The following is a 144,179-nucleotide window of genomic DNA, read 5'->3' as shown; positions in this document are numbered from 1 at the left end:
ACCGACATTCCATTTTTTATAATCCACGCGGACACCGATGCAATCCTAGACGAATTTATATCTCTTCCTCAAATCTTCAAGGAAACGTGTATGTTGGTTTTTGTCCTTACTTGTGACTCCAGTTTCCAGAGGCACCTTATTTGTTTTAAAAACGTTGTTGAATTAAAAAAAAAAAAAAAAAAAAAAAAAGATTAAAAAATCAACATGTTTTGTGAACTCGTTTAAGTAAATTATTCGGTTTCTTAGCTGACTTATCGCAGCAAAATAAGTCAAAAATTAAACTAAAATAACTCATACATCTTGAAGCTGAGCTTCGTGCGACAACTAAACTTTTTTTTTTTTTTTTTGGAATGCACATGTAAAATATTTCCCTCCTCATAAAAGCCACCCCGGTGTGATTTTTTAAAGTCCTGAAGAAAAAAATCCCTCACATACTAGAAGCAGATCTTTACATGTATATGTATATATATATATATATATATATATATATATATATATATATATATATATATATATATATATATATATATATATATATATATATATATATTAATATTTTAAACGGCTGCACTTTTTTTTCTTGTAGTTTTTTTTAGCTTTTGGAAAGCAACATTATATGCCAATATACAGTATATTTTTACGCCGTTGTCAAATGAAGTTCTACCATCACCTTTCCGTGTGAAAGACCTCCAGTTTGACATCTGAGAAAGAAGAGCGTGCCGTGTCGTATGTGTTTGTCCCTGGTGCTGAAGAGAGTGATGCTGTTGCGCTTGCTGTCCCGAGCTGTGCTCTGGACAGACCACTGACTGCCAGGCAGGACTGCTTCTCTTACCCGCCTGACGAGGGTAGCGGTACCCGGGAGAGGCGGGCTTGGGTACCAGCCAGGAGTGCGCCAAAATAGTGCGATTAATTCACATTTCCCCTCAGCTCTTCAAAACTGTCACCCTGCCCCAAAACACCACATTGGTGTTCAGATATTGGACCATATTTGAACACCCTGTCGTATGCATTGCTTTCTTAATAATATACACAGTTCTCCATTGCTTGATAAAGCACCACTCTACTTTGGTTGAAAGACACCCTGCCCTACTGAGTTAATAGAACTCGTTTAAAATGAAACATAAAGTTGCAATGGGGCATGGTGGGCCTGTTTGATTGAGAGTATGTATTGGGTGTGACTGCATTTGTGGGTCTTCCACGCGCGTATTTATACAGAAGTCTCTACTAGGGGTTTTCTATAAGCTCTGATACTTAACTGTGCAAAAGTAATGTGGTTTTTATTTGATGTTTCAATTCAACTTTGATGTAGGTTGATCTGTTGGATCATGAAAACTCTCTTTGAGGAACAAATGAGTGGGGAAGCCCTCCCACAGACAAAATTAACTACTCTTCTTGTGAGAGAATTTAATACGAACACTAAAAGAGTGCATTTACAACCATAAAATAAAAATAATAAAAAATACGTTTATGTTAAAGTAACTTGTGCATACCTTTGTGGTCTGCTTCGTTGGATCTCTTGGAATGTTTACAGGCCTGTTTGAAGTTTTCTTTCCGTTCGCTTGATTTTCCATTTATGAATTCAGAACATCGTGCTTGTTTGCTTACGTACTAAAAGAGTATAAATGTGTTTCTGTGGAAGCTGTCAAAACAAGTTTGTTGTAATGAGCTGACTTGGAAAAATACTGTAATTGATGCCTCTGTACTGTTAATAGGTTAACTCTGCCCCCTGCAGGTTGTTAGTGGACTCGTATAACGTTAAAAACAAACAAACAAACAAACAAACAAACAAAAACAGGCTTTGACTTTTATTAAAACAATAATATTCCACAATTAAGTTTATTTATGTACTGAATATATATATATATATATATATATATATATATATATATATATATATATATATATATATATATATATATATATATATATATATATATACTGGAAGGCTGTAGTCCTTATCATTATATCAAGGTGCAATTGTTCTTTTCATGTTTAAGAATATTATTGAGTACACAATATTTTAATTATTTTTATGTTAGATATTCAAATGTAGTATTATAGTAAAAAGCGCTGTATATGCAATGATAGTAGATCCATAGTTGTCTTGTGAGTATCAAGTGGGATGAAACTGCATTAATGATTTCGTCACCTCTATACAATCTGATTTAATGTTTATATAACACATTATACAAACAAATAAACTTGGTTCCCCCTTAACAACATCTAGTTACAATGTATTCATCTTTTAAACTGTAGAAGTGCAGTGGAAATGAAGACACCATCGACATCTTTGGAAATGTACAAGCGAGTTCATGTTTAAATGTAAAATACAATGAAAAAGAAGCATTTAACATAATGGCTTTGGCCACTGAATAACAGAGCTAGCATATCATCACAATATTGATAAAGGGCAGGGCTTGAGCAATAACGGAGGGGCAGTTTATGTAACATCAAATTCCTGGCTCCTGATCATTTAGAATATATACATAACTGAAGGTAGTTTTGCCATTTTAGTTCAGTTCAAAGGTTATTGTAACTGTAGACATTCACGTATTTAAGTCCACACAACAACACTGCTACCTATGGCTACTCTCACCCATCCACCCTGCCAGGATTGTGCTTGTATTGTTTGAGGAGCATGACTGAAACTTCACGCATTCCCCATGAACACCGCAATCCAGTTATCGATGCGATTAAGCATGTTTGGGATGAACTTGAGCAACGCATTCGTCATCGGGATCATCTGACAACACAATGTGGAGTCTATGCCAAATCGTGTCAAGGCTGTGAGCTGGCCAGTTGGTGGCCCAACCTGATTTTAGCTATACTGTAGGCCAGGGCCTAAAAAAAGTGGGCAGCAAAGTGAAATTGTATTGATAAAAGTATGCACCAGCACCATCTAGTGCTCAGCTGTATATTGCCAGGAATACTGCCATTTATTAACATCGCTACACACAACAAAATTAGATTAGATCATTCAGCTAGGCCCCATTTCTTCTCCAATAGCACTTACCAATTGCTTAAAATAGTTCAGACATTTTTAACATAGTTGTTACATCATAAATCCACATTGAAATCATATACTGTAAAATCATTTACAACAGAAATACCTTTTGGAAAAAAAAACCACTTGTTTTAATGTCTAATGTGTTTTATTAGTTCTGGTTAATTAAGTCTATTGTAACTTCCTGATGCTGGAAATAGGAGCTGGCTTGTTTGTGTCATAGTGCACGGCAGGGGCATGCAGGTCTTTAAAACAGTGCTTCCCAAACCTATGTCTGCTGGTTTTCATTCCAATTGAGCTCTCAATTACTTAACTAGACCCTGAAGTGAACTGATAATATGCTTAATTAGACCTTTTTAATTGTTTTCAGCTCTTAAACAGTTGCAGATTTCAATTTTATATAATTTTATGTACTGTAACTTGAACTCTGCAACTGTTTAAGAGCTCAAAACAATTAAAAAGGTCTAATTAAGCAAATTATCAGTTCAATTAAGGTCTAGTTAAGTAACTGAGAGCTCAGTTGGAATGAAAACCAGCAGAAACAGTGGGTCCCCAGGACCAGGGTTGGGAAACATTGCTTTAAATCAGGGGTCTCCAATACTGGTCCTGGAGGGACGGTGTCCCTCCTGGTTTTTGTTCCAACTGTACCCTAAATTACTTAATTGGATCAATTAAGTGCTTATTAGAAGCTTAATTGGTCCAATTAAGTAATTTAGGGTACAGTTGGAACAAAAACCAGGAGGGACCCCTCCTTTAAATGAACACTTTGGGGAATGTGAACAAACTGGACTGTCAACATGTCATACTGAAGTAGACAAAATAGTAGAATTAAAATATAAATAAATTATATTAGCATTCAAGTGATTATAATATCCTGCCGCTCCAAATACCTCTGTGAAAAGCTGAAGGGATGTGCACGTTTTTTAATCAGCATCTCACAGACATAAATAATGGTTTATCTGCTAGAAACATCAGGCACTCACAAATGTGAAGGAATTGGATAGCAAGACTGTTCATCCGCCTATTCTTATCTGTGTGCTCCTATGTGTTTAGACTACTCATCCAAAAATACCAGTTATATAACTATATATTTTGATTAGAACAATCACATTGCCAAGTATTTGTATATAAACTGTAGGCTATTTAGAAAACAATACGCTATATACAAAAACAAAAGATAATCAGTAGTTGTGTTTGTGTGTGTTTCTTGTGTGGTGTGTATCCAAAAACATTTATTATATCAATTCACAGTCTTCTTTGAACTGCGTAAAATATTCTTATATTAAACATGCAATTTAGAATAGCCTGAACAAATAGCCTAAAAAAAAAGATTGGTAGACCTATATTTAGACTCTATTTAGAGTTGAGAAAACAGCCAGCTACGGTACAGATAACTTCTTCATAAGCAGTTAACAGATCTACTTCTGTGTTTTCATGCATCGGCGGCCGACACAAATAAAACTTCAAACAAAGCTGTAGTTGTCCTGCAGAGATCATCATTATTGTGCCGGAATTACAATGAGACACCACAAGCACGGTCATCGGTGCATGCTGTTGACATTATAACGGACAACGTATCATTCCCCTTCCATGCAGTCTGATAATGGAGTAGAAACCATTGAAATCAAGAGTGAGTGAGAGAGAGAGAGAGAGAGAGAGAGAGAGAGAGAGAGAGAGAGAGAGAGAGAGAGAGAGAGAGAGAGAGAGAGAGAGAGAGAGAGAGAGAGAGAGAGAGTGAGTGTAGGGCTCGTGTCACAGCTCAGTTATTCGAAAGGCCTCTCTAACAGTGTTTGAGGATTTATTGGAGACTTTATTAAGATATGGGGGTTATAAAGAAACATGCGTTGTGGTGCATCTTCTTTTTTTTGGCATGTGCCCTTTCTGCCTCGCAGGGCATATACCATGGGAAGCAATACAATTCAATTCCACCTGCAACTGGTAAGGAGAAACGCTCTTATGTTTTCAGCACCACTCTGCGTAACACTAACACTAACAGCTGTCGAGGAGAATTCAAAGCACTATTTGCGGCTTCCAAGAGAGTGGAAAAAACTTGTAAATGTAACCAGTTTTTAATTTATTTTTGCAAGCTTGGGCACTAAGTCTCATTGCTAAACGGGAAATGTATTAAAGCAGTTTATTTTATTTCATTGGAAAACCACTAAACAATTAAAGCATGCTAGCCTACTTGGCGAGTATTGTTTAAAATATACTGTTGTTGTACATATTTCAACTCAGGTTATTGACTTTATGATAACACTACAGTAGCAGCTTTAAACTGGTATTGATTTTTAAATATATGTTATTGGTCGTTAAAAAAATTCAACATATGGTACTGTAAATAAGTTTATTTTGTACATCAGTAAAATACATATTCTAGAATAATCCTGACATTTTGGTTTGTAAAAGTTTTTTTTTCTCATTTCAATACTTATTTAAAAATGCAGTTGATTAAAACTTAAAATAGCCCCGCTGTTTCGTTTTATTGGTACCGTACAATATATTAAAAAACGACTGCATTGAAACCGAGGGAAATGGTTATTTTCTTTCTCAAATGAATTTTTTAATCCTCTGAATTCCGTAACCATAGCGATACCCCTCTCTGCTCTCCAGGATCCGGATTCAGCTTCGTAGTGTTGAATTGGCTCTCTTTTTAAACAGTTCCTCCCCCCACCCCCCTTGTTTTCCTCAGGTTTCGGAGTCAAAGAACATTTCCAGATCGTCTCCCAGCACAACAGACTCCGTAGCAGAGTCCACCCGGCCTCTGCAAACATGCAGAAAATGGTTTGTGTTAACTCCTTTCCATGATTTTATGAGCACGTTTAGAACTGTGTTTTCTTAGCGCTGGTTAATAATCCCATAGACAATAAATAAATAAATAAATAAAAACACATTCACATAACTCCCACACACATGGAAATTATTATGGCCAAAATCTACACCAATTGTACACCGGCGAAGTGCAATATCTTGGTGTCTGTTTGAAATATTTGTAGTTTATCTTTCTGTGCATTCACCTTGATAACAATTTATATTGTTCAAATTAGCTAAAGTAGCTGGGTAAAATCTATTTCTAAAACTGCATGGAGCACAAGATAATGGTCATGAAATGACAACAGACCACCCATGCTTTGGAATTAATTTTGTTGGTGACCTAAATCCGTTTTTAAAAAATGTTTTTTGCAACCCAGTTCTTAGTTTTTGTTCTTATGAAAATAAGACTTTTGTTCTTTTGAGTAATGTAGATAATTTCAAACGAAATCCATAAAAAAGAAATGTTTGCAGTCTTTATTTGTTTCAAACTTTTGGGGACAGGCTACTTCATCTATTACTAATAAGTGTCTTTCTATCATAGCATGTCTTTGATTTTACCTATTATTCTACAAAGGAAAATTCCAAATCACAGGATTTAGAAGTTTAGAATAAACATGCTTTTTAATTAAACATCAAACAGTATCTTAGCAGATACATTCTTCCAGAGCATGTGTTGTGTGGGCTTCTGGGGAATTTAGAAAAGTTTTTTTTTTTTTAATTGTGCTGCGTGTACAGTATGTGTGGGCCTGCTCCTGATCAAAGGATTTACAAGAAGGTGTAGAAACTCCTTTCACCGTGTCACTTTCCTTTGCAAATGTTGTAAAATTGAACTGAGACTGGTAAACATGAACAGACTTTAACATACAGTAAATACCTGCAAATTGAAGGGCTTAATAACAAAAAAAATAGACACTTAGCAAGAAAGACCTTTAAGTTTTCCCTTTAGGAATCCCAGACTGGTTTATTGATTATCAAATTATTGTTATTATTTGCTGTTATTGTTTAGTTCATCCATGCAGACTACAAAATGCAACATTTTATAAATAACTTAAATTACTGCAAGTAGGCCTCCCTGGTATTGCAATTATTTCAAAGAGGCTGAATGGATTTACTTTGAATTCAGGTGTAATTATCCAGCAAAAGTGTTCTGCTGATCCCATGTGGGGATTGTACTCTATCTACCCACTGACCGGTGACTGTCTGAGCAGACCTATGTTTTTCTCAGAGAGGATTTTATAATTATCACCCTGCAATGGACTTAAAATTCTGTATTATATTCTGTATTAGCGAAAATATTAATTGTAACGGAAAATCTGATACAGCCTTGAAAAAACAGACAACAATAGACTTCTAAGGGGCTAAGGATTGAAGAGCTAGATAGTAGGAGTACAGATATACAGTGTTACATTTATACAATACGTGTTACTGCAGCTCCTTTTTTGTTTCATTGTTTCGATGTTAATGTTGTGGAAACTTTTTACACTGTCAGGTTTTAGCTGCACCTACATGTAGATATTAATCAAAGATCTATGTGTTCTGTACTGGCTTAGTACACTGTATTCTTGTACCCATGCCAACTTGCTTAAGAGGCCGTCACCTCATAAATAAGAAAGGGCTTCTCCAAAAATATTTCGAAGCTGTGAATTCAGTGTATCTTGACTTTCAGTTATTATTATTTATTTCTTAGCAGACACCATTATCCAGGGCGACTTACAATTGTTACAAGATATCACATTATACATTTATTTCACATTATACAGATATCACATTATTTTTACATACAATTACCCATTTATACAGCTGGGTTTTTACTGGAGCAATCTAGGTAAAGTACCTTGCTCAAGGGTACAACAGCAGTGTCCCCCACTGGGGATTGAACCCACAACCCTCCGGTCAAGAGTCCAGAGCCCTAACCACTACTCCACACTGCTGCCCGTAGTGCAGCAGTTACTTTTCTGTGTATCTGGTATACTGCTATTAGAAAAGAATACTACTGCTTTTGATTACTTTATTATTCAAACTGATTGGTGTCTCAAACCAGCTGGGTGCAAGCATGTTTGTGGTTATTTATTCATGTATTTATTATTCAAATTCTTGAAAACATTGTACCAGGCTGCCCTTGTGCCCCAATCACTCCTGTGCTTGTAAAGCTCATTTTGTAAGGATAACAGCTCCTAAAACATTATTATTAAAACAATTTTAAACATATGCCATGCTGTAAAATGATATGTTAATTAAATGTCACTATTATTATTTATTTCTTAGCAGACATCCTTATCCAGGGTGACTTACAATTGTTACAAGATATCACATTATTTTTTACAGACAATTACATTATTTTGTACACATTATTTTTACATACAATTACCCATTTATACAGTTGGGTTTTTACTGGAGCAATCTAGGTAAAGTACCTTGCTCAAGGGTACAGCAGCAGTGTCCCCCACCTGGGAGTGAACCCACAACCCTCTGGTCAAGAGTCCAGAGCCCTAACCACTACTCCACACTGCAATATTCTGTAGACCTTTATGTTTTAGATTATAGCTCAGAAAAGTAATTAAATGTTAAAAATTGTTGAAATGTATTTTTTATTTTTAATGTTCATTAAAATAGTTTTTTTTCTAAAAGTTGCATGGTGTTGCAAGCATATAATGGAAGAGACTAGGTCTGATTTAAATATTGGGGGCAGGTCTGAAGTGTAGATATCATTAACTACAAATAAGGGACACTATACCTATGAAAGGGGATCCATCTGTGTCCATATAAAAAAAACTGCAGTATGTACTATAGCAAAATACTATAGTGTTTTTGGATGATACGATAGTATTTTTTTTACATGGCAGGACAGAAATTCTTGGAATTTTAACAAAAATTCAACAGAAGTCACACTATTTACTCTTAGGTCCTGGCAGCTTTATCAACATTATTAATGATCTCCCTTTTATTGTGCTGAGGATCTTTTGGGTCATCATTTTTGTTTTAACTTTAATTCAGGGTTATTACGGGAAACACACACTCATTAACACCAGCAACAGAGCATGCTAATAACTCACTGGCATAGACTGTACAGTAAGCACCCCACAACAAGCACAAGAACAAGAATTCAAGAACTACCATATCATTGTGTCACATGGGTGTGACATCACAAGGCCTCAGTGCAGAAACATGGTACAGACAGAGAGGAGCGACACATCCTTAAGTTTGCCAGTGGAGTGGTGCTATAGCTTTAACCCAGGACATTTGGTTCACTTTACTGAGTCATGGGAAAGACTGAACAATGTATGCAGGGACTTAAAGTGCCATCTCCATTGTTCCTGATATTTCATCACTGACCTGACCTGTGTTCTTTATGATTCTCTATTGTTCTCTCTGCCAATAGGTCATTATGTATTATGCTCACTAACTATTCCATCAAAAATGCTTGAGAAAATCAGTATCAGAAACAACAATTGATAACACTGTGTAACAATTTTTTTTTTTTTTTGGTTCCTGAGTAGTAAGTGTTATTTCCTAGTTATCTCCATTTAACTTATTGTATGAATTCTGAAGGCAACTGGTTGCACCTGAGCTTATTTAGAAGTGTCATAGCAAAGGGGGTGAATACTAATCTAATGAAGACTTTTCAAGTTTTTATTTTTAATTGATTTGTTTTTTCACGACCCCCTTTTTTTCACACATTGAAAGTGTTGAGTAGGTTGTGTAAATCAAAGGGAAAAAAGGAAATCCCATTTAAATGGAAGATTTCAGGTTGTAACACAACAAACTATTCTTTACTGTTGTCATCAGACTTGCAGCACTTGGATTATAAATAAACCATCATTTCACCAGTACTTTGTTGTTTGTCATCTTGAGCACTGCATCACCTCTCACCTGCGCACTGCAAACCACTTTGCCACAGACATTTAAGAACAATAATAAATAGTTTAAAAAACAAATCCAAGCAATTTTAAAATATAGTGCACAAAAAAAAAGCATTACAAAATAGTACAAATAGAACACTAGTCATTATTCAATACATGTCTTATTAATATTATTTTAAAGTGGCGACTAGTCGACCTATTCCACTATTTTTACGCTATCAAATTAGTAACCATTCTACCCCTACCATGGATACTTTTTCATGATGCTAATTGTGTGTTTACTACCAGGGATTTGTATGTATTTTGTAATATAGGTACAATGTTGCAGAACTGTGCAGGTAATTCAAAGTGTGGGAAAGTCTGCATCCCTTTGAATTTGTTTACAATAACTGCTGCCTGGAGCCCATACTTTCCCAGCCTTGTTTGAATTCCAAATCTGAAATACTCCCCCTGAGCACTCGAGCTTCTTCATGCTGTGAAACTGTATCTGTAAATCCTGCATTTTCACACTTTACGCTGCATTCAGAAATGAGACGCTCTCTCCCTCTTTAGCACAAATATATCTGGACACAAGGAAGCTGTGCTCAGTACCTGGGCTTTCAGTGTAATGATAGATTTAATGCAAAACAAATATAGCGACTTATGATAATGTCTAACAGAACTGATAGGAGGCTGTGTGGTCCGGTGGCCAAAGAAAAGGGCCTGTAATCAAGAGGTCCCCGGTTCAAAGAAAAGGGCCTGTAATCAAGAGGTCCCCGGTTCAAATCCCACCTCAGCCACTAACTCACTGCGTGACCTTGAGCAAGTCACTTAACCTCCTTGTGCTCCGTCTTCCGGGTGAGACGTTGTTGTAAGTGACTTTGCAGCTGATGTATAGTTCACACGCCCTAGTCTCTGTAAGTCGCCTTGGGTAAAGGCATCTGCTAAATAAACAATTAATAATAATATTTGGTATATGTATCCTATTAATAACCACTATGTAGGTTTTGTGCCAAAGATAATAAATAAATAAATATAAAACTAAATCATAAAAAAATAGCTTCTTGTAAATCTGCCGCCTCCTCGTCAATGGCTAATATCTCATAAACCCTATCTTCATTGTTGTGGAAATTACTGTGTGATCTTATACAGAGCTCCCCTATATAATACTGTAGTCAGGAGCCATAGGTAAAAGACCATTTGTTTTACAATGAGAATACAAGTGCTTGTGTAATGGCATTATGGGGCAAATGGAAGTCATGAATGTACCGTCTTATAACCTGTTCTGCGGCAGAAAGGGAAGCTTTCTAATTGAGGTCAAGTGCCTTTTTGTTTTGTTATATACAGACAGTCCATTTTAAGTTATTGGATTGTCTTCATATTTGGTACACAGCTGTGTGCTATGGTTGTTCTCAGTTAGGGCCTTTATTGGCTATGAAAATGAACCTTTTCACTGGCATATTGTTTTGCTATTTAATTATTCATTTATTAACGTTAACTGTTATATATATATATATGTGTTTATATATATATATATATATATATATATATATATATATATATATATATATATATATATATATATGTGTGTTTATTTATTTCACCACACTTATTATTCCCTGGTATTTTTCAAGAGCATCTGTCATCTGTCTGTAGAGGTGAGACAATACAGTGAATGTGTTCCATAATCTACTAACTAGTCTGCCATGACATCACAGAGACCTTTAATGTGGTTTAGGCTAGCCTGTCAACAAGGCTTTGATTGACTGTAAAGTGATCTATATTGAACTTCAGTGGACATCCAGTTTATTTCCAGTGGCTTTAACTCTAATCAAACAGCAACAGATCTAGATTTTAATAGCAATTTGTATTGTCTAGGCTGCACGTGTTTCTAGTTGAAGAAATTATCTTGGGACATGCAACAATAAAGAATTGAAGCAAATGCAGTTTTTATTACAAGCTAGCACTGAATTACTCAGAATGTTAATGTAACAGCTGGGGATGCAGTGCAGGGGGCTGCACCTGTATGTATTGCACACCTTACAGCTTTACATTGATCTAGAGAACCGCAAATTAAACTAGGATAAAATAATTAAACTTGTTCAGGAGATTCTTTTGCTTACGTTATTGAGTTTCAGAAGCTGGGGATCTAAGGGGACTGTCTGTCCATATTTCTGTACATTTTTTACATGTATTTAGAGAAGCGCATATACAACTGTTATTAACCTTGCTAAGACATTTTTTAGCACAAGTTATTGTGAAAATCAAAACTTGGGGAATAGGAGGAGCCCTGTCCTGTTTGTGGCTGTGTGGCTGTCTGTATATATATATATATATATATATATATATATATATATATATATATATATATATATATATATATATATATACAGTTTACAGTTACAACTGATTTATTAATCTCTTTGCCTTTGCTTCAGAATATGCCCCCATAACTACAGAGGTTTACCGCAGAATGATCTTGAATCTTTATCTTTTGTTATGTAGAATTTATGAATGCTTGGAGTTATGAATGAAGCCTACCAGTACCTTTCACTGTGTCTGTGTTCATCACCTCCCCCATCTCTGCCTTTGTACCCCTTGATCTAATGTATATTCCAATACAAAACAGTGGGTGTGCTCAATCAGGACTTAAAGTAAAGCAAATGCAGCGCTCTAGATGGGCCAAAAGCCAAGATTGGCAACTTGGCACAAACAGGATTTAATCCAAACTGCATGATTTACAGCACTCTACCCCAGTGATTTTATCCCAGTGATAGTGCATTTTACCAAAAGAGCCACTGGGCACCGCAACTGCAGTTTAACATCATTTAAGACCACCGTACTTCACCCTAATTACATTGTATTTTAACTGCAGGTAGAATGCTCTTCCAATCTAGTGATCTGTCTCACTGTATGCATTTTCCCTGAAGTCACATTGCCGTCAGTCTGTGTTGTTGTCCTGGAGAAATCTCTTCCTTCCTCATGCAGAAAGCTGCTTCAAGCTGGTCAGGGTATTTGGCAGGGGTTCAAGATCCCCAGTCTTCAGACCTGCCAACAGCTGAGGCAAGGGCTTTGCAGGCAGCATCCCCTTCCCTAACAGCTAATTCGAGGAGCAGAAACAAAAATAAGGTAACAAAATACTGAAAGCAGGGAAACGAAAGCTCAAGTCACAAGTTCATCTGTTGGGAGGGAGGCGGTTTGTTTATAAAAGTTGAACATTAGTTTGGTAGTTTGTAAGGGCTGTAAATCTATGTTTAATAGATTCAACTTTTAAACCTTATTGGTTCGATTTAAGTGCCTACTAATGTTAACTGCAGCACTGTTAAACTGCAACTTCTAATGACATTTTGTTGCTATTTTGTTTGTACCAACTTGCAGCACTTGTTTTTTTTCTCATACTCAAGGGCTTCTTGTGTGTATGAAATGATTCCAAACCACAGAGACACTGACTGTCTTAGGGGATCTCCCGCCAGCCCAGGCCCATTAGCCTAGTTGAGGTCATCAATCAGACAGTGATCTCTCCCTGTAGGGCCTGGCAGCTTTGTCACATCAACAAGCCCGCCAGCGAAGTCTATATTCAGGAAAGCTGTGAAACCAGAGAGCCATGGAGAGGTGCAGTCTTTTTCCAGTTAAATAGGGTGTAAATTAAAGCTAGAGTATCTCATAACCATGTTCAATTTCATATAAAAAAATATTCATGGGTAACAGTTTACATTTTTTATTTAGGAACTTAGAAACCATAACATTGGTTTCTGGTTTGCTTACATTGTCTATAATATCAGCTGCCTTAAAGCATTCTTGCTACCCTGTCTCTGAGAGCTAAAACTCTCGACTATACTGGACTATATGGCACCCAATTGTACCAGTACTTGCATCAGCTTGTACTTGCACTGAACTGCTGCATACCTTGCTGCATTTTACTACTGCTCTTAATTATAACTACTTCCTGTATCTTGTATTTGATTTTACTCCTATAGGTATCCGTATTCACATTTTTTTTAATTGCTGTTATTTGAAATCATTCTCAGCCATTTATCGTACTTACCACGTGCTCTTACTTTACTTTACTCATATAAGCAAATATTTTTTATTATAAGTTAACTGATCTTAGTTGAACTCGCTCTTAAATGTAATTATTTACTCTATTGTTTATTTTGTACTTATTTGAATTAGATTTTATTGTACTTTACAACTGCTCTTATCTGAACTGTAATGTGATATTCTATAATGTAATAATTTGTAAGGAGATCATAAGTAATGTGATAATTTGTAATGTGATACTTTGCACTGTGATACTTTGTAACAACTGTAAGGGCGCCTGCTAATAAATAAATAAATAAATAAATAAATAAATACATGCATGCATTATCCTGGTATACCTGTGGCAGCATAGAGCTGTTTTGTTCATCAAGGTAAGACATATGGGACACTAAGAATGAGCAGCATTGTCAAATACTGAAAGTAATGTTCTACAATCAATGATGAGGTGCTGTGTAGGTATGGGTTGCAGGAATAGGCTGCATGGTTTTGGTTGGAACATTGCATCTCAACAGAGAGTCATTGATGCATTGATAACCTCTTACCACTGAGTAGTGGAGGAACATAGTGACAAGTAGGTTTCAAGCAAGGGAGGAAGCTTGTATACGTACAGTTAAACATACCTTGGCGTCATATAAACAACCTGGACTGGTGTGATTTCTGATACAGTGGAGTGCATAGAAATCTATACTATGGTAATATGCAATTAACAGGATTCCCGAGTGGCTCACCTGGTAAAAGAACAACCTGTGGTTTGCAGGGTGTCATACAGTCTTGTTAGTTATATAGCCTGGTGAGCTCAAGCAGACACTTTCAGAACCTTCGTTTTCTCCTGAGCTGTTGTGGGTGTTGCTGCGGTGAGGGAACATATTTGTAGAGAAAAAGAGGGATAAAATAATTGGGAGAAAAAAAGCCACAATAAACACAACCCAAGGAATTATTTTAGTACAAAATGTGTGGGACACAAAATGCTACATTCATATTTTATTACTCTATAGAGCGGTCCAGACTGAGGGTTTCATAACTAAGGATGTGGTTGGAACAAAGACCTGGAGTGCTTTGCACTGTTCTTGATACCATGTCCTTATACGTGTTCTGGTTCCCTTTTTCCACAGGATTGGAGTGAGAAGCTGGCTGTGCTGGCCCAGGAGAGAGCATCCTCCTGTCCCCTAAACCCTGCCCTAGAGGAGGGACACACTGACCACATGGGCTGGAACATCCATGACTTCACCCCTGGGGCCACCTCCTTTGCTGAGGTCATCGACCTGTGGTTCCGTGAGGGGCAAGACTACAACTACAATGGCGGCCAGTGCAGGCATAACAGCACCTGCCAGCACTACACACAGGTGAGCTTAGCACTGTGAACGGAAATCAGCTAATAATAACTTATTATTATTTATTAGCAGACGCCCTTATGCGACTTACAATTGTTTACAAGATATCACATTATTTCACATTATACAGATATCACATTATTTTTTACATACAATTACCCATTTATACAGTTGGGTTTTTACTGGAGCAATCTAGGTAAAGTACCTTGCTCAAGGGTACAGCAGCAGTGTCCCCCACCTGGGATTGAACCCACGACCCTCCGGTCAAGAGTCCAGAGCCCTAACCACTACTCCACACTGCTGCCCACACTACTCCCTTCTGTGTACTGCCATTGTAAGAGCATAGCAAAGTGCTGTAAAGAACAGAAAAGCAGAGTAAATGCATAATCAGGGGTAAGGCATGGTATACTATAACATTATTAAGCAAACTCTATATGACAATCATTTACCAGTGTGCGAATGCTTTTCTCACTGTCTATCTGTAGCTGGTGTGGGCCACCTCCAGTCGGCTGGGTTGTGCGCGGCACTTGTGCGAGAAGGGCGGAGCCAGCAGGGAGGTGTTTGCGTGTGCGTACTCACCAGGGTAAGTGACAGTGAGCCAATCACAGAACAGCTGCCAGGTTACTTGCTTAGAAGGTCACGTTTGGCAGGTGTCCTTTCTACTATGATAGGGCTAACAGTGAACTGCCATGCTTTAACTAATTTGCTATGCTTTTACCATGGTATGCCATAGTTAACTTTAATAAGAACTGTGTTCATTGTCCATGTGCTGTACAGTCAAAGCGCATGATAACACTTTAATGTCACTCTACACTTTATATCCCCACATTGAAATGTACCAGACAGAATATAATGGGAGACAATGGGGACAAGCTCCTTGGTTGTTGTCAGCCTCGTTTAACAGTCAACAATGGATTTCCACTCTTAATTAATATGACTTTGGAAATAGAAGCAGGATTAGAAGGTTGACATTGAAGTAAGTTCCTGTACAGTATTGAAGTGTTCTGAATACTGAGCGAAACAGGAATATTTGTTGATTTAGCACTTTCACTTATTGCCGCTGTTTTTGCTTTGTCCCTTTAAAGTGATAGTAAAAGGGTTGACTGTACAGTAGCATAATTTCCATTGCCGTTATAGGAAACACTACCTGTTGATAGAGTTAGCAGCATTCCTTAAACCCAGTTACTGGCTGGCACCACTCCTGCAGCACTGGAGAAAGAGTAATGAGGTGTTTGGTTCACTTCGCTGTAGGATTGTGTACATGGGTTGAGCACCAGCTGTCAACATCAACTGACTCTTCTCAGTAGACAGCAAGCAGAAAGCTAGTGACTTATTGTGGCAATCTTTCCTCAAATACAATACTATTGCTCTGCTTGACTTTCAACAAAAAAAAACAGTTACAGTAATGAGACACACCAGTTGGAAATATATGAGTTGTTTCTAACTGTAAACACAGTTCACAAAAAAGGTGGGGGCTTTCATAGGAGCAAAAGCCTAATAAATGTGACCTGCAGTTCTTGGGAATGCTTGTAGTGTCTCTTATGAGTCTTATTAGAATGTAATGACTCTAATGCTTCCTATAACCAGGAAATCATAGGATTTCTTTAACAAATTCCATGTTGCTATAAATTAAAAAAAAAAGACCATGAGCCAAGAATAGCAAATGGCCCTGTATTCGAGGTATGAGCTACAGAATTAATTTACTAGCTTCCAGTCCTCAAGGCTGAACAAATCAAGGTACCCCAGCTCTGTGAAAAGTCAACAAAATACCCTGGGAAAGTAAAAAGAAAATCATTTACCAGGGACTCATATATTTCAGCTACTGCATCATATACTTTGAACTATAAACTGTAACCAAAACCATCTTATGACATTTAATAGTAGATGTGCATGAAATTCATGACTTTTCTGTTAAAGTGTAAATAAAAGATGATCTTTTAAATACATTTGCCTCGAGTAATAGCTGAAAAGGATTTTTGAATACAGTTAGAGCACAAGCAGTGAAATAGAAACTCGAGTAAGTACTGTTTAATGCACATGCAATTCTATTTCTTCTGCTACTCAATACTTACTAGTCATTTTCAATTATTTTAATTCCTTTCAATATTGACCTTGTTTATATCATATGGCTATCCCCATGTACTGAGGGGTCTCTAAAGGTTGCTCCTGAATTTCAAATATAATAAAAGAGTAACAGTAGGCATTCTCAGTAACACCTAAGGGTTTGTGAGCATAGTTTTTCAGTCTAAGAGCCATACCATTATTGCCACACCTGACCTGGGAATGTTTCAAACAGTCCATGGTCCCCATCTTTTTCATCTATTTGGGAATTTTAAAAGGGTCTGTGTGACAGGGTGACTGAGTCGTCTGATGTCAGGCAGAAGCAGGAAGGGAAAAAATACTGACACCACCAGGCAAGTACTGCAGTTTAAAGTGGCATTTGCCGTTTTTATTAATAACAAAAATAAAATAAATATTTAAACAAAAACACGCTGTTTGCTCGCAGAGAAAAATAAAAAGGTTAAACAAAACAAAATCACGAACACAAACAACACGATCAGGCTGGGCTATAGCCTTCACTGATCCTTAGGTTTTTCTTTTCAATCTCCGTCTCTCTGCTCGCTCTCTCCTCTCTAACACCCACACCAGCTGGAGAGCCGCAGGCTTTTTATATTCAGGTGACCATCTCCCGATTAGCAACAAAATTAATCACTTAATTAATTCGGGAGATGGCCACCTTCTGCACGAGTTTTTCCATTACTCCTGGCAGAGGACGAGCACCAATCTCACCTCTGCCAGGACACGTTTTAAAAATAAACAAAACAATAACACAGTGGTACGCAGTCACAAATTTCAATAAATAAATCGTAATACAAAACAAATACAAAATACACTGCACAGGGGCAGAGGGGGAGACCCCGATCTAAAAATAAATAAACAAAACAATGTACAGGGCACCTCGCCCTGTTACAGTCTATTATAAAAGTATTGCATAGAAAGCTCCAATTACGAGAAGTACAACAAGTCATGCTGACCATGTACTGTAGAGTGTGACAGACAGACAGACACGAACCGGTCAACATCAAAACGGGGAATGATTGATGAGGTTCACAACTCACAGGGAGGGGCCAGCTGTGAGAAGGATGCCACTGCAGACACAGTCTGAATCAGTAAACTGATAAAGACACAAGCCAAAATGATTGTTTACTTGACTTTATTCTGGTTTTACCTGTTTCTGTTTGAGTGAAGTTAGGGATGAACTACCTATAGAGAAGATTCTAGAAAATGCAAGGCAGTGATTGTGCAGAGAGTAACAGGACATGATCGGAGCATGAGGATCCACATTGTGGATGACATCATTCCAAACATGTGTTCTATTTGGGTCACTGTTGATGATTCAGGGGTGTCACCCGGTCTCTGTTATGCTGTTTCAGGGGAAACTGGGAGGTGAACGGCAGGCTGGTCCTGCCCTATAAGAAAGGCCCCTACTGCTCTCTCTGCACCTCGGGAATGTCCGGCTGCTTCAAACTGTGGGACCACGTCGGGGGGCTCTGCGGTGAGACCTGTCTCTTGTGCAAAAGTCACTTTTAAAAATGAGATGAAAACTTCAATATTCCTGCATGTTTAATATTCTGATTTGTCTTTGTTTGTAATATATCACTTATTACAGTGCCAATGTACCCAAATTCCCTTACATAAAAAAGAGAAACAGTGGTTTATGTATTATTGATTTATTTCAGCCTTCATTTAATATGTTACGTAGAGATGTGGTTTTGTGGCTTAATTCACAGGAAGGTGTTGGTATGCCACATTGCATTTGATACAGGGATATTGTTAAAATGTTTAGTTTTTTCCACTGTGCAAGTGTTATTCTAATGTTGTTCTAATTGTATTCTAATGTTAGCCAGGGGGATTGTTTTAAATAAACTCCCTTCTCTTGACTAGTTCCAAATTCAGAACAGCTTACCAATAATAAGTCGGCTCCTTTTGAAATTCCACTGTACATACTATGTAAACCCTATTACCCCCTCAAATGACTAGAGCTCTAAAAGCTCAGATCAGTCTGTACTGCAGTCCCTCCCCTGCTGTGCAGCTGACAGTGCTGTATGCTGTGTGTGTCGCTCAGAGATCCCTCGGAACCCGTGCAGGATGAGCTGTGGGCTCCATGGCCGGCTGAACATCTCCTCCTGTCACTGCGAGTGTGCCCCTGGATTCACTGGCCGCTTCTGCCAGGGTAAGAAACAAGCCATATTTCACGGGGCGGAGCTAGGCCACCTGCTGTAATGTTTAGGACATAATGTTAGTAACAAATAGAACATATAAAGAGAGAGGCTCCGTCCTTTGAAGGCCCTACGCATATAAAGGGGGGTTCCGTCATTGAGGAGACCCGACAAACAAAAATAAATAAATAAATAAATAAATAAATAAACTAGAAAACCATTAATTGTTACAAAACCTCCAAATCTCTTAAATGAAGCGTTCGTAAATAAGGCAAGGTTGAGAGGTGCTGAAATGAAATGAATAGAATAGAATATAGACAGGTTGTTCCAATGTTGAATGAGAGCCACATTTAATTTTCTTTTCTAGCTTCTGATGAAGTATTAATGCAGGAATCCCAAGTTTTTTGCTGTTGATGAAAGAGCAAGTAAATTGAAATATGAAATGCGGTGCATGTTTCTTGATCTGAAAGTTCTGAATAGGGGAACAAATGTAGTCGAGTTTAGATACATAGGGCTTGCTTAAAACATCCAGTGCCAGCATGATTCCTAGAAACTGCAGAGGCTAAACAGATCGTTTCCATCACTAGATCTTGAGAGATTAAAGTATTTGAGAATGGTAAAAATGGAAACAAGGAGCGGTAGATGATGGCTCTTAAAGATCCCACACAGGCGAAGACGAACAGCTGGAATGGAGTGTAGTGTTGAAGAACGGATATCACATTATACTGATGTTGGATTCCAGATAAGTAGACTGATAGTGAAAGAGTCCTTGGAATGAATCCAATCTTGATTGAAAGGGGTTGAGGAAATCCATTTTAGTTCTGAAATTGTTGAGAATAGTACTCCAGCCGGTGCTGTAGGATGATCTAGTTGAAGGGTTAGAGTAGATGCCATGTATCCTGGGCTGAATTCAGGAGATTACTAAGGAGAGGTTTGGTTGAATAGATGATTTGATTGCGAAGCTTCCAGAGGCGTTGGATGAGCTGCAACCTTTATGATGGAATCTGAATATCTGTATCTGAGCTAACGCACCGGCCATGTTATTATGAGTACCAAGAAAGTGTTGTCTTGAATAAAAAGGATACCGGGTGGATTTCTTTAGCCATTTCATCTGATGGATTTGGATAGAGGGGACGCCATCATCAGAGATTTACTGATTTTAGAAAGAAAATTTCGGCGGGTGAGTTTTCTTCTGTATTCCAAATAATCGATTTAGATGTGAGTCTGTAGTGATACATAAAACGAAAAAACGCAAGACCAACGAAAAAACGCAGGACAACTACATATAGGTGGCTAAGCATTAAATAGAGTAGATTTAATTGATGGAAGAAGATGATAGGACGCAGGGGCCCTAGCTCCACCCCCCGAACCACACAAATAGGTTAACATATGATTCATCATGGACTATATTTGCTGTATTCAGATATAAAACATGCATTCATGATCAACTGAAGCAATCCCCTGCTCTTAACAGCCAGCACAGGTTTTTTTTTCTTCAATAAAATACAAGTTAATGACAGAAACACCTTGAATAAATAGCTGTCTTGAGCTGCAAAGAATGCTTGTGTTGCACAGGGTGTAGTGACAGAACTGTGTATGTGTGTTGTAGTACAGTGACCTCTGTTTGTGTTATAGTGAGGTGCAGCGTGCAGTGTGTGCACGGACGGTACCGGGAGGAGGAGTGTTCATGCGTGTGTGATGTGGGATACGGGGGATCGGAGTGCGCAGGTAAGGGGGTCTCGTAAACCTGGGAGTGGCTTCCAGCTCGGTCATCTGAGGAGCTGTAAAACGGGGCTGAAGAAAGTCTCCCAGTGAAAACAAGAAGGATGTAGTCAATATCACCAGCCGGGGGGGATTATTTCTAGTGTTAGAAACTCTATACAGTAACTTTGTATTATAATTTGGTTTCATTCATTATTTTTATTTTAAAAAAAAAATTTTTTTAAATAGTATTTTGTCCAAATGATTTCATTTGTCCAACTACTGTCTGCATTATAATGGTTAAATAAAAATAAAAGAAATATTAGAAAAAATAATATTTTTAAAAACTAGTAACTTAACAACCTTAAAATACCCTTTTCGTTGTTTTGTAACTTTGCAAGTTTTATTTTCCTATTAAAAATGATGCAAAAATATAAATATACTATTTTAATTAATATTGTTGGTTCTGTATGAAACAACCATAGTTTAGGTACTTTGAAATTCAGTTGATTGCAACAGAAAGAGTTACAATGAAGGTGTCTCTGGGATGTTGGTTGGTGGATCATTGTTTCAATATGAGGTTCTACAGACACCCTGAGCTTTGAAATTTGAGGGTTCAATTCAGCCTTCTCTGACTGAGTGAAACTGATCTCAATCACAATAGAATGAGCTTCCAGTTCAGGCAGCATCTGTCACACACACACGCGCACACACACACACACACACACACACACACACACACACACACACACACACACACACACACACACACACACACACACACACACACCTACCAGCACCTGCTGGATTTGCGAAGTTTTAGAATCTTCTGCTTTTCAAGTATAATGACCTCCCCATTGAATGAAGCTCACCATTAAACCGATGCAGCTGATATCTCTAAACAATTACAGACTGTCGCTTTAGATTTGTAATTAAAACATTTTAAAAGAGGGTCACCATATTCATTTTTCAACAACAAAATCCCAAATCATTCTGTAATTCAAAAGTAATATAATACTGTATGTTATTACTTTTGAAGTTACCAATATTTAGAGATTACATGATTATACGAACAGCACTTACAATCTAGAATGCTCTCCATGTTTTAAAAACAGCTACATCCCTGACAAACAGTGCTAAAATTGCACTTAATTGCACCTTAACAATGTCCTTGATGAACCTTTCTGCTGAAATTGAATAGATGCATTTATATGGATTATGTTAATGAAAGCTGTCTATGTAATGTGTTGATGTAATGTGTACTGTATGTGTAACTAGAAGCCCATTGAAAACAAGGTCTTGATCGGGGCTGGTATGAAAATAATTTAGCGAAATAAGTAAATATAGTCACACTCCCGGTACAGATTAATTACAGTATCATTTCAATCTGTTTTTAAATATGGGTACATTATTGCCATTTGAACTGCAGTTATCATCCATGCCTGATTGGTAATGCCTGGCTTGTGTGTCCTGCCTCAGAGAAGCTGGAGTTCCCGTTTCACAGCTGCGATGTCCAGATCGACGGGGAGTGCTTCATGGTATCTCCGGGGGCTGAGAACTACTACGGGGCAAAGATGAAGTGCCAGGTGAGGAGCCGGCCAAAATGGTAACTGCTAGGGTGAGGTCAGGCAGGTCGAACCATGTGACTATACCAGCAAATTTCTGGACAAGAATTGAAATGTGATTATTGCCCAACTCCATTGGAAATGTCACAAATGTACTTAGAGCTCCTTAGAGGTGCTTAGTTGTAGACTGTCACTGTCTCTAACCCACTGCTTCTTCTGTTTCAGGAGAAAGGAGGTGTTTTAGCACAGATAAAGAATCAGAAGGTTCAGGACATCCTGGCTTTTTATCTCGGCCAATTAGAAACCACAAATGAGGTCACTGACCCTGACTTTGAAACAAAGAACTTCTGGATTGGTGAGGAATCTCTGCTTTAACATCATTTGTACATTTCATTGGCAATCATTCTGTTCTGTGAAGTCTGTTGGGTTCTAAACTCAGAGCATTCACGTTAACACAGTTCTCACACAAAGATGGTACAAATTGTATTGGCAGAAAGAGCATGACAAAGCCCCCATCGCCATTCATTTCTGGTGGTCTGATTAACAGGCAATACCTTGTGGCCCATCACACTTTTTTAATGGGAGGAGGTTTTTGAGAAGGTTTGTTATACCTGGTTTCTCTCACCCAGGTCTGACGTATAAAATGTCAAAGGATTCTTTTCGCTGGGACACTGGAGAGAGCCCTGCCTTCACCAGCTTCGCCATCGGACAGCCGGACAACCAGGGGTGAGGGGGCAGCAGGTGGGGTGGGTTGGCCAGGGAGAGGGACAGGGATCCTGGTGAGAGACTGAATGAAGCTCTATCGACTAGAACATTGTGTAACACAGGATGGATTTTCAAGCACTGTGGCCACATCCTGTAGATCAAGCTCAACCTGGATTCTGTGCTGCGAATGACACACACGCAAGAGATAAACACATGTTACTTTCGTTTTAAATTAAAAACTACTTTTGTTTTTACAGTTTTGCCAGACAATATTATTCTACATATGCGCCACAAAAATCACCACAAGTTAACACTAGAACCGCAGTTGGTGTTACAGGCTAATTCGCACCCCAGGCTAATTCTCACTCTGGTGAGTTCTGTTCTAGGCTAATCCTCACCGTCAGGCCAATTCTCAACCCCAGTCCTTAGTGTGATTTAACCCTTTTGTTATGTTAATTAAATTAACATTTATTAGTTTTATTATTTTAATTAAATTTACTTAGTATCCTTAATTTTAGTCATGGAGTGAGATTCACATTTGTATGTGTGTGTGTGTGTGTGTGACAGATGCTGCCTGAACTGGAAGCTCATTCTATTGTGATTGAGATTTGTTTTATTGACAGTTACATTTATATTGTTATATTTTCATAAGTAGTACATTTAATTATATATACTGGTAGACATTATCTGGACAGTATTATTCTACATGTTGTCCAGGCTTGCTCTAAACAAGATTATTGGTGAGTAGTGTATGAAACATTTTTGTTCTATTATTGTTCTCATTATTATTGTTCAGTAAACGTTACTTATTTTGTCTACATCAGTCTTTTTTCCTGTATCTTTTACAGTACATTCACAATTATATGTCCTACCACTGATTAGCTTAGATTAGTTATCGTACAATGAAAACGATTATGCTATGTACAGAGTACTGGGGTGAGAATCGGCATAGGCTAATAATGTTCACCCTCCCAGAAGAGTACTGGGCTAATTCTCACGGGGTGAGAGAATTTGCCTGTAACACCTGTTGTCATTACGACGGTACATTTTAACAACATCAATATTAAAATGAAAAGACAACTATCGGATACAACTCAAAAGTTTTATTCAAGCACATCATGTCAAACATCTGCACAGCCGAAACGCCGTATTTAAATGAACATAAACATAAAAGAGTTTATTTTTTAACTTACCACATATAAACCACTACTTCAAAAAATGAAAAACTATAATAAAATAAACATTTCAAAAGGAAACTAGTGTGTAAACAAGTGTGAACCGGTATATGGTATACGTGAATAAAATACTGTATTATTATTATTTATTTATTTAGCAGACGCCTTTATCCAAGGTGACTTACAGAGACTAGGGTGTGTGAACTATGCATCAGCTGCAGAGTCACTTACAATTACATCTCACCCAAAAGATGGAGCACAAGGAGGATAAGTGACTTGCTCAGGGTCACACAATGAGTGAGTGGCTGAGGGGGGATTTGAACCGGGGACCTTCTGGTTACAAGCCCCTTTTCTTTAACCACTGGACCACACAGCCTCCTGTTGTAACAACCCCTTGGCTTGAGGCTCAAAGCAGGAGATGGAGACGGGATTCAGGGGCTAACAAAACTACTTTATTAATTGAACAGGATCTGTGTTTGGGTCAGGACCACACCACAAAAACAATAAATCCTTCCTCCTGTATCTATCCTAAAAAACGCTCACTTCACACACAGAAGACAGGCCACTACTCTCACAGCGGCTCACAATACACACACACCCACACTACCGAAACTAGTGGTATGGTCTCTCCCCGGAACAATACAGATAACGTGAAGGCACAGGACCAGACGAAACAAGACAAACAAAGTCTTGCCGACCTTGAACTGTGACCGGGTCGCTACAATATATTCAACTCACATTCATGAAGAGATATTATTTACATTTTTTCATGTACTCGGGTAGTAAAACATTTTTTTATACTTTTAGGATTCTAATTTGTTTAGGCCAAAATCTAGTCCTTTAAAATGTTTTGTTTGTGTGGGTGTTTGCTGCTTGCTTTCTGTCATGCTTTTCTGTGCCAGTTTTTCTCTGAATATATGGTACCTCTTATTCTGACAGTGTTTATTATTGTAAGACAGGTTTGCTGCTTTTGTACTGTGGTTGAGCTGTGACGGACTGATGCAAACTGTTTGTGTAATGCCATGACCTGTTGTGCATGTTGTTCCTCTCATTCACCACCAGATGTCTCAATTTCTCCCCTCTGCTCCAGGTTTGGGAACTGTGTGGAAATGCAGGCGGCTAGTGCTTTTAACTGGAACGACCAGCGCTGTAAAACACGCAACAGATACATCTGCCAGTTCGGTGCGTCTGGAATCCACTCAGAATAATAATTCTGGCCCTTACAAAAAAATACCCTCTCAGAAGTCAAAGATGGTAATAAGTCTCCCACTTGATAGCAGTTCGAACCTAATGTGACTGACCCAGGCTTTTCTCCTCTTTGGTTTGGATATTTCAGATTAAAATGTCCCACAAGCTGAAATGGTTTAAGATGCCATACAATGGTTATTTTATTCCCATTCCTGGTAGTTCATACAATTCATAACAACACGCTGTGTACCATCATTGATATAAAACTAAACACGCATTGAATAAGACAAACCATTAGTCCATTGTATTATGAAGGAGGCTATGTGGTGCAGCGGCTAATTAACTTGATTCTCATTCCTTTCACCTCTTTGGGGAAAAAAAAGAATATCATTACGGTATCTTTCTTCTCCCCGCAGTACCGGAGCACATAGCCCTGTGGGAGATTGCACGGTGAGACTGCATGAGTTCAGATGAAGCTTGGAGACCCAAGGAGGCAGTATGGGGCAGGTTTCGCCATGCAGTCGAATGAACTACACACTGATGATGTTAACCACTGCCTCTTACCAGGACAGCACACCACTGTGAAATGTTTGATTTGGTCTTACAGTAGCATTCTGTGTAAAGCAAAGCGATGAGGTTAATGAAGCTCGCCTCCAGTGGCATTGCACCTCAATGAGCATTATTGTGCACCATTTATAGTCTTGTACCCTGAGAGGTATTGATAACATGTTTTGTTATAAGCTGTTACAGAACTCTGCAGCTTTAAAATCAGCCACAATGATATACCCGTACTTCAGCTCCTGTAACTCTGGCTGAGATGAGTGACAGTGCCATTATTACGATCTCTGACCCATCTACTGTAGAAAAATGTAGTGTGCTAGAAGTGCTACTTGAAATGTTAACCTATAAGTGGGGTTCAAGGGGCGGAGCTAGGCACCAACAACCTATCACCTGCTGTCATCAATTAAATCTACCTTATTTAAACATTAGTCACCTCTACCTCGCTGTCTTGTGTTTTTTCGTTTTTGGCTTAAACCTAAGCGATTTCAAGACCCATCTACTTTTGCGTACCTCAATAATGGAGTACTTACAGCAGTTGTCATCGGATTCAGAGGATTCCCAGGATTTTCTGTCATTAACAGATCATTCTCCTTCAGCTTCAATCCAGGGTCCATCCAGTCTCCGTTTTTTCTCCCCTTCTGGTATTTCAGTTACATCTGATCAGGCTCCTGATCAGGCTCTCGACCAGGTTCCAGTTCAAATGCTGCCTACCGTTCCTGCCACCCAAACATCGAATCTGCGGCGATCCAGGTGTCTTCGGCCTCAGGACGCCCCTCCGGATCGAATGTTTTGGAAGGACTGGCCCATGAATAAATTGATAAAAACCCTCCTTAAAAATGGTAATGCGATTCCGGCAGGGAGTGATAGAGAGTCTCTTTTCATTCTCTATTGCAATTCAGTCTCAGCAGAACCAGTCTTTCCTCCGAAAAAACATAATCATCAAGCGCCCAGCCATTCAGCGTCCTAAAACAGACAGCAGGCAGTCTATTCCGGATCTAACCACCCCCACAACTAGCACCGCTAACCAGCAGCCAGCCATTGAAATCCAACATTCGCAAATATTCAACGAGATAAAATCATTTATGCAGCCTTTTTCCGATACGCTATCTTCGGTCAGTTCTCAACTGTCGGATCTAGAAAAAAGGGTGTCTATTATGGAACAGGGAAAACAATCTACAGCGCAGTCATTAATTTCAGCATCAAATACTGCAGCGCCGCCTACAGCTTCTTCCGGTCCAGCCCTAATTTCAGCCAGCGAAGCAGATTCTCCAATATACAACCTTGCTACCGCATGTACATATGGATCCTCCTCTCCAACGGCAGCTAGACGTCACACTATATCTCCACAAATCAGACGTATCATTCTCAAAGGTAAGGACATTAATCTTGTTTCACTATTAATGACGACTTCGGAATTCTTGGACCATAGAGTAGTCGATTGTGGAGAATTGGCGGTAACTCTAAAATCCAGAGATCCCAGACTGCTTAAAAATCTTACATTAGGGGAGTTTGTCCTTGCTTTCTCCATATTCAGAGATGTGTTATGCTCGGTATATCCTAAACGCAGGGCTGAATTGGAATCTTACGAATATTACATTGTGGAGCTGTCTGTCAGATACGGAGGGACTATGTTTGAGTATCATAAAACATTCTCTGCAAAAGCAGCAGCGATATTGGCAGCAGATAATCACATCATCAATTGGGCAAAACCTGATCCAGATCTATTTAATAGAATTTTTGGTGGTCTAAGGGCTAATGCATGTGGGGTCTGCGCTTCAACAGCTCATTCAACAGCCCTCTGCCCTAAAGCTGTAATTGCATCAACTTCTAAAGCACCCGGTTTCGCCGCTAATTCATACAGATCTTCAGTACCTAATCCTATACATTCTTCAGCTCTCCTCGATCAATCTACAAGGAAAGACAAATACGGGCGCAGTATTAGATTTTCAGGAGGAAGACAAATATGCAACAATTTCAATACTGGCTTCTGTTCGAATAGGCAATGTAATTTTATCCACATGTGCAGCAATTGCGGTGACGCTCACTCTAATACAATCTGCCCTTTAAAACGCAAGTGACTTTCCCCGATGCTCACCGTCTTTACTCCTATAAACATCCTGGCGTTATCAAGTAAATTATAGAATCATCCCGACATTAACTTAATTAATTACCTGATTGACGGATTAAAAAATGTTTTTTCAACCGGTCTTACTCAGATTCCTTCTTCCTCGTTCCAAAGCAAAAATCTTTATTCAGCGACTCAAGATCCACAATCAGTGCAGTCTCTCATCGAAAAAGAAATTAAAAAAGGATTTATAGTCGGTCCATTTTTAGCTCCTCCTTTTCCAGTATATAGAATTAATCCTATCGGCATTGCCACGAGGAAAATGTCAGGAAAAAAGCGTCTCATTATTGATTTATCAGCACCACGGGGGTCAAGCACCAGCAGCATTAACTCATTAATTCCCCAAGATCAATTTTCCCTGCATTACGTCACTATTGCAGACGCAATACATTCAATTAAATTAGCAGGTCGTGGTTCCTGGTTAGCAAAAGCAGATATATCAGATGCATTTAAAGTAATGCCAATCCATCCTTCTCTCCGTCACCTGTTTGGTATATGCTGGGAAGGGAAGTTTTATTTTGCCACTCAATTGACTTTCGGCTGCCGCAGCAGCCCGAAGATATTTGATGCCCTGTCGGCAGCATTATACTGGATTCTTCTTAATGTCTATCATGTCCCGTTCTTGCTCCACTTGCTTGACGATTTTTTAGTAATTTCTCCTCCTTCAGATGCACCAGCAGAAGCGATTTCCAATCTTAAAACCTTATTTTCTGAATTTGGCGTTCCGCTTTCAGAAGAAAAATCAATCGGTCCCCTTCATTCTTTGGAATTCCTTGGAATCATTCTAGATACAGAAAAGTTTGAAGCCGCCTGCCTGAGTCTAAACTTAACTATATTCGTTTGCTCATTCAGGATTTTCAGATCAGTAAAACAATTAAAAAACGGGCACTGCTTTCATTGCTGGGTTACTTTAATTTTGCAATACGTATCATTCCACAGGGGAGGACGTTTATATCTCGGCTGCTAGCGCTGGCATCAACAGCAAAAAATCTGGACTCCTATTTAAATATCTCTTCAGAAGCTAGGAAAGACATTAAAATGTGGTCTGCGCTTATTCAGCACTGGAACGGTCTCTCTATGTTTTATGATGATTTCATTTCAGCTCCTCACGATATGGCTTTATTTACTGATGCCTCATCTCTGGGATTCGGAGGTCTATTTAATAATCAATGGTTTTGCAGTACATGGCCTGAGGAAATCGAGAACATATCTCCTCATCTAAAATCCACAGCTCTGCTAGAGATATACCCAATAGTAGCAGCTGCCCAGCTATGGGGTCATCTCTGGTCTAAGAAATCAATACTATTTTACTGTGATAATTCAACTACAGTGCATATTATAAATAAAGGACGTTCCTCCTCCGCTCTTATAATGCAATTGCTGCGGCGGCTAGTATGGATTTCAGTCTCTAATAACTTCCTAATACAAGCTCGCCACCTACCGGGCATTTTTAATAATGCAGCTGATGCTCTTTCCCGTTTACAGATTTCCAAATTCCACAGTTTGCTGCCCTCAGCTCTGCAATATCCAGCAGCAACGCCACAGTTCAATCAGCTGATTTTCAACTAAATCCAACTATTAATAAACTTCTTAATTCAGCTCAAGATTACATGGCATCAGCACTTGCCCCATCTACCAGATCCTCATACTCTACAGGTTGGGCATGTTATGTAACTTTCTGTTTACAAAGCAGGATTAATCCTACTCTATTCAACCAGGACTGGATCATGGCGTTCATAGTGCATGCAAAGTACTCTATACATCTGGCACCAGCTACAATCAGACTATATTTGTCAGGAATTCAGCATCAATTTCGCTTGATGTCCATCAATTCCCCAACTCTATTATCAATTCCAGCGGTTCGTCTCCTTTTACGAGGAATTTCCAAGTGCTCTCCGGCTCCTTCTTCTGCTCGCCTGCCTATTTCTATAGACATTCTCAGTAAATTGATTTCAATTCTCAGCCACGGCTGTTTTTCTCCATTTGATGATTTAACTATGGAAGTCATATGTCTATCTGCATTTTTGGGATTTTTGAGATGTTCTGAATATACAGTTCCTTCTATTGCCAGCTTTCCTACCCTAGGTATCCGCTGCAGTGACCTCAAGCTCATCCCAGATTCTCATTTCATCTTATTTCTTCGCATTTCAAAAACAGATCAACTGCGGCAAGGACAATGTATTCAGCTTTCAACTCTCCTCTGTGTCCCTTCACTTCCATGTTGAAGTACATTGCAGAACGCAAAGCCATTTCATCCTCCGACCCTTTGTTTATCAATTCAAGCCGGTCCATTGTATCAAGGCATTGGTTTTCAACACACCTTTCCACCGTGGTATCCAGAGCAGGTCTTCCTTCGCAATTCTACACTCCTCATTCATTTAGAATAGGGGCAGCTACTTCAGCCGCAAAAGCCAACATTAACCAGCATTTAATTAAAAATATGGGGCGCTGGACTTCATCAGCAGTTGAAAGTTATATTCGTTCTTCATCATCTGAAATATCCTCCGCACATCAGTCCATTGCTAGTATGTCCGGAGTGGGGACGACCTTTCTGCCTGAGCCACCAAAGATTTCCCCCTAAGAAATAAAATTAAAGAAAGGGTTTTTTTTCTTTCCACTGTGCAGCGGGTCTTCACATAGTCATTAGGGTACAGTCTACTAACCCCTTTGTCACGTTAAGTGTTTGTTTTCTTTCGTCTAAATGTTTTCTCTTTTCTTCTTTCTTATGCATTAGCGGTTCTCTCTTTTTTTCTTCTTCATGTTGCGTCAGCGGGGAGCCGGGGGTCCATCTTTTGGGGGGGTTAGTGATTCCACTTTCTCCAACCCTTTGTTAAGCTCTGCTTCATTTACCTCATAGAGGAGGGTTCTCCATGAGTCAGAGGGGACCCCCGGCCAAACCCTTCCATCTGCATGTATGTTTCTTTTGGGATTCTTCTTTCAGGTCTGATGCCGTTATGTGAGGGTCCCCAAGCGGTGGCATCCCTCGTGTTTGTCGGGTCTCCTCAGCGACGGAACCCCCCTTCTATTATGTTGGGCTTCAAAGAGGTGGAACACCACGCATTATATGTTTTAACAAATACTAACTTTATGTTTTCTTTCCGGTTCGCGAGCCTCTTCGTATGTCGGGTAACCTCAGAGACGGTGCCTCTCTTGGTATGTCGGGTCACCTCAAAGACGGTGGCCCCCCTCCTGTTTGTCGGGTCTCCTCAGCGACAGAACCCCCCTACTGTATATGTTGGGTCAGGAAGAGCCGGAACCTCTTTTGTGTTATCAATACTAATTCATGTTTTCTTTCCGGTTCGCGAGCCTCTTCGTATGTCGGGTAACCTCAGAGACGGTGCCCCTCTCGTATGTCGGGTCACCTCAAAGACGGTGGCCCCCCTCCTGTTTATCGTGTCTATCGATCAAGTAAATGTTGGGCCTGGAAGAGGCGGAGCCCCTCTCTCCATGTGTATATGTTTACTAACTCTGTCAATAAACACTATCAGGTGGCATAGCTCCGCCCCGTGAATCACTATAGTTGCCTGAGGTAAACCCTGGGCACCTGCTTCTGGTAAAATATATAAACTGTGGCAATGTGCTACAGTGACAGTTTATTTTTAGTTCCTTTGAAAATTGTTTGACACTGAGGGTTACTTTTCCCCTTTTTTTACAGGTAAAGATGCAAAATGTCAAATGCCTGTTCTTCAACGTAAGGCATGTCAAAATATATATTATTTCACAATAATTCAATTTTGATAAAAACTATAGTAAGCACAGAGAAGAGAAAGATGTGAAAAATGTGTTATATACTTGTGTGGTATACTGTACCTGTAGTATACTCCACTTCAATCAATATAGGTGCTGATGGGTATTTTGTACATAGCCTGTGTTAGGGAAGCTGTTAGCTGAGTTCAGGGCTTCAGTTCCTTTCCTAGTAGAGTCACCAGTGTTCTGTACAGTGGTCAGATCCAGAACCAGCTTGTACATGACAACTGCGTATTGCCAGCCATGTATTAAAAGAAAGTAGATTCACAGTAGCTGTGCACTAGATGGCACTGTCTGACTGCAGATCCATTGATTCATGCATGCAAAGAGTAAAGGAATACAATCTTGGCTCTGAAGGCAGCCCAAAAGCTAAATACTGTATTTGAGCAATAGCTTCTGAATAATTGCAAGCATAGCAAAATGTAAAGGTGTCAGTAAAAACAAACAAAAGACTATTAACTCTTGTAACATTTCTACTAGCGCTGTTATCACCAATGCGCTGATTTGTACTGGTAGTTTTAACTTTTCTATAGACTTTTTGAAAGTGAATTAAATAAACAATGACAAACGCAGAAAATTGTATTTATTTTGTATCATTCTTACTCACCACAGTAATACAATAAGAATATAATTTGAATGGATTATCTACAATTTAGCAAATTGTCTTCCCTGTTTAATATCCTATTATGTGGGCTCTGTATAACTGTGTTTTATGCTTACTAGATAATGCTCATTATTTACCATGGAATTTAGGGCTGTGCAGATACTTGGACTTTCTGAGTAATTCTTGTTAAGATGTTTTTTTGTCGGCAGATATTAAAGGATACAAACAAGACTATTAATGAATGTGTTAATTTCACAACAAAAAAAGCTGCCTTTCTCTCACCTTTACAGTTACTGATCAATGGCAATTAAGTTCCACATTGAGCGATTTAAAAGCCAATTCCTTTCACAGTGACATTTTTACTGCCTTACAGAGGCGGTAACTGACCATGAAAATACATTTTGAAATGTGTTATGTTCTTATTTTCATCCTTGGTTGTTTAGAGGCATTATATGAACTAATGCAAGTTTCTCAGTGCAAATGCACACAGAAATGGGAGATTTGACAGAGAGGCAGTTTGGAAAATGACTGGATAGAAAACTAAAAACAGGACAGAGAGTGCGAAGTAATGAAGGGATGTTTATATGTCAACCTTGTCACATTACTCACAAGCATTAACATGATTGAAAAAGAAGAGGCTGGTTTTCAGTGTTATTTGTAGCAACACACAAGGACGGTTTAAGCAAACTAGGACATTGGTATTGTTAAAAAGTACTGTACAGTAAGAAACTTGTAAGGTGTCCATTAAAAATAACTAAGTATTAAACTCATCTCGTCACACTCACTATCATTGACAAGAACTACATGTAACATCAAGTAAGTGTGCGTGAGATTATACTGTTTTTATCTGTTGTCTTGGATGTTTGCTTCTATGAAGGCTTGTGACTTATCTCTTATGTATACCGTTCATAACCTGCATGCCAAATCATTCCTCAAAACACCCCCGACTGGCTATTAATAGATAATCATTCACACATTTCTAGTTTAATTGCTCTTTCTTGAACCCAAGTTGTTTTTTTCTATTCTTTTGCTCTTGCTTCAAGTTTCCTCCATTCTCTTCATGTATTACAATCTAACATTACCAAATAAATAACATAAAACCCTTTTCTACACAAAGCGTTGTGATTTTGCTGTACAAAAAGAAGAAAAAAAACCTTAGCAACATTTTAATGCTCTTCCAAAATCAATTATAATCTTAGATAGCAGTTTATTTGAAACTCTTAGCTATCTCACTGAAGATACTGGCAAATTAAAGGCTGTAGATAACATTCAAACCAGGCATATTTTTTATGACACTAAATCGGAACTGTCTGGGGATTTTTTTTTTACAGCTTTATGAAGTTCACACTGTACAGCAACCCTCGTAATATAAACTGACAGGTCAATATATTAAAGTCCCTAGCCTGCAATGTATGCTCTAGACTGATTCACGAAACATCAACAAGCTGTGCAACAATCATTGGAAAGTAATGACTACCAAAGTTTGGACTTACTGAACACTGTGTAGCAGGTTATCCCCTCTGCTACTCATACATTAACCACCTATCATCTACACCATGGGTTCCCAAACTTTTTACCTGAGGCCCACCTGTTCAGCTGCATTAGGCACTGCGGCCCACTATTAGCACTCTTTGGGAAAATATCAAATTAAAAACATTTTAGATGTTTAAACCTGTAACATTATAAATAAACCTAAACTGTCCTTTATTCATTTGAATAAATATTGTGAAAGATGGAAATCACATAGAATATGCACTTAGTGAAAATAATTTTTGAAACACTTTAATTTTAGTAAATAAAATAAATTGCAAAAACTAAACAGGTGTTTTTTATCAAACCTTTAAATTAGGTACTTTTGTATAATTGAAAATGTTAGACATGAAGTTATTTTTCTTGGTCATCAAACAAGAAAGAAGTGCATGTCTCTTATTATTCCCATTCATAAATACCTGAACAGGAATCAGTTGAGTAAAACCAGTACAACATGTACAAAAACATAACTCTTAACTCCAAATTTCTGAACACTGTGTAACTGAAACATCCAGCTGTTCCCTCTCATGCTGAACTGTCATGCACAAAAAAGACGAATGTGGACAATACAGAAGGAAACGAGAGAAAAACACAGAATACAGAAGGAAACGAGAGCTTTGCATAAGTTACTTTTTTCGCCACTCCTCTTTACAACCAAATCCAACTTGCAAAATCACATTCAGTTGGCTTGGAAGAATCCCCCCCCCCAACCTCCCCCCGCACGAGCCAGTAATCAATAAAATAGCAGTATATCCGAACATTTTAATAAATCAATTCCCGGTATGTAACAAGATTTATCAGTGTGATTAATATAGGAGGCTGTGTGGTCCAGTGGTTAAAGAAACAGGCTTATAAACAGGAGGTCCCCGGTTCAAATCCCACCTCAGCCACTGACTCATTGTGTGACCCTGAGCAAGTCATTTAACCTCCTTGTGCTCCGTCTTTCGGGCGAGACATAGTTGTAAGTGACTCTGCAGCTGATGCATAGTTCACACATCCTAGTCTCTGTAAGTCGCCTTGGATAAAGGCATCTGCTAAATAAACTAATAATAACTTGATTTCGTTAATATTGAAACATACATCAAAGTACTCAATATTTTAAATGTTAATAGCTAATATATTCACAAAAATGTATACACCACAGGCATCTATTGAATTTTATCAAGTACAAAAGTTAGTATGAAAACATTTCTACAAAAGAAAAAACCCATCCCAGCACCTCAAAACTGAGCCCACGGTAGAAATGCATTCAAACTCCTGTAGCTGCCTTTTTAAATCATTTTATACTTTGCAAAACGTATTCTTTGGTAGCGGATTCAACATACCATAATTTTATTATATTCAACACACTGTTTACATCTGCCAGCAGAGTGATCACATGACCTTAATCACATCTGCCAGCAGAGTGATCACATGACACTGCCCTATTGTCAGAGCTCTCGCTCTACTTCCTGCCTACAGGCAGGCAATCTGTTGTGAATTTCTGCTTTGATTGACAGTCCGCCAATACAACCTTGCTATACTTATAATACTGTACATAGAATGTCATTGCTCCCACGGCCCACCCAGGCCTGCGGACCACAGTTTGGGAACCCCTGCACTACAGGACATCTGCTGAATACATGTAACTGCACGGTCAGTTTTTCAGCCCATGCATTTCGCTCCATTCAGCAGAGGTGATAGTGAGGGAAATTCAATGGGGTTAAATTTGACGATTGAGCGGCCAGGCTCCTTGTCAGAGTGCCGTCTCTGCCCGCACAATAGTAGTGCTGATTCTGGTAATTTGCTGTGACTTGCTGCTCACTCTGCTCCTGGGTTCACTTGATAAAAAGACTCCTTGCCGGGAATTACAGATTGTGACAGTGGAATTAGCTGCCATTGTCATGCAAATGGTAAAAAATGGTTCCTGCTCTGTCACTGGATTAGAATGCATAGGCCTTTTAGCAGAGGCTTTAGGTGAATGCTGGGGGAATATCTAAATTCCAGTTCAAACCAGTAAGCCACCATTAAGAATCCAGTTTGAGCCCACTTACATGTAAAACAGTCACTGCAAGTACTGTAGTTATTGTATTATCAAGGTTACCTAAATGAGTCTCAGAACTGTTTGATACCTGCCGCAATCAGTAATTATGAGACATAGTAAGAGCAAGAACCTGTATACCATATATTCTGGAACTTCAAACTCATTTATCTTTTTTTCTTTTCTTTTTTTTTAAAGTAGCTCTTATTAGTTGCCAGTACTTGTTATTGAAGGTAATGAAAAAAGCATGGAACAGTTTACCAGGTGAAGCTGCAGCTGCTATAAAAAATGACTTTTACCTGGGTCTCGATGGGCCAAACAGATGCTTTTCTTGTTCCAAATATTCAAGTTGTTACGCATTTGGGTTTCACAATTGGGATGATGTATTATTTGATTGTACCTGATTTGCAATGTTCAAATGTACCTGTGTTGCCCTATTCATAGAAGATGTATATTGCTGTAATCTTTATAGTATAGTGCGTACTGTTTTACACATTTGAGGTGAATTTCTGCACAATATATATTTATGGGGATTGGCTTATATCCAACATTTTGGTACCATAATGCAGGGGTTCCCAAACTGTGGTCAGATGGGCCGCGGGAGCAATGATATTCTATGTACAGTATTCTTTTCTATTTTTTTCAGCCAACTGAATGTGATTTTGCAAGTTGGATTTGGTTGTAAAGAGGAGTGGCGAAAAAAGTAACTTATGCAAAGCTCTCGTTTCCTTCTGTATTCTGTGTTTTTCTCTCGTTTCCTTCTGTATTCTGTGTTTTTCTCTCGTTTCCTTCTGTATTGTGCACATTCGTCTTTTTTGTGCATGACAGTTCAGCATGAGAGGGAACGGCTGGATGTTTCAGTTACACAGTGTTCAGAAATTTGGATTTAAGAGTTATGTTTTTGTGCACGTTGTACTGGTTTTACTCAACTGATTCCTGTTCAGGTATTTATGAATGGGAATAATACGAGACATGCACTTCTTTCTTGTTTGATGACCAAGAAAAATAACTTAATTTCTAACATTTTCAAGTATACAAAGGTACCTAATTTAAAGGTTTGATAAAAACACCTGTTTAGTTTTTGCAATTTATTTTATTTACTAAAATTAAAGTGTTTCAAAAATTATTTTCACTAAGTGCATATTCTATGTGATTTCCATCTTTCACAATATTTATTCAAATGAATAAAGGACAGTTTAGGTTTATTTATAATGTTACAGGTTTAAACATCTAAAATGTTTTTAATTTGATATTTTCCCAAAGAGTGCTAATAGTGGGCCGCAGTGCCTAATGCAGCTGAACAGGTGGGCCTCAGGTAAAAAGTTTGGGAACCCCTGACATAATGCATGTGCGTGTTATACAATGGATGTAGCCCAGGGCTGCACTGGTATGTTATAAATAGGGTGTGCGTTATACACAGTGTTATTCTGTGATTTGTAGCACCTAAAAGGCTAGTACTGATGTGTACCCATGCTGTATTATTAAGAAGCACCTGTGATTGAGAGATGCCACCGTTCAGGTGTACTGTGCTCTGTTTGCTATGGCAACTAACCACACAGACTCCTCTGCGGTGAAGCAACAACAGAATAAAAAAAAAACTTTGCCAGCAGATCAGCTGGAACGCTTTCAGCTTGGTGCTTCTTAGCCGCAGTAAGGGCTCTGGAAGTCACAGCAGTCGACTGCCATTTCTGTGGCTCCGGCCTGATAAGGGCTTGTACATTGAGGATTAGAGATTGCAGAGTAAAGGAGTTACAGTGGAATTAGCTGCCATTGTAATGCTAATGCCGTCATATTTTTTCACTTTCATTCAACACAGACGGCGTGTATTGTTGGAAGGGAATGCAATTTTTACATTTGTGTGAAATCCGAAGGGGATGATAATTAGGGCCTCTTTGAAAACCAAAGTCTCTAAATGACTTCCTATTCAGGCAGAGAGAGAAGCAATTAATGTGTGCGCAGTGTGGTGAAGACGGCTGTTCTTCTGTATAACAGCAAGGCTACTGGCTATGATGTGAAAAGCATTGATTGTTTCTGTGATAAGATTTAAATAGAAATACCTGTACAGTACATTTCCTGATAATCACATGTGCTCCAATAAACCATTTTTTTCATACTGGAATTATTTCCATGCAATATAAATTTACACTGTAGTTAACAGACTGTTTCTTTGTGAAAGGTGCTTTACAAATGTGATGTCCTTGTCCTTATTAAAGTTTCCCATAGTAAACGCACAGCAGTGTGTGATAAAGCATTGTGGAAGCATAGTAAAGCCCAGGTAAGCACTGTAATGTCCACAGAGGTATGGTAAAGCATAAAAACTGTCAAAAACCAACTTGTGATGTAAAAATGAGGGTTAGATTTAACAATCTCTTTATGGCAAAATGTAACCTAATAAAAACACATTTCCTGACTGGTCCTTATTGTCTGCCTTTATACATGGAATATACTGGAACACGCCATTATTCCCAGCCTTTGTCAAGGTTTCACGGTCATGTAATGCCCATGATTGATGCTGTATACAGTGCACCTTCTTTATTTTACTATCGAAAAACATACAAAAATTGTGAAATATTGAAAACCGCTAATTAGTGAAATACCCTTATACAGTAAAACAGTACAATTTACTGTCAACATAGTGTCATGAATTTTCATCTCACCCAGTTCAATTGAATGGAAAAGTAAGGGCTGGATGCGAACTGCCAACCACACGGTTCAAAGACGAACAACTTGCCATTCAACTAAAAAGATCAGTATCATTAACTGATCAGCCGCTAGGAGGAGATTCATTTCAATGGCCTGATGGTGAATTAACCAAATTCATGAATTACCGAATCATGAAATACAGAGTGAGGCCTATATAACAAAAGCTCCTTTTGTTCGCCAAGAGGCTTGAAAACGAGGCGTTTACCAGGCTGCACTGGACTCAACAGGATGAGGCTTCTGTTCTACTCTGTTTTGAGGTTTGTTTAATGTCAGCACTTCAGCGACGCAGGAAAGAATGAAAACAAAATTAGACACAAACAAACAATGTTAAACTGAACAGCGGTAAAAGTGTTTCCCAGCTTTGCATCCTGCCGTCCTGATAAGCAAGGCAAGAAAGAGCCTCTCAAGGACATCATATCTTAATTAGAAATGACAGCTTTAATTAAAATGTAATCAATTTATTCATTTTCTAATTAAAATGGAGGCAGCTGATAGCTTGTCTCATTAACTTCAAAGAGCACAAGAGCCAGGCTATCTACAAGGAAAATGTAGGATTTGTCTCTTGGTTAAAGAAAGTGAAGAGAGAGTTTTTCTTCCAGCAGAATTTTTTTTTTAAATTTAGTAGTCGCCAATTTGTTTTGTTGTTGTTTTCTCCCCAATTTAGTAGTATCCAATTATTTGGTTTAGCTCAGCTCACCGCTACCATCCCAGGCATGTCACAGTTTTCATTTATTAACATTGCATTTAATTTATTTTATGTTGGATCAGTGCAGTCCTGGCACCTCAGTTTTATATGCACCTCAGGATCTCAGACTATTGGATCATAATGTACACTATTTACTATTATTAAAAGGTGGCTTCATGAATTTCATGGTAGAATTATGTGTCAAATAGCTTAGTTACAGCAGCATAAAGCTATTGATGATCTTTCTAAATCCCTTCCATAGCCCGGAGGAAAAGTCTTGTGATTCCAAAAAATAATTAATTCAAGACAACATTCATTTTTGTATTCAAATTTCATTTGAAACGGATGCCAGACTTTTGATATTCAAAATGCAAGCCAGAGAAACTAAATATGCAAATTGTCTTGAATGAACAATTAATGGGTATGTTTTTTTTAATCTTTTCTGAGAAAAAAGAAAGCAATATGATTTATGATTTAGAATTCAACACAGCCACAGCATTTGTATACTGACCTTGTGTTTCTGAAGAACAACAAAAAATAAAAAATTGAAAACAATGTTTTCATTTAGTCAGTAAGAATTAGGTCTTTTGAAATCACCTGGTAGAAACACTAGTCACTTTTTTTGCATTTGTGAACTTTGCCAGGGCCTTCCCATAATCAAACTTCTACCAGTGAGGTCCCTTGACTCTTATGACAAGGATGCAGTATGCCACTTAACAGTATATTCCTGAGGGCTGTCTTCAACACACTTTGAACCCAGAAGCCCCTCTCCAACAAGACTTAAATGTTTTTTAAACACACACATATATTTACAAATTACATTAACCTCCATTGTGAAAATGAAGTACAATAAATAAAAACAAAGATAAAGTTACAAAGTTAAAAAATTACCACACAATCTGTATTGTTAATAGAAGTAACGTTATTAGAAAACTAATTAGCGTTAATTAAAATAAATAAATAAATAAATAAATAAACATTTTAATTGTGATCGCTGACTGTGATAAACCTAAACCTATTGATGATCTTTCTAAATCCCTTCCATAGCCTGGAGGAAAAGTCTTGTAATTCCAAAAAATCATTCATTCAAGACAACTTTCATTTTTGTATTGAAACGGATGCCAGACTTTTGATATTCAAAATGCAAGCCAGGGAAACAAAATATGCAAATTGCCTTGAATGAACGATTAATGGGTATGTTTTTTTTTATCTTTTCTGAGAAAAAAGAAAGCAGTTGTAATACATAAATCATTCTCAATCATTTTAAATACTCATTCCTAAATCTCTTGTACATTGGTTCTCAGCGTGTTAGGTGGGACCCCATTTTAAAAACAGTTGTAATTTGTGACCCCAGTTGAAAACTGCGTAACAAGCAAATCATAAACAAGAAATTAACCCTTGCACTGAAAGTAAATGCATAGGTTCCAAGTTTCTTCAACTTGAGTGCTGGTTCTGGCTATTTTGTGTGTTTATGTCTTTCCGCACAGTGTCTTACCCTAGTGGCAGCCACCTACCATTGCATCTGAACTGTTTGCAAATAAAAGCTGAGCACCAATGCAGGTCAGTGAAATGCAACCTCTGTGTCTCTCTTGTCTGTCAGAGGATACACACAGCCCTATTACAGCAGTGTAGATTACATAAAAGCAACGCTAGATCTCTCAATACTTATTGTAAAAATATTCGTTTAATGTACTATTTTTTTAGCTAGTCTGTTTTTTATTACTCTGGTTGTTAAAAAAACAACCTGTCCTTATTTTTTTCTCCAAAAATAAGTTGTGTAATCGACACAGCCAAGCATCTCGTGTGTGTGTTATTTAAATGATACTAGTATTTATTTATTGTATTAATTTAAATGATACTCCCTGGATACAATTTTGTAAATAAAAAAAAGGAATTTCCAGCCTAAATTTATTTACAGTATTTATAGTAACCCTCCTTTGCACTCCTTCTATACTTATTAATATCCTGTGTGTACCTGAGTAAGACAAACATATTTTACTGTGCAAAATTCATCCCTTCTGTTTACTCATGGGTAGGAACCTCTTCTCTTTTTACTTTCATTTTATATTTGTATCCTGTGTGGAACTAGGAGGAATTTTTTGCAGCTATTTTATTCACATATATACCTTGGGTATATTTGTAATCTTTATGTAACTGATGAAATTCCAGTATGCTTTACTCATTATATTTCTTATCCTGTAACTAAGGAATAGCCAACCTATGACTAGATGGGTGAAAGTGGTCAAAGATCATTTTGATTTAAACTCCTGGGGCAAAACCAACCTTTAGACCGGGGATCTGGGGGCCAGCTAGGCCCCCCGAAGCTCTGGCCTTCTGAACCATTTTGGACCACTTTCAGAATAACATTTGAACTTTGTAGTAAAAGAAATTCACATGAGGCCAGTTACAAACATAGTTTGCTCCAGGACTTACTGACTGAGGGCCAATTGTGAGGGGGTCAGTGTGATTTATGATTTAGAATTCAACACAGCCACAGCATTTGTATACTGACCTTGTGTTTCTGAAGAACAACAAAAAATAAAAAATGTTTTTATTTAGTCAGTAAGAATTAGGTCTTTTGAAATTACCTGGTAGAAACACTAGTCACTTTTTCTGCAGCTGTTGTGCAGAAGATTCTTTCCTTTTCATTTGTGAACTTTGCCAGGGCTTTTCCATAATCAAACTCCTACCAGTGAGGTCCCTTGACTCTTATGACAAGGATGCAGTATGCCACTTAACAGTATATTCCTGAGGGCTGTTTTCAACACACTTTGAACCCAGAAGCCCCTCTCCAACAAGACTTAAGTGTTTTTTAAACACACACATATATTTCCAAATTACATTAACCTCCATTGTAAAAACAACTTTTACTGCACTTTAATGGTAAGTATACACTTCAAACTAAACAACAAATAGTACGCATTTCTCACATTGTCTCGCTCTGCTACTCTCTCCAGTTCAGAACTAATCGATTACCACTTGACAGCTCAGGAATAACTAATCAGGCAGGATCGACTGTTTTGGTCTAGGGTTGAGTTGGGGTCCGAGTTGAAAAGCCTGAACTGTCCTTGTGTAAATGGAGTCAGATGGTAAACCTACTCTGAATCATGCTGAGCTCAAACTGTTTAAACATCAATTTCAAGGACATGTGGGTGAAAGAATTATTACATTTTGCAAGCTTCATGAGTTCCTTACAAAATATTTCTGAAAGCAATTATAGACAATAAAAAAGTTCTGTCAATTTTCTTGGTCATGCACCTACATTTATTATATACAGTAAGTCTCAAATCAAATCAGTTTTGCAAACATGTATTTTAATTTTAAAGCATGATACCTGGTATTAGTCTAAGTTTGCAAACCATGTTTTTAGACTACCTTGTACTTCCTGGGTCATTTCACCTGGAGGGGGAAATCCTCCCCACCCCTTCACTGGCTTCTTTCCTCTCAATAACCAATCAGCTGCTTCCCTTATTGACTGACATGCTTTCAGCCAGGAACATGCTTTGACCCAGAAGACACTGCCAGCAGTTACAGAGATTTCAGTTACATCACCAGAAGCAGAACACACATTGGATTAAGGAGGTAACTCCCACATTTACGTTAATCATTGTCAACTACCAATTGATTACCACTTTATGTTCTGTTTATCCTCTCCTCCCCAATCTTGTACTGCATATTTATGAAGATATATTTAACATTAATACCGAAATATCTTAGGCCACAGTCCTTCTATGTTGGTAATATACAAACATGTTAGTTCATATTAAATGCTTAATATACAGGACAACGCCTTCATTTTGTGATTAATATTTAAATATAAAAATAGGGTTTCACAAATGTCGTTTCTTATAAAACTATTCACAATTCTAGAATTTGATTCTTTCCTAGTTAACAAAAGAACTATGAACACAATAGAAAAGAAATATGAAGTTATAAAAAACATGCTTTTCAGTTTAAATAGCCAGTCAAATAACTAAGAGCCAATATACTAACTTTGAAAGTTCATTTATAATAGATAGATAGATAGATAGATAGATAGATAGATAGATAGATAGACAGAGCGAGAGCTTCCAAATAAATCATGAATGCTTACTTTAGTATTTATAACAGGCAAATAGACACTCAACATATACAAATGATTAAATTTATTAAGGCTCACAAAAGTAAGAATTAGAAATCATGGCAACAGAATTAGAAGTATACACACACGCAGGGATGAAACATTTAAACAAACATTTTCATAAGCAAGCAGGCTTCCGTATGGTTACGTACACGTGCATACAGGACTCACGCACATTAAGTAGTGACGGCGTTAAGCAGCGTCTGTTGTGTTGGAATGAAGACTACATTTTTGCTTCAAGAAGTTCAGTTCAGAAGCAGTTTCAGTTGCATTTAGTATTAAATTGTAATCTACAGTTACTTCAAAACTTGCAGATAAAATCAATCAATGTTTGAATGGTTCCAACGTTTACAGTTGTTGTTTTAAATGCACGCAATATCATCAATTTAAAATCTTATCTTGTTTCAGTTGTTCAACAAAGTAAAACTGTTTCTATTTTTAATCTTGACAAAGTGTTATGATGGATTACTTCTGGTTTGCATGTAGATATTTCCTATACAAACAAATAGTATTTTGCTTGAATCTTAAAGTCTTACGTTCTACTTATTCTGGAGATGTGGTCTATTGTTGAAAAACAAAGTTAGAATGCAGTTGGTCTTCTTTGTAACGCAGAAAGTTGCAGTTGGATGTAGCGAGGATGTCGGCAGTACAGCGCTTCGAATAGAGCCCCGTTCTAAGCGACGGCTCGGTGTTTACTTCATAACGAGATGAGTCTGGATCCAAGACAGCAAGTTCATCCTTGTTTTGCTTTAAATATAGCGCCCAAAGAGCAGTTTACTTCGGTGATCCAATCACTTCTGGGTAAAACAGGAAGCTAAGCCACGACCCAAATCAGTTTCATCAGCCTACAGAATTTTAACGACGCTTCTTTTTTTCATAAGTAAGTTGGTGTCACTAACACAGGTAGTGTCCCCTCCTCCGTGGAGAATAACAGGAAAAACAACAACATTTCTATAACAAAACATCATTTTGTTCTAACTTTAGTTATATTGATCACAGAAGAATACAGAGTTCAGTTTCATTCTCCTAAATTACCGTTATAAGTATGTTAAACACGTTATACAATAATTAAAGTAAAATCATTTAAGAAATAATTGCACTTTAAACGTAATTAAAACACAATAAGCATTTCAATTTTATTGAGAAAACATGAAACTTGAACAGCTCTTAAACTTGCGTCCATGAGATTAAAATGTTTCTACAATCAATGTAACCAGTCCAGTTGTTACTTGTTTGTTACGTTTCAATCGCATAGTTTTATTTTGTATTGTCTTCCAAACAGACGTTCATAACAGATAAGAATCAGCTTTGTTTGTTTAGACCAGGCTGGCACGTTAGCACAGCGGGTAATCTCAACTACTCCCCAATTTACATCTTTACAGCCCTCTGTTACTGATCTTGTACTTTGAGAAGTAGATTAACAGGAATGCTCTGGGTGAAGATTGAACGAGACAAACTTAATTAACCTAACAGCATCTTTAGTCTCATCGGTACACAGACTAGTTTTCAAGATTTTAAATGTCATTTTACAAAGTACATTCAATTGCAACTATGAATTTCTCCCACAATCTCCTTCTAATCTCAATAAAAGTAACCAGCAACCCAAATACTGAGACCCCCAGGTAAGCTATCTCATATCATAAATGAATATTGACGATACAATATTGTTATTTTGTCTTTTAGATGAGTAGTAAACATATACCAATTCATTATTAAGTAAGTAATAAGTGGTCGAATCTGTACTTAATTACATACAATCGTTGTTTGTATATATGTAAAGAACTAGTGTATTTGAACTGAATGGCTTTACAAATGCTATATTAGTACCTGAGGTCGTTTATGAAAATACTGCATTATTATTATGGCTTCCGGTAGACTTTTGCGATAGTTTTCTTTTTTAATTACCATATGTTTCAATCCTAAAATTTTAGGTGATGCAAAACTTTCGGCCATAGCTGAAGGTCTAACAGACACTGTATTCAGACACATATTTAGTGACAAATATATTTTTTAAATAGGCATACATGCTTTCTATTACATGTTCTTTATTTCAAAACAGCACATAGTTTCCAAGTGAAGAGGAAAGATTAAGTACCTTTACAAAAAAAAAAAAAGTACAGGAGCTTACCTGACTCAGTATCAGTAAGATAAAGACGTACAATATGAGCCATAATGAACAACTATACAATATTCTAAAGTAATTATAAGGCTAAACTAATTCAATAAGGGGCCTGGAGGTTATTTCATTTAAACAATTTGAAACATATGAGATAGAAGAGCCCCCATTTTTATTTACAAAGAGTAAATGTATACATAACATTGCAACTACTTAGCAGCTTTAAAATACTATCAAACCATACATTTTTTATTAAAATATATATATTCAAATATGATCAAAATCTGAATTCAGATCAAATACAGTATACATCTGTCTATGACAAAACAGATTTAACCATACAATGCTTACAAAATGTAAGTTAAATAAAATGAAATTACAACCAACTCAAAAACAGTTGCCTTGCTACAAACTATAATAATAGCTAAAATGTCTTTAAGCCTCACTGAGCTTTCTACCTGGTGCCAGAATATCATATAAAATCTACTATTTGTTGGGTAATTTTGTGTTACACTGTATAGTGTTCTATTTAGTGTTATATGGTGTTATATATGTGTGTGCCTTTGTTTTTAGTGGTGGGTATTTTGGTCATGACACAGGTACAGCCCACTGTTATTTCAAAGGGCTTCTTCCTGAGGCAGTAGTGGTTCGGTGCTCCTCCCTGACAGTGCTCGCGATGGTAAACTGAGATGGTGTAGTTTATGGGAACAGAGTTCAGCCGGTGGTTGTGTCTGCTGGGATTTCCTGGGTCAATGCATCGGTCTTCTCTACACTTTGCCATTATGATTTTACTAGGGAATATGTTTTTGTTCTCATATACCCTGCAAGCACAAAAAAAGTTATGACCAAAAACTCGATAAAATCTGGTACAGCAACTACAGATATACAGTGCCTTGCGAAAGTATTCGGCCCCCTTGAACTTTGCGACCTTTTGCCACATTTCAGGCTTCAAACATAAAGATATGAAACTGTAATTTTTTGTGAAGAATCAACAACAAGTGGGACACAATCATGAAGTGGAACGAAATTTATTGGATATTTCAAACTTTTTTAACAAATAAAAAACTGAAAAATTGGGCGTGCAAAATTATTCAGCCCCCTTAAGTTAATACTTTGTAGCGCCACCTTTTGCTGCGATTACAGCTGTAAGTCGCTTGGGGTATGTCTCTATCAGTTTTGCACATCGAGAGACTGAAATTTTTGCCCATTCCTCCTTGCAAAACAGCTCGAGCTCAGTGAGGTTGGATGGAGAGCATTTGTGAACAGCAGTTTTCAGTTCTTTCCACAGATTCTCGATTGGATTCAGGTCTGGACTTTGACTTGGCCATTCTAACACCTGGATATGTTTATTTGTGAACCATTCCATTGTAGATTTTGCTTTATGTTTTGGATCATTGTCTTGTTGGAAGACAAATCTCTGTCCCAGTCTCAGGTCTTTTGCAGACTCCATCAGGTTTTCTTCCAGAATGGTCCTGTATTTGGCTCCATCCATCTTCCCATCAATTTTAACCATCTTCCCTGTCCCTGCTGAAGAAAAGCAGGTCCAAACCATGATGCTGCCACCACCATGTTTGACAGTGGGGATGGTGTGTTCAGGGTGATGAGCTGTGTTGCTTTTACGCCAAACATAACGTTTTGCATTGTTGCCAAAAAGTTCGATTTTGGTTTCATCTGACCAGAGCACCTTCTTCCACATGTTTTGTGTGTCTCCCAGGTGGCTTGTGGCAAACTGTAAACGACACTTTTTATGGATATCTTTAAGAAATGGCTTTCTTCTTGCCACTCTTCCATAAAGGCCAGATTTGTGCAGTATACGACTGATTGTTGTCCTATGGACAGAGTCTCCCACCTCAGCTGCAGATCTCTGCAGTTCATCCAGAGTGATCATGGGCCTCTTGGCTGCATCTCTGATCAGTCTTCTCCTTGTATGAGCTGAAAGTTTAGAGGGACGGCCAGGTCTTGGTAGATTTGCAGTGGTCTGATACTCCTTCCATTTCAATATTATCGCTTGCACAGTGCTCCTTGGGATGTTTAAAGCTTGGGAAATCTTTTTGTATCCAAATCCGCCTTTAAACTTCTCCACAACAGTATCTCGGACCTGCCTGGTGTGTTCCTTGTTCTTCATGATGCTCTCTGCGCTTTAAACGGACCTCTGAGACTATCACAGTGCAGGTGCATTTATACGGAGACTTGATTACACACAGGTGGATTCTATTTATCATCATTAGTCATTTAGGTCAACATTGGATCATTCAGAGATCCTCACTGAACTTCTGGAGAGAGTTTGCTGCACTGAAAGTAAAGGGGCTGAATAATTTTGCACGCCCAATTTTTCAGTTTTTTATTTGTTAAAAAAGTTTGAAATATCCAATAAATTTCGTTCCACTTCATGATTGTGTCCCACTTGTTGTTGATTCTTCACAAAAAAATACAGTTTCATATCTTTATGTTTGAAGCCTGAAATGTGGCAAAAGGTCGCAAAGTTCAAGGGGGCCGAATACTTTCGCAAGGCACTGTACATATATAAATATATAATGTAGTGTCCTATGCTGCAGTTACTGCTTTGTGCTTGGCGAAGCCTTGCTTTATTTTCCTGTACACAGGGAACAACATTGTATTTCACTATAAAACCTGGTAGAACTAAAGCAGCTACTCAACTTGTCTATGTAAACATAGAATCTTGTGTTTTACGCTGGCATTGCCTAATGTGTGCTCAGCTGTCTGGCTGTACTGTCCTGTACAAAACGATAACACTATAAAAACTGCTAAAACTACAGCAGCTATCCAACGTATAAACTTAGTAAAAGAAAGACAGACACTCACACGTAATCCCAAGGTGACAGTGACCTATTGGCAATACCTCCAAGGTCAGGCAATATGAGGGTATGTTTGACATTTTCTGAGTTGCTTAAATCATGTTCTGTGTAGCAAAATTCCTTTTTACAGAGAGGGAGGGTGCGGGTGTGGGTGGTAGGGGAGACAATAGCCAAGATGAACACAGCCTGGGAGAAAAAATACACTGTTAATGATTATTCCACAATAAACTGAGCATTCATCCCCTCCCAGTCTTACAATACTCAAATAATGAATTGCACAACCAAAACACCAAGCCTCACAAAACCATTAGGGGAAATACTAACAACAAAAAAATAAGGCTACCTTCAATGACTGCCTTCAAAACAAAGTTCCCTTTTGTATATTTTTGAATTCCTCACATGCACTCTCATTTATTATCAGAAACAAAACCAAGTGCCCCCCCCCCAGTTCCCATGCTTTATTCCAAACCAAGATGCCTCACAGGATATTGTAAACATCCGGTTCACAGACCATAACCAATCCACTGCACTTGCATGTTGCAAACTGTGTTTTGAATAGAAACAAACTCAGTCCTGAAAATAAAATGGAAAAGGACCAAAAAAACGAACTTTCCAAATGAACTCGGTCCCTTTGCTTGCAGATAAGTGTGAACAGCAAGCAAATTGATATACATTGTTTCAAACTAAATTAACCAGACTGAGTCCATTTGAAACAGGCCCAGTATTGAATGCAGCCTAAATACATCAATGAAATAATAATAATAATTAAAAAATAAAAACAACATAAATGTAGTTTAGTACCCACCAATAATATTTTCGCAGCCATCTCCCAAGCGATATACCAGTTATGACTGATCAGGTATGGAGGGTGAGTGTCTTCTCGTCTCTTGTTGGAAGTTAAATGTGGACCGCTCACTGCTGGTTTTATTTAGTCACTCGATCTGCGTTGCCACAGCTAAGGCTAAAGCACCACACAGTATTTCCATATCAAATGGAGAATCACCAATGGAGGCCTGCTTTGTTTATCACAAACAAAAGATAATACTGGTGACTAAGTTAACCCATAATACTGATATGCAGGGCCTTGTCCACCCCATGGGCTACCCCTGGAATCCCCCCCATCTCCAGATAAAATGGACACTTATTGTTCTTTGTAATTTGTCCACTTACCACCTGGTTTGCCAGAACAAAAGTCACTTTCAACCCACAAATCTGATGCCTTTATAATCCACTGTTTTTGAGGGAAGCTTGAGTGAAAGTGTACTTTTAAATATATAGGGGATAGGGTAATAAAACGGATCTTATTACTGTCCCACCCTCCCTCACTGTAATCTTTTAGAAGAGGATGGTTCGTTATCTGCTCTGTGTTTTACCATGGCTTCTTGCTTTACTTTTCTCACTCTGCTTTATTGCACTTTGCTGTGCCATTACCTTAGGTGGTGGTTCATTATGTTCTTTGTGTTTTAATATGCTTTCCTATGCTGAATAGCACAGTAAACATTTAGATAGAGATGGATACTGACCATGAGGTACCACAGTAGGGGTAGAACAACTACTAAATAGACAGAGTCAAATGGTTTAGATTAAAATAGTCAAATAGGTTGACAAGTCTTATGTCGAATGTCACTTTACTGGTCGGGTAGTCGACATTACATGCATTTAATGACAAAGATTATGATATTCCTATATATGAAAAATGTATGAAGATTAGTATAATTCAGCTCATACAGTCACAATGATACTGTACACTTTCAATGACAATTGAAGTGACTGGCAGAGAGATTCCACTCATCATACAATCCACAATATTCAAAACAAAACAAAACAAAAACATTGTTAGGGTGTCCCTTTGGTTTCTAAGGAACATGGGGAAAACAGTATGTAAAATATATATATTTTTAATACATTGTTCCCCTCTCCGTCATCTCAGTTTAACGGTGGAATTCTTGTCAAACCACAAAACGAGATAATGCCAGAGAACTGAGAGCCCTACTTTGTTTACAGTCTGTCTCTTATCACATCATATTTGTTTAAAAGGTCACCACTGGGTTTGCACAGAACCATTTATAGATATGATGAAAACCACTACAGTTGATTTTGTCCAATGCTGCTGAAACCAGTCTAGTCATCATGGCACACAACCCAACCGAGCAGGACCAGTGGTGGGGAGAATATTTTAAATTGATTTACCATACTTGCCAACATTTGGAAACTGTTCAGCGGGACGCTTGTCCCAGGAGGAGGGGGGGTTTCATACACATCATACACGTGGGAGTGGTCATATGCAAAAAGCACTCATTATAGACGTATCCCCCCAAACTCAACACCACACAACCATCATGACAGTAAAAATAGACATAATGATGCATTCTTACCTTTGTATGAGTTAGTGATCAGCAGATGTGTCAGCCGCATGAAGTGGTTTTCACTAACTCTACTGTGCAAATAAATTATTATTATTATTATTATTTATTTCTTAGCAGACGCCCTTATCCAGGGCGACTTACAATCGTAAGCAAATACATTTCAAGTGTTACAATACAAGTAATACAATAAGAGCAAGAAATACAATAACTTTTGTTCAAGCAAAGTACAAGTGTGACAAACCACAATTCAATAATACAGCAGATAATAGTGATAGTTACATCAGGATATGATTAAATAGTGATAGTTACATCAGGATGTGATTAAATACAAAGTACTACAGGTTAAACACTTGGCAGATTACAGTATTCTGAAGTACAGGATTAAATGCAGTAAAATAGGGGGCAGATAAGAGCAAAATAAAGCACATTTACATGAAGGGTGATAGTGTCCCAGGATACAAACAGAGGAGTTCTACAGGTGCTCTTTGAAGAGGTGAGTCTTGAGGAGGCGCCGGAATGTGGTCAGGGACTGGGCAGTCTTGACATCTGTAGGAAGGTCATTCCACCACTGCGGAGCAAGGGTGGAGAAGGAGCGGGCTCTGGAGGCAGGGGAGCGTAGCGGAGGTAGAGCTAGTCTTCTAGTGCAGGCGGAGCGGAGAGGTCGAGTGGGGGTGTAGGGAGAGATGAGGGTCTGGAGGTAGCTGGGTGCAGTCTGGTCAAGGCATCTGTAGGCTAGTACAAGAGTCTTGAACTGGATGCGAGCGGTGATCGGGAGCCAGTGGAGCGAGCGGAATAGTGGAGTAGCGTGGGCGAAGCGAGGCAGAGAGAACACCAGGCGGGCAGCAGAGTTCTGGATGAGCTGGAGCGGACGGTTGGCGGACGCAGGGAGGCCAGCCAGGAGGGAGTTGCAGTAGTCTAGGCGGGAGAGTACTAGGGCCTGGACCAGGAGCTGGGTAGCATAGTTGGTGAGGAAGGGTCGGATTCTTCGGATGTTGCTCAGGAAGAATCGGCAAGTGCGTGCCAGAGTGGAGATGTGCTGGGAATAAGAGAGGCAGGGGTCCAGGGTGACTCCAAGGTTCTTAGCTGAGGAAGAGGGAGAGAGTGTGGTAGATTCCAGAGGAACAGAGATAGAGAGATCAGAGGAGGGGGAGGAGGAGGGAAAGAAAAGGAGGTCAGATTTAGAGGGGTTGAGTTTGAGGTGATGCAAGTGCATCCAGGAGGAAATAGCAGACAGACAGGTAGAGATACGGGAGGAGATGGTGGAGTCAGAGGTGGGGAAGGAGAGGAAAATCTGAGCATCAGAAATGGTATGAGAAACCATAGGATGCGATGAGGGGACCCAGGGAGCGGGTGTAGAGAGAGAACAGGAGAGGACCCAAGACCCTTGGGGGACTCCAGTTAAGAGAGGGTGAGGTGTGGAGGTTGCTCCACGCCAGGTTACCTGGTAAGTGCGGTTGGAGAGGTAGGAGGAGAACCAGGCCAGAGCAGTGCCAGAGATCCCCAGGTCAGCAAGAGATGATAGTAGAATAGAGTGATCAACAGTGTCAAAGGCAGCAGAGAGGTCGAGGAGAATTAGGAGAGAGAGGCAGCTCGGGCACACTTAAGTGAGTTGGTGACAGACAGGAGGGCGGTTTCAGTGGAGTGAGCAGAGCGGAAGCCAGATTGGAGAGGGTCAAGCAGAAATAAATATCGGGGCGCAGGACATTTGCTAGGAAATTGGAAGTTTACAAAGAACCAGCGATACTCTGCTGCTACAATATAATTTTCTAAGATTTTAACCCTTTTTGTTTGTAAATACATTGCCAGGTCATCAACATATAAAACACAAGCAAGCCCACCTTATCTAACTGGCCTCTTCAGTTTTTTTTGAGAAGCAAACCGTTCTACAACCTGACTGTTAAAATCAGGAATGCTGCAGACAAGTTATTTTTCCAAGGAGAGTACACCAAGTGCATTAACCCTTCTTGTGTCATTGTGTTGCGCAGGAATGTTTTAATACAATACAAGGTATAGACAATGTCGACCCCGGGGGTCTTTTTTGACCTGAAAAAAGAAACAAGGACCAGGGGTCACAAATGGAGGTTAGATAAAGGGGCATTCAGAACAGAAGATAGGAGGCACTTTTTTACACAGAGAATTGTGAGGGTCTGGAACCAACTCCCCAGTAATGTTGTTGAAGATGACACCCTGGGATCCTACAAGAAGCTGCTTGATGAGATTCTGAGATCAATAAGCTACTAACAACCAAACGAGCAAGATGGGCTGAATGGCCTCCTTTCGTTTGTAAACTTTCTTATGTTCTTAATACGCTTCAATGTACTGAAATATCACTCTGATTCCGCTGTTGTTACCAGGGAGGTAATGGCAAGCTCAGTCAGCTGGAAAGTTTCCGAAAAAAGTGTCTTGCAGGGTGTTTTCTTCCTAAACTATACGCAATGTGGACACTGTCTTCACCCTTTCGAATTCACTACTGCTGTACAACATTTTGAGTTCACTTCTAAGTTTTTCTCTGCACAGCATAGGATAGCACTTCACTGCCAGCTGTTCATCAGGAAAAACCACTTTAAATCTATGGAATTGTTCTGGATCAATAAGATCAAATGACATTAAGTGGTTTGTTTTCTGGAAATGTTCTTTTGCCTGCAGAATCATAAGGTCATATGCTTCTTTCACAAGAGGAGTGTTATTTGACTTCAGTCTTCTTTGGTGGTCCAGTTTCAGTTTCGGATTCTCCAGCTGAAAGACTTTCTTTTATTTCTGTCACAGACTTTGTGCAATTGTCCAGTGAGTGTTGCACTGCATTTGAACTCCATTTCTGTAGGATGTTGTAAAGAATGTCAACGTGAAGCATGGTAGAGTGAAAAAACTTCAAAAAGAAAATCTTCATCCTGAGCAAAGTTTTGCGAGCCCATATGATTGGGGAACTGATCCATCATCCCAGCCATCCTCGCTCTGGATTTTCTCAAGGCATTCCAGTAGAGCATTTTGATTTTCATGCACCGTGTTTACTGTTCTGCTTTTAAAGTTCCACCAACTTGGAATTCGACTGCTACATAGGTCATCAAGAACAGCTTTGAAGTTTTGGAGATGTCGCGAAAAATTTTGAAAATGCTGAAAGATTTGCATAAAAAACTCAAACAGGTTTGACAACCAAGCAGACTTGATAATATTCAGCAGATGGGCGTAGCAGTGTACAAAGTGTAACTTTATTTTCATAGGCACGCCACTCAAAGCTCCACTCATTGCAGTTCACCGGCGTCTGAGTGATAAGTTTCTCTTTTCGGGCTGTAATTCCTGTTTCAAAAGGGTAGACAATCCATGAGCAGTTTGGTCCCAAACTTCAAAAAACCCATGGAATCTCTCCACTACAGAGGCCCGGTTATATATCGACGCACAATCACCATCGAGTTTTACACAACACATCTGTAGTTTCATCTGCTTGTACTGACACAAATCTTGCATTTGAAACTTCAGTTGCTATTTTATTTTTGTATATGGTGGGCATGCAATCCAGAAATTCATTCTGAATGGTCTTCAGTGTATTTTTAGACACCGTTGCATTTGTCATGTGTTCAACAAACTGACTGTCTAATACAGTTGAGTTTTTCATGTGCTTGATCCGCTTTTATTATTCCTGAAAAACACAAGCCAAGTTAGTAGAAACAATTGGGGCAACCTTGACCCTCATCGGTTTTACAGTTGTGCCTATTTGCGTTGTGCTGGGCAAGGTTGCCCCAAAGGATTCTTGAAACTTGGCTTGAGTTTTTGATATCTCCACTTTAAATGGCTGGGCACTTTTGCTAACTTGCCATTTTTTCACATTTCCAATGTGTTTTTGTTTCAGATAGATAGTCAATGGCAATTCTCACGCTTCACTGTACCTAGCGCGAGGAACTACTGTTCCTCTCGCTCTTTGATTCTGTTTTTGGTCCGTGCTGCATCCCCTCCAAATAAAACACATGGGAAACAGAACAAAGTTTGATTCTCTTCACTTACCATAAGTAGACATTTTAAAAATGCTTTTTTTACGCACCAAATTCGACTACAGTTCCTATCCGGTCGCCATCTTGGATTTAAGTTTTGCACTCTGCTGACTTAAGCTTTTAAAATAAAAAAAAACCCCAAAAGATTTGTCACTAAAACATTAAAACTTTTCATTGGAAAAATTAATTCCAAGCTAGATTGTGATTTTAAATTGAAAGATCTTTTTCTTTTTATTACGCTAGAGCCTACCCCTAAAAACACATCTGTCACTCTGCCAAGACTGTCAGGAGGGCGTGACACTGAGACAGACCCTGTACTGCAAAAAAATGCATAGGCGTAATTTTTAAATGCATGGGATTTGTTTATAATATACAGAAACGTAATGTATTGTAGCACATTTTAAAAGACATTTATTTGTCTGTTACAAAATTATAATTATACCCATTATGCAATATGTTTGGTAGTATTTCTTAGGGGTCAAAAAGTCATAATAATAACGTTTTACACATTAATAATTTGTAAAGAATGTTATTATACAACATAGGATTAATGCATTTGCCACTGAAAAAGCAGGTACTGTGAATATACATAATTAATAGAAAGCATTTTTTTTAAATGTTATAAATGTAATCCAATTTAAACTAAATCTATGCATTGCAAAGTCATGTCTTCCACATGTTTTAACTTTCTATATTACAAATCCATGTATTTAAATGGTCTAGCACATTTGCAGAATCAGGTCCACCGTGAATTGTATCGCAGCAAGCACATACAACGTCCGACCACTCGAGGGAGCACATTCAATGTGGATTTTAAACAGGGGATTGAATAAAACAGGGTAAGGAACTGACAAACGCATGAAAGTAAATTATATGTTAGACATTTATAACAGGTGGGGGTGAGCCCCGTTAGCCCCTAATGACTAGCCGCCACTGCTGTTGACATATGTCATGGTCATCAACGCTGTCATAACACTGACAGCTCAAATGTAGAATTTACAGCCATGACAGGGTATGCACTGTATGTTACTGGCATACTTGTTATTTAATGTAGTTTGTTTAGTATGGGTTCAGTTTCTCAAGTGAATTTCATATTAATTTGCTTGCCCCCTTCTGGAATCTGCCCGTTTTAAGAGGTACATTAATTACCAATGATCACAAGTGATGAAGTTGATTAAGCCCAACGAGAGAAGACCTTAGCAGTGCAATGTGAAAACAGCGGTGTGGAGTAATTATCATTATTATGAAGTAATAATTATTTTCTTTAGTGCGGCGGAGAAACTATCGGAATATTTGAAAGACCATTGCTGCACAAAAACCCTGTCAGTGTTCGCCATAAATTACATAGTTGATAATTTGCGTCAAATTTTCTAAAATTGCAAGTGATGTGTGGGACAGTAGGGATTAACATTAAAAAAACAGGATCAACAAAGTGCTGCTTCAGATTTGGTAAACGAGTCAGAATCGGGATACAGATGGAGGTGTGCTTCACACTTTTCAAACACTGGCCCCACTTGCAATGTACATGTTAAGCATAGTGATCAATGTTTTGTTTTGCTGTGATCCTAGTATTTTCTGTTATGAGGACTGTAATAAACGAAAACCAAAACGATGAGGTGTTTTTTTCTTTGCACAATGCCCCCTTTTCTAAAACATTCAGAAGAGTTTATTTAAGTTAAATGTGAGTTTTCAGTTTGGTCTAAAAAAAGGCAGAAGTAAACCATAGTACTGATATTAGGGGAGACCGGGGACAGATGTAACATGTTTTTTTTTACCTTTTTCTCCATTATGCACAGATGATTTTAGCTAGTTTGACCAGACTTTGATACAAACAACTTACATCTGTCCTCTACCAATCCCCATAGATATCCTGTTTTAAGAGCTGATATACATATGGCAAGAGGGCTTGAAATGTAAGGTGTACGATTCATGTGCCCAAATATAGTTCAACTAATGGTGTATGGGGTCAATTGTAACACGTGTTACAACTGGACCCAACCCAGGGAGCCATTACTAAACCTCATGTTCCAGCAAGAAACAACAAAACTAAGAGCAATCAATTGTGTCAATTATAAGTACAGAGATCAGGGATGAGAATGCTAAAAGCCTGGATCCATAAACTGGATAACACAGGGATATATCACAAAAAGAACATTGGGAAACAAATCTACTCTACTAGGTCAAAAATCGATTTTTGTAGATAAAATCTCAGGGCTTTAGCACAGACAGCTCCTCTTCCACAGGCAGGCAGAGACCTGAACTGAGCATGTGCCCAGTGAGTGATGGCACTCTAGCTTGCTTCTGATTGGAGAAATTCAAGGTGTTACAACCGTCCTGTGTTACAGCTGTCCCCGGTCTCCCCTACTTTATGAAAATGTGTCTTTTGCCACTTTGTTTCTTGTGCACCAGGGATAATAAATAAATAAAAACAAGTCTACTTTTATACTGTTTCTGCCTGAAAAAATATTTTTCTGGAATAGTCCATGGTATTTATTCTACAACACAACAGAGAAGCACACAGAACATTGTAAGATAAGTAATAAGTACACAAATAAAAGAAACAGGGATGTATGTTCTAATCCAAGGCTATTATTGTAACATGGCTAGGTCCTGTTGTAGGTGAGTACCCAGGGTCTGGAAAGTATGGGGATGATTTCAGAGAATACTATGGAGATTAAAATGGCCAAGTACATCATTAGTAGTAGTAGTGCTTGTTACATAATAAAAGTGAGGGGTATTTTAGCCTCTATTATGCATTGTTTGACTTGGACCTGTTTGTATCATTTTTTCATAGTACAGTTGTTTTATATATATATATATATATAACATCAACCCTTTTTTAGGATATCTTGAAACAAAACCCTCTCTACAGAAGTTACTGCATAGTGTAATATTTCTTAATGCTTATCATTTAAGGTTTAACTTAAGCGTCATATTACAGTACATGACTAAGTGATACATGCAGAGGATACAGATATTTCAGTGTTTTCAGCTTCCTTGTTTGTGGTGAATTGGTTATAATTGATCAGTTATTTTTTAAGGCTTATTTTGTGTTTATAAATGTATCGTGTACCACTATGTATACATTTTAAAAGTATTTATTCATTGGCACTCAAATGGTCTCAATTTTTAAATTTTTCCACCGAGCTGTGCATAAGAGTACCTGCACTTTTTAGTTGAGAATTTTACCCCTGATTAAGCCTATTGCTGTTATTACTGTGATTATGATGTGTCGGAGGCAGAGCATGTTGTGTGTCCCGTCAGATAATTGCCAAGAACCTTTCCACTGGTAGTTCTTGTCTATGTAGCAATGGGATAGTGACTTTGCTAAGAAAGAGCCTTTGCCCAATATACTAGCCTCTGAGTCCCTAGGTGCAAAGAGAGACCCATTCTCTTTCCAGCTTCTTTCGTAGCAAACAGGATGTTTTTTCACAGCTCTAACTTCATTTTTTCCAAATGACTGAATTTCATTTCAATTGGTATCCTTCTTAAACTCTGGCATCCTGGTGCCTTATCAGATCAGAATCAAACCTTCCTCATGGAAAGTGACAGGGTACAAGTAGTGATAATGCTAATTCATAATCTGGATCATAGTTATTTCTTTGGGTTAAGGGGGGTGTTAGTGCTTATAGATTTGGCCACTGGTCTCAAGGGGAGAAGGGAGAGGTCAGGTCAGCAGAGTGGACTGTGATGAAGCCCCAAATAAAGTGGAGGTTGTGAAGGTGGAGGATGAAGTTGCAAATGGGATTGCATCAGTAACAGCTAGGTGAGTTTCCTTGAGTCTTAAATAATAGAATTTATATTAAATCTTCTTACTCCTAGGGTGATGACAAAACACACAAGTAATATTTCAAAAAAATAAGTTGCCTTAAGAATGGTTAAATCAACATTAGGAGTGGTTTTACACTCCTTTGTAGCAAACAGTAGTTTTATATTCAATTCACAGAAATGTGCAGATAGTGCACTGGAGAGAGTCTGCCCCCGAGAATTCTCCTTCATCTTATTGCGTCTGGAAATATATCTTAGAATAAAAGACTGAAATCAATCGGCCGCAAAGGATTATCAAAATGAGATTTCCGGCAGATTAAACCTACTTGCTAAGCTTTCTTGAATGAGGACTTGAATACATTTTATGAGAATACATACAGTACTGTGCAGAGGCTCCGAACTAACCTCTCACTGCTCTAGTTAACTTCTCTTACAAAAATAAACTTTTTGGAACAAAACTGTGGTTGGGTAAATGTTAGTTTGGTATAGTTCAGATAACTTTAGTTTCTGATGAGTTTTTTTTTTTTTTAAAGTGGTTTTGCAGAATTTTTTCCCAACCTTTGAGTAAGTGGTTGGAATAGAAAAAGAAGGCAACATTTTTTTTTGCTTGCTTTTTAACATAAAGCTTTTAAACATTATTTTGTCATTACATTTGCACGCCATGCTACTTTAGCATCAAGCACACAACAGAACTGTTAATAATAATAAGCGGTTGTCTAAAACCAACAACTGATAATACCTGTGCTAGCGCTGATGGAAATAGATGGGGTAAAAATTGTCACCAAAATCACGACAGGTCAATCAATTTCTTTATGATGCAGTCTGTTTAGATTTCCATATGTAGTCCTACCTCCTTCAAGCGTCAGTATCGGTGTCTGCTAAGAAATAAATAATAATACTGGTCTCTCTGCTTTGTGCAGAAATCAATCAATTCCTCAAACAGGTTGCTTGAATCTGATTAGAAATGCATATATCACTTCTCATATAAATCTGATATATACAACTTTAAACAACTTTATAGCAGTTTGTTTACTGGAGTTCTGTAAATCACACATATATTCCTACAGCTAAGCTTAACAATAGTGGCTCCTGGGTTACATCCTCATTAATAATGGAACACTAATACATTCAGGTGACTAATTGCTGCATCTTAAATAAACAACCCTCCAACCCCCATTAGGGAGCTTAATTACAATAACTAATAATTCCCATTTCCTTAGAGAAAAGAAAACACTAGGGAACTTTTACAACCTTTTTCCTAACGTAACTTGCATCAAATAGGGAAACCTGCATTTGTATAGTAAAGCCCCGGTCACACCTGGAACGATAATGATAACAATTTTTAAAAATCGTTCCAGTTCAAGTGAATGGAGATGGTCACACCACAACGATAATGATAACAATCATTGTAAACGATAATGATAGCTATCGTTTCGATCGCGTTCAGAGCAATTTTTTCCTGCTACAACGATAGCGATAAATGTTCCTGGCCAATCAGGGCTGTATTAAATGTGACATCATCACCTACCTGGTGTTATTTTATATATTATTTTAAACACGATAAACAGTAAATACAGGCATTGCAATGATTTACTACAGAGAAGACTGCACTCCACTGTTCCACCGCAGAACATCACGTCGAAAAACTGGTTCTGGTATACATCAAGGAATCTTTTTTTTTTTTTTTTTTTTAATTATGTGTTATAATTTTCTATAGCCCAGAATGTCGCCGGTTCGAGTCCAGGCTATTCCACAGCCAACCGTGGACGGGAGCTCCCAGGGGGCAGCGCACAATTGACCGAGCGTTGCCCGGGGGGAGGGAGGGTTAGGTCGGCCAGGGTGTCCTCGGCTCACCGCGCACCAGCGACCCCTGTAGTCTGGCCGGGCGCCTGCGGGCTTGCCTGTAAACTGCCCAGAGCTGCATTGTCCTCCGACGCTGTAGCTCTTGGGTGGCTGCATGGTGAGTCCGCAGTGTGAAAAAAAGCGGTCAGCTGACGGGACACGCTTCGGAGGACAGCGTGTGTTCGTCTTCGCCCTCCCGAGTCAGCGCAGGGGTGGTAGCGGTGAGCTGAACCTAAAAAATAATTGGCCATTCCAAATTGGGAGAAAATAATAAAACATAATTGGCAACGACTACATTTATATATATATATATATAAAAAAAAAATATGTGTTATAAATTATAAACAGCCATTAATGTATTATAGCACAAGCACGATGTATAATCCTATATGCTCCATAAAGACATGTCAGTCTGCAGTACTATATCTAGACTAGGATATATTTTATTAGATATGATTTTTAATCCCAGGAGTGATGTAATAGCCAGCAACATGGCTCTAGCAGAACGAATCAAATCATTCCTTATAAAAGTTTACCACAGTAAATGTGCACAGTCATTTTGCAGTTGTCCCTGGTTTTACTATGTATTTGCCACAGGTTACGTTGGTTTGCCATGTTTATTTTTTATTTTTTTGCGTGCTTCATCACACCTTTCTGGGCTTTACAATGCTTACCAGTGCTTTATCATGCTTTCACTACGCTTCATCACGCTCTGCTATGATTGTACTGTAAACTTTTTGAAGGGAACTGGAACTGAAAAGCATGGAACATAAAAAATACATCTTGCTGGATATGTTTTTGGAGAAGTTCCAAACCCCACCTCTGAATTCAGTCTTTCTGAGGAGTGACAATATAAATATTTACCTCAAAGGACAAATACATATGGTTGACTGATAAACAACACACCATATGGAAAAAAAAAAAAACTATTATAGAACATATTATTATTGAGCATGCTCCAATTGAGACTGACTTTGAAATGTTGGGTTGAGTGCCTTGAGTTTGTTTATTAACACTTACATCTGTTGCTAATTTCTCTAACAAATCTATAAAAAAAAAAACCATATATATATGCAAATCCATTGATTGCTTATTAGCATTACACTGAATTTAAATGCATAATTGAATACCAATGTATTACTTTATAAGCAAAATAGAGCATTACAGTTTTCTTTTGGTGCCATACTATTTTAAAGGAAACATTTTTTAAAGTGAAAGGACTCATTTTAATGGTAGAACACTTCCAATAACCAACTTACTGAAGCCGCAGGAAGGCGCTGTTCAAACTATTGTTAGCTCAATACAGTTAACATTGTTTTAGAAAATATGCACTTCTAGGTTTTTGGCTTACGGTTCAATTCAGGATAGGAAGAGGAGGGAGTGTGTTTTATTAAACAACCAGCTGCTCCCCCAAACGTGCTTTACAACAAGTCCCAGGAGATCAAATATCCTGGAAAGCTAAAGAAAACTGATCCCTGGAAGTCAAAACAGATTTACGGGAAGGGTTATTCCTCACATAAAAGCATTTTACATGTATTTGAACATGTGCCGGTTTTCTATTCACAAACACCAGTATACTTAGGGGCATATTTTCTTTGTTTGTTTTGTTCATTTTGTCGCAGCCCGAGGAAACACTAAAATACATCCCTACCGGTAGTAAGCAAGATGGTGGAGTTTCTGATTGGGATAACACGGGCAAATTAAGCCCCGGAGCCAGCCTCTGTCTCTCCACTCGCTTGATGTTTGTCACACTGGACAGTAATGTATGTGAGAAACAAAACACAGAATATGCTTTCAATCTCAAACCGATTCTCTAAATCTTCTGTAAAAACAATATCGGTGATATCAGTTAGCAGTGCACGTTGAAGGATTTTGTCAGAGATGGTTAGACTTCACACATCATTTGTTGTTTATTTATTTATTTATTTATTTATTTATTGGCCCATTTTGTCCATATTAAATTCCAGGTTTCTTTTTTAAACTCTCTTTCTAAAAGTGTACACCAGCTTTACAAATGTACATCCTTTTCATCAGTTAAAAATGAGAAGAATGTTTACATGAGAATTTGAGCTGATCTCATAGTGGATCTGAGGATCAAAAACAGCAGTTTATTTCTGAGCTTCACATCAGGTAACAGAAGGGACCACACTGGTCTCAGATTTGCCGGGACAGAGTGGCAGTAGATTATTACACTAGTCAGTCACAGTGTCAAATTACAATATGATCAAGGCCATAGCCAGCTGTGACACACCGGAGGCACGGGGCCTCGGTTAAAATTATTCTAATAATTATTTATTTAGGCCCTTTTACACTTTGCCGCAAAATAAAATAATTTCAAAGTCCCACTGATATCTATAGCCTCTGCTCTTCAAAAGCGTTACTGTCTATTTAGTTATGTCGAGTGATTGATGTGTTTAGTAGGCTACTGTCTGTATTTCAATTTAATATTGCTATTTAAAATATATCTACAGATATAGAGTTTCTGTTTTTTTTTTCTGACGAATGTACCTGCCTTTAAATGTTTTATGTCGACTATATTTTTATTAAAAAGTGAAACGAGACGATTAACTAAGACTTCTTTCTACTCCTGTGAAGGACTTTAGCAGAATAAAATGAATTGCTCTGCATTTTAAGTAGGGCTCTTATAATGCAAACACATAATGAATCATCAAAATCATTAATTATGTTTGACAAGTTTAGCGAGGTGAAGTCTTTGTTTTATGAAACAGTTAGTGTTGTAGCTACAACCTCCAAGCAGCGAGGGTAAAGCGATCATCACTGTGGTTTTAGGAATGTATAGGTAGAAAAATAGTTGAACTTATTTTGTCATTATCATTTTTCCATGATTAAATTAAGAAACTGAGATGGTTTAATGACGCTAATTACAACACTAAAAGCAGGCAGAGTGCTCAGAAATAAAACCCGAAACCAGAAACCCTAAATATCCATTCTGGTGTATTTAGAAGCATTTGACTTTTGCATTTGAAGTAAGTGGGATACTTAATATTTCAGACAGTGTGTGATTGGCACTGGTAGTTGTGTTGAGGGTTGTGTCAAGTTCATAGGGCTGCGGTTTGCATCAGCCTCGCAGCTGGACAATCACATTAATAGAAGTTAAATGCATATTAATGAGTATGTCTGAACATAGCCAAACAGCCTATTAAATCGGCAAGTGCCTCTGTGATTTTTCTTGGCTGGCTATGGCCCTGATTATACTCTACAAATGACTTCCAATTACCAATTACAACAGGACAATCTGCTCACTTACTGGTTACAGATATCTGACAACATACCTGTATTTACATTTTTGCAACATTGGTAACTAGACTCCCTGTGGAGTGAATTTGCATGGTATTTTAGATCTGGTGATGTAGGCCTTTGCACACTGGATCTGTTCCGTCATTTAGAATCTGTCATCCGTCAATCCATTGCACACTAGATGCGTTAATACTTCAGAGCGCTGATGTGCAGTAGAGGCTTTGTAGTAAATATACCTAGTTTCAGTATTTTATTTAATTATTTTTTTTAATTTAGTAATCGCCAATTATTTTTATTATTTTCTCCCAATTTGACATATCCAATTATTTTTAGGCGCAGCTCACCGCTACCACCTCTGCGCTGACTCGGGAGCGGCGAAGACGAACACACGCTGTCCCCCGAAGCATGTGCCGTCAGCCGACCGCCTTTTTTCACACTGCAGACTCACCGTGCAGCCACCTCAGAGCTACAGCGTTGGAGAACAAGCCGCTCTGGGCAGCTTACAGGCAAGCCCGCAGACACCCGGCCAGACTACAGGGGTCACTGGTGCGCGGTAAGCCGAGGACACCCTGGCCGACCGAAGCCCTCCCAATTGGCTAATTGTGCGCCGCCCCCTGGGAGTTCCCGTCTACGGTCGGCAATAGAATAGCCTGGACTCGAACCGGCTATATCTCCAGGCTATAGAGCGCATCCTTCACTCCACGCGGAGTGCCTTTACCAGATGCGCCCCTCGGGAGCCCCCTAGTTTCAGTATTTTAATAAAAAATAAATACGATTCTGTTAATTCTTACATAACTTAACACAAAAAATGTTAAATGTAGTATAAACTTAATCCGCAAACGCTGATGGAAAACGTTTGCTAATTATTACGTTTCTACTAGACTACAATAATGTTGTTATGCAATACATTATATATATATATATATATATATATATATATATATATATATAGGTTGTAGGGAGATATGCAAATAAAGCATTACAAGAGCCAATCAAATCACATGAAAGTTGCCAAACGGCTTCTACATTCACAGCGTTTTAAAAGTCAAAATACTGTAGCTGCATACATGTTTTGCCCTTTTTGGGGATCATCAGTACAGCGCAACTATATTTTGACTTCTTAGCTTTCGAGTTAAGGTGAGAGAAAGCAATAGCTTTCGAGTTAAGGTGAGAGAAAGCAATAAATTAAAAAACAAATGGGTTGTAGGGAGATATGCAAATAAAGCATTACAAGAGCCAATCAAATTGCGTGAAAGTTGCCTAACGGCTTCTACATTCACAGCGTTTTAAAAGTTACTTACTCTCCTGAGCCTTTCTGAAGTCAAAATACAGTTGCGCTGTACTGATGAGCCCCAAAAAGGGCGAAACATGTATGCAATTTTGACTTTTAAAACGCTGTGAATGTAGAAGCTGTTTATATATATATATATATATATATATATATATATATATATATATATATATATATATATATAATGATATGACACAACACAGTTGTCGTAGCATCAGAAACCATATGACCAATATTTAATTTTTCAAACACTCGCTCCTGTAATAAATATCTATCATTCTAAAAGGTGGGAATGAGCTCGCAATGAGCTACCGAAAATACTTTCCATCACTTTCATGTACTGCCTCTCTTTTGTGACTGTTAAGCCCTGACCGCTCTTGCCCTGTCACGCTTCTTTCTCTGATATGTGTCTCCAGGTTAGGTCATTATTTCTTTACTTCCACGACTACAAATGAAATAAAAAATATGTGCTTGTACCTGTACTGCACAAAATCCACGTTTTCATGTTTTATAATACATATCATTCATTCCCAAGTCCACAGCAATGTCTTTCCATATGTGTGTTTTTGTAATCTTTGTTGGATTTATCATAAAGTAATTTTTGTCTGGCAGCACACACAATTAGATTTTCCATTTTGTTCAGGGTACTGCAAGAACCCACGTGTCTTCCCAGTCGTTTTTCATTGGTCAATGTCATTTTTAATGCACGTCAAATCGTATCAATTCAAACTTGTTTCGATTCCAAAATTGACGCATCACCGTCGTACCACAATTACAGAGTCAGTGTGCAAGGTGCAATAGGGAATGCACATGATTGTTTTTTTTCTGTTCAGATGCACTTTAAATTCGGATGCGTTATCGGATCCAGTGTGCAATGGCCTTTAATACCCCTTCTCCACTGGCACAGCTGACCCGTGAGGGTTCGGGACGGTACGGGTACGTGTGGTTCTCCACTGGCTATTTGTCGAGCCGAGCGAGAACCAAACCGTGAAACTCCAGCCTCATAAGACATCTGACAACTATCCTTAAACGGGATATCTTTGGCAAATCATATTTTTAAAACCTTCTTTTTTCCCCTTCAACAGAACTAACTGAACTTTAGTAAGTCGATATAATCAGTTAAATTTGTGGATTATAAAGACATTCCTAAATATATTTACAAAATATAGCAATACAAGATACAGCTGTACTGTTTGCACATCTTTTGGCAAACTGAGTTAATTAATAACAACTGTCTCATTGTGTGTGACGTAACACGGCTCAGCTCGGCTCGGCTCTGCAGTGCAAAAACAACCCAGGCTCCACTAAACCGCACGATGAGGGCTCGGTACGGCACAATACAGAGCAGCTGAGAGAAAGAAACTCTACACAAAACAATTTGGTAAAATCACACGGTTAATAAACTGATGTAGCCGGTTGGGTGGTGCAAAGAACAGGTACATAAAAAAAGAAACCTGGAATTCAATACTGAAATGTAGATTAAGAACAAAAACGAAAATAATATTACTCGATAATAAACTAAACAAACCTACAAATCTTAAAAGAACAGAAAAAACACCTAAATCAAACCGTAAGACAAATAAAAAAGACGAATTATAACTCCCTGTATTAAATGTCTGTTTGTTTTTTGTTTTGTTTTTTTAGTTTGTTAAGTTTTGTGTGTTTCACTACTACCCGGATGCTAATGACGATTTAGAGTAAGCACTTCTAGAATCTAGCCCACGTGTAAGTGAAAACATAGAGAATTTATTTTGGGCTAGGAAGCCTGATTTTAGGATATAAAACATGTGCGACACAATGTTCCAGAAACTCAACATGTTTTTTTAAGATGTACAGAAACATTACAAACATATTTAAAGCCTATAGTTCCTTTTTTTTATGTGCAGGCATAATCCTGATTTGTGGGGGCCGATGTACCTTACACATTGAATGCCTGAAGGCTGGTGTGGTTCAGTCAATATCCTTTCAATTTTAAAATGAACAGCAGGTTCCATCTAGTATAAATTGTGGTGCATCAAAATACTGCCATTGTTAAAAATGATATCATCTTTTACAATTCAAATACGACCCTCACTGGTGTATTGCATTGCTTTTTTCATCTTCACTGATGAGGTGGTATTTACTGTAGATCTGTAGCTTTTTAGATCAGTTGAATAGAGAGCAGTATCTTTTCAACACGACCATAGTGTCTTGAATCAAGGCAAATGCCCCAACATATACCCCTGTGCTGGGTAGAAGCACTGTAAACGTCCCTTCCCTCTGTAGCTGTCAGGCCGGAAGGGGGAATGATAACAGACGAGCCTGGAGTTTGCGGGCAAGCATGTGCAATATTGAGCAGCAGTGGTGCAGTTAGGGAGAAGATTAATATGTCAAGCTTGTGTAATACCTCCGTGAACATGATGCTGGCGTGTCCCCAGCTCTATCAGCTTTGAGCCCCACTATCTGCAAGGAAAGGGGCTGGCTGACTGCGTGCTGACAGGCCCCTGGATTGGAACTGATTTCCTGGCTGATGAGGATGGATGTTCCCTGCTCAGATGGGTGATACTCTGCCTTCACAGACTTCACTGACTTTTAATTTTACTCACTTTCTCACTTGCTCAGCTCTGTATTTCTTCTTGCTTTTTTCCCTTCTTGAATAAAATGTACCAGTAACCTTCATAAGACAAAAACAATGCCATTGTTACAGGGAAAGTGCTGCAAGACTGTATGCTGTTGACATTTATATGAGCTCAGCACACAGTTTGCACCACTGGCAGTCTTTACATGTTGTTACTTGATTTTAAATAGATGATAAAGATTCTAAACATATCATATTTTTGTTAATCTGTAGGGGTGAAACGATTCATTCTGTATCAATGACTTCTTCAGGGTAATACACTGCAGTTTATGATTGTAACCCAATGGTCTTTTCTTCTGTATGGGCTCAATAGAATATGTGCAGATTTTGCTAATTCAGCGATAAAGAATAAATATGATGATAATCAAATACAGAGAAACCTTTTTCACTTTACTTCAAAAATGGTGACAATAAGCAGAGTTTATCAGAAATTCACCAGATAACCTGACAAAATAAGCATTATAACACAAGGGTAGTTGAACCTTTGAACTGGAAAAGCACTATTACATATAGCTTTATTACAATCACTTTCATTAAAACAGTGATTCAGCTTGCCTCTGGGCATGTACAATACATGTGAATAATAATATAAGAAAGCTGTTATGCTCTATATTGTGCTGCAGTAGCTCATAGGATTTTATTTCTCATAGGATTTTATTTCTCAAAGTGATATTAAGTGGGGTGGAAATCAGTTGCATTGACCCCCTATTACATTCTGTCTGGGTCATTTCAATATGGTGATAATAAGCAGAGGATGGCATTAACAGGAGTGAAATTAAACAGTTTGACAGCACTGTATGTTTCAGAACATTCTCTATTTTACAAATATTCAGAGAACATATACAGTGCCTATAGAAAGTCTACGCCCCCTTGAATTTTTTTTCACATTTTGTTGTCAGTGCCTCAGAGTTTCATGCATTTAAATGAGGATTTTTTTCCACTTATCTACACACCATACTCCACACTGTTAAGGGGAAAGGTTTTAATGAGAAAAAAATATTAAAAATACAAAACTGAAAGATCATAATTGGAGTCTTCACCCCCCTGAGTTAATACTCGGCAGAAGCACCTTTGGCAGCAATTACAGCTGTGAGTCTGTTGGGATAGGCCTCTACCAACTTCACACCTAGATATGGCAATATTTGACCATTCTTCTTATCCTCATAGACTTCTCTGTACTTTGCTCCATTCATTTTCCCTTCTATCCTGACAAGTACCCCTGTCCCTTCTGATGAGAAACATCCCCATAACATGATGCTGCCACCACCATGCTTCACAGTAGGGATGGTGTTCTTTGAGTGATGTGCTGTGTTGGGTTTGCGCCAAACATAATGCTTTGCATTTAGGCCAAAAAGTTCAATTTTAGTTTCGTCAGACCACAAAACTTTTTACCACATGGCTACAGAGTGTTTTTTTTGCATACTTCAAACGGGATTCAAGGTTGGCTTTCTTGAGTAATGGCTTCCTTCTTGCCACCCTACCATACAGGCCAGATTTGTGGAGTGCTTGGGATATTGTTGTCACATGCACACTTTGACCAGTCTTGGCCATAAAAGCCTGTAGCTCTTGCAAAGTTGCCAATGGCCTCTTTGTAGCCTCTCTGATCAGTCATCCAGTTTGGAGGGACAGTCTGATCTAGGCAGGGTCTTGGTGGTGCCATACACCTTCCACTTCTTAATAATCGTCTTGACTGTGCTCCAAGGGTATTCAAGGCCTTTGATTTTTTTTATACCCATCCCCTGATCTGTGCCTTTCAACAACTTTGTCCCGGAGTTCTTTTGAAAGCTCCTTGGTGCTCATGGTTGAGTCTTTGCTTTGAAATGCACTACCCCAAACTCCTAAACTGCACATAATAAACTTATATTATTGTGTATTGTAAATAAATACTAAGATGGGTTTAGGATCTGTGCTATAAGATTCATGGTTAGTTCTAAAGCACTTGGTTTCCTCAGGTTTCACTGTTTTTTCCCCCAGCTTTTGAAACATACTCAAGAATAACACTTGGGGGCTCGTGGTACAGTGGGATAATTCACTAGCCTTCACTTCTTGAGGTCTGAGTTCAAATGCAGCTCACACATGAAATTACTTTGCTGGTCTAATCTTAGCCCCCAGTGGACATTAGACACCATTTGGCAGTTTCTGCTTGAGAGAGAACCAGGACTGGGGGATGTTCAGGTCAGAACTGAAAGTAATGAACTGTGAGGGTAATCTCTAATGATGCCTGACAGCTTTTGTGATGCACTAAATTCATTATTATAGATAAACAAATAGCTAGGTCGCCATGTCTTGCATCTTTAACCTTTGAAGCGCTTAAACTAGGAGACAGGCATGTGGGCTTGCATATGAAACCAAAGCATTAACTGCATTTCTCAAAAAAAACAGTGTGTACACAAGTATAACCCTATTTTCTTATTTGTACTATTGTATGCAATTGCATTGCTTGTAGGCTTGCACACAAAATTTCATAATAAATCACTCAACTATTTGAGTACGGATTTGACTGAGTTCTTCAATGGAACACCATAAAACCTGTTAATGATACAACATGCTTCACCATTTTCATGTTTTGAGTCCTTTCTGACCAGCTGAGCTGATAAAACACCAACAATGAGAGGGGCAAAGAGACTGGTATCCCGAGTCAACAATAGGAAAGCTAGGTTTCATTTGCTGTGATTTTCCTTAGCTTGACAAATATGGTGAGCTGCAGGTCAGAAGTAAATTATCGCATTAAGTAGCAAAACCCTACAACCCGTTGCACAATTAACGTTTAAAGATGTTGAGTCGGCTCAGAAATACTTTACTCTTAAAGGTGAACAATTTATTACAGTATTTAATGAAAAAATAAACACCAAAAAGGTAGCAAGCTTACTTATGTCTTAAAATGCCGTAAATCCTGAGTTTCTGTTTTCTTCCTTGCTACTCAGTCGTCTTGGTATAATTTACATTTTCAGTAATTTAGCGATTAGTGCTCTTTGTCCCTGGTGTCTATTTATACCTTGCTGTGTATCTAACACACAGGCTAATTACAGGAAGGGAAAATGTTTGAAAGTATGAAGTAGGGCTCAATAACCCATACGGAAAGAACATATATTTTGCATATATTAAAAGCAATATATGTTCAACTTATATGCCTGTTATTTTTTTATGTTGCTTTTGTATGTGTATTTATATATGTTCATATATAAACCATGTGGTTTTGGCACAAAATTGGCCCCTTTTTGTAGTATGTACAATATAAGGATTTTATGTGTTTGTATATGTAACATACATTGCTCCCCATATATGTTATTTGTACTGCAAATATGTGTTTTTATAGTTTAAATATGCTTTTTTAATCATTTAAATATGCTTTTTTTTAAATATAATTTTAATGTTTTTTTATATAATTAATTATTTTTTATGATTTAAATATGCTTTTTTTACACTTTAAATATGCCTATTTTATACTTTAAATATGTGTTTCTTATACTTTGAATATGATTTATTTTATAAGTTATTCATGTTTTTTATATTTTAAATGTTTTTTTATATATTTTTAATGATTATTTTATACTTTAAATATGCTTTTTTACAAGTTAAATATTCTCTTTTTATAGTTTAAATATGTTTCTTATAGTTTAAATATGATTTTTAAATGTTAAATGCATGTATACTTTTTATACTTTACATGTACTGTTTTTTATAATGGAAATATACCCCTTCATTTTGTGAATGTTCTATACAAATCTACATATTTTCATATCCATGAACCAATGAAGAAAAATGTGAAAACATTAAAATATACACACAACATTTATAAATATAGTTGTCGTCAAAGGTTTACATACCCCACACTGTAACCAGATTTCCATTACACGAGAGTAGATGTTAAAACTTCATGCTGATTTGAACTCGGCTCTCGCCAAGATAAGCACCAACTAAGACGTAGCTTTACAGTAAACTAATGTGATCCATATGTGTCTCCATCCATTTACGTTTCCTTCCATATGATGATGTAGATATCCTTCTGTCTGGTGTTAATGGCTGAAGTGTAATGCTGGCTCCAGGGATCAGCTTATTTTGCCTCCCTGGCGCATCAGCACACACAACGGCTGCGATGCTGGCTCCGGGGATCAACCAAAGTGCGGCCTCCCCAGCGCATCAGCATGACAACCGTCTGGATTGAGCTAAGTAGGGTACATCTCTGGGGTTTTCAAGTGGGCACCTTCCATCCTCAGTGTTTCGTCGACTAGCCCACGACACCTCAAGAGGGCTCGACGGTGATTCTGGCGTCCCAGCATCACCCCCCTCCGTCCCCCACTCAACTCAGCCCAGCTTACTTACCTGTCCCCAGCCAGAATCTCTCCGTCTCAACCACAGCCAGTTGCTGCTCCTCTCTGCTGCTTCAGATAAGTTCTTCACTGTGCGACGCAGCTCTTGGCCACTGAATCCGACGTCTCTGAGAAACCGGGTTGTAGAGTGTGCCACAAATCCTCGACAACCCACTTCCACTGGGTAAACCCGAACTCTCCATCCTCGCTGTTCCGCTTCAGTGGCTAGTTGAGCATACCGCAGTTTCTTCCTCTCATACGCCTCATCTACAGCATCCTCCCATGGCACTGTTAACTCTACCAGGTGAACAAGGCGTGCTGATCCAGACCACAAGACAATATCTGGTCGAAGGTTAGTGGTGGCAATCTCAGGTGGGAAAATAAGCCGTTGACCAACATCTGCCAGCATATTCCAGTCTCTAGCAGCTTCCAGTTGTCCTGAGCGAGGATTGGTTTTAACACCTTTTCTTGGTGGTTGCTCTCCTGGGCGGAGGAATGTTGTCTTTTGTGTGTAATGTTTTGATGGAACAGGTGGCAACTTATTGGTCATGTTACGCTTGTCTTCCAATGCTAAGGCCAAACATCGCAGCACCTGGTCATGGCGCCAAGTAAACCGTCCTTGGCTAAGAGCCACCTTACATCCTGTCAAAATGTGCCTTAATGTTGCAGGTGATGAACACAAAGGACATGAGGGATCCTCTCCTACCCAGAGGTTTAGGTTCTGTGGTGATGGGAGAACATCATATGTTGACCTGATGAGGAAACTGATCCTGCTCTGTTCCATTGACCATAGGTCTTGCCAGCCAATCTTGCGTTGTTCCACACTCTCCCATCTCATCCATTCTCCCTGTTTGGCCTGGGAAATGGCCTTTATACACCTCATCCTCTCCTCCTGCTTTTGCACCTCGTTGACTACCAGCTTCCTCCTTTGCGCTGGGGCCGCCTTGTGCCATGTAGGAGGAGTTGAACTGAAAATAGAATGCTACACTGACACTTCATATAAATATAATTCCTGGTATTTTACCTTTACTCTTATCCCCCCCCCCACCCCAATTAAATTGGGGTCACCTAAAGAACGTTGACAGGACAGACAAGAAGCACAATGGTCCTATGCAATAAACTTGTCTTACACTACAGTTCATAGTAAAATCTGTACTTGGGGAAGCAGCTATGCAAAGGCAGTCTTTTCTCCATTAATACCTTGTTTAAGCATTGCATTGATGTGGCACAACTGGACTGAAATGTGAAGTATTTGCTCAAAAGTCAAATTTACATGAGACATGAAAGTTTATATTGTCAAAGATCCCATGGCACTATTTATTATTATTATTATTATTATTATTATTATTATTATTATTATTATTATTATTATTATTTATTCATATGTCTGAAGCATTAATCCAAGGTGATTTACAAGGTGTTGTTGAAAGAGTGAGGTGGCTAAATTCCAAGTCAGGCTTTCCTCAATCAGGTCTAACAAATTTCTTATGACTCCACCTTAACTGCTGTGTAGTAATCTGCTGGTACAAAATGGCTGCACCCCAGAGGGTGCTGCACTTGAGTGGTGGGTGAAGTGAGTCTGTAAAGCACTTTGGGATCTTTCTGGCTGCTACATGTAAGGTATTATTATTTATTAATAAATTAACTCTAGTCTCTGAAACTAAAACAAAGGCCAAAGGAACATTAGAAATGCTAACCCTTTTTGTTCTACAGAGTTAAAAAGGAGAGTTAGAAATTTTGTACAACAGCATTTACATACCATATATGGCTTCCACCTTTAAGCGATCCAGAGGTGTCTTTTACTCCGAAGTTGGATCTCTCTTGCTGCCACCACCACGAAGATTGCTCTTTAGTAATGTTGGAATGTCAAAGACAGCAACCGTCAGGGTTCTTACATATGATGTATTCGTGCTGCACCTCTCTGCAAGGATCCTGGACAGTTAGTCAATATACACTCCAGTGCCTGGGAATATTTCCATTAATTTACAGACAAAATAAATAAATAAATAAAGTCAGTGAATCTGTGACACCCTGTGGCAATGTGCCCCGCCCCTGTGTGCATTTGTGTGTTATATGTTGTATGTTGCGTGCGTGTGTTAATGTTGGTGTATAGAGATTGGTACACGGGATATAAACGGGTCTGTGTTTCACGTGTATTTAAAAATGTAGATTTATATTTAGGCACGAGGAGGGCACAAATCACTTCACGTGCTGGTAAAATGTAATGTGTGGTCACGGGAGTACACTTAACTAATTCACGTGCTGGGATTCAAGTGAGTAATTAATTAGTAATTGAATCCCAGCACAACAGTATATATAGATGCACATTTCTGTCACTCGGGGTTGGGTGTTCGGTGAGTGGAGAACGAGTGTGGAGAAGGAGGTAAAAAGAATAATAATAATAAGAAGAAAAGAACTGTCTCACTCACCGTGTTTCGTTTGTCTGTCTGTCTGTTTACTGTCTAGTCCGTTTTGTTTACCTGTTTATTTTGGCTACCAGTGCCGTGTCCTGTTTTTGTGTTTAAAACCTTTTATTTTCTGTTCTGTTCTGTTAATTATTAAATGCTGAGCGCGATCACGCGCTCAGCCTCACCAAAACCCCAAGTCTCTGTGTGTTACTTCCTGGCTCTGGTCTGACACCACCCACTCCGGCCGTCTTTGTGACACACCTATAACTCAATCACATTCTTATTATCAACTATAAATATGAATATAACTGATAATGTAGCATCATTAGATTGTTTATAACTAATACATTTTTTCAATATATATATATATATATATTTACCTTGTCTTTGTAATATTTTAGACCAAGAGTGTTATACCTGTTTTGGTGCTTCTTTGTCAGTCAGAACAATTTGGTGTGGGGCTGTCAGAACCACTTGATGGTGACACTCTTTTGGCTTCATCGTTGATAAACGTGGCATTTGTTACAATTTTTTTCAGGTTTTCCAAAATGTCTGGAATCTCTGGGGAAAAAAACCTTAGTATTAAATGCTAATCATTTTTAGTAATATATTTAATACAAGTGAAAACAAAACCATCAATGCCTGCAATTATACTTGAGAGACTTGCTGTATGTTATTAGCAAACTGACCTTTTTGTGGGTCATTAACATTAGCTACAAATAAAATAGAAAAAAAGAAAAGAAACAGACAATACAAGAATTACCAGGTCTAATGTAATGCATATAGTCATTAACGTAGAGGATTTGCACAAGTTATGTTGAAAAACTTAATTTATTTAATAAACAGTATTATTAAACTATTAGACAGTGCACATTAAGAGTCTGTATTGTGGTTCTAGATTACTTCAGTATGATCAACTATAATACATTACTCAGGAAAATCACACATGGAATCTAAATTACTGAAGACTAACATTTATCAAGGTAAGGAATTATTTGCTATAAATAAAAAACTTACCATCAACCATACGGTTTCGAAGATCTTGGTTTTCATTTTTAAGTCTAGCGTTTTCCTTTTCGAGCGGCTTAACTTTTTGCTGTAGCTCAACTTCACTGGACTCTTGAAATGTCTGTAGAATATTATGGGATCTAATTCTTGAAGCTCCATCGGTTTTCTTTCTTATTTTGTGCTGTATTCAGAGAGAAAAAAAGTTTAAAATGAAATATATATATATACACTTTTTTGCAATCACATTTCATCAAGAAACAGCTCTAAGAAGACACTCAAATATAATATTGCACGTTAATTTTATTGTAAAAAAATAAGTAAAATGTTCACTTTAACTTTAGAAATTATGAACTAGACAATTATTATTATTATTATTATTTATTTCTTAGCAGACGCCCTTATCCAGGGCGACTTACAATTGTTACAAGATATCACATTATTTTTACATACAATTCCCCATTTATACAGTTGGGTTTTTACTGGAGCAATCTAGGTAAAGTACCTTGCTCAAGGGTACTGCCCTGCAATTAAAAAAAACATCTTATAAACTGAACCCACACAACCAACTTACTTTATATATATATATATATATATATATATATATATATATATATCAAGTACCGTGTAAAGGCTTTTTTTAAAAAAAAAAACATACTTACTAGTCATATTACCATAATGATCTGCGCTTCATGGACAGGCCATCCACCTTTTGGAGGTTTGTTCGTGTCTCTCCACTCTGCTGTGAAGCTTCGAGTAGTCTCTTCGTCATCATCAGCAATGCTGAATAAATCAAAATTGCGAATCCAAGCAGTTGGATTCACGCTGTAAGAGTCTTTGTCGACCCCTCTTTCCCACTTCACCAACGCGTGCATCACCGCCATACTACCTTCACCTTCTCGTCCGTTTTTAAATTTTCTGCGCGGTTTTTTTCCCCCAACAGGTCACTGCACAAAAAACAGCCCCGCTCTGCATTCTGGTACTTGTCGTTCTTAATAACACAAACAGAGTGAAATCGCATAGACCACCGAAGTATAAAGTACTACATATCCCATCAGTTACAGTTTTTTTTCTTCTTAAACTGCAAGCGCACTGCATAAAATTTCTGATTGAAAAGGCTTTGCTTTTGCATGCTACTGAAATGGCTGGGACACCTAAAGGGGAGTTACTCAACTACTACATAGGCACAAACAGAAAGATTAAGTTTGCTGAGGAAATTGAAGGTGGAGCTGCTTTGGGACGATCTTGTCAGAGAGTTCTTAAAAGGGAGCATTATCTTGCACTGCACAGCTTTGTTAATGAAGTGGATCCAACAATAATTGCAACTTATTATGACAGAATTGTTATTGGAAAAGAAATTGTTCACACAAAACTATACACAAAGGCAAAGAAGAGAAACAGCTATACTGTTATATTGAAAGATTCTTCTTTTTTATCAGTAGAAACATTTGTAATTTTGGATCTTGGCTGTGGCAGAAAATGCTATGCATTAGGAAGGTTCTTTCAGAACAGGAATTTTAAAATGTGTTCTGATAATGCATTGAACATAGGATTAAGTCACATTTTCCCAGTTTCTCCTGAGTTGGGCCATCTTGTTGCAGTGGACAGTTGTGTTATACAGCAGAAATGTGTTTTTGTACATATACCTGGCCAAACTGTTGCTTTTGTTTGCAAACAGCCAAACCGTTTTGAACTGTGCAGATAGGTTTCTGCTAGTTTCAATTTGTGTCATTTCATGAAAATATGTTCAAACTGGAGATATAATAAAACATAATTATACATCTGATCAGAGGTGGAAATAAGACCCCTAATGCATACCTGTTTAGTCCATTTTAGGTTTTATTAACTGCAGGTCCTTGTATAAACTGTACTGAAGAAGCAGAAAAAACAAGAGTCTGCAGCTCATAAAACACAAAATGGCTCCAACTGCTGTGCAGTGGGAGTCTTATTTCCATCTTTGTCATCTAGATGAATGAAACAGTAACAATCCAAAATACAGTAACTGTTCACAATGCATAACCCAGGTATTTCTGCCACACCTGACAGGGTTACTATTTTTGTTGGGGTATAGAATGTTTTGCAGTAAATTATGTGCAGCATGTTTTATTCTCAAGGATTACTGTTATGTAACAATTGCAATGGGGGATGCAGTCTGTGGTGAAAGCAGCAGGGCTTCTTTTGTGTAGATGAAAATGTGAGTTACAAAAAGTCAGGTTTGAAAAAGTACTTGCTCTGTAAACACGTCTAAAAATTGACAAATTAAAGAATAAACCAAATAACGTATTTGAACAAAATTATATTAGGTGGTTTTAGTTTAGATAAATTAGAAGACATTTGTACTTGGAGTTAAAGACTAGAGTAAACAGGTTGAAAATATGCCCCAAAGGATTGGAGCAACTGATAGAAAATCTCATAGTTATTGAGGATTGATCTTTAGTAAAATGTTAACATTAAATTATGTTGGTGTTAAGGTAGCTTTAATTGTGCCTTGTGTAACTAAGGTATCTTGTATCTTATGTAACCTGTATGTATTTGATATATGCTTTTTCGATTAGCAGATATGATTTTACACGAGTTATGAAAATGTGGTGTGTGATAAAAATACTGATACTTTTATTTTCTTAATAAACATCAAAAATATTGTAATTTTCTTATTTTCATTGTTTTTATTTGGAATAAGTGCAATAACTCACATTTTTGTAAATAAATGTGTAGAATATATTTATGGCATACAAATCAAGTTACATCATATTTTTAAACATATATGTTCACAGTTTGCTTTTTTTTTATATTAGGAATATATGTACATAAATATACGGATATGTGCTGCATATAGGTAACATATAAAACAGTGTACAATGACTATATTTATAATATATTGAAAATATGTGTTCTTTCCGTATGGGAATACTGTGCTAATTGACAAGTGTTGGTTTAATTAAGAGCCATATCTACCCTAGATATAAAATAACCCTAAATACGGTACTTTGTATTTCTAAAAACAAAAAAGAAAATGACTGTTTTCAGGTGTTTATAAAAAAAAAGTAAAAAAGAGGATTATGATATGTCAAGAATTTACACTAATTTTTAAACTGTAGTTACTATAGTTGTTTCTAGTTGTAAGAAATCCTATATATTGCTGTCACTCCTGCAGAATAATAGTTATTTTTGTTATGTCATGAAAAGTTAGTGACCACTTCTTTTTTTTCCATTGTGACAAACTGCAAAGCAAACGCATTCTACTGTTTAGCACACTGCGTATCACTTAAAACAATAGGAGGATATTTTATAGAGGCTTTAAAAAACAACAGGTATGAAGAATGCTCTTCTCTACACCCAGCTCATCTATGAGAAGGGACCAGCTCTCTCGTGCCTACTCCATACTTCATTGTATGAGAAGTAATATATTACCACACAGTACCTTCGAATGAGTTATGGTATAAACAAGATGTGTCATGACAAATCATGACATATGGTTTTAATGTCATGGGTGGTAAGCGGTGAAGGATAACAAAGTCATGGTTTTTCCATGACATGCAGTACCCTCTATGCATGCTTATTGTGTATTGTAGCCCCTTTGACCAGTGAACAGGAAGATTGTAGGGAGATCCTTATAGTTGGCAGATGGCTATGCGCCTGAATAGCAGACATGAACATGTTTTGTATGTAAAAATAAAAAGCTGATAATGTCATGTATGTGTTAATACAGTTTTGGTTTCTGGTTGTGTTCTTTCAAAACAGTGTGGAGTAGTGGTTAGGGCTCTGGTCTCTTGACCGGAGGGTCGTGGGTTCAATCCCAGGTGGGGGACACTGCTGCTGTACCCTTGAGGAAGGTACTTTACCTAGATTGCTCCAGTAAAAACCCAACTGAATAAATGGGTAATTACATGTAAAAATAATGTGATATCTTGTAACAATTGTAAGTCGCCCTGGATAAGGGCGTCTGCTAAGAAATAAATAATAATATATATTAAATACTGTATATGAAAATACATTACTTAAGCTTGGAATGGTGTCCAAATGTGGCTTGTGTGGTGACATCAGGACAAGAAGTGCAGGACACAGAATGATGAGTGAATGCGCTGGTGCTCCAGTTTATAAAATAACAAAACAGAAACAAACGCTAAACTCAAAACAAAACGGCAGGTTGGCCAAAACAAACAAAGCAGTGAACACAAACCCCAAAACAAGTATCGTGCTAGTGTTTTTATTCTTATTTTTGTTTTTGTCTCCCTCTCCCATTCTCTCCGCACTGAACACCCACCCTGTGTATGCAGCTGTATCAAGACAAGGCCTCGCTCCGCCACACCATATTTTTGACACTGGATTCAGCTACTCCATCTATCATGTAGCAAATATGTATGTATTATCAATGACAATACATACATATTTGTATCATTTAGTCCAAAATAAAGATGAACAATGATGTTTATATTAAGAAGTCTTGGTGTACAGCTTCTAGATGTCATAGTTTACTTCTGAAAAATTGCTTTTTTCCACTGTGTTATATACCCACTGTACTATACATATATTGTATTGTATTTGTTAAATGCATGTTTTACTATAAGGCAGATATAGTTACCATGCATGGTTAAATACAGTATACAAAGTACAGACTTTTTCTTTATCATTTTATTCCATAGAAATATTTTTGAAATATATTTATTGACATTATGAATCATCCAATTTAGTTGTATTTGAATTTAAGAAGATGACCCTCTGACCCTGAGTGGGTGAAAATAAGCTAGTAGTATCTTACAAACAACCTATACTGTGTTTTATATAATTAAATAAGAATAATGAAACAGTATAGCTAATTTTAATGTGACCTAATTTCCATCTGATACAAACTATCTGATACAAAAAATATATATCATAAATATCAGGGTCTGCTATATTTTATAAATGTGTAATAAATCACTGACTGAGCACAAGAACATGGTAATGCAAACTAAATTACAATAGTTTACTTTTGGTTAAGAGTATCTCTCTTGAAAGTTACAACTTCAAACGTTTCATTACCATGTTCGTCATCTAAGCCAGCAAAATACATATTTCCATATGGCCCTCCAGCTGTAAGGCAGACACACTCCTACAGTGTTTTGGCCCTAACCACTCAGTCCTATTACCTCACTAGTTCTAAATCCACTAGCTGTTTATTCAGTGTGTATTTCCAAGAGCTGTCTATTCAGTGTGTATTTCCAGAGCTGTCTGCACTTTCCCGGCTTTGACATTCACAGTTTTAACTGTATCAAATTTGGAAGCTGTGTAATGTCCTGCTTAGTGCTTTAACTACTGAAGAGCAGAACAAAACAACTCCGCCACTTTTTTTTTTTTTTTTTTTTTTTACATCTTGTAATGGAATGGCCCAGTCCCCCCCTGCTGCAATGTGAAAGATAGTACGCCCTGCTGGAGAACAGTTTTTGGAGTGTTGTCATTGATTCAGTAATATAGAATTAAATCCATTGGGTGTGTGGTGTGTTAGAGAGGGGGAAAAGAAAGAGAGAGAAAAAGAAAAAGAGACAGATAGATTGAGAGAATCTGCGTCTTCAGTTCACTGGCCAGTTACATCCTGTCTCCAGCCAAAAGGGACTCCCCTGCTCCCCCCAGCATTTCCACTTTTCCTGGTATGACCTTATTCAAGAGTGAACATCGCGGCCAGAGACGTGAGTAATGCAGCCAGCCCTCACTAGGGTCAGATTCTGTGAAATCAAGCAGATCAAAGGAGTGTTCAGGCAGGAGTGGGACTGTAGAGAACAGGTGAGAGAAACTAGATCACAGCTGATATCACAACAACCTGGGGCATCTGACTGCCAGGGCAGCAGCGTTAGCGGCAGCCAGTAACAAAGTGTCCAGTATTAATGTTTGTGCAGATATTCAGTCAGATTGCAGTAGAGCAGGGATCAAAGCCTCTTAGCGAAGTCCCACTGTTTTCTAGACTATTGGGAATTGATCAGGAGGGTTGGCAGATTGCATTTTGTGAAGCCAGGCAAGAGAGAAACAAAATGACAGTGCGCGCCTGGCAGTTTCATCAAAGCGCCGGGAGTTTATTGTAGAGCTGGAAAAGCGTTGAAATTGAAGAGTCTCCGGCACCATCCGAGGCTGCTGAAGATCGGCCCAGGGAACACTGATTCAGCCCTGTTTTGTTTGGTAGCTGCTGCTTTGTGTTTATTGTAGCGCCTTGTAGTTGATTACACATTTAGAGGGAACTTTCTCTGCGTATGCACGGTCTAGCAAAGCACACACTAAATTATGATAAGTTATTACTGTATACTTACAAGAATGGAAGTTGTTTAGAGGTTGGAAAAACGTAAAAAAAATAAAATACAAATATCAAATAAAAAAATTAAATTATTAACTACCAGTTTTGTATTTATAGCAGCACGTGAAGTTTATTATTATTATTATTATTATTATTATTATTATTATTATTATTATTATTATTATTATCATTATTATTATTATTATTATTATTGTTATTATTATACCCTGGTGTGTGATTTGTGCCGGTGATGGAATCCAATTCAGAATCCAATTCAGAATCCTTTAAATTAAAATTTTCAAAAAAAGCATTAATTCAAGATTTAATTTCATGTTAGTTTTCAAACTGTAATCTGCACAGCACATTAACCCAATGAAAGAATTGATCATGCTCAGGGTTCATCGTTAAGCGTAGTGAAAGGGTATACAGAATCTACTTCGAATCGAAACTTATCATGCTAAACGAATTTTCCTGTAAATCCATTTGAACTAATAGGAAGGAACTCGCATGACTGCATTACGAATGCAAAAGTTCGATTCATTTTTCGGTGGCACAGTGGCTGTTGTGAATAGCAGTGACAGTTCCTTGCTTGCAGGTTGTATTTGGCAGTCTGAAGTCAAAGGTGCTGGACAGCCACCTACAAGTGATTGACAGCAGTATATTTGCTGTCAGTCAGTACTGTGCTCATTGAAGATTTATACAATCCCAACCTCTGCACTGTGCGACAGTTCCCTGGTGGGACTGTATAAACGAGGACACTGAGTGAATTGATTTCTGCAGAACTAGATTGAAGAAGTAAGCCTATTGTTGATGGGAAGTAAATTAAATTCAGTTTTCCTGACTGCATTAACCTGCCAGTGCTGGGTGTCCCAATACATGTTGTACTGGAACGTTATTTTCAGAAGTAGAATTCCGCAGGCTTTTTTATATTTTGGGAAAAAAGATGTCTGTTGAGTACTTTTTCTAATGTTCAAATACAAATTCATATTTCAAAAGGAACCTAATAAATGAAATTACAACGACTATGTCTTTCATGACTTTGAGTTGAAACGTTCCTTTTAGTATTTCTTAAAAGGTTTTTTTTTTTTTTTTCAAGTGTTATGCAATGTTATGTACATTACATTTTGCATGTTGCACGTTAGTAAGTGGACATGTTAATTGTAAATGATTAATTAACTACAAACGTGTCCCTTAAAATAAATCCCAAAATTTATTATTAGATTATATTTACTACTTACAAATCCATAAATCAAATGTTTTGTTTGTTATTTTTTTCTGGTTGATAACTGTGTTTTTCATTTCTGGAGAAAGTGTGCTAATTTCAGTATGGAGTAAAGAGCTTTGAGCATCTATCCCATTGTATCAAGACCATGTTGTACAGTCTTTTTTTTATTTCATACTGATTGCTTACAGTTTACACATACTTGCCAGCAATGTACTTGTTCAACCTGGTCCATCCTAGTATGTATAAACATCAACATTATTTTATCTCAATCAAAATGCAAGTTTGAGCAACACGTCTTTTCAGAATGCAAAAATGGACTGAAGATTCAAGACTGAGTATATATTATTGAACTAGATTTTGGTTCTTGTGTTGTGAATTTATGGTAATGAAAGGTGAGGGACAATGACAGTAGCTATAGTCAGGCACAGTGCTGGAAGTCACCAAGACAGCTTCCCCTCATAGCTCTGTGAAAGCACACACCTCAATCCTCCTGCCTGCCATTCTGTTCTAGGCTTCACTCAAACAGAAAAGGTCAGAATATGTGGTTGTTTTGTGTGATCTGAGCCAGAATCAGACCCGGGCCTCTGCAGCTGAGGCATGAGAGAGAACAAAAATGAACCAGCTGCGCCAAAGAGCCTCTCATAGGACAAGTTATTTAACGCTGTGACTACCAGACACAGTTAAATCCTGTATTGTACAGTTTGATTTGGATTCTGTTACATCGTTACCTCACATTATTTACAGTTTTTTCTAAGATGCCTTTTATTATCCACAGCTGGGGATGATAAACTTGGTACAAACATTATTTAGCATAAGTTTTTGAGAGTATTAGAATCTGGGGACATCCATATGTCTGTATGTCGCACTTACATTTGTGCGTATATCTGAAGAACAGCTTATCAAATTGAGATTTAAAAAGTTCATTGCCAATTCTTATTCTATACTGTTCAGTGCATACTGTTGCTATGTGTCACGTTCATCAGCTTTTTCTTCTCACTGATAGCTCGAATTTTGAATTGACAGTTGTGGTGGGAGATGTTAGTGACATATACCTTTACCTTTTTGACAAGGGGGGAAACCTAAAAGCATTTGTCTTGTTGAGTTGCAGTATTTTGCAGGGCTTTGCATTTAACAATGTTAAGTGTCATTCATACAATGAATTCAAGCTCTGAGCTGCAGATGAGTTATTGAGGCTATCACTTAATTAGATCAATTATCAAACATCCCTGTTACTAATTGAGATGCACCTGTATCAGCTAATGTGGATTTGCAATTTGCCTAAGCCCTTGTTACATCTCGATAGGCTCCTACAACAGCGCTATTGTTTAGGCAGGTGCTGAGTGTAGAGGTCAGGCAGTAATCATTTGTTTTCATGATTGCAGTCATAAGAATCTGCGGTTGGCTCATCACTATAATATTGCTCCCACTTTCTGTGTGTTTATCACTTGCGTTTTGCTTGTACACCGTGCTATCCACTCCCCCAAAGTAATTATACCTAATCCCCTACTGAATGATTTTCAATGACAGTGCAGTAGTGGCATTACAATGGCAGTGCATTAACTCTGTACTGGCAGTAGCAGCACAAGAGTGGGTATGGACCGATAGTGGTACCACAGTGGTACTGGTAGTAAATTAATTGGGTTGCCATTGCTTCCAAGTCATGTGGTCTGCTAAGGGTTTTGCTGTTACACTATGTTGTTGACATTATTATAATGGGACCCCGATTGTTTAATTCTTGAGAAGAGTCCTTTGCTTTTGTCCAATTTGTTCCCAACATGATGAAGAACGCATTCTGGTTGGCAAGATTCCAAGCAGTGCAGCTGCCTTCTAGCCAGCTCAATGTAGAAGAATTTCCTTTACATGGCTACATTGGCTAACTTTGATATTGGGTCAACTATTTGGAAACATCAATAAAAGCATTAAAAGAAAATTTGAAGCAATACACTTTAAATTCCCTGAACATCTCTTTCCGTCACCCCCCAAAACGAGATTGAGAACCGGAAAACTTGCAAATTCCACACAAACGTACCCCCCGCCCCGCTCTTCACAGCTCCTTCACTGGAGAGCGAGTGCTTGGTGCAGTGAGGCAAGGCACTTATAGCAGCTGCACAAATTGTCCTGAAATGAAGCTCTCTTTCCACAGTGTTAGCTTTCCAACCAGCCCGCCCAGCGAGGATGTCTGCTCAGCCGCAGTATTGAAATGAAACAACATTCAAATTCCTACCCGGGGGGTGAAGCAATTATTTTTTGTGTGTGCTTTGAATTCAGTAGGAAAACCAACACAAACAAGAAAAATATATCATATAGCAAATATTTAGTTGCCATAATCTTTAACAAATATAGAGGTTACACAGTCTATACAACGGGGATCCAGGGTGCTGTTTTGTTTCCAGAAATGCTTTCACAAGAAGAGCATTACCTCTTATGGAAGTGTACTTGAAAATAAAGCCAGTAATGTTTGCGTGAGCGATTCATTTAAGTGTAATGTAGAGAGGGTACAGTGAACACAAGGTTCAGAATCGATAACATGTTGGAGTGTGACGTTCCTCAGAGCCTGGGTTACATGGTTTACACAGGGACAGGGCTTGTAATCAGTCAGTCAGTCAGCTTTGAACAGGGGTGCTGCAGCTGATACAGTTTTTCTCCGTGTGACAAGTCTTGTTTGATTTCTACCCATTGGTGTGTCACTCGTTTCCTTAATCAATACCTCCTAGCTGCATTGATCAGTGGCCATAATGGCTTTTGGTCTCATAGGATTACAAACTGCACAGAGCCGTTCTCCTCACTTCATAATCCTCTCAGAGTTTGCAGCTGATCTCTGTCAGACCTGACAGGACGGTTTTCTAATGCACCTACAGTACAGCTATGACCAACAGTTTTGCATCACCTTGAATTTTAGGATTGATACATTTAAAATGTATATGAACATAATTTAGATATTTGTCCTCAAGTAACCCCAGTGGTTGAGATTTGTGTTTCAGCTAGGAACACAATTTTTGTTACACCATACATTGTTTTCTAGTACTCGTAAGACAGCACTTACAGACAACCTGAGACTGTGAACAGTGTGAAGCTACAGTGCTTTCCTTATGACATTTTTACCAAAAAAGGCAAAAATCTATAAGGGTTGGTCTCTAGGGTTTGTTGACCATCCCCACACCGCATTACAAATTTGAAAAAAGAAAAGAGAGAGAGTTGCTAAAGCAAAAACCTGGACCAATAGAGATACCTGAGGGAAACTAGTTTGATGTTCTCAACCCAGTGGCCATTAGACCATGAGACACGTTGTCAATCTCTACCAAGAAACTATAAGCTTCAGTGAGTATTTACTACCAGCTTGCTTGAGCTCCCTGTGATATCGAAGATAGGTGTTCACACAGCAAGGATGCAAGCCTGCGCTTCCCTGACTGAATGACTCACCCTGCACACCACGTGGCTGTGCCTTAACCGGTTAAGCCACTCTGGGGGGAATTATAGCACGTGTGCATTAAAAAACAATCCAGATGAGGAGTCTGCCAATGGTTATCCTGGTGCAATATTCTTGTATCCGTATAATAATGGTATCCTGGTTCTATTTGTAGCTTTACTGGAATGGTATGGATGTGGTGGCCTGTGTGTGTAACAAACACATCAGAAAAAAACTAAAGAAAAGCAGAAAGACAATGTACGGGGGTGGAGGAGTGGATTAATCCACAGGGCAGGCTGTGCCTGGGAGAGCTGTGGTATCACCAGGCCTGCAAGGGTCATTATCAGTCTGACAGGCGGATGTGAAAAGGATCTCCAAGTGCACATGAAGAGAGGCTTGTTAGAGAGTGGAGCTAGAAGAGGGGCATCGCGAAGGTCTGCTGCGCTGGGCTGTTAAGTCCCTCACAGAATTGATAAATGGGAGAGTAAAGCAATTAATATCGCAGTGGCAGATGGATGATAATTAGATGGTAAAATACTTCATTTATCCTTCCCTCCTGTCTCCATATGGTTCTGCAACAGACTAAGGGTCAGCATATTATCTCCTGTTGTGTTAGCAACCAGAGTGGCTGTGCTTTCACTCAAGAAACCAGGTGCAGGGGGGCGTAATGGTAAAAAGCAAGGACCATCACAAGGAAAATAACATCATAGTTTGAGATACCAAGAACTGCATCTCTGGAATCAGAGCAGTTTAGAGGACAATTAGAAAACAGCAAGACTTCACAGAAACAGTCCAAGAGAATAAGATTTACTGTTGGCTCCACAAATGTACAATTTATCTTTATACATGTTGTAGAGGGCAGTAGGTGACACTAAGAAAGACATTATAAGTTCTGTTGCTACAACAGATGGCTGTTGTTAAAGAATGCGTTTGAAAATAAATAAATAAAACAATAAAACCATTACAATGTTTTGTCTGTTGTAGCTGCAAAAGATTGACGGTTGGTATTTTGGTTTCATCTGTTTCAAGTTAGCTGTTCTTGACTAGAAGTATCAAGATAATGAATGATTCTGGGTGTCATTTTGGGCCAGAATTCTACTCTGACTTCAACTGGTCTTGGAATAATCTATACAATAACTGGCTGGAGCAATGTGTGGGTAGTAGGATTTGGCCCCAGAGGATAACACCACTCTCTTGACAAGAGCTCCCTTGAGAAGGTGAGGTCCAGTGCAGCCAGGCCTTCCAAGTGGGGTGGCAAGCTTCACCATTGTAAGCTGGTGGAGGGGAGGACAGGGTAGAAACAAACACAGAAAACATCTGAATGCTCAGACTGGGTATAAACAGAGGCCTCCAATTAATTTAGTAGACAGGAGCCTTCAATCCGCAACATACACTATATCCAAGGCTAACGTTTCAGCAAGGCTTTACAACCAGAGACCCGATTCTATACTGTATATAATGATTTCTCAGAGTAGGTAGTATGTATAGTGGGTCATATTAATAATTACAAAGTCACTTGACCTGTTCCTGGTAACATTATTAGTTAACATGTTCTTGCAGCTAGACTATTGGGGATGTTGGAACTACAGCACATGTACTTCAGACTTCACACACTGTCTTTGGAATAGTGAACCCCAGAAGCGATGCAAGATCACATAGCTCTCTAATGATGGCTTCTTCTATTTCAGGTATAAGCATGGCTGGGGAACTCAAGACCAACAGACCCAAGGCTGGACATAAGCGACCAGGCAGTACTGTGTACGGGTGAGTCTGATCACTTTGTGTATTTAGCGGTTAGTGGGCCCTCCACACATATATACACACACAGACCTAAGCTTTAATCCTACTTTCTTGTGCTTTATTAAAAAAAACAAATCTCCTGCCAGCCTTTCGCACTGACCACTAGCCACACTGCCTTCTAGTCCTTCAGCTCTAACCACTAGACCACTGTTTCCTTACCAGACCCTCAGCCCTAATCTCTACAGCGGTGTGCAATTCGGATCGCCTGACGCCCGGGGCAACAAGATTTGTAGGACGGACAACAAGTTTTGCCATTATACTTTTGCCATTTAAAATTTAAATTCTTGTGTCTGTCTGTATCAAAGGGGCTACGAACCTAAAATAAGTAAAATCTTTCATAATATATATATATATATATTTTACTATGTTACTCATTTATTGGACATGCACAATCCATCGATTTCTGAAACTATTAAAACATTAAGATTGACATGTTTATAATAATAGAAATGAAATGCTTATATGAGATTATCTGTACAATATTTTATTATTTTTTAAAAATAAAATACAGAATGGCAATGTGTTTATGTATTAATGTATTTATGTATTTCTTTTTCAGTGAGAGTAGTGCAGGGAAAGAATGTTGTTGTCCAAAAAAAGCTATCATGGGAGAAGATGTTAGATGAGGAAAAATAGCTGTAAAATGTTATACCCTGTTTAAAAAAAAAAAAAAAAAAGCATATCATAGAAATAAACAAAACAAAAAACTGTCTGCAGAATTTGATGGAGCCTACTATAAATATTGTGTGCATTTTGGTAGAAAAACAGTAAAAAATGCAGAGAAACTTGACCGGTTATACACAAGTCCTTAATAAATCTGGGGTTCAGCAGTTACAAAACTGAAAGGACGTCAGAAAAATCAGAATTTCACAAAGCAGCAGTAATAGTTGGCAATGAATGTGTGTCTGTGATGCAACAAACTAAAACACCTGAACATCAGGAGATGAATTCATCTTATAAAGAGTGGGGAAAAATCGGGCAGAATCTATTTTTATATTTTAATAACTCCCAAGTATTGCTTATTATAGTTGTACTCTTAGTATGTTACCTACATTTACTAGCAAATGTGTTCCAAACTGCACTGAAAGAAACATTTCCTTAAAGTATGTTATAAATTTGTTGAGGTGAGGTGGGGTCCCAGGGAACCATTTGTGCATCTTGAAGAATTTAGTGAACCCGTCAAGCTACCAGGCTAGATCCACCCCTGTTAATCACTTATTGATTGATTGTGTTCACTGTTAAACAAAACCAAAATCCTACAAGTTATATTCTACTTTTTTGTGTTTTGTGCGACGGGGAGGGGGCAAGTAGATTTTCCTAGCATTTTGTCCCTGCACAACACGTTTTTTTTTCAGAAATTGCACATCCTTGCTCTAGATCACACTGCCTGCCTCCCACTCTTAGCAATTAGGTCAGCCTGCCGCTGTCCCAGTCCCTCAGCTCTATGCACTGTCACTGCCTCCCTCCCAGTATCTCAGCTCTAACCACTAGGCCACTCTGTCTCCCTCAGCCCTAATGACTAGGCCACTGTCTCCAACTCAGTCCCTCAGCTGTAATGACTAGGCCACACTGTCTACTCCCAGTGCCTCAGCCCTATCGACTAGGTCACACTGTCGACTCCCAGTCCCTCAGCCCTAACGACTAGGCCACATTGTCTCTCAGTACCTCAGCTCTATGCATTTTGCCACACAGCCATCTTTCCAATGGCCAGCCCTCATCGCCCAACCTCCCTAGATGCTCTGAATCAATGATCTAATGCTGTAGCTATGGGCAGTAGAGTCCAGCAGTGAGAGCTGAAGCAGTCCCAGCTAATGATAACACTGTGAGGATAGGGGCTGAGGAAAACAAGCAGCCACCTGCAGCTCACTCTGTAAACACCTGCTTCAGTCTTCAGGGATTCCCTCCTGACAAGAGGTACCTGTATGGAACCTGTTGCTTGAGCTCCCCTGGTAGATGAGATGTAATGTTAGCTGTGTACAATAGGAAGGGTTGTTTGTGAGAGCTGACCTGCCTTCACAACGAGGTCCAACAGTCACTTACAAAGTATTTATGCACTGATCGGAATAATCAACTTGCTTCAGACCAAACAAACAATAACCTGAATATTGAGAATAAGCCTACCTCACTTTGATGTTGTTATCATTTCTTCTTTTCATAATGTCAGTGTTTTTAATGTACGTTAAAAAACAACAACAAAAAACACAGGCCACACATAGCACATACTTTTTGCGTTAATGGGCTGATTCTGAACATGTATACCTGAAATGTATTCTGTAAAACCGCATAATGAGGAATTTTGACATGTTATTGTTTCTTTGGATTTTTACATAGTTCATAAAAGGTCTGTAATCCCGTGTCTCGTATCTATATGTATATTTTTTATCATGATGCTGATGTTATGAAGGAGCCTACCAGTACCTTGAAGCAACTAATGCAAAGTAAGTACATCCACATTGTTGCAATAACAACAACCACAGGCTTCTTGTTCTCCCTTGCTTTCCTGTTTCTAATATCGGCTCTCATTCAGATTTGAGGCCGGCAGTTGACTGTTGTTACATTACATGCAGACACAGAGTAGGCTGAAGATTACAAAGCTGTTAGCTCTCTCTTTCTACTCGGTTACCCATCTTCCAGTAAGGGTTTCTCCTTAATCTGGGTGCACTAATGCATATTTCTTTATATCTTTAACGCACCTGGGGTACTGTAGTTTAATATAGAAGCAGCCAGAAAGGCAAGCTTTTTAGAGACAGAACATTTTGGGTAGGATTTCCATGTCGGCTAGTTTCATTTACAGATTTTATTTTATTTCTAAACCCCAATATTGTCAAATTAAATTCCTCGACCAGGCAGTCCACCCCTTAGAACAGTTTACTACTGTATATTTTCACAGTAATTTTGCAGTATTCCTATGATTTTCCCAAACTATAAATTTACCATAGTTTACCGTGGTTTGCCATGTTTTTAAATAATTGTTTATGCTTTATCATACCTCTTTGGGTTTTACAAGGGCTTACCTAGGCTTTACCACACTTTTACAATCTGTTTTATATTTCAGAGTTCAGTCTTTTTGATTTTAAAATAAGTGAGCATAAATCTGAATTTATAAATCAGAACTATGTAACTTATAACCTTGGTTTATAAATCAGATTTGTACATTAATTCACAAAATTATAATATATACCACAACATATTTGTATAAATTAGCATATCATAAAAAATTGCATGCTCAATCAGAGGCAATATTTTTTTTTTTAAACATCACTGCACAGAGCTTTCCCTGTGCAAGTTTGTTTAATATACTAGCATTGAATCTGTCTAAAAAAGTCAATTTGCCATCTGGAAAGTCTCCATCTTCCATTGTCAGTTTGAAAAGATTTTCTGTTGCTCAGCATGTATTTATGAGTCGTGCGCTGGTCTCCAACAAGTATAATAAGAGAGCAATCAGTAACATCAAGCACATTTGATGCCCAGGCTGTTTCATGGAAATCCTGTTTTGTTGGGGTTTTGACAGCTGCATGAGCTGTGGATGGTGTGATATGTATTTTCTTCCTTGACACTGAACCATTGCATTGTGACCTTGTGGGTGAATTACACCTGTACCAGTAGTGGCTGGCAGGTGTTTGAATGATAGTGATATAAAAAAATGCAGTAGAAAGGGTGGGAAGGGAATTGAATTCCCCTCAGACGTGTGGATAAAAATATTGCCATTTTCCACATGGGAACAATGTGAACAGTACAATTCACAGTCTTGCCCCTCCTTCTCACTAGACTGAAAAGATGGCGCCACATGTTGAAAATCAATGTAAGGCTTTTAACCACTTCAACTCCAGATGTAAAAATGAAACCCCTTCCCAGGTACCAGATTGTGAAAATAATATTAATAATGTTTTCAAACCTGTAATTGCTATAAAATGTTAACATATGATGAATAAAACACAAATAAATGAACTGTGTTTTTCATTAACCCTTTATGCTGCTGTGTACTACATACCCTTGTTCAATATAGAGATAAAAACTTTTTTTTTCTTAACAATGAAAACAAAAACGCTGCTAATAACGATAACAATAATAATCAGTAAACAGAAATTATCAAATAAAAATCAAACAACATCCAAACCTGTGCCATTATCGACTTGCTCTGTGCCATTAATTGAAATGTTCAATACAACAGAACCAGGGGTTGCCTTCACAACCACTGCACATTTTTCTTTTGTTTTCATTTTCGTAGCAGACCCTGTACCTTTTTTACGGTGTCTGCTTCGCTTGTGTTGGAGGGATAATCACAAATGCGTGTACACAGCTACTTTGCGCAGGCATTGTGATGGATCTGGCTTCCGCATTGCCTTTACCCAGTGCTGTGTTTTGATAGTATTTCATCAGAGTACTGCCATTTCAAACCAAACAGCTTCCCGTTTGCAGCTGGCTTACTTGTAAAGTAGTTGCATGCTCTTCTGCTTGTACAGTTTGTACTGTTCTTGGCTCCACATCCTCTTCATCATCATTGCTGAGTGATAAGTTAGCATCACTGTCACTGGTATCGAAATCCTCCGAACCAACTTCACTCCCTTGCTCATTATAGAAAGACCACGTATGCTTTTGTGAGGGTCTGGAACCAACTCCCCAGTAATGTTGTTGAAGCTGACACCCTGGGATCCTTCAAGAAGCTGCTTGATGAGATTCTGGGATCAATAAGATACTAACAACCAAACGAGCAAGATGGGCTGAATGGCCTCCTCTCGTTTGTAAACTTTCTTATGTTCTTATGTTCTTATAAACTAAACAAGTAAAACTAATAATAAATAAAAATAATAATAATTTAAAACACTATATATATATATATATATATATATATATATATATATATATATATATATATACACTGTATATACTTGTAAAAGCTGAATGGCTTCCTGCAATATATCTCCGCCTTCTAAACGCCCACAGGTAGACTGGAATCGCTACATGACACGCAATTGGATACAAATGTCACCTGACCCTCCCCCAACTTTCATTGCACATTCCACAGTACTAGCACTGCCTTAGAGAATGAAACCTGAAACACTAGACTGAGAAACCGCTCATAGAATAGAATGGGAAACTTGACGTACGCAGGTACGGCATGGTACTGTAAGTGGGTTTTCATTTGACGTACGTGCGTATGTCATGGTGTTGAAGTGGTTAAAGTACAGACAGCAAAGAAGTAAATCTGATCTAATATGTATTCCCATCACTTTGTAGATCTCTCAGTGTCCTGTGTGAAGGAGACACACTTTATGTGGAACATGTAATTGATTTTTAATGGGCATTTTTGATGCCATTTGTAAACGGCAAAACTGTCAAATATATCTTGCACTGTTTTCCATGCTGCACTTCCCGTTGAAAGAATGCCTTTGACACACGTGAGTTGAAGGAATCATGTATTTTTTTTTTTTATATAAGAAATTCTGTCAATATACATTCGGTAGGATTTACTGGAATGGCTTTGTTAGCACCGTGTACGTTAAGTCAAGACAACAATCATTTCGGCTCCCGCTGATGGAGCCATTTGGAAAATGTTTTTTCTACTTGGCTTTAAGAGCTATGCATTATGAAGCCACTCTCAACCAATCAAAATCCAGATTTCAGAATATTCCAGTACATCTCATCAGTTTTGTCTCGTGCATGGTGGAATACCAACTGACAAAAATTCTAAAGACATGGATAACGGCATTAACTATGTAGGATTTATTAAAATATGTTTTTTAATAAGTATATATGTAGTTAACCCAGTCTCTTATGGTATAAGAGTGCCTTCTCGTTTGATACTTGTTTGCTTTGTTTCACACTCCTGTTTCCCACCCAAAGTGCTCACAGACACACACTTATACCATGAGAGACAGGGTCAACTCTGCATATTAATTTACTGTATAGCATAGACAGCGTGGGTAGACAGGCTTTAAAGTGCTACAGAACCCCCTGCAGTACCAGAAACACATTACTTAAGCTTTGCTATATCCCATGTTGTCCGTGATTTGGATACACTGTGATCCTTACTCTTGGTGAACGCTCTAGAGTAAATGTTGAGAAATGTATTGCCCTGTTGATTTATGACTAATTTATGTGATTTAAACAATTTAAAAGAGAAGGAAATCTGTCTTTTTATTTTTACCACAATACGTTTCTTGTAAATACTGCAGGGTGTTCTGTAACCCTTATCTAATAACTAATATTTAGTGAGGATTTAGCAGAAATCACTTAATTTGGAGAGATGTTTGGCAATGCTGAATGCACCACATGTGGCTAGCAGGTGTTTGAAATATTGCAAAAAATCTGTGTGTTTGCTTTGGTGGGATCCTGGTGAGGTTTCAGGAGGTAAGTGGGATTTTTTTCTTTTTTTTTCTTTATAAATTTAGTCGTTGCCAGTTATTTTTATTATTGTCTCCCAATTTGGAATGGCCAATTATTTTTAGGCTCAGCTCACCGATACCACCCCTGCACTGACTCAGGAGGGCGAAGACGAACACACGCTGTCCTCCGAAGCGTGTGCCGTCAGCCGACCGCTTTTTTCACGCTACGGACTCACCATGCAGCCACCCAGAGCTACAGCGTCAGAGGACAACGCAGCCCTGGGTTAGCTTACAGGCAAGCCTGCAGGCGCCCGGCCAGACTACAGGGGTCGCTGGTGCGCGTTGAGCCGAGGACACCCTGGCCGACCTAACCCTCCCTCCCCCCGGGCGCCACCCCCTGGAAGCTCCTGTCCTCGGTCGGCAAAAGAATAGCCTGGACTCGAACTCGCGACGTCCAGACTATAGGGCACATCCTACATTCCACGCGGAGCGCCTTTACTGGATGTGCCACTTGGGAGCCCCCGTAAGAGGGATTTTAGTGTTCAACTGTTCTCTCACCAAGAGGGTGAAGTTTCCTGCTGAGCCTCTGTAATTATCCATTGATTGAAATTACTGAAAAACTCCAGGAGTGCCCACAGGACGCTGATCCCTGCTGTGTAGTAATCTGGTTTCTGCTAATCAGATGTGTAGAGATCCTACTAATTGTATATTATTCCAAACCGTAAAAATGCTAAATAGGAAAACTTGCTTACTCATTAAGCTTATACGAATCCCATTTCCATCTCTCTGAGAGTTTGTTTAGCAGAATGTAGACAATGCAGATGTACTGCACACCTTTGAGGAAAACCTACACTGATTGTGTTTTACATTATTGTTAATTAAACAATAATCTACAGTGTGTGTGTGTATATATATATTAGCTCAAAGAGCCAGCTGCCCTTATATACAGTGGTTTGCAGAAGTATTCACCCCCTGCAAAGTTTTCACATTTTGTTGAATTACAAATAATGTGTGCACAGTTTTTTCAAACTTTTTATTCAAAGCTATAGAGGTTAAACTGAACACTGTTATATGAGGAGAAGGTTAAATGTCAGCAAATGTACAAAATGAAATGTATTTAGTCCCTTAAGTCAGTACTTAGTAGAAGCACCTTTTGCAGTAATTAGATCTCTACTAGCTTTGCACAGTAGGATCGTGAAATTTATGCCTATTCTTCGTGGGAAAATTGCTCCAGTTCTGATAAGTTTGTTGGGGATCGTCGATGGACTGCAATCTTCAAGTCTTGTCATATATTTTCGATTGGATTCAAGTCAGGACTTTGACTGGGCCACTCAAGAACATTAATTCTCTTCTTGTTCAACCACTCCAGTGTGGCTTTGGCTTTGTGCTTCGGGTCATTGTCCTGCTGAAATGTGAATTTCCTCCCCAGTTTCAGAGTCTTGGCTGACTCAAACAGGTTTTCCTCAAGGATTCGCCTGTACTTTGCACCACCCATTCTCCCCTCTATCCTGACAAGCTTCCCAGTCCCTGCTGAAGAGAAGCATCCCCATAACATGATGCTGCCACCACCATGCTTGACAGTTGGGATGATGTTGACTGGGTGATGTGCAGTGTTGGGCTTGCGCCAGACGTAACGTTTGGAATTTAGACCGGAAAGTTCCATTTTTGTCTCGTCTGACCACAAAACCTTTTTCCACATGTCTGCAGTATCATCTAAATGCTTTTTCGCAAACTCCATACGTGCTTTAAGATGAGGCTTTTTGAGTAATGGCTTCTTTCTTGCCACCCGTCCATACAGGCCGGCTTTGTGTAGGGACCGGCTTATTGTTAATGTGTGAACACTGACTCCCATCTTAGACACAGAGCTTTGCAGATCTCTCAAGGTCATTGTTGGCTTCAGAGTGACATCCCGAACCAGTTTCCTGCTTGCCCGGCTGCTCAGTTTGGGAGGGCGACCTGATCTGGGTAGTGTCTGGGTGGTATGATGCATCTTCCACTTCTTAATGATGGACTTCACTGTGCTGAGAGAGATAATCAGCGCCTTTTGAAATTTTCTTGTACCCTTCTCCTGCTCAGTGCCTCTCTACCACTTTATGCCTGACTTGTTTCAAAAGCTCCTTGGTCTTCATGGTTGCTTTCTTGGATCACTATGTGAGTTGCAGCTTGAAAGTCTTTATATACCTGAGGGAAATTATCTACAAGTTAAACCACTTTGAGTACACACAGGCTCAAACGATTTCACTAATTTTGTGACCTTTCAAACAAATCATTTGCACCTGAGCTGATTTAGGGCTGCAGAAGCAAAGGGTTGAATACTAATGCACCTGAGATTAATCTGTTTTTCTCTGTAAATCTTACTTATTTATATTCTGTATGCATTTTTTAACTTTATCAATGTGGAGTAGTTTGTGTAGATTCTACATGTAAAGTCTAATTTGAAAGCGTCATTGAGTATGCTAAGGTGCCAATAAAATGTGAAAACTAATGCAAACCACTGTGTGTGCCAGCTATACTCTCAGAACAAATGTCACCAGTATAAAAGTGCTATTTTTACCCGATATATTGTTATATTTTGTGAGCTTTTAGCTCTGTTTGTGGTGATTTTCCGACAGAAGAGACCGGAAACTGAAGTATCGTTCAGCCTTTTGGCCACGTGATTTTATTGGATGGCAGGAAGTACACAGTAAAACAAAATAAAACACAGAAAAGAAACACCTAGCCCGTCGTCGGTCTTAACCTGTCTCTCTTTAATTCCCTAACTAAATTAATAATCTACAAAACAAATGGTACAGACCGGAGGATACAACAGGCAGAGTCCCACTGGTAAGTAAAACTCCCAGCCCCCCAAAGTCCGTATATTTCTGGGTTCAGGAATGTTCTTCTTTTACTCACAGTTCGTTTCCTTTTTTTCAAGTGTTCGAGTCGTGCAGGTAAGTTATTGGAATATTCCAGAGGACCTGGGTCAGAAAGCGGTTCCGACACTGCAACAGTCCCTGTCCGTGGGAAACAGTAGTTTGTTTAATAAGGTGACTTTTCACACCACTCTAGCTGGCGTCTGTGTTTTTCTTCCCATTTACACACCGGGCCATCTCAGTACCGTTCCTGGGTTTCTTTTGTCGCACAGGCGAACCCAGTCCCGCACATACATTTTTCATAAAGTGAAAGGTGTAATAAATTCCCAAACACAGGTGAAACAAAGTCCCGAACACAGATTCAATAATGCAAAACACACACAGTCCAAGTCCCTACTCAAGCATCCGCCCATATAAAGAGCGCTTTCGGCTTTGTTTATTATTGCAGCGTTTATACTCACTTGCTACTAAAATATAACTCTTAATGCATTTCGTTACACAAAATACACAAATAGGGTGCACATACCCTATATGTCAGTTTCCAACTCAAGGGTCCAGAGTTTTCTTTGTTCACAGCACAGCAGGTTTTACCATGCCAAACCTGTATTTTCATGTAAATACATCTCTGATATTACACTATGTTAAATAGTGCTCTGTTTGCAAGCCATGCTATAAGACAGTGTTTCACTTCTTTGTTCATTGCACCCAGAGAGTGAAATTGTCCCCACCTTTTACAGTGGCTTTTTCCTTGTTATTAAACAACCAGCTGTTTCTCATATTGACTGACATGCTTTGACCCAGAAGACATTGCTGAGGTGAAATGAACCAAAAAGTGTTCCAGAGAACTCCAGAGAGCAAGGCGTGAGAACTTCCTTTAACCTTATGGAGAATAAGATTTGTTTAATATAATTATTTTGTAAGCTATTTTAATTAACCTGTCACCAAAGAGACAGAATATTTGTGACTACATAAAATGTCTGTTTAATGAATAAAAATCAAACTCTTTGATATACTAGCTGGTTACTACAGGCGACCTTAAGCACTTACTGTAAAAACAAATAGAGTATCTTCCCAGACTTGTGTTTATCTGGATGTGGAATTGGAAACTTGTTTTTATAGTCATTTCTCCCTTCCTTATTTCACATCGCTATCAGAGAAAAACAGAGCAGGGTGAAACTGGCTGCAGGCAGTAAAAATCAATCTCAAATTGATTTAACAACTCCCCCCTTCCAGGCATTAAGAATCAATCTCAAATTGATCTCTCTGCCAGGGGTCGGGGAAAACTAGCAACGGACCTTATCAAAAAATATCGCAGCGCTGGGACTATTTGACAGGGAAACTTATCAAACCAGCGCTGTGGAAAGCAGGCAGCCTGCCTGCAGCCTGTCTGAAGTTCAAGCCCCTCCCCCCCCCCCGTTCCTCTGTTCCTCTGTAATCGGCATCTTCGCGCTGGAGCGGGGGCTTCCCTCTACATTTTGCACTTCCAAATATTTGGTGCAAACTGAAAAGTTGTTAAAACCACATTTAAAAGCGTCAAGTTTTATTACAGAATCAAGGTGGCTTCATATAGGGGATAAAGTGTGTGTGTTAATTATTCGTTTTATTGTTGTTATTATTAATAAGGAGAATCATCATAATAATCATGATCATAATATGTGTGTAGTATATTATAGCTACCCGTAAGTGTGATTGGGTACTGAAGTTGTAGCATGTGTAGTTTGAATGAAGTGATAATTCATAAGTTATTCGTTAAAATAATGTTGTTTTTTTATTTTTTAATTAAATAACTTTGGTAGTAACATTTCTAGACTGTTGTTGGCTTAACACCAGTCAAGAAAAGTTTAATGACTATCGCCCTTTTGTTTTAATTCATATATTCATATAGAAAATGCCTTTTAAATTAATAACTCCTGCAGTTCCTAAGCATTTTAAACAATGTAATAACAATATATTGTAAATTACCATTACACTATGACTGTCAATATATTGATACTTATTTTAGCCTGTTTATGAAAAGCTGTAATTATCTGTATATTGACCTGTTTTTTGTCACCCAAAATGACTGAAAGCTGACGATTTTAAGAATTGTTAAAACTTGAAAAAAATGAAAGGAAAAAAATGATACCACTGTGAACGTGTGGGTTGCAGTAATCAAGACACAAAATTACTGTTTGAGACCGTCAAATAAGAATGCTGGCTCTACCCAACAATGGGTATTGATGTCATATAACAAAAGAGGTTGCAGTCCCGAAATAAAAAGACAAACACGCAACACAGACACAAAAACCCGTCTCCAGACTGTGTGCCCTTTGTGCAGGTGCAGTAGTGGTGTGTATTTACAGGTCCAGGTTTGGTGCTGGCTTCGTATTAGCCGTCTGGCAAAGACAAATACAGACAGTTTATCAATGGATTAAACACTCCTCACATTTCCACATTCCTGGTTTCCTTTCATTAACCACAACAAAGGAACCGATTACGGTGTCAGTCCCCCCTAAAGTACCCTAAGCCCCACCCCCTCCGATAGCTAGTTCGATCACGTCTCCTCCAATTCATGACTGACACTTCGCTCACTGTACTAGGGTGAGGACTTCTGGTACCGTGACGCCACCCCCTTCCTGAATGGCCGGCTTCCGACGGCCCCTGGAATGAACTGCCCAACCATTCAGTATGAGGCACACAGTTCCTGTTGTACAGTGCCCTCACAGGTCGAGAGGGAGATTGTTGATTCAGATTCATTCGCTCTCCGTCACAACCACCAACAACTACAATATACTAATATGTATCTTAGAAAAAAAAAAAAAAAGGCCCCTTTGATGGAACCTCTAATTTGACCCAGGTGGCACACATTGAGTAAAACGGAACTTGGGCCTTCAGAAATGAATGTCTATTGCCAGTTGTGCTTGACAGCCAGGTTACACCATGATATACAAGGTGTGATTAACTCTTGCTCACCCCTATTGATCCGCACCCTCCGTCCCAGTCCCCTTGCCTTCCACACACACCTCATAAAGCACACTTCATCGTCCCATCCAGGGCTGTGACACTGCACTCCACACCATTAAATACAGTTTACTCCATTGAAAATCAGTGCTGGCTGCTGACAAATAGGAGACAGACACACACACACTCTACAGGTAACGAGGAGAAACCTCTACCCACACACTGTATACTGAAATCCAACGGTCTGTTCAGCCAACTGGAGCCATAGCCAATCAAAATAGAGTAAAGAAGCGTCAGATACCTTAACCCACCTACAGCCAGTCAAAGTCGCGCTATCATGCCATGCTCAAAGCAACACGTGAATAGATAGGGCTGTTTTAGAGTGATGTTGATGATGTTATTAGGGTTTATTCAATAGATCCACTGAAATGTAAGCTGTGTACTACTAAACTGGTCAGGTTTCTTGAAATGAAGGCTTCCTAAGGAAGATTATTAAAAGTTGGTAAAAATTGTTCTAATACAATTTTTGGACCAGCTGATATTTAAAAAAAAAAAAGAAAATAATAATAATAATAATAAATTAAATTATGTTATCAAGCTGAATTTTAAGTTTTAAAAACATTTGTTTTACTGGCTGTATTCTTGGAGATCTTCCAACCTCTTATTGATTTCTTCCATGCGAGCTCAGAGACAGCTGTCTGTGAGGTGTGCTGAACAAATGGCAGGGTTGTCAATCACCTCCTCACGGGACCGCTCTCACTCAAAGCAAATTAGGATTTTTATAGAGAAATTACATTTTTGCAGACAGATTTGTAAATTTTCCAAAACAAAGAAAGATTAATAGTAATGTAATTTAAAATGTATATACTGTACTGTATGAGAATATTTATAAAATGTTTAGTCTGTATGGTATGTAAACCTATAGAAAATACTTTAAAACACACACTTTCAGAATCAAGTTACAAAAGTGCTTTTGTGATGTAACCGGACTGTCATGCAGTATTAAAGAGGTACAAAGTAGGGCAATGTCAGTATAAACAAAGTATAAAAATAGTACTGTACTGTTTTTTCCCTTAAAATGATTTACTTTTTAGCAAAAAAAAAAAAAAAAAAAAGGTGAAGTATACTAATTACTTTGTGAGAAGTACAGTAATATAAAACACACAATATCTGGCTAACCTGACTGGTCCACACCTAACTTACAAATATACAGTATGAGTGTCACACTTTTACACCCAGGGAACCACTTGCCCATTCGTGATGGAACTTAAGGACCTTCTTTTGCACAAGTTTTTGAGTGTAACATAATCTGGGGATATATAGAGGCTGGCTGTCTGCCCAACCATCTGTCTAAACCTACATTTTAACATCTATCTATACTGATTTTCTTTTGGATCACAGCTACATACTGTAATTATAAAGAACATCTTAACTACAGCAGTATGTTTGAGCAACCCATTGTGCATCTTAATGTTTCACTTTCTTATTCTTGTTTGAGGTGCAGCATGGTAAACTTGAATGCAGGCACCAGATCCGCACCTCAGAAGCTCATCTAAAGCTCTGTCTTTCTGCTAATAACAAACCATCTCACAACATGGCTTTAAAGACAGTCATCAGACACACACACATCTTCTCCAGACTGCCAGAGAACTCTTCGCTCCAATCCATCCTCACAGCAGCTCTTAATGTACTGAACCCAGCAATCTACTGCCTCCCCTCTAGCACTGACATTTGGTGGTACAAAAGGTTATACGAACACAACTAAAATGAGTCAATAAAAACTATGGAGGAAAAAAAAAATCTCCCGGAATGCTGTACTGCAATGTTTGCGTGCGCTCATTTTTTTCTCTTAATGTCCTTAATGCTGCGGCGATTACCCCCCTGATGCCAAGCGAGGGAGGGATGGGAGCAGATCAATTTTCTCACTACAGATTATAGCCTTTTTCAAAATCATAACATAACTGTCGGGCCTTTGGAAAATGTTCACATTTATTCATCGCAACTAAAGCAGGCTACCAGTCATCCACTAAAAATACCTGTCATTTGCTCGCTCTGGTATATTGTTTCAAACCACTATTGCAGAAGGTCAACTGTGCATTTTAGCTGAGGTTTATTTCAGAGAAGAAAAATCTTTTCACCTATGAGAGAAACTTCTAGAAGGTTTCTAAGTTCTAAACACACCACACCCTCCAAAAGTTCTTCGACATCTCCTCAGACAGCTCTCCAGAGAAGCTGGTTCCATATTGCACAGCTTTGTAGTCTGCTGGATGAGATGTACTTTCACCAAGAGTTTCGTCAACTACAGGAACCAAATGAGCATTGATGGGAAAATGGCCTTCTCCTATTGTTTGTAACTTTTCGTATTTTCTAGATATTTTTATTTTGCTTTTTAGTTATGTTTTTAAATGCAGTGGGATTTTCATTTTTTAAAATTAAGTGACTTCATTTTTTTATGCATACTGTAATGGATATGTACAAATTGGACAAAATATTGATGATATCATATTCTTGGGATACATACCGTATCTAGAGAGCCTTGTTCAGCTGGAGGAAACTTGAAAAGAACGTTCTTCATCAACCTAATGTAATTAAGAAAATCAATAGTATATAGTCTATCTCTGTCCATATGTCATGCTTAAATTTGTACTTGCATGTAGGAAAGTGCTTATTCCATTGCAAAGAAATTTGGTTCTGACATTCATTAGCCCAAGCATTTGAGCATATCAGAATTTAAATGGAGGCACCTGTCTGTCTGTCTGTCTGTCTGTATGTACGTATGTCAAACTGCATACAATGTGCATACAATTGATGTAAATAATGGTGATCTCCTGTTTCATGTTACTGATAACTCTAATGTTGTACTTGGAGTCCCGTATCTCCCATGCAGAGACTGATAATGTTTTCAGTTCATGTGGTGGTTTTGAGATGTGAATTGGTGTCCAGTGGTGTCTGAGACCTCCAAACTCCTTTGACTTTGTGACCTGAGTTATATTGAAATGAGAAGCCCTTATCTATGATGAAATTTGACGTCAATACTGATACAGTACAAATAAACAGAAACATTTGCAGAATATCGGTTGACCAAAAATAAACTTGCACAGTTTGTAAGTGTCTCCTCAGCAACCAAGCAAGATTGTTTTAAATTCCAGAATTATAATTGGTTTATTCTTTTTTGGTGGTTTTTTTTTTTTTTTCCAGTGCTAATCAAGGTGATGGTGTAACTGTTTTTTTTTTTAAGATAAACTGTTTTATCCAAACACTAGCTCTCAATACTTCACAATTCTCTTCTTCAGGCGTAATTACATTTAATGAGATTTTATAGTTTACCTTTGTGTATCACAAGAATTGTCAGGCATTTTGAAGCAATACAATATGGACAGTACAGAAACACATTCAATTTCTATGATAACTGAATGAGATAAGGAATAGTGACATGATAGCAGCAGCAGTAACTGGGGTACCACATTCAGTGCCGTAATAAAAGGTGAAATACGTTTATAAGGTGGGGACATTGGACAGTTCGTAATTGGTGGTATTGAAAGCCCTTGTCTCAGTAGACCATCGTTAATTGAATCAAACTGGTTGATTGGTTCCCAGCTTTTTATTCTTGTTTCTGTTATACATTGTATAAGAAATCAACCAATCTCTGTTAAGGATTTGTCAAAATACCAGTACACCTTATCCTGTATATAGATGTCATCCTGTGCATTGAACATACAACTATTCTAAGGTTTACAAAACAGCACTTCATTAAATTTTATTAGTAGTTCATTCAGACAGAACCTCTGCACAAGATGACATCTCTTAAAACAATAAGAGACACCCTACACACAACGTATTCACTTTTTTTTAATCAATCCTTAGAAATTCTGGCATGTGATTGATTAAAACCTCATCACATGACCAAAAGTAGATCCAACTATTGCCCCTGTGATGCTGCTTACACTCAATATATATATATTTTTTTACAAACTCCCTCAAATTATGCCATCACGCTGAGCGTCCTTCCTCTCTTCTTCCGTCATTTTGCTTTGTTGTGTGAACTACAAAATATACTACAAAACAAAGATGCTGCAAACATGTCGCTTTCAGTGTTTTTTTCTGACTTCCTAAAATTCTAACAAATCCAACTCGACGATGTAAATAAATACGATGTTCACAAACTCAGTGGAGAATTCTATGCCGCAGTGAGAAAGTCAGACGGACAGTTTTATACCAAAAAAAACTTTAATAACTATGTGCTATGTACTTTAAAAGCATTACTTTCTTGACTGGTTCATAAAAGAAACATGGACTGCAGACCTCGGCTCATAGTGGGGAACTAAAGGCACCGTGGGAAGACCTAAGTATGCGGCTTTGGGCATTGTAGTCCCCTGTTGGTAACTATAGTTCTTACCTCGGGGGGCATAGTTTCCCACTATCGGCCTCCTCTCCAGTCCTTATTTACTATATATAACACCGACACCCAAAACATATTTACAGCAACCTATGATAAAAGCACAGGAAAGTGTTGTTTTCCCTGACCAGAGTTTAAACTTTTAAAGTTGGTTTGTGACAAACTTGAGAGTGCAAATGGAGTTAAGACTAGTGCTCTTTATTAAGGTGCAGAGTTTTCAATGACTTTGAATTAATCTGCAGTGACAGGTGACAGACAGACAGTCATAGATCCTGGAAAATGTGAATAATGAATGCCTCCATAATCTAGGTGGCTGTGTTTTATTGACCCACTTTATAATTCTGTCTATGTGAAGCGGTGGCCGATTCGTTTGAATAAATAAATAAACAGAACATTAAATAAATCCTCATCTCCCGCCTCATTGCCCTGTCTTGCTTCTCAATTCAATTTAGGGAGACTGTCAGCAAACGAGGAGGTGATGAAGCTGTACATCATGAATAATCAGGGCAGGCCCTCCTTTCAGATAAAGCCACTGAACAGCTTCCTCCAGTTCCTGATTCGACAGGGTTTGTTTGTCCAATCGGCTGCTTTCCCTATTGACTGACGTGCTTTCAGCCAGTTTTATGCTTTGACCTAGAAGCCCCTGCTGAGGTGAAATGACCCATACATATAAACCAAGAGCTTCCTTTACCTAAAGTAGTACTAAATATTATGTTTTAATATGAAATATATGTGTGCCACCAGTGCTCCATATAACGTTTTGGGTCATTGAGTAATGTACTCTTCAATTTAGACACTACGAGTAAAATGCAACATTACCTTGAAGTCATGAGTACTTTCTATAAATACAGTACTTTAATGCTAATTTATGGGGTATTAACTACACCCTTACATTTTAACTGCAATGTTACTTTGAACTACTGTACAAAAACTTGGTCTTACAGTAAAAACAATTATTCCTCTTTGCTTTACTGACCACACACGATATGGCTGTGAAGCAAGTAAACACAGAAACAGAGCATTTCTTTTTTTAATTCCAACACTGCAGACTGAATATACTTAGAAAAGGCCTGTATACACATGCTATATATTTCTAAAGAAACAATGCTATTGTGTTCCTGATTGATCACCTTGCTATGGAAATATAAAGCACCCCGATTCTCCAAACATGGAATATTATATTTATTATATAGATTTGCCTTCCAAAAATTTGGTTGACAGATAGATGCATTGGTAGGTTAAGTTTAGGGGGACTAAGACAACGGCGAGAAATCAAGAATCGAGTCACTTATTCACCAGTCACAAACACGCATTGCAAGTGAGTGGAATCATCTATATGTTTTTTTAATGTTTTTATTAAAAACTCAGACTTATTGGTCATGTATTTCTGGCAATTCCCATGCAGGCTACATGCAGTCCCTTCATTTATCTAGCTACTGCATGCATTCAACAATTGACAATTTGAGATGCTGAAGACCAACAAAGTACAAGAAGCTTGATAACATGCAAACTCTAGCTGTGTAGCAAAATTGTTATGCGTATTAGTTATGCATTGAATTGAAATATCTTGCGTAATTCATCTGGAGCGCTGTGTGTTACTGCATCTTTCAAAAACTGCACATTTCAGACCTATCTAGCTAATGCAACATAAGTGCAAAATGGCTAGGATATACGCTTTGAGAATCAGCCCCCTTGCCTCTGTCTGGCTATGTGTAGTCCCGTTTTGATAGTTTTGAAAAGCTAGTATCTTTAAAAATATTTTAAAAAACAGATGTGCCAAGTAACAGCAATAGCTCACCTGATGATTATTTTACAGTGATCTACTTAATAAAATACTCTAAGTACAGGGGCTCCCGAGTAGCGCATCCACTAAAGGCGCTCCGCGTGGAGTGCAGGATGCGCCCTATAGCCTGGAGATCGCAAGTTTGAATCCAGGCTATGTCACAGCCGACCGTGACCCGGGGTTCCTAGGGGGCGGCGCACAATTGGCCGAGCGCCGCCCGGGTAGGGAGGGCTTAGGTCGAGAGGGGAATCCACGGTTCACCACGCATCAGCGACCCCTGTGGCCGATAGGGCGCCTGTGGTTCTGCAGTGGAGCCGCCAGATCTGTGTTGTCCTCCGACACTATAGGTCTGGTGGCCTCGCTGTGGATCCACAGTGCGAAAAACGACGGATTAGCAGGAACACATTTCAGAGGACGTGTGTTCCAGCCACCGTTTCCCGAGTCGGCGGGTGGGTTGTGAGCGGTGAGCCGAGGAAACAGATAATAATTGGGCATACAAAATTGGGAGAAAAACTGGGGTAAAAAAATTGGCGACAACTAAATTAAAAAAAAAAGAAAATACTCTACATTGCCTATAGTAAGTATTCACCCCCCCTTGGATGTTTTCACAGTTTGTTGTGTTACAACCTGAAATCTTGATGCATTTAAATGGGATTTTTTTCCCTTTTGATGTACATAACCTACTCAACACATTGAAGAGGCAAGAGAATTTTTATTGTGAAACAACAGTTAATGAAAAATAAAAAAACTGAAATGTCTTGGTTAGATAAGTATTCACCCCCCTGAGTCAATACTTGGTAGAACCACCTTTGGCAGCAATTCTCTACCAGGTTTGCACATCTAGATTGTGCAATATTCGCCCATTCTTCTTGGCAAAATTGTTCAAGCTCTGTCAAGTTGGATGGGGATTGTTGGTGGACAGCAATCTTCAAGTTTTTCCACAGATTCTCAATTGGATTCAAGTCTGGGCTTTGACTGAGCCACTCTAGGACATCCACTTTCTTGTTTTTAAGCCACTCCAGTGGCTGTGTGCTTAGGGTTGTCCTGCTGAAAGGTGAATCTCCGTCCCAGTCTTAGGTCTTTTGCAGACTGAAGCAGGTTTCCTCAAGGATTTGCCTGTATTTAGCTCCATCCATTTTGCCCTCTACCCTGACAAGCTTCCCAGTCCCTGCCAATGAAAAGCATCCCCATAGCATGATGCTGCCACCACCATGCTTCACAGTAGGGATGGTGTTACCTGGGTGATGTGCTGTGTTGGGTTTGCGCCAGACATAATGCTTTGCATTTAGGCCAAATACTTCCATTTTTGTTTAATCAGACCACAGAATCTTTTGCCACATCTTTTCAGAGTCTCCCACATGCCTTTTTGCAAATTCCAAGCAGGATTTTACATGGGCTTTTTTCAGAAATGGCTTCCTTCTTGCCACTCTTCCATACAGGCTAGATTTGAAGAGTACCTGAGCTATTGTTGACACATGGACAGTTTCTTCCATCTCAGCCATGGAACGCTGTAGGTCTTTCAGAGTTATCATTGGCCTCTTGCTGGCTTCTCTGGCCAATGCCCTTCTTACCCGGCTGCTCAGTTTGGGAGGACGGCCTGCTCTAAGCAGATTCTGGGTGGTGCCGTATACCTTCCACTTCTTAATGATCGACTTGACTGTGCTTCAAGGGATATTCAGTGTCTTTGAAATCTTTTTATACCCCTCCCCTGATCTGTGCCTTTCCACAACTTTATCCCGGAGTTGTTTTGAAAGCTCCTTGGTCTTCATGGTAGTATCTTTGCTTTGAATGCATTACCCAACTGTGGGACCTTACAGAGACAGGTGTATTTAATCTGAAATCATGTGAACCACTTTTATTGCATGCAGATGGACTCCATTTAACTTATTGTGTGAATTCTGAAGGCAATTGGTTACACCTGGGCTTATTTAGGAGTGTCATAGCAAAGGGGGTGAATACGTATCTAATGAAGACTTTTCAGGTTTTTAGTTTTAATTGATTTGTTTTTTCACCCCCCCCCCCCCCCATTTTTTCACACATTGAAAGTGTTGAGTAGGTTGTGTAAATCAAAGGAAAAAAATCCCATTTAAATGCATCAAGATTTCAGGGTGTAACACAATAAACTGTGAAAACGTCCAAGGGGGTGAATACTTACTATAGGCACTGTAAGTATAACAATTACAAATGTGTAAAGCAAGCATTAGAAATTATCTTTCATTGTAATTTATTAAACTGCAAGTGACCCAGGTTTCAAACAGCAGCCAAACACAGTCAACCTAGTTGCTACAGATTTCGACCCGGTTTGAATGTTCGTCCCACCCCAACCTTTAGCTGAAAGTCACATTTTGACCATTAATTTCTGATTTGTAAAAACCATGCACAAATAATGCCTGAGGGGAAATATCGCGGCTCACATGAATAGAAGTGTTTGCTGTGCGCATTGAATGATTCAGAGTCAGGGTTGGGGTTATCTTCGGTTCAGATAACTGGAGTCTGGCGGTTTCAGATCAGGTGATACAGACTCCGCTGTCTGTCTGATTATGCGTTCCAGTTACACTACAAGCCATATTATTATTATTATTATTATTATTATTATTATTATTATTATTATTATTATTAAGACACTGCAAGAGCTTGTAACTCAGGCACCATTATTCTGTATTGAACATTTTAATGCTATGGTGCTTCTTTGGATGTTAATGTATTATTTTTTGTTGAGTTTTCACACTGGACACTGCAATTTCTTACTTGCAGAGATTATGTAAAGCCCTTTATTTTAGTGGACCGAAAATGTCATGTGTTTATATATTTTTAAAATGTAGCGACTTTTATTTTAGCGTTTTTCATGATGTGGGTTTGCACTGGACACTGCGGCTTTAAAGTTTAATGTTTGTTTTCTGAAAAGATTTGAAATGACAAAACAGTGGACATACTGCAACAGCTTTGAATTGTATTTCACCAGCCATTAAATATGTTAACTGCGCTTCTTGATTCTTTAGCGTGACTGTGTGCTGTGCTCTACCTTTTGAATTTTAAGCATGCCTAATTGTAAACATAATCTATTTCCCAAATGTTAAAAATAGTCCCTCAGCAATAATGCCTGAGATTTCCTACTAGGTGGAGAAATCAAATAGGCATAGACTCAGAATATTTAATCAAACATTACATGGATGTCTTTTAAGAATCATGAAAAAAACATAAAATCTGATCTTCTCTCCATTTCCACTATTGTTTCCAAATTAAATCTAAATACTTAATTGATATAATCAAAGGTTAATGTAATTTCCATATCAGTCAAAAGAAACAAAGGAATTAAATGAAAACCAAAGCTAACTAGCTACATCTAACGAGATTTGTAATACTTGCATAGTTAAAGATTTAATTAAAACACCAACAGAAATTGGTCTTCTCCTGGTGCTCCTAATGAGTTTCTAAATTAGGTTTAATTGAAGACATTTTATTCAATTCTTGGAGAGGATTGTGAGAGCTTCAAAACGGAAGACATTCCAGCCTCCATGGTGGGTAAATTAGAAGAATATTAAGATGCTCATCAGTTTGTAGCTTGCCAGGGTATGCTAATTGGCTGTGGTTCCCTATCAGATTTTTAAAATCTGGGATTATGTTTTAAATAGAATGAGATTTGTGAACAGTATAATTAGGGCTCCTGTTTTTCAGTGTTAATGTATGCTTTTTCATGGTATAGTGACAAAACGGCATAAATAAAAAAATAAAACAAAGTCTCCCCCCCCCACCACACACTTTTAAAAATCACTCACAAAAAAATACACCAGAGGACAAGCTTCAATTCCTATACTAACACTTGAGCCACTTTACAGAGCTCCAGATCAGAGCTCAATCAGTCTTCACAGCCTGCTCCTTTACAGTCTCCCTTGCTCCAGTTTGGTTCCGCAATTTATCTTTTCCATTTCCTTAATGACAGATGTCACAACCCAACGAACAATGGCCTTCAATCCTGAACCTTCCTCATGCATGCACCCACACAAGCCCAGAACAACCCACTAAAACCAAGCAAACAGCATAGTTCATTTATTAAGGGCCCCTCTCCAATTATGCCTGTGCGCCAAACTCTCCTCCTTTAGCCAGTAGTGGAAACTAGTGCCTGAAATACAGAGACCAGTGTGACTAATCTCAGTAGTTTGTAAGGGCTACCTCCCTAGGACCACAACAGTATTTATCTGGGATTGACAGATACATTCTTTCTGGTATTGCCCAGAAGTAACGTCACTTTATTAACATTTTCAAAACTTTGTGATAGCGCATTATTTAGGTAGTATGAATATGGCATTATTAAAAAGAACGCACTTTGACACATATTTACCATTACGTCTGTGTTAAAAAAACAACTTAGAAAAAAATCCAGTTAGGTTTTCAGTATTTAATTTAATTCTGTATTGTTTAACCAGGGTGGGAACCTAACAAGGGGGTTCTTGAAGCAGCAGAGAGCAGAAGGATATTTAAGACATGAAAGTCCTTGCTCAGCTAAAAATGAAACATAAGCCCTTAAATGACTTGATCACATTTCTAACCTTGGGGCCTGAAGACGATGCAGGTATTACCGTGGATACGTTAGTCGGACCTCCTGTGAATTTCAATTAACATGACTGGATGGACTAACTAAGCCTTCGAGATGAAGGGGTTTTATGCCCCATGGGAGATTTTTGAATGCCTATTTCATTTTTTTTTTGTTTTATGTAACAGTTTCTTAATTTGTGGATTTTTGTATTAATTTTGTTGAACATAATAGGCAAGTATGAATAAACTACTAAATAAAAAAAAGGCGTATTACTCTCCACATATCTGCATTTTCATCCAGCACTGTTTATAGCACATTAACCCCTTTACGTAATGATGTCATAGGTGTAACAAAACCTGGACACCTGAACAGCGTCTGCAACCACAATCCCTTTGTCTGTCTCTCACTGGCTGAAGTGGACTCCCACACCCTTTTACACTACCATTCCCTTTTATACACACTAAAGGCCAATAAAATGTTTAGAATATTTAATGTAAAAAATGTAAATAGCCGCTTCCAAGTCTGATCTCTGTTTCATGTCCACAAGTGGATTATCCCCTAGCAGTCTAAAAATAAGTCTCCTTACATCAGAAAAGCACCCTACAGTGTTCACAATTTGCACAACTGGGAGAGTCCCGGGACTGAATAGCAGGGTCAGGATAGAGGGGTTCTTGCGTGCAGAACAGTGAGGAGAAGCTCTCTGGGAGTCTGCATGCTGGCGCCATGCCTGACTGATACCAGTGCCACTGGTCCTGTGCCTTACACTAGCTCTGAAATAACAAGCATAAAAAAGAAAAGATTTTTAAAAATTATTTTTAAAAACTATGAAATTGCTTTTTATCCCACTCTGAGGACTGACTTTCACAGCTGTCTCCAGTTCCAGCTTTCTCTTGTGAGTCTCTGAGAGTTTCACCGCTTTTACTACTGTAAACTTTTTAAGGGAATGTATTTTGGTACCTACAGACCTACCTGCATCTCTATCGCCCTAGGTGTAGGAGTCACTCATGTATCCCAACCCTATTCATTTACCTAATGATCCCTGGCTCACTACAGTACTTTAGTATATTATTATTAAACCCTTAGACTTGCAACCCAGTAGACTAAAATGGCATAAAATTACCAAAACATAGTGTGTTGAGAAAAAACCTGATAGTGGAGCAGTCTGTAGTCAAAATTGTGTATTGACCTTTGCACTCTCGTGCGTGAGATAGGAAAATCGCCTGGAGACAGAAACTAGCCAGGCTGGGTCTCTCTCGGGTTTAGAGCTTGGTTGTTTACAATGCTTAGGTACTGTAGGTTAATTGGCATGACAACGGCAACAGAGGGTGCCTGTTGCTCTTCAGTCCTCCTGATCGGTAAGAGTGCATAAGAAAAACTATACCTATTGACCTTAGACCACAATACCTGCAGCCCTCCAATAATTTAGTTTGATGCTTTTTAAATGTACAGAAAATGAACTCTTGGGCGGCTCGTTATTCAAGGGCCAGAATTCTGACGTAAAAACATGAGTACTTTCAAACAGAGGAAACATTGGGCTCTAGTGGAGAAAGAAAATAATTTATTTCTTTCTACAGTTAGCTTCCTGTGTGCGCTGTTATAGCAAACTCAAACTATACAGAACTTATTTTCTTTTTATTCTTTCAACTGAACATCCAAATATGCTACAGCAAGAATATAGCTAGTTTTTTCAATGTAAATCTCAACTCCAACCATAATTGTAGTTTTTAAACAACATTTATAGTTATTGAGTTTTTTATTTTTATTTAAATTTTTTTATTAATTTTTTTTTTTTAAATGCCACACCAAATATGATTTCGTTTCTATAATAATCCTTTATCGATTTGTTTCTTGAATAATATTTGATTAGGGTTGTTGAATCTATTTGAGTGCAGAAATTAAAATATGATTGAATATATATATATTTTTTTTTTCTGTCAGGGAATTATAATTGTGGTTAGTTTTTAGCCCTTCATCACTCTTTGAGTTGCTCAGTGCTAGTGATAAGTAGGGTGACCTGATTTTCAAAGGTCAAAACCAGCAAACATTGTTAAATAACCGATAAGACTAATTAAATCTGTTAATCGTAGGCTATTTTAATGGTTATCTTCTTTTTTTTAAGCAGCTAGCTAATTTCAGTACACTCCCAGGTGTATAATTTGTGGCGAATTAGTTTAAGTAGCCATATTGTGTTGTGTGTATTGCGTACTTTTATATTGAGTTCAATAATAATAATAAATTAAATCAGAAAAATACATTAACATTTTGGCATTTTTCTTTCTTTCTTTTTTTTACTCACTGCGTTGACGTTGTTGATGTGGTTTAACCTGGTCGATTCGGATGATTGCAACCTTTCGCTGCTCTCTCTAGGCTAAATCCCGCCAGAACTCAACAGCTACATAATTACTGTATTACACACAATTGTAGATTCATATTGAATATAAACTAAATGAAAACCCATGGAGCACTAAGGAATAAGTATGTATAACTTTGTTAATATTTTTATTTAAATAATGTTCTTGATTACACTAGTACCTTGTTTTTTTTTATTTTACTGTGTTTTTACTGCAGCTGCCATAAACTAAAAGCAGTTGTTTACGTTATTTTGACAAAAGGCATTTAGAGTGTGTCGCGCTACATGAAGTGGCTGAAAACCCAGACATTTTAAAAATTTTGAGCAGTGTCGGGACACCGGGACCTTTGATGGAAAACCGGGACGTCTGGTCACCCTAGTGATAGGTCACTGCTGTTTATAGAATACCCAGACACTTAGTATAAACACTGATTCAGAGACCCTCACTGGGAGGGTGTCAGCCACTAAAGATAGACAACGACATAGTGCTTAGAGGAATTGTGGGATGGCGAGAGACCAGGCCAGAGTATAGACAGTTGGACAGTTGGCAGCCTTGTGTCACTCCAGCCGTAGACAATGGGATCAGAAGATAATTCTTGGGAACTTTTCCTGCATTGTTTGAGAACAAATCCTGTCTAGCGTTCTGCCCAGGATAACCCCAGGAGAATTATCTTTAGCCAGTAACCACTAGCGGTGGAACTACTACTTATTTGACAGTCGAATAGTTGAGGTAAAAATAGGCAAATAGAATAAAAACCTAAAATGTTATTTCTATGTTAATGGAATGCAACCGCAACTGCACTTCTGTCCATCTGAAACTGCGATTAGTCACCGACCAGTCTGAGGTCGAATGTCACTTTTCTATTCGACTAGTCAAATATTTGGGGCTACCTGTAGTAATGACTAGACCAGACTCCCTCTCAGACCCTCGGCTCCAAACACTAGACCACACTGCCTTCCCTCAGCTCTAACCAGTTCCTTCTCTCCAGACAATAGGCCGCACAATTGTCACTGTTCTCTCAGCTCAAACCATTAGGCCAAACTGCCTCCCTTCCAGTCCCTCTTCTCTAACCACGCTGCCTCCCAGTTTACTAGATTATAAAGGAGAATTGAGGGGACTGCGTGAAGGGACTGCGTGAGGGACAGGCTGTCGGGGCCCCTGCACTGTTGCCCGGGTGATGCTGACAGGACTTTATTAGGAAGCTGTCTGTGGAGTGACCAGGCTCCCCAAGCAGACAGGAAGGAAATGAGATTTTTTTTCCTCAAATGAAAAGTGTAGACTGCAGAGTAAATAAGAGAATTTCTGAGATCTGTGATTGTAGCACATGTACACCAGAGGAGGACATAAAACAATTCCAGCAATCTTTTTCTTCAATTAATGAGCCTCGTCTATGTACTTTAACAAATCTAAAACACTTCCCACATTGCTGAATTAATCAAGTCAATGCGAAGAACCCCCTTCTGCATCCTTTGTGTACAAAGTTATTTTCAGATAAGTAAAAGTACATATCTACGGTTTAGGGTTGTACTGGATATCACTTTTTTTTTGGGGGGGGGGGCCTTGAGAAAGTAAAAGAAAACACATCTTGACTCGTAAAAAACTATACTTGCAATACAGCAAAAGTTAAATATATAAATGTTCTTATGTTTGTAAATTAATATTTCCACCATGAATGAAAAAACATTTGTTCTTCCTCATAACAGTAATATTATCTTTGGAAGACCTATAGCCTTTTAAAGGAAATTCTCTCAAATGAATATTTAGGTATTATTAGCAGTCTGACATTCCTAAATCATATCTTAACATTTTATGTTCTTGAGGGACAGCAAGAAGGCAAATCGCCCCCGTTTCCCAAACAATGAAAACATCACTACGATACCAGTCCTGCATATTTAGCTTTTCTGTTTTATATCCCCCTCAGGAATATATTTTCAGATACAGGAGTGCTCAGTATTGACATACTGTCTGTTTACTAAAAACGGAATTCATTTTCAGTGTCGTATGAATCGCTGTGGCTACAGTACATGCACATCATAATTTACAGTAGTTTAACTGGATTAAGTCATGTGAACAACGAAAAGTGGCATTTTCAAACAGCTAATATTCTTGTTTTTTTCTGTACTTTTAAAACCTATAGGGTATATAGCAGGGCAGCAGTGTGGTGTAGTGGTTAGGGCTCTGGACTCTTGACCGGAGGGTTGTGGGTTCAATCCCTGGTATGGGACACTGCTGCTGTACCCTTGAGCAAGGTACTTTACCTAAATTGCTCCAGTAAAAACCCAACTGTATAAATGGGTAATTGTATGTAAAAATATTGTGATATCTTGTAACAATTGTAAGTCGCCCTGGATAAGGGCGTCTGCTAAGAAATAAATAATAATAATAATAATATATGAGAAATACTTTCCTTAGCTCAAGCACTGCATCTGCTTAGCAATGCAGAGTAATTTGGAACATTGCGTTTTGCTTGGTCTTTCTGTTGTTGGATTTCAATGAATGTAATCTGTTATTAAATGCTAGATACCTACAACGTTTGTTGTATAAGTTTTGCTAAACTATTTACCCAGGTTCGAACTTTTGAAGGACAGTCAGAAAAAGAGTCGCCTGCAGCGATCACACAGTGCAGAAACGGCACACTGAGCTCCCTTGTCTGGCTGCATTGCTGTCTTGGCATCTTTCAGGCGTGTCTTACATTGAGCAGCAAGCAAGCATTTGTAATTATAGTCACAGCCTGAAAAAGCATGCTTTTTATTTTTTCATTGGAATCTGCAAAAAAAAAAAAAAAAAAATGTAATGATTCAGCTAAAATAATATTAATAAAAAAAATGAGTTTCAGGCAACTGGGTGTTTTTAAAGCATTCTACCAAGAGCATAAAACAAGAAAATCAATTTTTTTTGCTTGAACGGATTTAGACTAAACGCACTGTTTATAAAAGTCATTTTAATGTTGTCTGCTATTTCATGCTGTTTGCAATTGTTATGAGTGCTTCTCCAATACTGAATTTAAATGTGTTCTCTAAATCTGCCTTTATTTGGGTTTTGACCTGCTTTGAGTATTCTTAGAGAATCTGCGCTGAGACAATGTGACTTTTCAACTCTGACATCCCTGCATTCTCTCTGGGTATATACATGTGGTGTAGATGGGGCTGGTAGAGTGGAAAAGTCTCTTGCATCAAATTCGACATATGCACACTTGAGTACTGTCTACTTCAGTTTACACATTGCACTTTTTAAACATCAAAACGCTGTGTAGATGCAAATTGCAATACTATAATCGGTATGCCATATAGTCTGATTCATAGGTCAAAACATGTTTAATATTGTACATAAAACTTTAAACAGCCACTAAATATAAACTGTAGTATGCATTAGATAAAATCAATTGTATGACTGAAAAACTTGATGGATATTACCCTGTGTGACAACTGAAGGAGCTTGTCGAAATTGTTCAGATATTTTAAATAATCTATCGTGATTTTTCTACTGATTCCCAGTAGCTATATTGTTCATTTATATTTGTTTTATAACAACCTAATAGACTGCGCCATTGAGGCCCATCCTCTTTGTTTTGGATTTTAGTTCACGGGTAGCCGTATAAACGGTGAGTGTTTCAAATTTATATGGAACATTGGCAGCTGGATTATATTACGGTGAACACTGTGTACAAGGGAATATTGGCACGAGTAGAAGTAAACCGAGGCTGAAACCCAAGATCTGTTTATACACTACGAGTGTCACTTTAACTCCTAAATAGTCAAAAGCTATGGCCAAAATTTTTGCATCACCTAGAATTTTAGGATTGAGACATCATTAAAAAAAAAAATATATATATATATATATGAACATAATTAAGATATTTTATTTAACATCAAAATAAACTACAAAATGATATTACAAAAGTCTACCGGAAGCCATAATAGTAGTACAGTATTTCATGTTAGATTTCAAAATTTCACATTTTTCAATTTTTGTCAGTTTATTTAAGATAAGTACACTTAAGAGGATGAGATTTGATTATGCGGCATGACGTTAGCATAAAACACGTAGTAGCCTCTCGACTACAGAGCTTACTCTTTGGTTGTCTTTGAATCTTATGGTTCGCGCTTCATTTCCAGCACTTGTGGGTTTAGATGCCAATTCGTTATAACTGCTTTACTGTTAAGACATTTAACTATTTATTTTCTATTCCTAACCAACCTTTTTTTTTTTTTTTTAGTCCATACTCATTTCCATGGAAAAGAGGGAAAGGTTTATGTTGAGAATGTCATTAGGTGGCTGAGATACATGGCTGATTGTCATGTTCAGTTGACGAGTAGGCGAAAGTGGCAATCTGGGTAAAAGACCCTAATAATTGGATACCGGTTAATCAGGAGAGTGACATGTGTGATTGAGGGTGGTGTGATTGCATGTGGAAGATATAACACAGGACAGGCACAGGAAATGAGTGCTACAGCATAGGGCAGCCATAACACAGGGTTGTCAGACTGGCACGGGGCAGGTATAGCACAGTCAGTCGGCCATGATAGAATCAGGAATACCATAGGGCAGATATAGTGTTAGACAGATATTACAGGACATGTACAGTACTAATTTAACTAGCAAAAGTTAATGTCAAAATTAGTAGTGTTTGATAAAATCTAAAGCAACATCTTTGCAGTAACTGAGAACTGTTTGTGTGTGTGTGTGTATGTCGGTGTGTGTCTGTGTGTGTGGGTGTGTGTCAGTGTGTGTGTGTGTGTCAGTGTGTGGGTGTGTGTGTCAGTGTGTGTCAGTGTGTGGGTGTGTGTCTGTGTGTGTGTCTGTGTGTGTCAGTGTGTGGGTGTGTGTCTGTGTGTGTGTATGTGCGAGAGGCAGCAGTTGTAATTCAGCATTAATCTCACTCCCTACAATTTGAGAACAGCTGAAGTGGCAGGAAATCAAATTTCCAGCCCATTAACCCCCGTCACGGCGCGGCGAGCCTGATTTATTACATCGCAATGGATTTTTGAGTGTGAACATTATCTCCGAATAAATCAATCTATACCGGGGCGGGGGAGGTACGCAGGTGTTTTGTGTTCAGGGGAGTAAGTTCATTTTGAGCCGGAGGTGAGAGGTGAGAGGACCCAGGACTACTCTGCTGGCCACTGAAGCGGCTGGATGCCTTGACCACTAACCTACCTGCCTCCCTGTGCTCAGGCCTTGAAGGCCACTTGCAAGCACTTTATAGTGATTTTGAAAATAACTGCAGCATTTCACCTCCAAGCCCTATGCTCAATCATATAGAAAATATACTACTCTGGCAAAAATTGCAGAAGCCTTGCACACAAATTGTAATAGCATTTCTTCAATACAAAAGTACTCTGAGTTTTCCACAAGTGCACTGAACTGAAATTGCATTATGTTGGTACTAAAAGCAGGATGGAGTTAGGTGGCAGTTTACAATGCCTATGGTCATCATCTCAAACTGCACTGGCAATGATTAACTGCAGTTAAACTGCAGTCTAGCATGAGACCACGAGAAGCTTGAGATTGGTGAGATAGAGACAGTAGCCGTTGTCTACCATCATTCTTTTGGGTTTGGTGCTCCTATTCATTTTGAGCATGGTCGTCCCAGGGAAAAGGTCAGGACAGATTATACAGTTACAATAGAGTTTCTGAACCACATCCTGCAGTCTGCAAAACGTAGCTGTATGTCATGCCTTTGCAAGGAATTCTATGCAAAACAGAACTACAAGGAAGTGATTTCAGTACGTTGTGGTTTGAGATTCTACAAAGCTACGTTTTGTTTGTCACATTTTATTCTTTGTTCATAACTAGATGACAACGTAACAATGTTGCAAAAGCATAAATGGAAATACTTAAGCGATTGTTTTAGCAGTGATTGAGTTTACAAGAAAATATATGTTTTAGTTTTAAAAAAATGGACTGGAGACGATAAAGTAAAATAGTACCATTTTAGATGGTTGAATTTATTATTTAAAAGAAAAGTTTTTTTTTTTTTTAAGTAAACAGTAAGTACATTACTCCTTTTTTGTGTTATTATTACTGATATTATTTCTCAACTATACAGATTTTGAATATCCAGCTCTGTGTCAGTTTAATTAAACTGGAAGACAGGCCCAATTGAAAATCTGTTTCAATAAGTGGTTTCAGCCTTTATATGCTTCTATCATTGCTGGTATTACACGTGACAAGGAAAACTCAGGTATTAACTACAGTACATGTTACTGTAGGAAATATGTACTGGGAAAATAATCCCAAGTAGGACGATCAAGAAAAAAACAGTGTGTATCCATTAAAAGGCCGTTAAACCAACTGAATGCCTGTGTGCCTGTAAACTCTATGGGTGTGTGCTATTTTACTATGTGCATTGATAAACAGCAGAAGCAGCTATTGTTTGCGGGAAACAGCCTATAATAAATACATGATGTGCTAACATTATAATACTCTATAAATCTTACTTTCCCAAGCTGGAGATGATAGTGACAGAACAATGATTGCAGTTAATATCAGTTGAATGTGGATGGGGCAGATTAATTTAACTGAAATCATATTGTAACTGCATTTTACAGTATTTCAAGAATCTACATTTATAATACAGTCTAACGGCACTTAATAAACGTATTACTGATTGCATGGTCTTTGTAGTAGTACAGTAGGTGTGCTTTTATCATTTTTCAGTTGCACAGATGCTGAATTTGCTATGGAGCACACTTTCTAAACATCATCATGGCTTGGATCAGGTGAAAAGCAGGTTTCCTGCTAGAATTGCTTGTGTGCAGTCTATAGAAAAGTCAACGCGCTGGCCAGAGTTGGGGTCAATTCCGAATTGAATTGGAATTTATGGGTCAATTCCAATTCCGATTTACAGAATTGGAACTGACATGTTGAAATGAGTGGAATTCATCAATTCCATTTCAATTCCATTCAGTTCCACCCAGGTTTGTACAAATCACTTGCTTGAATTACTTTAAAAAAAAAAACTCTCACTCTCACGTCTCCACTGCTGATGTTTTTAACGGGTTCAGCTACTCTAATATGTCCATTTCATTTTTTGCTTGCACCCACATTATAGTCCTCCCAGCAGCAACAGCACTCATTTTAGTTGCTATCTCTGTCCATTTCTTTTTTTTTTTTTGCTGAAAAAGTGATTCTGTTGTTCAGTTTTTGAAAAATAACAATTCCTTCTTATTCTCAACTTCATCTAACAGTACTTGTAAACTGGGCTGCTAAAATGCTTACTTTTTTGGCCATTTTTTTCTGATTCCATCATCCCTCATCTCCAACACATACCACATTCCCTTAAGAATTAATATCCTTTTATTTAAATGGTTTAATGTGTCACGTTTGTTCCAACAGGTGTAATCACTAATGGTGGATATTATCTTTTTATTACTTACTATTTTTATTTAGGTTTTTTTTTATTATATTTGTATTGTAATCTTTCCGTTGTAGAAACGAGCCCCAGGTCTTCACCTGCTTACAATGCATGGTGATAATTAGGCTTTAATTGCTGTATGTTAGTTACATATTTCTTTAATTGCTGTATGTTACAGTTACATATTTCTGAAGCGTTTAAAGCATTTCAATTTATTTCAACTACTTTTACTCATATTTCGATATTTTGAAATAATAATTTCTTTCCACAAACCGTCTTTAAATATTATTTGAATAATAGCTTCTGCAATCTGAATTGAAATATTTTCAAATAATAATTTATTTCTGCAAAATGTACTTAATTATTTTCAAATAATTAAATACAAATTGTAGAAAGTATTATTTGAAAATAATTAAGTACATTTTACAGAAATTAACTATTATTTGGAAAATAATGAAATACAAATTGTAGAAAGTATTATTTTCCAAATAATAGTTAATTTCTGTAAAATGTATTTAATTATTTTCAAATAATAGTTACTTTTCCCAATCCATATTTACAACTCATTGTCCCAGGTCTGATGGATATACACATGTATATTATGATAGATGTATACCATAATACTACTGTAAATCACATTTATTTCTATATTAAGAACAGTTGCAATAAAACAGGAAAGATGTACATATCATAGGAATGCGAGTTATTGTATCTACATATTTTGTATTATTTCATGGATTGGAATTGGAATTGAAGGAAATATAATTGGAATTGAAATAGAACTGAAGACAATAGAATTGGAATTGGAATTTAATTGAAAAAAAAGGTATTTACCCCAACTCTGGTGCTAGCATTTAGAAAGAGATATGTTCCTGGTTATCTATCAGTCGAGAAAATTCAAATTTAACCGGTCTGTGCTGGCAATATAACAGGGCTATATAAAGAACTAAAGCATTTAGATCATGAGAAGTTTTAGTGTCATTGTACTGCTGGTGATGCCTGGCTTAACAGTTTCAAGAGAACACATCTGCGTGTAATTAACACAAGTGAAGCTTACTGACAGCATTGTTAGCTTCATAGATAATGACACTTACTACAGAATTGAAGTACAGCAGTTTTCAAAGGATAATTGTGTGGTAAAAGTGTCATTCTTATATAAATCAACATTTATTCTCAACATTATTAAGACTGATGTATCAGGTAATTGTTGGTTTGTCCCAGGTCTCCTGAGAATTTAGGTTACTCCTGAGCTTTCTCCTGAGCTTTCTCCTGAGCTTTCTCCTGAGCTTTCTCCTGAGCTTTCTTCTGAGCTTTCTCCTGAGCTTTCTCCTGAGCTTTCTTCTGAGCTTTCTCCTGAGCTTTCTCCTGAGCTTTCTCCTGAGCTTTCTTCTGAGCTTTCTCCTGAGCTTTCTCCTGAGCTTTCTCCTGAGCTTTCTTCTGAGCTTTCTCCTGAGCTTTCTCCTGAGCTTTCTCCTGAGCTTTCTCCTGAGCTTTCTCCTGAGCTTTCTCCTGAGCTTTCTTCTGAGCTTTCTCCTGAGCTTTCTCCTGAGCTTTCTCCTGAGTTGTCGTGGGGAGTTGCTGCAATGAGGGAGCATAATTAGGTATTTTAAATTGGGTCAAATGACTAACAAAAAGATGAAGACAGAAAGACTACAAATAACTCAAAAACACCTACCAAACTCAACTCAGTTTTATTAGTATAGGTATTAGGGTAGTATGAGTCTTATAAAAACAACAAATCATTTAGATCAGCCAAACCAGGTCATTCTCAGACAGGATGGGAACCTGCAGGTTGCAAGCTATAGAATTCCAAATGTCATGCCTGCTGGTCCCCTTGAGATCTGCCGGAGTCGAATAATTTATAACAAGTCGTGTTTAATGGATTGCCCTCCGAAAAGTGAAATTATGAAAAAAAATCAATTAGCCTTTAGTGACCCAGCTGTCCAATAGCGGCAGCAATGAGGTATCAGCAAATCGCTTCTTCTTACTGTGTGTGTGGGGGTGGGGGGGGGGGGGGGGCAGTTGGTGACAAAAGCATTTTCTCACAGGGTGGTATCCTGCACTGACAGAAGCTAGCATATAATAGAGGTAATTAGAATTTAAACTGGCAGCATTTACAGCAGAAGCTTGACATTCCCATTAACTCAACTCTCAGGTGTGCCAAGGTGCGCAATCACCTTGGGGTACAAAATAGTACTTAATCACCTGCTAAGCCCCGGCACGTTTGTCTCTGGTTGCAAAACCCAGCAGCTGTGAAGTCCATGTGACTGAGAGAGGCAGGAATCAAACACATTTGGATGAAATAGTATATCACTACAAATTCATTTTTTATACAGCTCCCTCGATTTGCACATACAAAATATATGTGAAATGTAGAGGTCAGAGAATTGAAAGGTCATAGTGACACATGAACATGCTCTTATTAGACATGCTGCCCATGAGAGCTTATTAGCTATTGATTGGAGCATTGTCAGTATTTCATGCTTAATTTGACAGTAATTCAACATCATTATGAGGACAGTTCTGTCAAGTGTCTCCCATCTGCTGTGATTATCATTACAATGAGAGTTCATGTACAACATGAATTGAATGTGACACTTTTGCTTCTTGGGTTTTGATATTTATAAAGAAAGCCTGTCTTTGTGTTAACAAATAGAGGTTCAAAAACTATGTTACATATACGGATTATAATCTTTCTACAACCTATGTTGTGTGCTTCTTATCCTACCTCCTCCCGTAGTCACATGACAAACTACAATATTGACTAAGATGCCAGGTCAGTCTGTGCAACAAGTTCCTTTCCATCACCAATAGGATTCTTCACAAGCTTATAGAAACAGGACTCAATTGCCTTTGTTCTCACCAAGGTTAATACAATTCTTCCAGAAAGCTTGACTTCACGGTTACCAAACTTCCATTGGATTTGCCTGTGTCCTCCAGCTCTGCATTTATTTTTGTTGCACCTTTTATTGATCACCCATAACTTCTTCAAAAAGCATAATCAGAATTCTAAGTTAAGTTGACAAACGTTTCGGCTAGTACCTTCAACAGTGACATTTCTTCATATCAAACTACATCTACATCTAATGGCAGTTGCTGTTGAAGTTGGCTGGCTAGCTAATATCCTGAACCAGAGCATTACCTGGCAATGCAGGCTATGACATGCTTGCATAGGCGCCAGAGATGGGTGGGCCAACGGGCCACTGCCCCTCCCACTTTTAACAGCAAGGGCGAGAAGAAGAAGAAGAAGAAGAAGAAGAAGAAGAAGAAGAAGAAGATATATACATAATATATATAATACCTTGAATCTCATCGTTCTTCCAAAACACAGTGACACAGATAAGTCAAATAAATACACAAATTAAGATGACACCGGAACTGTGTTGATAGACAGTAATCCTAACGTTTCGCTAGCTGTGCCGCCAGCTTCTGCAGAGGTACATTAAGCTTTTAACAAATCATATGGGAAAGAATGAGTGCAGAGAAGCCGAGTTTATGTGTGGTAGCGAATGTTGCTACATTCGTCATCTTGTAACACTATACAACTGTTGAAACATGTTGAAACATTTCCTTTGTGCTTTGGTAAATACATTCCTTTTCTGCTTTGGTAAATACTTGCATCCATTCCAAAGTCTGAGAACAGGGGAGCAGCTCACAGTTCCTTGCCCAGGCTCTTAACAATGAATATATTTCACCCCTTGCAAGTCCTCTGCGCAGATCATCCATCACCTTACTGAAACACATATCTTGTGGACTAGATTCATCTCCATCATTGTCATCTCCATTATTACCATACATCTTCAGGAACCGTGCTTAGCATTTTAGATGGTGTTTCCCCTCTGCAGCAATCAGGCAGTTTACTCTAGCTCTTCTGAATCTTATTGTGCTGCCTCTCAGTGCAACTCAAACCAGGCTTGGAGAGCTTGCTCATTGCATTCTTTATCCCCGGGAATGTCTTCTGGGTAAAATATATACTTCCTCCAATCAACTGATCTCCTTGAAGAATGACAGTTATTGATTACCTCCATGGTGTGAGGAAGTTGTTGGTGTTTTACCTTTCTCAGAGCTTTGTTGTTTTGTGTTTGTAAAGTTATCATAGTTATCACTTCAGATTCCTCATCAAGTGATTGCAAGTGTTCCAGTACATAGTTCAGTACATTACAAGCGTTCTAAACACTATTTTCTTACCTCTTCTGTATGACTAATATAGATTATCACAAAGAAGGCTTTAAAAAAATTACTTAATTTTATTAAAGGCAGTATCCTGAAAGAAACACAGACAAACACACTACCTATCTTTTTGCTATCAAAGCTTAAGCTTTTTAAAATAACACAATGAACAATGGTATGAGTGGCTAGCCTGTGATATAAGTCAAGTTTAGGCAACTGAGTGTCATTTGTCAAAACTGTAAACAGAGTTGCTGTATACCGGGAGCTTCAATTAAGAAGTAATTATTCAGCAGTTGATATGCCACAGTGAATTTCATGGCATGTTTACTAAACACATCACCCCCAAGGCAATCGCATGATCACTGCTGCTGAAACCTACTTGCTCGATTATTGCATCCTGCTGTGTAAATAACCGTACAAATAATCAGTACCTGAAGTGATACAAACCAGGCAGCCTGCTTACTGAGCATTAGGCAAATGGGCATAGGAACAAGACTGTGTTTCTCACCGTTCTCCAAGATGGGGCCTTCCATGGTGTTTAGGGGTTTGCCCACTTTCATACCATCATGGGACCAAAAACATATTGATACTGTGCTCCCTATTTACAACGCTATAGTCAGGAGCCATGCCTAGAAGCCTTATAATGAGAAAGAATGTGCTTGAGGAATGGCATCTGAAGCCTGTTTCCATGATATAAAGGGTAATCTTATAAAGGGGGATCACTGTACTGTACTAAAATGTGCTTTAGATATTCGTTAGGAAAGTCATGAAAATTAAACCTCTTTCTTTGGGGCAAAATTGTGTTGTAATTTTGAATAGCATAAAAGAGACACAAAAAATAATAACCCACAGCATAAAGTTTTGTGATAGTGTCCATCATTTTGATCTATAATTTCTGCCAACCAGTTTGGGACTTGAAACAAATACGTTTATTAGCTTCTTACTGGGCACTCAGCAGGTATATGAAATTCCAGACATGGTTTCCAGTGTTAATTTAGGAGAGCAGACAGCAGGTTACTTTACAGCAAAGATCTCCTGAATGGACTTTAGTCCACTTAAACCATCAGCACGATTATCTGATTGGCAGGTGGTGTTCAGGTCAAGATTGAGGTGACAGAGCTGTGAGGGGAAGCTCTTCTGGTCACTGCTGATTGGCACCATGCCTAACTGTAGCCAGTGGCATCGACCATCACCGTTCATGAGCACTAAAATCACAAGACAAACAAAAAAATAAACACACCTGAGGCAATAATATTGAGCTGTTTGTGTGAATGGCGGAGAGAAGAGATCTTAGTCAAACATTAAAAAATAGGCTATACCTTGGTGACAAGCAGGCATGCAGTGTTATTATTATTTATTTCTTAGCAGACGCCCTTATCCAGGGCGACTTACAATTGTTACAAGATATCACATCATTTTTACATACAATTACCCATTTATACAGTTGGGTTTTTACTGGAGCAATCTAGGTAAAGTACCTTGCTCAAGGGTACAGCAGCAGTGTCCCCCACTGGGGATTGAACCTACAACCCTCCGGTCAAGAGTCCAGAGCCCTAACCACTACTCCACACTGCTGGGCAATTTAAAAGAGCCCCAGGTGACTTCCACATGCCTTGCCATTGTCTTGAGGTTATGGGGCCCTGGAACTCTTTTTCAGTGTCTTCAAACTCGGTGGTTGAAGCATACTCTCATTCCCCATACATTGTACCTGGTATATAAACGGAATACTCCCTGAGTGCTGTGTTTATTTCTCTCATGAGGATGGCCATAAACAGCCCCTTCGTGGACTTCTTGTTCATTCAGTCATCTTCATTCGTTGAATTACTACAGCACTCCATGAATCAAAGCAGTTTGTATGTATTTGTGGCTAAGCTGGCAGAGGTGATGACTGAAATCAGAAATTCTATCCTCTCTGTCCTCTACAGGCTCTCGTTGAGTCTCCCCCCCCCCCCCCCCCCCCTCCCACTTCCCTGCTGACTTCACAATGTTCCTTTCCACAGGAGCAGTTTTGACCTGGACTACGACTGTTACCAGGATGACTTTTATGACAGGTATGTCACCTCTGTGCTCCATCACATCTTAGCTGCTTGTAATCAGGAAACAGGGGAGCTAAGATGTATCTTCCTGAGTTGCCTGGCTGTCCACTGATCCCCCCTGGGACTATCAACCTTTCACCGCTGCTTCCCTTCAGAAACAGAACAGGACTGTATGTCACCTATGCTTAGAAATAAAAACACAGCTGTAGACAGCAGGCTGCGCTTTAACTGTGCTGCAGTGGAATTACAATGTAACTCCCTATCACCTTGCTAACAGCAGTCTATTAATAAAGTACAACGGCACTGTATATCTAGATTTGTCACGCTACAGATTTAGAATGTTTAAACCGCTGCTTCCTGTTTAACTTATCATTTCCTGTGCTTTTCTGGTTGACACAGGAAGTTATATATGTGGTATAGTAGTTCATGCGTACAATTTAATTTTTCTGTTCTATAATAAGTAATTGTAGTTAACAAAATAGTTCCCTGCCACACATGTCAATTTAATATATTCAGTATTTCTCAAATGTACTTCCTGGGTCATTTCGTCTGGAGACTGTCCCCACCCCTTTGTGTCAGTAACCAACCAGCTGCTTCCCCTAATGACAGACCTGCTTTGCAGCCAATGAATGTTTTGACTTCGAAGACACTGCTGGGATTAAATGACCTAGGTAGTAAATCAGTAACATACTTTCTGGAAAGCAAGATAAGAAAACTGAAAACTTTCTTTAACCTAGTGCAGTACCAGATGTCATGTTTTTGGTATATGGATTTCTTTCAAAACTGCACACTTCAAACCAACATAGTGAATAAAATTAGACGACACATAATGTTTATCAAATTGTTTTCTTAACTACAAGCGCGTTGTGTTGGGCAGAACCTCTCACCCCTAACTGCACAAGATGACATGTTCCTATACAATGAGAGACCCTACAGATAATGTATTAACATCCTGTATAATTTTGAACAAATGGTGTAATTATTTATTTAAATGCCAATATCCACAAAAATCATTCATTATTCAGTACACACACCTACAACAAAATGATATGATCAGGAAAATAACGCGTTTCATCCTCACCATCACTTAATTGTGCGCTTGGTGCATGTAGTGAATATCAGTAAACGGTAACTACAGTCTAACCTTGGGTAGTTAATGTACCTGTAATTTGATCCAAATGTTCTGTCCATACTTAATTGTGTTTTATGTTAATAGTGACTTTTTCCCCCAACCTCCATATGGTTTGCTTGCTGCTAAATGTGGTTAATTCAACTGTCTGTCTCACTGAGTGACTCTGTGTCTAACCCCAGGGTACAATTGCGAGACAAGATTTCAAATGCTTTTAAATGAGCTGCAAAAAGCCTATAAAGCGTGAACATCTGATTTTTCAAATAGCTCAGACTCATGAGGGCTGCATTTTTGTACAAATACAATTACAAACACTGAAGCTGAAGCAACCACTTCAGCTACTGTAGTATTATGGTTAGAGGCTTAGAGGGACTGGCTGTGTAGAGGTTAGAGCTGGGGGGCTTGGAAGCAGTGTGGTTTAGTAGTGATGAGAGCTGAGGGTCTGGGAGGCAGTGTGGCCTAGTGTTCAGAGCTGTGGGACAGACAGACAGTTTGGTCTAGTGTTTGTAGCTGAAGAAATGGGAGAATGTGTAGCTTAGTGGTTAGAGGTGAGGGACCGAGAGGCAGTGTGGTCTAGTAGTTGGAGCTGAGGAAAAAGGGAGGGAGGTTACAAAATGGGACAAGAAGTGACCTCATGGTTAGAGCAGAGGGAGTAGGGGGAAATGTGGCCTACAGAATCTTTAGGTTCAATTTCTTCCTCCTGTACAAACTGCCCTCTGTCGTCTGTCGGACTGTGACTGTGAAACAGAGATTGAAAGTGACAAGAGTTATTTATAGCACACATGCTTAATTGGAATTGATACAAAGTGTGGTATTGGTATCTTTCAAAGGCCTGGGACCAGGGATCATTTTAATTTAGTTAAAGGAGTTTGTACATGAACAGTGCTCTCCCCATACTGAGCGCTCGATACAATGCAACAATTACAGTACAGAGCATTTCTCAAGGCAAAAATTTACAAAACACTTCACAGTCGGCACTGAAAAATTGTTTTTTTAAAACACAGATTAAGAACCAACCAACTGCTTCATAAAGTGGTTGTAGCAAACAGAATCATTTTATAAATCTCACATCGTGTGACCTTTTCTATCATTGTGAAGCTTTTAAAGAAACACTTTTAGCTAACATTTATTTTTAAAACACGGTGCCTGGTACTACACAATCACATCAACACAGTAATGAAATCTCTATTTTCAAGCCATGCTTTTAGAGAGGATGCCCACTGAACCTGCAGAGTTTCTGAGCTATGTGGTGAATTGCTGTGGTGAGGGAACATTTTAAATTGGGGAGGAAATCAGGGGTAAAATAATTGGGTAAAAATAAATAAGTACATCAAAACAAAGACCCTGAACTGAGCTTTAAGAGCAGCAGGGCCTGCACTCTCCCAGATATAATAAGGCCTGATGACTAATACATTCCTACAGGGCGGGGAATGAGGTCTCTCAGCTGCCGCAGAACTAACCACTGAAACATGCTAATGTCCCGGCCTTCTACAGCAGCTTCTCATCTTCAATTACCGTACAGCTGAACTCTCATAATACAACTTTGAACGTCGTCGTTCTTCGGTATAGTATAGTATTAAGTTGTGATTGATCAGAGTCCAATCACATGATCTGCTCCCCCCTACCCCCATGTCCAAGGGGCTGACGCAAAAAAAATGATTGAGCAGCACAGTGTCACACGCTTGAATAACAGAAATGCTCATCCTGCAAAGCACTTGCAGTCTTTGAAAAACTACTGACAGAATGAGAATGGGCATTTCAAAACTACATTCAAATGCTGTTACTAAGGAAGCACTTTTTCAAAACTGTAAGGAGCTATATAACTGGGAAAACAAGACTAGTGTTTTATGATATTGCAAAGACGTTTAGTGGGTCTAGTTCAGTGTTATTCAATTCTGGCCCTTGAGATCTATACCAGTCCTCTTTATTCCAAACAGGTCCTGAATTAGTTAATTGCTTCTTAGCAGGTTCAATTAACTATATTAGAACAGTTACAAACTACTTTAACAAAATTGTAAATAGTTACAGTAATGTATTGCTTTAAAAAAAAAAAAAAAGTAACTAGCTACAGTTGCAGTTTCAAATAGTTGCTTCCCAAGCACAGTTTACCAAGCTTTTTTTTCGGGTTAGTCAGGCTGCAGCTCAAAATATCCTTTGAAGATCCAGCTATCAAAACCTCTCGTTCCCTGCTCTGACACTGCAAGATGATAAGAAAGGCGTTCATGTTCATGTTTGACTTGCACTGTTGAAGCACTTTCTGATTTCTATGTTGTTCATTAGCCATGGCCTTTTTTTAAAACAATGTCAATTAAGCAAAACAGTCATTCAGGCAGGAAGCTCACTTTAACCTTAGATCAAATCACTTTAACATCAAGCATATTTTAGGCGCTTCTAAATTGTTTGTCAAGTAGCTAGTATCTTATTTTTCTTTCTATAAACAATACGTCTAATGATCAGCAAGGAAATGATTTATATCTTACCTCACTCCATTACATCTCTGCTGTGTACCAGAGTTCACCTCCTCCCCAGCCTGCTTTTTGGCTTCATCTAACAGGGAGGACAGTTATCCATGGCTTCTCTACAGTCAGCCTCCGGTGTGAAAATATGTTTAATGTTGTCTAATCTAAGCTTTAATAAATAATCTATCACATGTTTCCTGACTGAACTGTAAGTAAATATGTAATGTGTTACCACATTTCATACCTGTTTGAAAAAGAAAGAATTTACAGTTACAAGTTACTGAAAAATGTAATCGGATTACAGTAATGCATTACATATAATGTGTTACTCCCCAGCACTGTCTACCTCAACATTCTTTCGGTCTACTGCATTTTGTTTTGTCTTTGTGTTTTTATTTGGTCAACAGTGCTTTTTTTGCTGTTGGCTCTAGTTGGAATACAGGTGCAGCAGTGTAGCAAAAACTTAAACAAAACCCCTCTCATCTAAAGAAAGCCAAGCCTTGTGCAAAGGAAATGACCTCTCCTGGCACCATCATTGTTATCGTCATTAGATGCCCTTGTTCCTTTGTATTGAAGCACATCGCCCTGGCAGTAGTCGCCTAACCCTTGCCACCTGTACATCTGATGGATTGCCAGTTATTAATCTTGGCTTAGAAATCTTGATCAATACTGGTTTTAATTAAGCTGACTTAATCCATTCTCTCGCTGTCAGAGTTGGAGAATCGAGTCCTCAGTCTTGTCTGTTTGTTCAGGAGAGGCTGTCTTCTATCACAAAACAGCTACCCTACAGATAAACATTGAAGAGTAAGAGAAAATAGCCAATACCTTTATTCCATGAATCTTCCTTACAGTAAAGATATACTGATTTATATAATACCTACCCTATACTGTGCACCTAAATTCTGACATTAAAGAGCATGTTGGTTAAAAAATACAGTAAAACAACACATGCTGTTGTGCCTCTTTAAGCTGTGTTTCTGTCATTTTTTTTTATTACATCTTTACAACGTTTTGCCCTTTCACTTTAGCTGCACCTTACATCTAGGTCTTTATTAAAGGTCTCACAAACATGTTTCATACAATTTGGAGTGCATTTCATCATTGCAAACAGTGCAGAGAAGTAAAGATAAACACAAACCTTAAATCTTGAGTTTCTCTTCATTTGCTGGACCTACAGGGCTACAATGCTTTTTATAACTGAATGGGAACTTCCCTTTTCCAGTTGTTCAGTGAATATATAAGATTGGAGTAGACTGGTCAAAAGGGTGGCAAAGGCATTGGATGTCCAGAATAAGATGGATCTAATATTCAATCCAATTCTAGCTAGTTTTTATTATTATTATTATTATTATTTATTTCTTAGCAGACGCCCTTATCCAGGGCGACTTACAATTGTTACAACATATCACATTATACATTATTTCACATTATACAGATATCACATTATTTTTACATACAATTACCCATTTATACAGTTGGGTTATTACTGGAGCAATCTAGGTAAAGCACCTTGCTCAAGGGTACAACAGCAGTGTCCCCCACTGGGGATTGAACCCACAACCCTCCGGTCAAGAGTCCAGAGCCCTAACCACTACTCCACACTGCTGCCCCACTACTCCACACTTTTTCCTTTGTATCATGCAAAGCACAGAGTGTGTAAAATATAACCTGCTTAATCTTATTAGTTTACAATGAAGTCTTCTATGTTATCCTAATCTACGTGTTGTTCCTTGGTGAGCCTGACTGTATGTGTTGTGTCCTCCGCAGGGTGTATGATTACCAGCGGGTCCCAGCCTCCCTGCCTCCTGCCTCACGCGGCCCCTCCCTGCCCAAGCGGCCTCGGCAGTCGGACACAGCATTCCGGAGGAGCAAAGAAAGTCTCTCATCGAAGGGGAGGTCAAGCAGCTCCTCCAACAGAGCAAAATGTGAGAGCTGTAACCACCAGCGGTCAGAAAGGAGTGCAAATGCAGTCAAATCACAATCTTAGGAGTTTGCAGTGGCAGACATTCTGGTGTTTGGGGGTTTAAGACACAGGTTCATGCTTTCAGTCAGTAACATGCTATAACCCAGAAGACACTGCTGAGGTGAATTGACTGATAAAGTTTTAATTCTTATAAAAGATTTGTATTTTATTACTGTGCATTAAATTAAATATTGATAATGACATTACCGTTTCATTTCTTAGAGCGATATGAAAGATAGGCATAAGTAATCATTCTTGGATTATCTTGGTGAAAACCTCTCCTCCTGATAGCAGGTTTCATTCAGTAGATATGGATTTGTTTTCTATTTAATCATGGGCTAGATGATGGCATATACAGAGGATTGCAGCCTGTAGACTTGGAAGCAAATCCCAGGTGGTCTCTGGCAAATCTTTCTGATATCCTTCATTATAATCAATAAACTGATATTTTATAAACGAATATTTTTTAAATGATGCCTGTAAATAAGACGTAGTGACTTATGTCAAAGAAAAGGATTATGTACATTCTGTTCTTTCACATGAGAGTATAAAGAATTTCTCTCTCTCGATATGCTATGCTATGCTATGATATGATATGATATTTTCAAGTTACACTTATATTGTTTTATAAATGCATCCTTAAAAATGTTTCACCATTTTTATAAAATACAAACCAATAAAGGAAAGGTAGCATTGCATAACACTTTATAAATAACGTTATTTACAACAGAAACACACACTCACGCTATTTACAGGATTACCTGTGCAGGGCCCCTGCTCGGCCCTGCCACAGATAGAGCCTCTAATGCTAATGTTGTGCACATACCACCTCTTAACTACAGCAGTGTGTTTTGTTCACTGCAGAGGTGCAGGCCCTCTTTGAAGTGTTTGACACGGCTCTGCCTCACCTGGAAACACGCTCTCTTGTTCCCTGTAATGACATGTCTTTATTGGGAGAGCAGTTCTAGCAGCTCCGGGGCACTCTGAGCGGGGCCAGATGGTGCCTTCATTAGAGGTTTCCTTCTGCGGGCCATTTCTTTAATAGAGCGGAGCCGATTAGGGCCTGCAATTATACCAGATTAATAGTGCATAACAAATAAAAATTGTTTATACTCTTTTATTATGAATCTTAATAGTTTTTCCTGCCAGCACATTTGAGAGGAATTAGTTTGCCTTTGGCAAGAAGAGGTCACAAGTTTTCTACTATGTTTTTTTTTCTTTGCAAACTTGATAATTCAGTAAACCGTGAAGGTTTACAGCACTGGAAAGATACAGTGAAAGAAGTAGAACACCTGCTAGCTTAGCTATTGTCTGAAGACACACTCATAAAAATCTGAGGTTAAACTGGAAAGGAACTAAGGGTGTGTCTCCATATGTTCTGGGAGTGCCACCACTGTTTTTGGAGGACCATTTTTGAAAAGTGCTCACCGAGTGGCTCACCTGGTAAAAGCACAGCCAGGTGGTATGCAGGGTGAATCATACAGGCTGTGCGAAGTTGCAAAGTCTTCGCTGGGGATTATGAAGGTTTTTCTAATGCACACTGATGAAGGCATTACCTGACATTTCTTCTATAGCCGACTACTTAATGACAAGAATGGTACAGGTGCCACAAAAACTGCATGTTAGCAATCAAAATGTTCTGTACCATGAACTGTAGAAGATAACATGAGCATTTTTCTTCATTTTAGATGGTTATGAGTATCTTGCTGGTATTAAGTGAGGGAGGTTTGTGTGCTTGGGTGGCGGTTTAGCGGTGCATATATCATTGGTTCACATTAGGGGGTGGCTATATAATGGGGGGCCAGTATACCATCAAAAGCTTGAGCTGAGCAGTTAAGGTACAGCATTAAAATAAACTAATTCACGAAACTGGAGAATGAAGTCTTTAGACTACAGCTATGGGCAAACCTATAGAATGGACTAATTTTGCTTCATAAAGTCAAGTGAAACCTGCTGAATAATGTTACGTTAACATATTGAATTACATACCGCTTTGTAGTTTTCCATATACTTGATGTAAAAATTAAAAAATGTGACATTTCGAAATTTTATATGAAATACTGTACTACTATTATGGCTTCTGGTAGACTTTCTAACCGGAAGCCATAAGTGATGCAAAATGTTTGGCCATAGCTGTAGTGCTCAGTATTAAGGATTGGAGAGCTTAAAATGGAGTGTTTAGACATGTGCGCATTATTAAGGTGCAGGGTGACAGTGCTGGGTGAGTGAGTGGAATGAGGGCAGTCTGTAATCCCTGTTGATGAATCTCTTCCTATCTGTTGCAGTGAAGGCTGACGAGCTGCAGACCATAAAGAGGGAGCTGACTCTGATCAAGGTGCAGATTGACGGCCTCCTGGAAAACCTGGACAGGATGGACAGACAGAGGAAAGACCAGACAGGTGGGTGTGCTGGGCTGGCTGGAAACAGTTTCAGTTGGACAGAGGTACATGTATCCATCTTTTGATGAAACATGGTCAGGACATTCTTTATCACAAGTTATTGAGAATATTTGGATCTGATGATATATGGGGGTGTCACATATGCATGTGATATATAATATATATAATATATACAGTGTGTGTATATATATATATATATATATATATATATATATATATATATATATATATATATATATATATACAGTGGTTTGCAGAAGGATTCACCCCCCTGCAAAGTTTTCACATTTTGTTGGCACCTGAGCGTACTCCACGACACTTTCAAATTAGACTTTACATGTAGAATCTACACAAACTACTCCACATTGATCAAGTTAAAAAATGCATATAGAATATAAATAACTAAGATTTACAGAGACAAACAGATTAATCTCAGTTGCATAAGTATTCAACCCCTTTGCTACTGCAGCCCTAAATCAGCTCAGGTGCAAGTGATTTGTTTGAAAGGTCACAAAATTAGTGAAATGGTTTCAGCCTATGTGTACTCAAAGTGGTTTAACTTGTAGATAATTTCCATCAGGTATATAAAGACTTTCAAGCTGCAACTCACATAGTGATCCAACAAAGCAACCATGAAGACCAATGAGCTTTGGACACAAGTCAGGGATAAAGTGGTAGAGAGGCACTCGCCCCCCCCAAACTGAGCAGCCGGGCAAGCAGGAAACTGATGTCACTCTGAAGCCAACAATGACCTTGAGAGATCTGCAAAGCTCTGTGTCTGAGATGGGAGTCAGTGTTCACACATCAAGAATAAGCCAGTCCCTACACAAAGCTGGCCTGTATGGACGGGTGGCAGGAAAGAAGCAATTACTCAGAAAGCCTCATCTTAAAGCACATATGGAGTTTGCAAAAAAACATGTAGTTGATACTGCAGACAAGTGGAAAAAGTGTTTGTGGTCAGACGAGACAAAAATTGAACTTTTTGGTCTAAATTCCAAGCGTTACGTCTGGCGCAAGCCCAACACTGCACATCACCCTGTCAACACCATCCCAACTGTCAAGCATGGATGGTGCAAAGTACAGGCAAATCCTTGAGGCAAACCTGTTTGTGTCAGCCAAGACTCTGAAACTGTGGAGGAAATTCACATTTCAGCAGGACAATGACCCAAAGCACAAAGCCAAAGCCACAATGGAGTGGTTGAACAAGAAGAGAATTAATGTTCTTGAGTGGCCCAGTCAAAGTCCTGACTTGAATCCAATCGAAAATATATGACAAGACTTGAAGATTGCAGTCCATCGACGATCCCCAACAAACTTATCAGAACTGGAGCAATTTTCCCACGAGGAATAGGCATAAATTACACGATCCTACTGTGCAAAGCTAGTAGAGATCTAATTACTGCAAAAGGTGCTTCTACTAAGTACTGACTTAAGGGACTAAATACATTTCATTTTGTACATTTGCTGACATTTAACCTTCTCCTCATATAACAGTGTTCAGTTTAACCTCTATAGCTTTGAATAAAAAGTTTGTTTGAAAAACTGTGCACACATTATTTGTAATTCAACAAAATGTGAAAACTTTGCAGGGGGTGAATACTTCTGCAAACCACTGTATATAAGGGCAGTTGGCTCTTTGAGCTAATATATATATACACACACACACTGTAGATTATTGTTTAATTAACAATAATGTAAAACACAATCAGTGTAGGTTTTCCTCAAAGGTGTGCAGTACATCTGCATTGTCTACATTTTGCTAAACAAACTCTCAGAGATATGGAAATGGGATTCGTATAAGCTTAATGAGTAAGCAAGTTTTGCTATTTAGCATTTTTACGGTTTGGAACAATATACAATTAGTAGGATCTCTACACATCTGATTAGCAGAAACCAGATTACTACACAGCAGGGATCAGTGTTCTGTGGGCGCTCTTGGAGTTTTTCAGTAATTTCAATCAATGGATTATTACAAAGGCTCAGCAGGAAACTTCACCCTCTTGGTGAGAGAACAGTTGAACACTAAAATCCTTACGGGGGCTCCCGAGTGGCACATCCAGTAAAGGCGGTCCGCGTGGAGTGCAGGATATGCCCTATAGTCTGGACGTCGCGAGTTCGAGTCCAGGCTATTGCTTCTACCAAGTACTGACTTAAGGGACTAAATACTTGTACAACCAGTAAATTTCATTTTGTACATTTGCTGACATTTAACCTCCTCCTCATATAACAGTGTTCAGTTTAACCACTACAGCTTTGAATAAAAAAAAGTTTGTTTGAAAAACTGTGCATAGATTATTTGTAATTCAACAAAATGTGGCATTCTTGGTAGGGGGTGACTACTTCTGCAAACCTCTGTAGAGATATATATAACTAGTATTTAAAACACAGCAACGTTGTACAGGAGTGTCTTCTTCCCCTGCAGAGCTGGACAGTAGTGCAGGGGGCTCTCCTTACCGGGCCTCAGCCAGCAGCCCCGATGGATCCCTGCCCAGCCCCAGCCATCGGCGCCGGGGCCAGCGAGAGCGGGGGGAGAGCCCGGAGCTCGGAGAGGCCAGCGACGAGGACAACGACACGGTAACCACGATAAAACACCCAGACCCAACTACCATGTATTTCAAATATTACAATAACTTCAATGTTTGAGGGCATTGCAGTTCTTATTGTCACTGAGGTGTCCAAATCAGCAATTCAGGGAGGGTTACTGCCTTGAATCTTGTGTTCTATCATCTTTAATCCAGAAATGATGAGGAATTACCAAATAACTTCCTAAAACACGCAGTGTCTGTGAAGACTAGGTGAGTTAGAGAAGGTCATTCCTTATGAGTGTCAGAAAACTGATAGAATGTATTGTTTATAAATTAACTCATAAATTGCCATGAAGCACTGGCTGATGAACCAACGAGCCTCCTTGTGAGTGGAATAAAATAAACACAGCTGTTCATATAACAACTACAGCTTACAATGAATTGAAAATGTATTTGATCCTAAATTAAACAGCTGAATTCAGGGAATTACTTGAATTAAATCAAGCTTTGCAACTGCTTAGCAACATGGCATAATTTGGAACAATGGGATTTCCCCATTGCCAAGGCTGAGGAATAGCAAGAAGCAGACCAAGCGTCGGAAATCTACAGTTTTAGCACTGATGCACACTTTTATTAACAATACAGGAACTTGAAACAAAGGGGTTAAACCAAAAACACTTCAAAACAAAACAGCAAAAACAGCACTCAAGCTGAGATATCACAGTGCTTGGACTGAGGGCACACCCTACTGCATAGCCTCTCCCTCAGCTAACTCTCCTAAGCAAAGGATCTGGCTCCCCTTTTTACAACATGTGGCTGGGCTTAATTGATCCTCAGTTAATCATTTAAGCTCCAGCCACATTCTGCACAAGGATACGGCAGGGATGGAATTAACACCATCCCTGCCAAACTTAAATACAAAAATAATAAAACACACAATTTACACAGATGGGGCTTCCACTCTACCACACCCAGTTACTCTGCCATTGGATTAGAATGAATGCAAGGTACATTCCAGAGTAAGTACAAAATACATTCCCTCTGTAGCCCTGAATGCAATACAGTCATTCAAAGCTAGAGCTCTCAACACTCGTCACAAAGTGTTGGTCATGAAGGCACTAGCTGAAACGTTTCTGTACTTGCCTTAAGTTTTGAATTTATAATTCAGCATTTGAACTTCTGGACGCAAATATTGACCATGTATGATAAAATATATAAATACACGTTGAAATAACACATTTGGTCTCTTTTCCCAGGAAGAATTGTATATTTTAATACATTTCCATGTTTCTACACAAATAAATATTCCTTGCATGAATATACAGTATAGTTCTACATCTTAAATGGTAATATATTTTTGACAAAATTTCTGTTGGGTTCAAAATTGTACCCAAGATAATCTCCTGGTTTTGCTTGCTTGGGAACCAGTAGGTCACAGCTTTGCATCCAACCTGTTACACTGCAGTGGATTGTAGAGCAGGGAACAGGAGTCGCACTCCCCTATTGAAGGTGACTGGAATCTGTTAGGGGTGGCTGGGACGGCTTACATAGCCTCGAGTGCCCTTGTAAAATAAAGTATATTGGGCTTGTCTGGTATCCTGGGACTCTGGGCTGGCAATGAATTCTGACGCTGTTCTGGTTGTCCTTGGGTACAGTGTGTCTTCCACGTTTAAAGGGCAAATAGCAGATCTGATCAGAGGCTACTATGCAGCTGACCTTCCCTGTACCATTTTTGAACTGCAAACCCCCTGTGGCCTGCATTGACCCTTGTGCCCCACCCCTGTGTGTATTTTATGTTTATATGTTGCATGATCAATTAGCTGTTTGTAACTGAATGGCCTCCTCTCATTTGTAAATGTTCTTATGTTTTTAAGACATTTAGTTTTCACAATGGATGTTCACATTATTATTATTACTTGTTTATTTAGCAGACGCCTTTATCCAAGGCAACTTACAGAGACTAGGGTGTGTGAACTATGCATTGGCTGCAGAGTCACTTACAATTACGTCTCACCCGAAAGACGGAGCACAAGTGACTTGCTCAGGGTTACACAATGAGTCAGTGGCTGAGGTGGGATTTGAACCGGGGACCTCCTGGTTACAAGCTGGGCAGCAGTGTGGAGTAGTGGTTAGGGCTCTGGACTCTTGACTGGAGGGTTGTGGGTTCAATCCCCAGTGGGGGACACTGCTGTTGTACCCTTGAGCAAGGTACTTTACCTAGATTGCTCCAGTAAAAACCCAACTGTATAAATGGGTAATTGTATGTAAAAATAATGTGATATCTGAATAATGTGTTATCTTGTAACAATTGTAAGTCGCCCTGGATAAGGGCGTCTGCTAAGAAATAAATAATAATAATAATAATAATAATAATAATTTAACCACTGGACCACACAGCCTCCTCACCCATAGTAACAAGTATACTTACAAAGAGACACACACACACACACACACACACACACTCACTATGAGATAGTGTCACACTGGGTATATCCTAAGGGAAACCATCTAATCTAATCTAACCAGTTCCAGCCCAGCTAAGACTGTGGGAGACACAAAAAATGAAAACCCCCAAAGCAACCGTTTGCCTTGTCAGGCTAGGTTTTATATATAGAACATTATTATTCTGTGGATCAGTGGTAATTATCTGTAATTTACTTTCAAGTACATTTCCTACCTGTCTGACACATTAAGTACCTTCCATTAAAAATCTGTACTGTCGGGGAGAATCTTCAGCATAAAGCAAGGCATTCATTACCCTGTTTAACTAGAAAGTTATACCTGAATCTGGAGGGCTGGATTCCATTGTACTGCTGAAGGACTGTAATGAATTTAAACAAGCAGGTAAATTGTTTCCCCCAGAGATCGACAGACAGGACTGATCAACCCACATCTTGTTTCCAATGTGATTTTGCTTACAACCACAGTATTGCAAGACTTTGTGTTCTGTTTTTTTTTTTTTTTTAATTTGAAACCAAACTAAACTGGCAGAACACTCATAACAACCTTAACTCTTAGTGGAGCTCAGAACAGATTCTAAGGAGCCTGGGCATGAAATACCATACTTATCTTAGGGCAGCAGTGTGGAGTAGTGGTTAGGGCTTTGGACTCTTAACCGGAGGGTCATGGGTTCAATCCCTGGTAGGGGACACTGCTGCTGTACCCTTGAGCAAGGTACTTTACCTAGATTGCTCCAGTAAAAACCCAACTGTATAAATGGGTAATTGTATGTAAAAAAAATAATGTGATATCTTGTAACAATTGTAAGTTGCTCTGGATAAGGGCGTCTGCTAAGAAATAAAACTGTGTCCAGGTTTCGTTACCTCACCACAAAAAATACATTATTGCATTTGAGAAGAGGACAACTGGGCTGACCCCAGGACTTAATGGCATGAGATATGGGGAAAGATTAAAATAATTCAGCCTAGAAAAAAGGGAAAGAGGGGACTTGATTGTAGGAAATATAAAATCCTAATTGTTATAGATAGTTAACCCAAGTCACTACTCATGTTAACCCAATTTAGTACAGAGAGCAGAATGAGATGGCATACATGGAAACAGAAAAAGGAAGTTTAGAATAGAAGGCAGCAGGAAACACTTTTTTTTTTTACACAAAGTTATTAAAAATCCATAGACTAGCCTACGGGGTGTAGGATCTAAAACACTTGGAACATTTAAAAAACAATGAGATTCTGTCCTATTAAATGAGCCCAGCCCTCAGTCACTACCTCCTGTGCTTCCTAGCTGCTTCTTATACAGATCACTTTGCCAGCCTGCCTGGGCCACTCTGAATTGACTCTCTGTTCTGCTTCCTTCTCACCCAGGTTAATAACCACAGCTCAGACCAGGAGGACACCATGTAAACACACAGAAATCAGGTGAAGTATAAAGACTTTCCTCTACCTGGACAACGCATTGGAAACACCTGCCATATATAGCACACCCTTTGATGTAAACAGGCTGTCCTTAACATTACTTTAACTATCTTAACAGTCATTTCAAATGATGAAATAAATATCAAGCAGCTATGCAATAACCTAAAAACACACTATATTAAAGAAAATAGCATTATTTATTGCCCTGTAGGTACAGTAACTGACCTTGTTTTTGGTTTGCTGTCTTCAGATCTGGAGACCTTACTTTTGCAGTGGTCAGTTATCTAGCAGGTAATTACAGCCCATGTTGGATAATAACACCTAATTCGTATACTGTGCATGGTACACAGTACATGGTCCTATGTTATTATCATAAGTTGGTTTAATTGAATTCATTAACAAGAACCCTTCTAAAAGTTTCCATGGTAAAGGTTGAGTGCTAATGGCTGGCTTGAAAAATAAAAATGTTATGTCAATTGATAGTTGACAGTATGTGCATGTCTTACTTGTCTTCAGCTCATTTCTATAGCATTGTACTTGAAACTTGGTTAGACAACTTGTGGGCCTTTACATACAAAGAATGTACAGCCGAAGAGGTAGTCCTGCAATACATATAAAGTAGTATTATTATTTATTTCTTAGCAGACGTCATTATTTTTTACATACAATTAACCATTTATACAGTTGGGTTTTTACTGGAGCAATCTAGGTAAAGTACCTTGCTCAAGGGTACAGCAGCAGTGTCCCCCACCTGCGATTGAACCCACGACCCTCTGGTCAAGAGTTCACAGCCCTAACCACTACTCCACACTGCTGCCCGTATCTCTGAAGACAAGAAAGAAAGCAGGTTGCCAAGCAGGTTCCAAATACAAAACTACAGGAAAGAGCATCAAATTGTTATTTTCTACAAAGAGCATATTGCCAACATATAAATGTAATGTTTTCCAGCAGATTCAGAGAATGAAGACTGACTGTGTTGCTTTGACATTCCAAAGAGAACTGAGGAATGGATAACTGAAATATGACAGCTATGTCAATTAGGCTGCTGATGCTTTTCTGTTGAGTACAGTGAGGACCACCCTAGGTCAGACAGGTACTCAATCTGACCTCACTCTCTGTCTTTGCAGCGCACAAAGGAACCCAGTAACTGAACAGAAGGAAAGTGAACATCATGCATGGAGGTCCCTGCTTGCAGCGAGAGCTCAGGCTCTCATCTACCGAACGGGTCTCCAAGGGGAAGAATGATTGTTATAAATTGCCTATTCTGTGTATTGATTTTCACTGGTGAATCTTTTTGGTTATAATCTGATAGTCTGAGCACCTGACAAGGGGCCCCATCCTTTTAATGTTAAAATGTGTTTAAGCAGCTTGGTAAACTGATAACAGCTTTCAATTTTTAATCAAATGCAGTTTAATAGCAAAACGGTTTTAGCAGCTAAGTTATTATCGTATGTACAGCTGACAGTGGAGGATTTAACCACCACTGACTTTTAACTCTATAAGCATCTTATTAGCACAATCAAAATACAGACGAAAGGGAAATTTGAAAGTGCAGGTATAAAGATCTCTGCCACTGTTTAGATTACATTCAAATACTGTAGACCCCTCTTACTGTATGGTGTTAGAGTCTTGTCTGCACTTTGTAGAGATTTCTCTCACAAAAATTGTGCATGAGAAGGATCAGCTGTACATATTAACAACTTTTTAGTTAAGCAGGAAAAATATATTTTCTTAACAATTATAATAGCATCCCACAAGAATTTTACAGCTGAAAAATGCTTTGTCTAGAATTTTGGGGTAGTTTTTTTTTGGTTAGAAAATAAGATATACTGGAATGTTTTTGAAGACGGTGCTTTGATTAACTGGTTAATTCTTGTAGTAAATTGCTATACAATTATAACAAGTATTTGAATACGTCGACCCTAAATATTGTATGTTTTTTAGCAGCCATTCCAAGTGGTTCTGGGTTCTGTTGCTTCAATGTTGAGTTAGGATTCTCCAGACAAGCTCAAAGCAAGGTCAAAGCCAGGCCAAAGCAAGGTCAAAACAGGTCAAAACAGATTTAGAGAACACTGGAGAACCAGAAACGGAACCACTCAGAATTACTGCACACACCATAATATAGTAAGGCAAATAAAAAAAAAAAAGACATTTGAATCGACTTATATTGTAAGTATCTACATCAAATGTAGTTTTTATGCCATTTTATTAATGGAGTCTGGAGTAAATGCTTTGAAAATGTACCAGGATTTAAATATACAACATACTGCCCATATCATTTGGAGTTTTTGCAGAGGAAATTTCTAGAAGGTAGGGCAGCAAACAGCAAGAGAAGAGAACACTGCATTTCCCTTCCAACGGCAGTATGAGAGTGTAGTTCTGAGCTCTACAAAGAGTAAGCACTGGGAGGTCCTTGGACGATTCTATATATAGTCTTCTGGCCTGATTGTATTGGCTTTGCTGGGGTGAAGTGTAATAATATTCCGAAATATTGTAAACGTTCTTGTATCTGTAGGCACTACCGTACCTGATTTTATTATTGTTGTTCTGTTTTTGTATTTATTTATTTTTATTTTATTCACAGTGATTTGGTAGATTTTCATTTTTTTTGTGTGTTCATGAAATGCTGAATGCGGTTAGTAAAGCTATTTTCTTATTGATTACCAACCTCTCCGTCTGGTTTTTTTTACTGATAGAACTCTTGGCGCTCTCTTTTTTTTTTTTATTAAAATAGCCACTGGAAGGGGTTTTGCCTCGTACTGCACAAATCTTATGCTGACAGCTATTAGTTCTACGTGTTTTGTGGGAACTCTATATGGTAACAGTCTGCAAGTGTCCATTCATTGTTCCTTCCCCAATACGAAAGCATTTTCACATTTTTAAATCAATCCAGGAAGTTGATTTAACAGTTACAAGCTTTCATACATTCATACAAG

The 144,179-nt window shown here is 38.5% G+C and overlaps 3 protein-coding genes across 9 annotated transcripts in view; 2 read left to right on the top strand and 1 right to left on the bottom strand.

The window, feature by feature from the left end:
* The window catches only part of LOC117424427 (fibulin-7-like), an 8,547-nt gene extending 6,885 nt beyond the window's left edge, over window positions 1-1,662 (bottom strand). Inside the window, exons 1-2 of one of the 2 annotated variants that reach the window (XM_034040748.3) lie at window positions 1,491-1,662; window positions 1-135 (exon numbers count right to left, since the gene is read on the bottom strand). The exon at window positions 1-135 is cut by the window's left edge and continues 53 nt beyond it. In XM_034040748.3, the coding sequence (XP_033896639.1) occupies window positions 1-13 (13 nt within the window). In that variant the 5' untranslated portion in view covers window positions 14-135; window positions 1,491-1,662. Of the gene's footprint in view, window positions 136-670; window positions 820-1,490 lie in introns of those variants that run through there. The other variant, XM_034040749.3, reaches the window with a different exon arrangement.
* A 2,970-nt stretch (window positions 1,663-4,632) lies between these two features.
* Window positions 4,633-28,220, top strand: LOC117424344 (C-type lectin domain family 18 member A-like). 2 transcript variants are annotated; one of them, XM_034040588.3, is made up of 12 exons: window positions 4,633-4,942; window positions 5,694-5,785; window positions 14,808-15,038; window positions 15,512-15,609; window positions 18,461-18,582; window positions 19,153-19,260; window positions 20,882-20,974; window positions 22,427-22,533; window positions 22,738-22,867; window positions 23,142-23,238; window positions 25,483-25,646; window positions 25,997-28,220. In XM_034040588.3, exons 1-11 carry the CDS (start codon window positions 4,825-4,827, stop codon window positions 25,598-25,600), a joined length of 1,314 nt encoding a protein of 437 aa, XP_033896479.2. In that variant the 5' UTR covers window positions 4,633-4,824; the 3' UTR covers window positions 25,601-25,646; window positions 25,997-28,220. The 2 variants fall into 2 exon arrangements, with proteins under 2 accessions (XP_033896479.2, XP_033896478.2); XM_034040587.3 differs by having other exon boundaries at window positions 4,634-4,942; window positions 25,483-25,574.
* Window positions 28,221-80,846: 52,626 nt separating this feature from the next.
* Window positions 80,847-143,906, top strand: LOC117424276 (RNA-binding Raly-like protein). Of its 5 annotated transcripts, XR_004547887.3 has the most exons (9): window positions 80,847-81,121; window positions 88,037-88,112; window positions 126,858-126,908; window positions 132,249-132,406; window positions 134,730-134,843; window positions 137,266-137,417; window positions 141,193-141,246; window positions 141,494-141,534; window positions 142,371-143,906. XR_004547887.3 is itself a non-coding variant. In XM_034040482.3 (8 exons), the coding sequence occupies exons 1-7, from the start codon at window positions 81,085-81,087 to the stop codon at window positions 141,229-141,231; spliced, it is 627 nt and encodes a 208-aa protein (XP_033896373.1). In that variant the 5' UTR covers window positions 80,847-81,084; the 3' UTR covers window positions 141,232-141,246; window positions 142,371-143,906. The 5 variants fall into 5 exon arrangements, 4 of the variants coding, with proteins under 4 accessions (XP_033896373.1, XP_034784209.1, XP_033896374.1 ...); XM_034040482.3 differs by lacking the exon at window positions 141,494-141,534; XM_034040483.3 differs by lacking the exon at window positions 141,494-141,534 and having other exon boundaries at window positions 81,081-81,215.
* The last annotated feature ends 273 nt before the right edge of the window (window positions 143,907-144,179 follow it).

This window comes from Acipenser ruthenus, chromosome 19, assembly GCF_902713425.1.
Source record: "Acipenser ruthenus chromosome 19, fAciRut3.2 maternal haplotype, whole genome shotgun sequence".
In the NCBI taxonomy this organism is placed as follows: domain Eukaryota; kingdom Metazoa; phylum Chordata; class Actinopteri; order Acipenseriformes; family Acipenseridae; genus Acipenser; species Acipenser ruthenus.
Note: the sequence above shows the minus strand (reverse complement) of the source record. Positions and strands in the feature narration are given on the sequence as shown.

Bases quoted from the DNA above. Each gene is read 5' to 3' on its own strand.
- LOC117424344 (XM_034040587.3), top strand. From the start codon at position 4,825: ATGGGGGTTATAAAGAAACATGCGTTGTGGTGCATCTTCTTTTTTTTG. The intron at 4,943-5,693 runs GTAAGGAGAAAC...TGTTTTCCTCAG, and splicing joins TTCAATTCCACCTGCAACTG to GTTTCGGAGTCAAAGAACAT. The intron at 19,261-20,881 runs GTAAGAAACAAG...TTTGTGTTATAG, and splicing joins CACTGGCCGCTTCTGCCAGG to TGAGGTGCAGCGTGCAGTGT.
- LOC117424276 (XM_034040482.3), top strand. From the start codon at position 81,085: ATGACCTTATTCAAGAGTGAACATCGCGGCCAGAGAC. The intron at 81,122-88,036 runs GTGAGTAATGCA...CTTCTATTTCAG, and splicing joins TGAACATCGCGGCCAGAGAC to GTATAAGCATGGCTGGGGAA. The intron at 132,407-134,729 runs GTGAGAGCTGTA...TATCTGTTGCAG, and splicing joins CTCCTCCAACAGAGCAAAAT to TGAAGGCTGACGAGCTGCAG.